This window comes from Cnephaeus nilssonii (assembly GCF_951640355.1).
Source record: "Cnephaeus nilssonii genome assembly, chromosome: 4".
In the NCBI taxonomy this organism is placed as follows: domain Eukaryota; kingdom Metazoa; phylum Chordata; class Mammalia; order Chiroptera; family Vespertilionidae; genus Cnephaeus; species Cnephaeus nilssonii.
Genome location: NC_137075.1, coordinates 104,250,475 through 104,392,430, shown reverse-complemented (window position 1 = coordinate 104,392,430; position 141,956 = coordinate 104,250,475). Strand labels below are relative to the sequence as shown.

Below are 141,956 nucleotides of genomic sequence, written 5' to 3'. Positions count from 1 at the left end.
TGCAACCAAGGTACATGCCCTTGACTGGAATCGAACCTGGGACCTTTCAGTCCACAGGCCGACGCTCTATACACTGAGCCAAACTGGTTAGGGGTATAGTCAATGTTTTAAAATGCATGGGAAATAATTTTCTTTTTATTGTTCATATTTTATTTTACCTCATTTTGGTCAGAAGATGTGTTTCGCATAATGGCCATTATTGAAATGTGTGTTGACTTCCTTAATGTCTAATACATTATCCTTTTTGGTAATTATTTAATAATAGAGGCCCGATGCATTTAATAAGATTCGTGCAAGAATGGGCCTTCCTTCCCCTGGCTGCCGGCATCGCCTTCGCTCCGGCCTGGAGCCGCCTTTCTGACTTCCCACACTGCCCAGAGGCCCGAAGCAGCTGGGGCAGTGCGGAATGCCTGCGTCATCACCGTGGCAACAACACAAGTGTCCCGCCCCACCCTCGGCCACTCGGCTCCTGCGTATGCAAATTAACCCACCATCTTTGTTGGGTTAATTTGTATACTCACTCCTGATTGGCTGGTGGGCATCACGAAGGTACAGTCAATTTGCATCTTACTCTCTTATTAGTGTAGATGTGCTTGAAAATAATGTATGTTCTCTGAAGAGCAAGTTTCTATATATTTCCTGCCAGATACCACTTGTTTTTCTATGTATTTATTTATTCTTCATTTGCCTGATGAATCCTTTTCTGGAAGATGGATATTAAACCTTCTATCATGCTCACAAGTCCTAAAAATTACTCTGTTGTCTTGACAGTTGTTGGTCTTTATAGTTTCAGGCTGTGTAAGTTAGGTATATACAGATCAATGATTATAGAAAAAGAAAGAAAGGAAGAAAGGAAGAAAGGAAGAAAGGAAGAAAGGAAGAAAGAAAGAAAGAAAGAAAGAAAGAAAGAAAGAAAGAAAGAAAGAAAGAAAGAAAAGAAAGAGAGAGAGAGAGAGAGAGAGAGAGAGAGAGAGAGAGAGAGAGAGAGAAAGAAAGAAAGAAAGAAAGAAAGAAAGAAAGAAAGAAAGAAAGAAAGAAAGAAAGAAAAGCAACAACTATGTCGTCTTTGTGGATTATTCTTTTTATTGATATGAAATAGCCCTCCTAATTAAAATGCTACTTATAAAGCTATTCATATTAAATTCTATTTTGTGTGTTATTAAGAACACTATACTGGCTTCCTTTGGGTTAGTAAGTGTCTAACATATCTTCTCTATATTCCTTAATTTTTTTAAGTATGTCTATTATCATTATCATATACTTTTATTTTTTAAATCTAACCTGGAGTCTCTGTCTTTTAATTGTGAGTTTAACTTATTTACATTTATTGTGGTTAGTAATATATGTGGACTTTTTTCTATCTTCTTGATTTCTTTCTACCTCTTTTGTTTTTCTCCTTTTGTTTCTTTTGTTGGATTGATTGAGCTTTTCATATTTCTTTTATTTTCCACTACTGGTTCAGAAGTTGTGCATTCTATCACTCTAGTGCTTATCCTTAAATTTTAATATTGTTTACTTTGCATGCCCCTCCTTTCTCCTGGAATGTTTTTTTCTTGTTTAAGTAATATGTTTGATAATTGTGTTAGGAAGCATCTGCATACAGATTCTACTTTATGTTCTGATTTATCCAAAAATATCTTGTCATCCTCACCCTTAGATTATAGTTTGGTTGGGTATAGAATTATAGATACACAATTACTTTCTCTCAATTTCAAAGATATTATTCTGTTTCTTTCTGGCATATGTTGCTGTTCCTGAGCATTGGTGTTCTGTTGAAGGCAATCCATATTTTATTTTCTGGTGGCCTTTAGGATATTCTCTCTCCTGATGTTCTACAGACTCACGGTAAAGTCTCTAAGTGTGGAGCTTAATGGGGCTTTCTGTACATCTGAACATTTCCCAACTATTATTGTTTATTGTTTCAAGTACCACCTTGCTGTCTTTATCCAGTTCTCTCTCTCTCTCTCTCTCTCTCTCTCTCTCTCTCTCTCTCTCTCCTTCTATTTCAGTAATTTATATCCTATCGATTTATATTGAAGTTTCTCATTCTACATTCCATATCTCCTTATTTCCCTTACAATTGCCATTTCTTTCATACTTGCCATCTCTTCTGTATTTTCCATTCTGTTAGTCATATGCTGAAATGCTTCATTCTGTCTTCAATTTGTTGAAAGTTTTCTTTTATATTTTCAATGCCGAGGGTGGGTGTTTGCAGACTCAGTGTAGGCCCTTGCCCCATATCTAGTGCCTCCTCCCAACCCCACCACCAGCAGGTGCGTATCAAATTGCTTTGGGGGAAACTAGCCCTCCTTCCAGGATCTGAATCTTCAAGCATCACATCGGCGTGCGGGGAGGAGAGGGCGGCTCCCTGCAGCAGCAGCAGCTGTGAAGGGGGTCCAGGCCAGCTGCTCCGTGGTGAGACTGTATGATCACCTCTAAGAGGAAGCTCCTCCTGCTTCCTCTACGTTGTCTCCTTGAGTTCTCTCGGCTTCTGCCCACTCCCTGTCAGTCCCTAATGTGACGTCCCTGATACCGAGTGAAGGAGGAATTCAAGTCCAGGGTGCAGGGGGCCACTCTGCAGGCCCGAAGGTGCAAAAGCAGGGACTTCTTCCTTTAGGTGGGAGATGGGCGCCCCGCCTCTCCCCGCAACCCCCTTGTGCTGTCTTTGAGGCGGGTGCTCCGTGCATTCCTCCGAGAAGGCACTTTCCTGGGAGGACACAAGCGTGGCTCAGTTGCTTGGGTGTTGTCCTGCGCACCGAAGGGTCGCCGGTTTGATTCTCCGTCAGGGCACATGCCCGGGTTGCGGGATTGATCCCCAGTTGGAGTGTGGCAGGAGGTAGCCGATCAATGTTACCCTCTCACATCGATGTTTCTCTCTCTCTCTCCCTCTCCCTTCTCTCTCTCTCAAAACCAATTTAAAAAATAAAATAAAATTGGGAAAAGAAAAGAACAGAGCTGCGGAAGAACTGGGTTCGAGCCCTCGTCTCACCGTGACATCATTGGTAGGTTTCCCCACAGGTGCCCCTGTGTGCACCCCTTCTTCCAGGGTACACCGTGAGCCCCCCAGGGGGAGAGTGAGTTGTCCGGGGTGGCCCCGCCAGAGTCCGAGGGTCCCCCGTCGCTAACCCGAGTGCCAGCATCCGCCTCCCGTGTCTTGAGGATGCTGATGCCTGCCATCTGGAGGGAGGGAGCCGGACGGGGCGCCAGGCCAGGAACCGCGCGGGGAGGAGCCGGGAGCCAGCGCGCCATGTGTGCGAGCATGATCATTTACACTGAGGAGCCGGGTATTTAGAAAACAGGCTGGTCCCGAGCGCGCCATCTGTGGCCACGCTTCCTGGCCCGCAGCACCATATTGCGGGAGGCACCGGCTGAAGGAAACAGCGTGCGTGTCGCGCCGTGTTTGTTTGGTTTGGGGCTTTTGTTGTTTTTTGTTTTGAGGGGATTTTTTTTTCTTTTTTTTTTCTCTTTTTTTTTTTTTTTAGCAAATTCAAATGTGGCTTCCTCACTTCGCAAAGCAGGCTGAATGGCCCCACAAGCCAGAGTCGCTGGAGGGAGAGGGGTTGGTGCCACCCGGGTTTGCACGGCGGCTCTGGGAGGGGTGGAAACTGATCGCACCCAACGCAAACAGGCACACGGTGGAGGGTGGGGTGTACGCATGGATAGTAGGCTTTGCGTGCACATGTCATTCCTCTAATCTGCACAGCAGTCTTGAGTGCTACGTGCTATTTCCATTCCGTTACACAGACGTGGAAACAGAAGCCCAGAGAGGTGGAGTCACTCGCCCATGGCCACACAGCCAGCAGAATGCGGATCCCAAGCAGAGCGCGGGGTTAGGTCCACATCCCCTCTGGCTGTTTCTAACCCTGAGATACACAGAGCTCTTCCCAGGCCTTTCTGGGAACTGCCGCGCCTCCGCGGGGCCCTCTCTCCCGTGTGGTCCTGCTGCGTTTTCCTCTGCGCATTGATCGAATCCGAAACCACCTTCCTTATGGATGGTGTGTGGGCTCCATCCCCCACACCAGACCATCGGTTGCCTGTGGGACAGGCTCCTGGTGCATTCTTCACCAGGGCATTCCCAGCGATGGGGGTGCAGGCACAGGCCACCCCCACCCCAGGCATCAGCTTGCTCACCCATAAACTGAGCGCAGTACCCACCCCCATGACAGTAAGAAGACGATCAAACACCTGCTGTGTGAGGGCTCATGGTGCATGGGGAGCAGTGCCGGGTGGGGCCTCGCCTCTGGCCTCACATCACACCCGCGTGTCTACGCTCCTGGCACCTGAGCCTCTACGTCCAAGTATTCTGTGTACCCCCTGGCCCCCGCCCCAGGATGAGGGCACAGCCGCGTCGGCCTTCTCCTCTGCTACTTGCCACAGAATAGATGCTCAAGAAACTATCACTGAATAATAAACAAAGAGCCCTCAGTCCCTCTTTCTGCTCTCAGCCTCAGTTTCCCCATCTGTCACGTGATCCACAGGTCTCTAAAGTCCAACACCCTTTGGACCAACTCCTCCAGCCACTGAGAGTCCTGAGCCAGCCTTGGAGCCCGGTCCCAGGCAGAGGCCGCTAGAAAGCACGTTCTGCCGGTCAATAATGCAGGCCCCACGGAGCTGCCTCCCCACGGAGCTGCCTCCCTGCATTCGCCAGGCAGGTCCGGGCCTCGGGCCTCCGCGGCAGGCAGCCACCCTCCGGAGGGGCCGGCCCATTAAGGCGCGGTCCCCTCACCGCCGTCGAGGCTGCAGGAGAAGCTGGGTGGCAGTGCGGGCAGGCTCTGCGCCGGAGCACATGGTACAATTTGGTGCCATTAGCTGCGAGGGAACACACATCACTACTGTTACTGTGTTCCCTTGCCACCCTGGCCCTGTCGCGGGCTGCTTTCTCGCTCTCGTTTTGTTTTTTAAAGAAGAAAAAAAAAGAAAAGTGCTCTTTGGGAACCGAAGCAAAATAAAAATGCCAAGAATTAAAAATGCAAATTCATCCAAGATGTTTTCTGCCCAAGACGGCGATGGCCACATGGCTCGATAACATTTTAAATGTTAAGAAATGGGTGATTTTCAGTAAAAATCAGATTTGCCAGCGCCTGTGTTTGAACGAATCTCATAGAGCGCTCGGGCACCCAGCCAACAGGCACGAACAGCGAGCCCCTCCCGAAGGCTGAGTGCCACTAAAGAGAGGAGAAACACACACTCCACAGCTGGTCCTCGGACCCAGGAATCTGAGGGCGGCAGGCTGTGGGTCCCGCTCAGCATTTCTCTCCCTGCACTTGGTGGTCCCATCTGCAAAATGGCCATAATAAAATCCTCCTCTGGGCTTTGATTAGTAGTAATCCTGTTATAAACCCCCAATAAGTGTTTTCTTCTTCTTTTATTTTTTAAAATATATTTATATTGATGTCAGAAAGAAAAGGAGAGGGAGAGAGAGATAGAAACATCGATGATGAGAGAGAATCATTGATCGGCTGCCTCCTGCATGCCCCACACCGGGATCGAGCCCGCAACCCGAGCATGAGCCCTGACCGGGAATCGAACCCTGACCTCCTGGCTCATAGGTCAATGCTCAACCACCGAGCCACGCCGGCTGGGCCCAATAAGTGTTTTCTTGACAAACATTGAACAAACAGCTTGCGCGTCAATAAATGCCTTCCTGAACGACGGCATTAAGGATGGGGTGAGTCTGAAATACACTTCCCACCTGCCCCGTTCCCACCACGCCCAGCGAAGGGTCTGGCTCCCGACAGATGCTCAGTGAGTCCTTTGGCCATGACCGGCCTGGAGAGAGCTGGATGCCTGCCTGTGCCCAGCACCCAGCCTCGTGGTTCCAAGACGAACAGAGGCCCCAGCTCCCAGCTGGGTCAGGGCCCAAGGACAAAGGCAAAGACCTCCCCTCCTTCGCTGCCATCGCTCAGTTTGCACCCTGGGCAGGAGTGGCTGGACGCGCAGGTCGGACCACCAGCCACAGCTGGGCTCAATCCCCCTCCGCCTCTCGCTGGCCCGGGACTTGGGTAAGGCAGGCCTCAGTTTCCCCATCTGTACAGTGGAGGCAGAAATGGAGCCCCCGTGCGGGCGCTGTGGTGAGGACGGCTCCCATAAAGCGTTACGCACGGCCTGGCCCGCGGTTAGTAAGTGCTGAGAAGCGGAGGCGGTTTCAGCCTCGGTGTCAATGCCTTCCTCAGAGTGGCCGCTGGAGTCCCCTGGTCTAAGAGCAATCCTGCATCTGGCCAGCGGCTCTCCCTTGGACTCCACGGTGGGGCACCAGCCGGGATCAGCCTGTTTGCTCGGTCCCAGTCGGGACCCCACATAACACACAGCCGGTGCCTTCACACTGCCCTCAACTCTCCTCTCCCCGACTCCTCTGCCTGGAACCCGCCACCCATCACCTCGCCTCACCCTGAGACCAAAACCGGCCCTGACCTCATGCGCTGTGCCACCAGCACCCTCCCCCTCCTACTACATCCTCACCTCAACTCCCAGCAGCCTCCACGCCAGCCCCTGCCCCTCTCCCAGCAGCCAGTCACCCACCCCCTCACTCACGGGCCTAGCCTCACACCCTTGGCTGGACCCTCTCCCCGGGATAGTCACAGGGTCCCACAGTTCTGCTCACAGGACTGGCCGGTGGTGCCCTCTCACCCGAGGACACTGTCTGGGTCCAGTTCCCCCCTCTCCCCCCCCCACTGTGAGCTCCAGGCGGGCGGGGTCTCGGTGACCTATGTGGCTCTGAAGGCTGAGGGTCTTGGGAGGGAAGGAAAGAGTGGTCACTGCCCCCAACACCTGCACCCAGGTGGGCACCAGAGCCCTCCAGACCAGGGCGCCTCGTCTCACAGGCCAGGAATGCAGGTCCGAGGCCACACGGGCAGTGGGTGGCAGAGCCTGCCCCTGGTCCTCGGTGGGTTTATGAGCCTGTGTGCCCGGCCAGCAGGCTCCACGGGTGCGACCACAGGCTTTGTTTGGCCTCTACTGTCCCTTCACGATGCCCTCCGCGGGAAAGCGCTTTCCCGGCCTCCGATGACCCGCAGGAGGCTCTGACTTTGCTTGTCGCCAGGCAATCAAAGTGCCATCGTCACCTAACGTCACCAACATCCTGCGACACGTTGGCAGTTACACGTGTCTGTGCCGCGTGGTCATTGAAACGTCAAAGGAGATTTCAAGTTCAGTCCTGGGTCCTGCCCACTGGCTCCCACGACCCGCGCCCCTGTCACTGGTCATAGAGGCTGCTAGACGCTGCCTCTCTCTCCCCCGTCTCCTCCCACCGACTCCCCACGTGCCGGTCCCTACCTCTGACCCCTCCTCCTGGGTCTGGACCCTGGCACAGGAGAGGGTGGCAGGAGGTAAAGAAATGGAGTGGCCCAGCTGGCGTGGCTCAGTGATCCCACATCGACCTATGAGCCAGGAGGTCACAGTTCGATACCCGGTCAGGGCACATGCCCGGGTTGCCGGCTTCATCCCCAGGGTGGGGCGTGCAGGAGGCAGCCGATCCATGATTCTCTCTCATCATTGATGTTCCTATCTCTCTCTCCTTCTCCCTTCCTCACTGAAATCAACTAAAATATGTTTTTTTAAAGAAATGGAGGGAAGAGCTCTCACCGGCCTGGCGCCGTCGGAAGCAGGTTTCTCGCTCTCCTGGCCACTTCTCCATTAGAAGTCCCTCCCCTGTGGTGTCCGTGGCTGGGTCGCTGTATCCCTCTGCCTGCCGGTCGCATCCCTTCCCAGGGCCCCAGGAATCCCGGCCCGCCAGTTTCTCCCTGCGGAGCTGTGCTAGCGGCCCAGGCCGCCCAAGGCTGGCCCCTCGCTGTGCGTGGCCCCCACTGGGTTCGCGGGACCGCGTGCGCGTGCCCGGCTCTGCTGTGTGGGCGTGCAGGCAACGTCACTGCAGCCGGCTCAGCCTCGGCTCCTCTGAGAGCCACCACACAGCTTCACTCCTTGGTCGGGACTGGACAGCAGGTCCCACGGGTCCACTCTGCAGGGGACGGACATGAAGGGCCCCTCACTATACTCCGGGAGGGGTGTCCTCTCCCCGAATCACCTCTCCCTGCTCCCAGAGCTCTCCCTTCTCGCCCCGAGACCCGTCGAAGCGGAGACTTTAAAGCAGGGGTCCTCAAACTTTTTAAACAGGGGGCCAGTTCACTGTCCCTCAGACCGTTGGAGGGCCGGACTATAGTTTAAAAAAAAAAACTATGAACAAATTCCTATGCACACTGCACATATCTTATTTTGAAGTGAAAAAACAAAACGGCAAAAACACCCGCATGTGGCCCGCGGGCCGTAGTTTGAGGACGCCTGCTTTAAAGCCCAGGTCGGTTTGCCTTGCAAAGCTGCCTGTGGCTCCGGACGTCACTTGGGAAGGTGACACCCATCCGTCCTTGCCGCTTCTTGAAACTTCCCGCTTAACAACCTGCCACAACTCTCTGCTGGTCGGTGTGTTTCTTTTTTGGGGGGCGGGAAGCAGCCGATGAGAATGTTTATGACACTAACAGCACAGAGGATTTTTGCAAATCCTCTGAAGTTAAATAAAATACGATGCTTTAGACAGGCGGCCTGAGCGGGAGCATCTACGAAGCCCCTCTTGTCGCTTAGAAACACATCATCCCCTGAGAGGAGCCTGGAGCCCCAGCAAGGCCACCTCCCGTGCCCTCGGCCTCCCCACTCCTCTGGGGAGCCCCCGGGACCCCAGTGGCCACCTCCTGGGCACCTCAGGGTGCTGAGGGATCACTTCCTGAACGGCTGCAATTATTCCCACTTTACAGACAGGGAAACTAGACTAGGAAGAGCTTCCTCAAAGAAGATTTGAACCCAAAGCTGGGAGGGGGGGCAGTCTCTGTTGATAGGTTGGTTGCTAAGTTGTTTGGCAGGATGACTGGTAGGTTGGGTGTGTGATTGATTAGTTGTTGGTTGGTAGGTTGGTACATTTATTGGTAAAATTGTTGGTATGTGAGTTGGTTGGTTGGTTGGTTGGCTTGGTTGCTGGTTAATAGGTTGGTAAATGTATTGGTAAGTTGTTTGGTATGTTGGTTAGTTGGTTGGCTGGTTGTTGGATGGTGGGTTGGTAAATTTATTGGTAAGTTGGTTGGTATGTGAGTTGGTTGGTTGGTTGGTTGGCTTGGTTGATAGGTTGGTAAATGTATTGGTAAGTTGGTTGGTATGTTGGTTAGTTGGTTGGCTGGTTGTTGGATGGTGGGTTGGTAAATTTATGTGTAAGTTGGTTGGTATGTTGGTTAGTTGGTTGGCTGGTTGTTGGCTGGTAGGTTGGTAAATTTATGTGTAAGTTGGTTGGTATGTTGGTTAGTTGGTTGGCTGGTTGTTGGTTGGTAGGTTGGTAAATTTATTGGTAAGTGGGTTGGTATGTTAGTTATTTGGTTGGTTGGCTGGCTTTCTTTACCGTCACTGAGCACAGTGCCCTCTGCATAGCAAGCCTACAAGAAACATCTGCTGAGTCCTCTCACACTCGGATGTCTCGTTCGATTTGTACAATGCCTCCTGCTCTCGGCAGGGGAGGGAGTATAACTTCCCAGTTACAACACGCAGTACGGACTGTGAATTCAGCCAGACCCGCCTGGGTTCAAAACCAGCAAGGGAGGCGGCGCCAGGCCCCGGGAGGCCTGCCTGCCACGGAGCTCTTACCTCTGACGAATGAGAGGAAACCCTTCGTGGCCAAGTCAAGAAAAAGATGACAGGGAACAGCATGCTTGTTTCCTTTCCCTGATCGTGCGCCTTCGGGTTTTCTTAGTCTGTATCTTTGGTCCACTGGCTCGGCATCAGCACATTACCCCCAGGCCACTCTGCAGTCCGGTCCGCTGGCCCTCTCTCCCGCCCGCCCACTCGGCGCTGCCCTGCACAGCAGGGGTGGCACTGGAGGGCCATTCACTTCAAGTGAGTGTGAACCTCCTCATTGATCACCTCCTGTCACAAGGAACTTCCTACCACCACCACCAGCGGGGAGGGGCTCCCCAGCACCCGCCTCCCATGCAGGGAAGTTGAGGGGCCTCGAGCACACAGACACTGACCTCCACGGGGCCTGCGTGTGGCGGTGGCGAGCAGAAACCGCAGGAGGGCAGGCTGCCCCGGTCTCCTATGCAGCACCCATTGCGTGGTCCTCGCAGCCTTCCCAGGGAGTGGCTCTCGTGCCACCAGCCCTGCTCCTCAGATGAGGAACCTGAGACACAGAGTTCACTTCCTTGCCCAGGACTTCACAGCTGGCGAGTGGCGCGCCAGGCTCATGGCCCCTGGGCTGCAGGCCCAGCAGAGAGAGACCCGGTCCACGGCCACTGTCATGACTAACCAGGAAGTTGGGACCTATTGGCACGGCAGCTGTCAGTCACACTGTGACAGCCAAGAGTGACTCCCCCCCCCCCCCCCCCCCCCCGCCGTGCGGCCTCCCCAGCAGAGGAGGAGCCTGGCACGCCGCCTTGGGAGCAGGATCGGCAAGTAGAAGGCAGAGAAACCTGAGCTTACACAATCCACCTTAAGAACGCGGCTTCCCAAAGTGGAAACAAAGACCTCCAGGGATGCGCTGCCCGGCTGGTCCCTGCCAAGCAGCCACCCAGGGAGCGAGGATCGCACAGGCTCGCACACACAGCGTTGTTGCAACTTGCCCTCCGGCGTCCCCCTCCACCCTCCACCCCATCACAGGACAGGAAACAAGTCCTTCACCCCTTTCTTCCCAGCACGCGGGCTAGGACACGAGAGCTGCTGGCGGGGGAAGGGGGGGAGGTTGTACCAGGAGCCACCGCCTGGAACCTCACTGCTGAGGATCAGGAGTGGGTCTAACCTGGAGACATGCATCTCGGAGAGACTCCCAGGAACTTCCCGCTCCTCCCCTCACTTCTCACATTCACTCCCAGGCCCCTCGGGCTGGGAGACCCCGGCCCCTCCCAGCTGTTTGGCCCTAAAGGAGAGGGCGTTTATGGGCAGAGACGCAGGAGAGCTGGCTTTCTGCAGGAGGGTGAAGATGGTGCCCAGGCCCCCGGCTGGACTGGTCCAGCAAACACTTTGGGGTCAATCAAATCCCTAGAGCCGAAAGGAGAGGGCAGACCCATTGCACAGATGAGAACACTGAGGGGAACAGGGAAAGGAGCGCCCAGGCCAGGCTGGGACCTGCGGCGTGCCGAGCTGGGATACCTGCCGTCCTCCTGAGTCCTGGGCAGGCCTGTGAGACAGGTGGGTCCTCTGAGCAGACGAGGGAACCTGGACATCGAGGCTTACGTAACTTGCCTATGACGTTACAGACAGAGCTGAGAGGTGGCAGGATGGAAGCAGATCACTCCTCCGCCAGGACCCAGGCCTGCTGACTCCTGGCCCAGTGCTCTTCTAAGCTCGGCCCCTGGCTTCCTTCCACCCGTGACGCAGTGGGCCGTCTGATTTGGGGCCGGGTGGAGGGGGCGTTGGTTTCGTGGCTTTGTTAGTTGGTCGTAGGGGTTCAGTGTGGGGCTGACACCTGCCTGGACAGTGTGATCATCGGCCCATCTCCTTCCGGATGGCCCTGCGGCTGGATCTCCCATTCCGTGTAAGCTGCGTGGCTTCGGTCAAGGCCGTGAAGCCTGGGGGCAGGCAGGTCCCACATGCGTCACTGAGTTCAGCTTCCTGGGACGGCCTCCCCCCTCCAGGCCCGCCCAAGCTCCATTCCTGAGGAAATCCTCTCTGGGAGGTGACGAGCCTGGAGCTCACAGTCCCTCCCAGGAGAGGACCAGGGACCACTGGGGAGGCGCGGACCAGGCTGAAATGAGACGCACGGGCTCCTCTGGGGGGGTCCCTGGGGTGCACCCTCCCCTCCCGGACCCTGCACTGGGCTGGCCTCCCATCCTCTCTCTCTTCTCTCTCTTACTTATCCTTCTTCCTCTGTCTTAGCACAGCTCTCTCTCCGTGTCCCCCTCTGTCTCTCTAAGAGTCTGATCCTCTTGCTGTATCTTCCCTGTTGCTCCCCTTCGGGTTTCTCTCTGCCTCTGTCTCCCTCCCTGCCTGTCTCTTCTTGGTAGCCAAGGCTCAGGAAACGCGAGGCTGTCTTCCCTTGGCTTGTCCATGACCCCAAAACGGAGCAAGGCCTGCAGCTAAGCCAATAGAGAGTTCTAGAAAACTCCTCTGCCACAGGGAAGGGGGTGCACCTTTTTGCCTAAAGAGCTGGCACCATTGAGGACCTCGTTGGCCTCCAGCCTGGGAAGGGGAGCAGGGGCGTGCAGGCTCCCGTGTGCCGGGGACAGGAGAGCCGGTCCCGCCTTGCGCCTCGTGCGGGAATGTGTCAACAAGCGAATGGGATAGTAAGAACAATGGATAGTATAAGAGTATTTTAATAAGATTGTTCCATTGTTACTAAAATGGACATTTTTTTTCAATTGTTATTTTAAGAAAAACCCTACGTTATGCCTTCTGTGCCCTGAGCCAAGAAAGGTTAAGTCATTTGCCCAGAGACACACAGCCAGTGAGAAGCAGTGCTGATCTTCCAGCACTTAACGCTATAAAAATAATAGTAAATATATAAAGCATATATCTAAGTCTATCAATGTTAAAATAGTGTAGGTTATAGAACATATGTAAGAACATAGATAGCACATATGTGACATGTAATATCTAATAGTCGATATGTATATGTGATGCATGATTTACATATCATTTCTGTATAGCATATAAATTTATGTGTGAGCATATACAACTCCATGTGCATAGTTTATGAATATTCACGTACAGAGTAATTAAAGCATAAAAGTTTGTAAACAGAAACTCTACAGCGATGAGCAGAGCTGGCCGTGGGGACGTGAGCAGAGGCTAACGGCCTCCCATTGGATGAAGCCGCCGGACAGCAAAGCCTTGTCCCAGAGAGGGAGGAGCAGAGGACTGAGAGTCAGTGACCCCCTCATTCTCACCCTGGGGGGGTCAGTGACCCCTCATTCTCAGCCTGGGGGGAGGTCAGTGACCCCTCATTCTCAGCCTGGGGAGGCCTAGGGAAGGGAGCCCCACTGGAATGCCCCTTGAATGACGGGGCGGTCTGAGCCCAAGGCTGATGGAGGAGGCAGAGCAGAGGAAATGTCCAGGAGGCCAGCCTTGCCTCCTAGTTCAAGGTCTGGGTCTCAGGGTGCCAGCCGGGACAGTGCCCTGCTGCGCGGCCAGCCTAGAGGCAGCACCCACCCTACAGGGAGGACACGGCTGACAGTGACATCACACACCTTCCTGTCTCCCCACCGCCAGGGAGTGAGCGCATCCCCACGGAGGGGGCAGAAGGTCGGAGGGAATGGCACCCGGCAGCTCTGCCCCGCACCGGCCCAGGGGGAAAGCCGCCAGAACTGCCCGTTCCTCGTTCTCTCGGGCCCGGTGCCCAGGGAGCCAGGGTCAGAAAGACCTGCTTCGGAAGCCCAGCCCCGCCCTCCCTGGCCCCGTCCGGCCACTTGCTCTGTGGGAGCCGCACTTTCCTCCGCTCTAAACCCGGGTCAGACTAGACCGTCTCCTCGGGCTGCTGAGAATATCCAATAAAATGCTGTTTTTAAAGTGGGCGGTGTGGCTCAGTGGTTGAGCATCGACCTGTGAACCAGGAGGTCACGGTTCAATTCCCGGTCAAGGCACAGGCCCGGGTTGCGGGCTCGACCCCCATTGTGGGGCGTGCAGGAGGCAGCCGATCCATGATTCGCTCTCATCATTGATGTTTCTGTCTCTCCCTCTCTCTTCCTCTCTGAAAGCAATAAAAATATATTTAAAAAATAAGAAAATAAAGTGGCCAGCTCAGAGCTGACACTGTGGCACCCAACGGTGAGGGGTCCTTTCCCTCCTCTCGAAGATGTGGGATGCGTGAGTATGGTGGCCTCAAAGCGAACCAGAAGAGGTGCCTCCAATCCTAGGCCCCCCTCTGTCAGCTCCTGTCTCTTTCATCGAGTTCCGTCGCCTCTCCGGGCCTCGCATCCCCCCCAGAAATGAAGGGCTTAGTCCTCAGAGCTTCCCACCGGCCACCCGTCAGAACGAGTGTGTGACCACAGAAGGAAGGCGCTCTGGGCTCTGGGGTCTGACTCACACCAACGCCTCAGCTCCACTCGGTGATGCTCGTGTAGAAACGTTTCTCTTTTATCCTAGTCGCAAGGCTAGGAGGGCACGGGGCGCCTTCCCATGAAAGACAGGGAGCAAAGACCCCGGGAGCTGGGTCATGGCAGGGGGTAGGGAACCTCACTCAATGGGCTCCCAGCTTGGTGCACTGCCACCCTTTCTCCTTTTCCCCAGAAAAGTGAAATAAAACCATAAAACCACGGAGCAGGGTCCTGGCTGGCCTCGGGCCCATAACTCCATCCAGAGTCTGGTCCCAGCCCTCACTCCACTCTGGCTATTCTGAGAGTGACAGAAAGACGGAGCTCTCGGAGCCTCGGGGCCCTCCCTCCCTCGCCCACAGTCAGAAATAAAAGTCCTTACTCATTTCTGTAAGACTGAGCCAAGGCAGGGAGGCACCCTGGGTGGGGGTGGGGAGCAGCATGTTTTTGGGAGGTGGGGGGGCGGGGATCTAAGATGCATTTTGCTTGCTCCCTCTGTCTCCTCCCAAAGCAGCTCCTTATTTGGGGAAAATCTGACTGTGATCAGGGCTCCATTTGCATGAGAAGTTCTTGGGAGGGAAAAAGAACTTGTCACATTTCTCCCTCAAGAGCGTGTTCACACCAAGAACAAGGGAGATGCCAGCAGCGGCCCTCGCCGTCACCGGGAGTGGCAGCCGCATTGAGGACTTTCTTCCTCTGGGCACACTTCCCCGGCTCCCCCGGCACGGGCTGCTCTCTGGGGAGAGGGGGTCTCGCTGTCACCAGCGCAGCCTCCCGCCGCCCTCCGCCCTCCGCACGCGGCGCTCCCGTGAAAACCCGTGTCCCGTCTCCGCCGCAGGTCTGCGAGGCCTGTCTCCAGGACGACAGCCTCCTCTCCGCTCGGGGTGAGAACCAGGGAGCCAGGGCCAACTGTTACAAAACACACTTCTTGGAAGGGAGCCGGCGGCGGCGGGGAGGGGGCCCCGCAGTCAGACTAGGACAGCATTTCCCAAGAGGAGCTGAGCAAGACTCCACATGATTTCAATCACGAAGGACACCGGCTGTTAGCCACTCCACCGCCCCGCCCGGCCCGGCGCATCCAGATGTCTGCGCGGCATCCTGTCCCCCCAGGTGCCTGCTGCGCCCCGCTAGCCTCTCCCTGGCCTGCGGGGCACACGGGAACCGCACTCCAGCCCGCGGGCTCTCCAAGGCCAGGCCGGTCATCGCTGCTCCAGCACTCACACGTGGGTGTAGTTTGCAGAGCATTGTACAGCTCCCGCGGCCTTAGACATGGAAACCGCACAGGCCCCCAGCTGTTCCCGGGCCGCGGCTCCCGGGAGGACGTTTCACCGTGTGACACAGGAAGTGGCAGGGAGGCCCTGTTTGGACTCCTTGGGGATGTGTTTCCAGACGGAACTGCCAGCAGGAAATGAAGTAAATGCCTCTTCCCGTCAAGGGTAGGGATTCGATGCTGCCGCCACCAGCAGGGCAGGGAGGAGGCATCCTGGGGGGCCAGCACCCTTGGGTGCAAGAGGGGGTCGCCGCAGGGGCACTGGCATGCTGCTGTGTGCAGGGCAGCCAGGTGCAGGGCAGAGCTGGCCATCAGCTCAAGGCCAAGGTCACAGAGCTGAGCCCGATGGGCCGGCGCGGTGTCCCACCCCCTTGGAGATGCAGGCCTCACTGCTCCCCAGTGAGGACCGAAAGGAGCCCCTGACCCAGTCCCGAGCCCTTTAGAGCCGTCATAGCTGCAGGGAGTTCTCGCCCCAGAGTGTAGGTTTGGTCATGCTCCACCCAGGCTTGGGCCTTAATTTTTTTAAATATATTTTTATTGATTTCTGAGAAGAAGAGAGATGGAGAGAGAGACAGAAACATCAATGATGAGAGGGAATCATTGATCGGCTGCCTCCTGCACGTCCACACAAGGGATGGAGTCCGCAAAGATGGCAGTGCCCACAGCCAATAAGGAGGAAATATGCTAATTGCTGCCCCACCCTAAAAAATGGCGGCACCCACAGCCACAAGATGGCAGCGCCCAGTCCCCTCAGCCCCGCTGGGGTGGCAGGTGCGCAGCTGCCTCTGGAGTCCCCCACTCCCCTCAGCCCCCAGCTGCCTAGGGCCGCCCGAGGCTCAGGTAACCAGGGCCAGCTGAGGCTTGCACCGCCAGCAGTGGCAGCAGCAGAGGTGTGATGGGGCGTCGCCTTCCCTGGATTGCCGGGTCGCCTACCACCCCTGAGGGCTCCCGGACTGTGAGAGGGGGCAGGTCGGGCTGAGGGTCCCCCCCTCCAGTGCATGAATTCTCATGCACCGGGCCTCTAGCAAATAATAAAATAAAATAAAATAAAATAAAATAAAATAAAATAAAAAGAATGAAAACAAAATGGGCCAGACCTCAGAGGTCCAGGAGGATGTCACCAGCACTTGCCCAGGGACCGGGGGCAGCTTCCGAAGGGATGGGCATTCCTGCGGGGCTGAGCCCACGAGCGTTTCCTGGAGGGCTTCGGTCAAGTCCTCCACGTGTCTGTGGCCCAGAGGAGGCTCAAAACCAACGCAGAGAGGAGGAGGAAGAGAGAATCGGGAGTGTTTGTTCAGCCGCTCATCAGCCCACCGCTCAGCACGACTTACCAAGGGCCTGCTGGGCGCCAGGCCCCGCGCTGGACGCTGGGCACCCAGCGGTGACTGAACACCGCCCCGCGGCACTTACCGTCTCCAGTGGGAACAGGTCTCCACCAGAAGCGTCCAAATAAATGTAAAATGCCACCTCTGCTGGGAGTGGCAAGCAGCCTGCTGTGACGGAGACAGGGGTCGTGACCGGCTGCCACCAGATGTGACAGAGCCTGGAGCGGGCCGGCCAGCTCAGAGCCCGGCCTCCAGGGGCCTGGTGTCAGGAGAGTGTGGCTGAGCGCCAGCCGCGAGGCCATGGCCAGCTAGCCCGCAGCCAAGCCCCACAGCTGCTTCCCATGCACAGATCCTGGATGTGCCACTCTTTCCGTTCAGAAAACACGGCCCCCTCAGTTGCTGGAGGGGAATTACCCATCAGAGCCACACGATGCCAGTGCCAATGCCAGTGCGTGGCCTGCCCACGTGAGACGAGCGACGTTTAGGATTTGGAGGGAGGAGGAAAGGGCTCTGGTGTGTACCAAGAGCTGCCAGGGTGCCCCGGAGAACCCGCTTAAATAAACACCTACATGGCATTGGAACAGGCTCAGAGGCAAGACCCCCATGAGCGTTTAAAACCCAGTGCCCTGGAAGGCTTCCGCTCCATCCTGACCCCCCACCCCGACCCCGCCGCCTCCTCTGGTCTGTTGCAGCGGGTTCCTCACGGGCCTCCCCGCCTCTAGGACCCCCATCCACTCAGCCTCCTCCTGGCGACCACAGTGAACTCTGCAACACAAAATCCAACCTCCGCTCTCCAGCCCCACGCCCACCGGTCCTCCTAAAGCCGGCAGGATCCAGCACACAGCCTTTCGCCCGCGGCTCGCTGTCTCCGCAGCCTCCCACCTGCTCTCAGTCTTTGGCTCCGACCCAGCTCCTCCGGCCTCTCCTCTGAGCTGCAGATCGTTGGCTGCTGCTTGGGCATCTCCACTGGATGGTCCCCAGGCGCCTCCAACCAAACTTGTCACCTCGGCCCCACCCACCCCAAACTGCCCCTTCCTGGTTCTGTTACCAGACCCACCTTCCAGCCAGCCAGGTCCAGGTCCAGGTGGTCCCACCTGTCGGTCCCACACCCTGAACTTCTCCTCCACCACACTCCTCAGCCTGCAGCCCGGCTCTCACCCCCCAACCTCTCCAGTGGTCCTCTGCTCTTTCCCATCTCTCCCCACAAGGCAAGGCCAGCTGCTGGTGGAAATACAGGCCACCATTTCAGGGGCTTCCCATACTGGAACTCTATTATATAAAAACTTTATTTCTACTTCATCTCTCACTGTGTAGGCGTCCAATGCTAGTGCTCTTGGTTGCAGCGGGGATTTTGCTGCAGGTGAGTTCAAAGACCCCCCTTCCTTTCTGTGCCTCGCCAGCCCCCAGGCCTCAGACTTCCTCTTTGCAGACAGAGGAAGAGCTCCCTGCGGAAGAGGCCTGAAGCCTCTGTTCTTTTGAGGCCCAGCTTTGTCTGGGGCATCCCACTGATGGACTGAGAGCTAGTCACCTGGCGATACCTGGATGCAGGGTGTTCTGGGAAATGTAGTTCTTCCAAGAACAACCTCACCTGAGTCCTAACAGCACACAATGGGAGGAGGAGGGTGAGTTTCTTGATGGACCTCAGCCATGTCGCCACACTCTCCCCTTCCATGCAGAGGCCAGGCAGTGTCCCTGGAGCATGCGCACGGTGTCCTCTGGACAGGCGTGGCTCCGCCCCCAGCCTCAGCCCCACCCACTGGTCTGCCCTGTGCTCCCAGCAGGCCGGAAGGCTGGCCGGTCTCTGATTGCCCTGGGCCTTCTCCCCACACCTTTGCACCTGCCTTTCCTCTGCCGGTGCCCAGACAAGCATATTGACGGGGGCGGGGGGGGGGGTGCAAGGATGAGCCTTCAGACAGCAGACACAACCCCTCCAAGCAGATCTCGGGCCAGAGGGAGCTGGGTTCCCAGGCACGGCCCGCCCCGCTCCGTGGCGTCCAGCTGTGGGCTGGACGTGTATGCACCTGGCTTCGAGGGAGCCTCCCTACGAGCCTGGGGGAGGGTACGGTCACCGTCCCCCCTGTGCCGATTAGGAAACGGAAGCCCCAAGAGAAGGGGGCTCCTTCGAAGCCGCAAACACTGGCAGGAGGCTCAGGTGCGAGGCAGGGGGAAAGGAGGCCTGGCGGGCAGGGCACCTCGGCCTGTGCCACCACCTCGGGCTCAGCACAGAGCCTCCTCCAGACCCTCTGAGCCCCAGCAGCCCTCCTGGCCTCGGCCACAGGCCCCTTGGCCTGGGAAGGTCCCTCCTCCCCCACAACGGCCACTGGTTCCCGAAGAGTGCCCTGGCGCAGTCCCCTCCCGCCCGCAGAAATGCACAGACCGGGCTGCATCGGGGGCATGAACAGGAGGCACACACAGGCGGCCGGGCGGGGGGGGGGGGAGCGGCCCAGGGAGTGGGGGGGTGAACTTCACCGGAAAGCTCAAGGGCCAGCAGTAGCTGAGGATGGAGGCGGGAAAGGGGCTCCCGGTGGAGGAGCAGAACGAAGGGGCGCGGAGGGCGGGACGGGGAGACTGGGCCCGGGGGGGGGGGGGGGGGGGGCCTGGCAGGGCACAGTGCAAGCGGCAGCAGCCAGGGCCTGGCAGGGCCCCGTGAGGCTGGCCAGCTCCACCTTTCCCCGCGAGGAACGGCTTTAGCCAGAGCAGCGAGGTGTCACCCACGTTGGTGGAGAGCTCCCAGCCGTCCTGGAGCCCATTGACCTCCAGCCCCCGCTCCTCGGGAAGCCAGCCGGGGCCGGCGTGCGACAATCCCACATCAATCGTGTGTCTTAACCAAACAGTAGCAAACCTCCCATTGAAACCAGCCACGGGATGGCAGGGCCGTGTTGTCGATTAGATAGACGGAAGGCGGCATCGGTTCCCGCCCGGGGACTCGGCGCCGCCCTGGCCCTCCTCTGCCCACGAGCCCAGTGGGGAGGGGCGTGGATTCCCAGAGAGGCTGCCTGTGGGGGGGTTCCCTGTGCGGTCCCCAGAGGGTGGATGCTCTTGGGGTGCTCCTGAGATGGGGAGAGGCTCCCTGGCGAGGCCTGGCAGGGGGGCCACCAGGAGGTGGGAGCTGTCCCCACTGGGCTCCACAGGGCAGGGCTGGGTGTTGCCGCCTCTGTAGCCCGGGTTTGAAGGAGGAGGGAATGACTATCGCGGGGCCTGGAGGGCCTCCGGGAGGCGGGGAGCTGGGAACCCGGCAGAGTGTGGCAACGGGGCCCGGGATCCGGACCCCCTCGTGGCCCTGTGGCCTCTTCCCCCCGCCCCAGCCTGAGCATCCCCCACGCCGGGCACACTCCTCAGACCTCTCTCCAGGAAACATGAGAAGACCTCATCACCTCCATCACCCCAGACCCTGTGACCATGCAGGCTCTGTCCCTAGCTCGCAGCCCAGCCCCTAGAGCCCTGAGCCCGTGCCCTGCCCCGCCTCACTCCTGGGCTCGCTCTGTCTCACCTCCACGGCGCCTCCTGGGGCCGGGCGCGTGTGTGACCACAGGACTCCACGGGCCAGGACGTTGCTGGCCGTCCTGCTCAGCGAGGCCCCTCAGGACCTCCGAACCTCGCCTCTGACAGGCAGGGGCCGGCCTGGGCCCGTTGGATAAATGGCGTTAGCTGTCGCCGCGTCCACAGAGCGCCTTCCCCACCCGCCCCGGAGTTCCCTGGGAGGCTCCCCAACTCCACAGGTACCTGCCGGACAATGGGGAGGGGGTCCTCTTCTCCCACCCATCACGGGGCCAGGCGGCCGGAGGGCCCACCCCTGGCCACGGCGGTTTGTCCAGGGCTGGACGGGTGAGCCGGGGGAGGCCGATCACAGGCTCCTGCCAGGGTCGCTATGTTGGAGGGCGTCGCTGAGGGATGCGGCACCACCTTACCGGCCGGAGGAAGCCAGGAAGTGGCCAGCAGACCACCAGGTGCCTGAGGGGTGGGAAGCTCGACGGCGTTGCTCGCGGCCCTGGGTCCGGCTGCACCTGAAGGTTCGAGGGGACATCTTGGTTCGGTGGGACTGGAAATCCCCTTTTCGTTCACACCCATTCGAGTTGGGCTCCTCACTGTCACCAACGGACTCCTCCCCAATGTGCCCTGATCTGGATGAGGAACGTCCCAGAGACGTGTGGGCATCACAGGGCCCAGGGATGGCCCAGGAAGGCCCGCGTCCCTGCGCAGGGAGCCCATCGACCGAAAGCCCCCACAAAGCCCCAGAACACCCCAGCTCCTCGGGCGTGGCTGAGGAAACACGCAGAGGACTCAGGGACCCCTTTAAAGGAATCTGTGTTTTCTCTTCCAGCAGTGTCTGCACCCATCAGAGACAAGCAATCACACACGCGCACACATGCACACACGTGCACACACGCACACACACACACACACACATACACACGCGCGTGCACACACGGGAATGGGAACCAGCAGTCCCGGGAAATGCTCCATGCTTGCCGACCTGGGGGAGTCTCGGCAGCTCCCTGCCCACCCCCCAGCGAGCCAGATCCTAACTTCCCATCCACCCGCCCCTCCCTGGGGGGAAGGTCCCTGCCCTGGGAGCTACAGATCGCCCCACCCTCATGCCTCTGTCAGGAGGCCGTGCCGCCTCCACCTTCAGGGACCTGACGTCTGACTCAGGCGCCAGCACCCAGGCTCATTCAAGGCGTCTTGGGCTCCTGTCTGCAGCTGGCTGGGGGCAGCTTCATTTCCCCCACCTGGTCTCCACCAGTGCCTCCCGGGGAGAGCGCACCGGGTCACCTGGGGGGGGGCCAAGTACCGGGCTCCACCCCACGCCCGATGCTGGGGCCCAAGAATTAGCTTTTCTAACCAGTTTCTGGCGGTGCCCTTGGCCACGTGACCTCACAGTTCAGCCTGACTCACTGGAATGTTCCCGATCCCAAATCCCGGCTTCCTCGGTGCCCCGCCCACTGTGTCAGGAGGGACGTTTGCAGGCACCTGGAGAAAATCACTGCCTGGCTGGGGTCCAAACAGGACATGGATCCTCCGCAGCAGCTTCCTGTGACCTTGCCCAGGGCACGGCTTGACCTTTCCCGCCCACTCTGGTGAAGGAGGCTGCCGGGCTCCCCAAGTCTCCCTCCCCACCCGGGCCTCCTCTCTGCGCCTCCTCTCCGCGCCTCCTCTCCTACCAGCTTAGCCAGGCCAAACCCCGCCCATTCCTCAGCAACCGATGGCGACCAACTTCTCTCACCTGAGCCCTTTCTTTCTACCCTCAGATGTCACCTCCTCCGAGAAGCTTCTTGGTCCGCACCCCTCCGCGTTAACCACTCCGTCCCCGGGGCTCCTGGCGCTCACGCCCAGGCTGCTGGGAACTCACGCGAGAGCACGGGGCCCTGGGAGGCAGGATGGCTCTTCTCCACCTCCCCTGCCCACACAGTGCCCGGCCTGTGCAGGGCTCCGGATCCGTAGATTTGGAGAGAAAGGAGTGGACAAAGGTGTAAGACGGGGGTTGTAGCTTTTACAGCAAGAAAAGCAAAATCCAGTACCTTCATCATGGAGGTGAGGGCCTAAGACTCAGAGACGTGAGGGGACTGGTATTGGCTAAAATGGCATTTAACACGGGGCCTCTGAGCAACTTCTCTTGCTTTTGATGTTAAGCTTAATGACACTATAAGCTGGCGATGACTATGTTTCCCTTTTTGCCTTGGCAGCTAGGAAGCTCAGAGCCAAATTTCTAGCAAGTATAAAGGACACAGGGCAGCATCTCATGGAATCAGCTCAGCCCTGCTTTTATTTCCTCTCTCTTTTTCCTTAGCTTTCTATTCCAGTCTCCTCCCTTACTAATTCTTTGCTCTTGTACTGTCTTTTGCGTCCCTCTGGGTGCGAGATACAGTCTAAATAACTGAGCAGTGATGTAGGGCAGTGGTCGGCAAACTCCTTAGTCAACAGAGCCAAATATCAACAGGACAACGATTGAAATTTCTTTTGAGAGCCACATTTTTTAAACTTAAACTTCTTCTAACGCCACCTCTTCAAAACAGACTCGCCCAGGCCGTGGTATTTTGTGGAAGAGCCACACTCAAGGGGCCAAAGAGCAGCATGTGGCTCGCGAGCCGCGGTTTGCCAACCACGGGTGTGGGGAATGTGGTGGGACTGGGATCCGAGCCCCCTCTCCTGACCCCCACTCCAGTGCTCCTCAGCAGCTAGAACATTCCCTGTGCCCTCAAGGAGCTTACAACCAAATGGGTCTTCAGGGCCAAACCCTGAAGATCCGTCAAAGGTTGGCTCCTTTTATTTTTCCCAAACTCGGGACATTTCTCTGAAAACCTGGTTGAACATTCTCCCAGCACAGCCTATAAGCAGCCAAACCCCAGCCGCCCACGGGCCGGTTTTCCCCGGAGAGCAGGGGTTGGAGGAGAAGAACGGCAGGGAGGGTCGCCACCGTTAGGAGACAGCAGGGCTGCAGGGGGAGGCGCCGAGGCCTCTGGCGTCTGACAGGCACGTTTGCTAAGCAATGGCCTGTTGTGTGCATCGTCGTAAACCACGGCATCTTCCATAAAGTGTCCGAGTGTTACGGCGGGCGGAATGGGACCTCGGGGCCCTCTTTCCTGCCGCATTACAAGGCGGTAATGAGCTCAGCTCGCGGTGCGGTGCTTCCCCGCGGCCTCCGCCTTTCCCAGCGCCACGTGAAGCACGGCTCTGGCTGGCCAGTGCGGCTCAGCGGCTGAGTGTCGACCCATGAACTAAGAGGTCACCGATTCAATTCCTGCTGGGGGCACATGCCCGGGTTGGGGGCCGATCCCAGGTGGGGGGTGTGCAGGAGGTAGCCCACCGATGTTTCTCTCTCAACAGTGTTTCTCTCCCTCTATCCCTCTCCCTTCCTCCTAAAAAATATAAATATATTTTTAAAGAAGAACAGGAGACGCTCCCGCTTTCCGGAACCTCACACCACCCGGCAGCTGACGCGCCTCCATTAACCTCCACTCGCTGGGCCACCCCCCTGGCAGGAATGTTCTCCAAGGTGCCATCGAAGGACACACACTGAGATTCCCAGGAAACGCTGTTCTCGGGGCAACGCCAGGGCACCGGAGCCTGGTTCTGTGTGTCCCTGAGAGCCAGTCGATGGCAGGAACCCCGTCCCCTAGGAGAAGTGCTCAGGGTCCTTCATGGCCCCACAGCGCCCTCCTTCCCCACCTTCCATGCGACCTTACGCTCCAGCCTCACACACGGTCTCTGAAGGTGCCGTGTCCTGAGGTCTCTCTGACTCTAGCCGTCTGCCTCACCATCTTCTCCTGACCAATCCCACTCATCCTTCAAGAACTGGCTCCATCATCAACTCCTCCAACAGCCGCACTCCAATGGGCCGCAGCAACGTGAGCCTCAGGAGTGGCTCCCACTGGGTCTCCGTCCGCCACGGGAGCCGCTCCAGCAGCCCAGGCCCAGCCCGGGAGGAAGGTCAAGTCCAACCTCAGGCCCTGGGAAGGAGCATGCCCTCTTATCCACCCATGGCAGCATCATGACCGGTGAACATCATGACCACAGACGTATACAACAAGCATCCCCCAGTAAACCACACTCCGGGTGCCATGTCATATTTGTATTTAAAAATGAGCCCGGCTGGCATAGCTCAGTGATTGAGCATCAACCTATGAACCAGGAGATCATAGTTTGATTCCCAGTCAGGGCACATGCCCAGGTTGCAGGCTCCATCCCCAGTGTGGGGCGTGCAGGAGGCAGCCAATCAATGATTCTTTCTCATCACTGGTGTTTCTCGCTCTCCCTCTCCCTCCCTCTCTGAAGTCAATAACAATATGTATAAAAATTAAATGAAGTTGTTTTGTGCCTTAAAAAAGTATTTCTATGAATTTGACACTGGCTTCCGTGAGCAGGCGGAGTGGAGGTGAGACGTGCCTCACAGGCTGGGCTGTGGAGCCGAGGCCTCCAGAAGAGGGGCAGGGTGGAGTCAAGCTAGCCTGGGGGAAAGCGGGAAGGGCACTGGCGCAGGGGGAACAGCATGTGCAAAGGCCTCATTTTGGCACATGAGTTTCATGTCCAAGGTCACGGCTCCCGTCTGTCTGCCCCTGACTCCAGGTCCCAGTACCCACCCACCACATTGCCCCTGGAGGACCGCTCACCACTGGCATTATCGCACTCATTAGCCCTGTGTTGGCTTCAGTTAGCTTTGCCCACAGCTTTGTAAATATCCTTTACTTAAACTCTCTGCAGTCACCCCTTCTAAGCATATCATGTACCCCCCACCCACCCACCCAGGACCCAGACTTCCATCACTTACAACCTTGACTCATCTTCTCCACCATGGAAGAGAAAGTTCATTGATGTTATATAGAAATACTAGAGGCCCGGTGCACGAAATTCGTGCACGGAGGGGGAGGTTGTCCCTCAGCCCAGCCTGCACCCTCTCCAATCTGGGACCCCTTGAGGGATGTCCAACTGCCCTCTCACAATCCAGGACTGCTGGCTTCCAACCACTCACCTGCCTGCCTTCCTGATTGCCCCTAACCGCTTCTGCCTGCCAGCCTGATCACCCCCTAACCACTCCGCTGCCAGCCTGATTGATGCCTAACTGCTCCCCTGCCAGCCTGTTTGCCCCCAACTTCCCTCCTCTGCTGGCCTGATCTCACCCCAACTGCCCTCCCCTGACAGCCTGGTTGCCCCCAATGTCCCTCCCCTGCCAGCCTGATCTCGTCCCTAAATGCCCTCCCCTTGCCAGCCTGGCTGCCCCCAACTGCCCTCCCCTGCTGGCCTGATCTTGCCCCCAACTGCCCTCCCCTGCCGGCCAATTTGGTTCTGATTGGTCAGTTTCTATGCCAGTCGGCGTCAAAAGCTCCGCCTCCTAGGCAGCCATTGGCTCCTCACACTTAATCCAGATTTGGTTCTGATTGGTCAGTTTCCATGCCAGTCAGCATCTCTGGGCCTATCAACGGGGCCTGATCAGAAAGGTGGTGCTGATCAGCAGCCCCAGTGGAGACCTGGAAAGAAATGGAGGCACGGCTGCTGGCCAGACTGGGAGAGAAAGAAAGAGGCAAGTGCTGATCAAAAGCTGCCACAGAGGCAATGGATCAGTCCCTGCTTCTCTCTTCAGGCCTCTCTCAGGCCCTGATTTACAGCCCCCTCAGCAGTCAGTGCATGGCCACCGCGCCTGCAGCGGAAGCAGTCAGCGCTGGGTTGCCGACTGCAGGACTGACTTCCTGTTGGTCAAGCCTCGGTCATTACTGGTCGTTACAACCCAGGGTTTTTATATATTAGGATAGTTGACTGTTGTATATTGACCTTGTATCCTGCAACCTTAGTAAACTAAGTATTAGTTCTGCTGGCTCTTTTGTCAGTTCTTTGGAGTTTTCTATACAGAAGATAATGTCATCTGGAGAGTTTTACTTCTTCCTTTCCAATTTGTGTCCCTTTTATTTCTTTTTCCTGCTTTATAGCATTGTCTAGGACCTCACAAGTAATAATGAGTAGGTGTGGTAAATTATTGCCTCGTTGCTGATCTAAGGGGAAAGCTTTCAGTTTTTCACCATTAAGTATGATGTTAGCTGTAAGTAAGCTTTTGTGAATTTAGGAAGTTCCTTTCTGTAACTAATTTGCTGAGAGTTTTAATCATCACTAGGTATTGAATTTTGTCAAATAGATTTTCTGCATCTGCATTACATCGAGATGATCATATGATTTTTCATTTAAGTCTGCTAACATGATAAATTACATTAATTGATTTTTTTAATTTCTAGAATAAAACTCACTTTGTCATGATGTATTATCATTTTATATATGACTGAATTAATTGGCTAACATTTTGTTAAGGACTTAGTCCAAGATGTCTGACAGGAATATTAATCTTTAGTCTTCTTTTCTTGTAATAACAATTGGATATCCAAATGCAAAAAAAAAAAAAGAAAAAGAAAATGAACCTCAACCCTACCACAGAAAAGAGACCCTATTTTGTGTGGTTCAGATGTCAGGATCATGCTAGCCTCATAAAACAAGTTCCATTATTCCTTCCTCCTATTTGGAGAAAGGGTACACGAATAGAATAGAATATTTCTTTCTTAAATGATTGATAGAATTCCCCAGTGAAGCCTGGAAAGTTTTTCATTTGTTTGATTTTTGTGGGAAAGTTTTTGACTGTAAAATGTAATTTATTTAATAGATATAGAGCTATTTGGGCTGTCTTTTTTTTCTTGAGTGAACTTTGGCAGTTTATTTCAAGGAATGTGTCCATTTTATATGAGCTATGGAATTTACAGGCATAAAGGTATGAATAGTCAGCCATGTAGTGATGTCCTCTCTTTCATTCTTGACACCAGTAATTTGAGTTTTCTCTGTTTTTCCTCATCAGTCCAGCCAGAGACTTACCAATTTTATTAATCTTTCACAACGCTCGGTTTTGGTTTTATTCCTTTCCTCTATTATTTTTCCTCTTTTCTATTTTAATGCTTCCTGCTCCATCTTTATTATTCCCTTTGTTATTATTTTGGGTTTAGTTTGCTCTATTTTTTCTAATTTTTTTTAAGTAGAAGATTTTATATCACTGATTTGAGGGCTTCTTTCCTGTGTAAGCATTTAGGGCTAGGGGTTTCTCTTTAAGCACTGTTTAGTTATGTCCCACCGATTTTTAATATTTTGTTTACATTTTCATTCACTTCCAAATATTTTTTAAATGTCCTTGTGGTTTCATCTTTGATGCATGAATCACTAAAAAGTGTGATGTTTACTTTGGGAATATTTTGGGAAGTCCCCGGATCTTTTTGTTATTGACTTCCAGCTTAGTTCTACTGTGGTCAGAGAACATATTTTTATAATTTCTAACCACTGACGTTTATTAAGACTTGTTTTTATAGCCCAGAATATGGTCTGTGCTGGTGACTGGCCCTTTTGCTCTTGAAAACAATGTGCCTTTTGCTGTGGTTGTTGGGACGTTCCCTCAATGTCAATGAGGTCATGTGAGTTGCTCGTGCTGGTGGATGGTGCTGTCTTCTACATCTTTTTTCACTTTCTGTCCATTCGCTCTACCAAGTGTCAAGAGAGGACTACTGTAAACTCCAACTGTAATTGTGAATTTACCTGTTTCTCTTTCTAGTTTTATCAGTTTTGCCACGTACAGCTTAGTTTGTTATTAGGTACCTAGGCACTTAGGATCATCACTTCACTTCGTGAACTGCATTGCTGTGGGTGTGCTGTTCAGGCTCATCTCAGTCCCTCTTATAAATGATTCTCAACTCTTTTGTCTCGGGCCCACTTAGGTGGAGCAAATGATCCTGCAATTCATTATCTTACCTATTCCATTTTCCAAAGCAATTACTAAGAAAAAATAAAGATAAAATTAAAACCTAAAGCTATTCTACCAATACATTTACCAATATAAGACTATAAACCATTGCGAGCCACATACATTCAAAGACCACATTCCTAATTCGCTAATCACAAAGTGTCCTTACCCAGCAGTGAGGAGATCTCAGCTCTTGACCTACACCTTGCCTCGACAGGAATGTTGCAATATGGTCAGGAAGGCGGACTTCCTGATGGGATGATCAAAGAAAGTCCTTAGTAAACTCCAGTAATGCACTAAATTTAATTTATGAGAAGTATGTTTGGTAACTTGGAATAACTCAATGAGTATTTTATAAACAAATATTTAGGATATATTAGGTTGTTTATATCTTTTAAACGATTGCCCTTTTTTTTAGATTTTTAAAAATTGATTTTTAAAGAGAGGGCAAGGGATGGGGAGAGAGAGAGAGATCAATGTGAGAGGGAAACATCGTATCAGCTGCCTCCTGCACACCCCCTATCGGAGATGGAGCCCGCAACCTGGGCAGGTGCCCTGCCTGAAAGGGAGTTTCAGTAGTCGTAAGACATGAGTATTAAGTAGGAAGTAGACATCAGTCATACAAAACAACAAAACTTAGTAAGATGGTGCATCGCTCACTACTAAGAGCTGGACCAGAATGTGCGTTTGTAATCAGTGTGTGACTTTTCAGGAGTCCCTCGCCTCCCACAGTGGACCACACACTGAGAAACAGGACTCCACAGGAGATCCATAACAGAAGCTGTTCCCAGAGTCCTGGCAGAAACACACTGCTTCCTCGATGCCATGGCTGTCTCCACCCTGGTGATGACACACCTGGTGTCCCTTTTCTCCTGGGCAGCCAGGAAGCTCAGAGCCACACTTGCAAAGCAAGCATTACCGCCTTGTTTATGCCTTGAGTGCTTTCATTCTTCTCATCAAATCGACATTTGTCCTCATCTTATTATTTATATTATTCTAATTTATTAAGTCTATTTCTTATCAGCCATCTTTTTTCTTTCGTGTGTGTGTGCGTGTGTGTGTGTGTGTGTGTGTGTGTGTGTGTGTGTGTGTACCCAAGCCCTGGCAAGAATCAATAAATGCATGACTGCCTGACGGTCGCTTCTGATACTCCCCCAGGCATGCTTGCTACATCCCCCACCACAGCTCTGCACCCTGTGAGTCCACTCAGGCCCCTTCCAAGCAGCGGGAAACACCCTTGCGTCCTGACAAGCCTGGTGGGCATGAGGGGACGACGAATGAGAAGCCATCCTGACCGGCCACCGGCGTCACCGTAGAACCCGCTGCCAGGGGACGTCCTGGGCCTCCTCCTGGAGCCTCGGAGGGGCCGGAGTCCCCGCGAACATGACAATGTAATCTCGGCGATGTTTTATTTATGGGGAGGGGAGGCACCGGGAGGGGGTGTTAACAAACAGAGATGATTGCTTCTGAGCCACTCTCTCTTCCTGAGGTAATTAGCACAAGGAATGCTCCAGTGGGGTGGGGGCGGGGCGCGGAGGGCAGACCCCTGTGCACAGGAAACTGATCTGCAGCACACCCAGGCCTCACGGATCCGGAGCCACGCCGACCTGCTTTATCTATGGCTAAAAGGGCGTCATTAAAAGGCACTGGCAAACGTTATTCTAACTTTTTTTTAAAAAAAAATCCATCTAACGTTAAGAAAACGGCGGAGTATTAACACGTCAGGGGCAGAGATGTGTGGATTTGCAGCTGTTAGCAGAGTGGGCCGGGGGCTCCCTGGGCATCGCCAACGGCATAAATTAAACATATTGACGGCAACCCAAATAGCATTCACAATCAGCTCCATGTTGCAACGCGTTATGCAGGCCATTTGCTTTTAAAAAAATTAAAATATGAATCAAACTCGGATGACAAAGAAGTTCTACTTCTGGGGGGAAATCAAATACATCACGGAAAGGTCACACAATTCATAGGCAAATTGCTGTTGGAATTTATTACTTGTTTGCAACACATACTGTTGATCATCGGTAACTGCTAAATGCTTGGGCACCTCGGACTAAATAAATAGATGGCTACATCACGCGCTCCACGTCCGTGAGGGGGGAGGAGAATATGAAAAAGCACCTGGAAAGCTAGCGCCCGGCTGAGGGGGAGGGAAGATGAGGGCTGCTGGGCGGGCGGGGAAGGGCCAGCAGCGCAGGATCCAACGGGAAAGACGAGGCACATGGCAGGTGCATCCCCGCTTCTTGGGAAAACTGGAGCCGGGGCAGGAGGGGACCTTGACTAGGTCCCCCGGGTCCGGATGGGAGGGGCAGCATGAGGAAAGCAAGATGTCAGGAAGGGCTCGCCGTGTCCCCGGGGCAGGGGCCGTCATCTGAGGGCCGCGTTGGGGAAGATGAGGCGGGTGGGGGCTCCCCATCCTTCACTTGGTTCTGGATGTGATGCATCCATCCCTTTCGGACGTATGTCCAGGACTGCAGGCTCTCGGGAGTCTCTCCTGGTGCGTCGCCTCAGTGACCCCCAGGCGCGCTGTGGGGAGCCAGTCCACCCCGCTTGCAGAGAAAGGAACAGACTGAGAAGGGACAGGACTGTCCAGAGAGAGGGTGGACTCAGAGCCAGAGGCTGGAGCTGGCGTGGACACACTGGAGTCAGACGGATTTGACACCAGCATCATTGCACACACTTGAGGCATCCTGCACGTGGCCCAGGAGACCCCTGCATCATGGCCCAGGAAACCCCTGCATCATGGCCCGGGGAACCCCTGCATCATGGCCCAGGGAACCCCTGCATCATGGCCCAGGGAACCCCTGCATCATGGCCCAGGAAACCCCTGCATCATGGCCCAGGGAACCCCTGCATCATGGCTTAGGGAACCCCTGCATCATGGCCCAGGGAACCCCTGCATCATGGCTTAGGAAACCCCTGCATCATGGCCCAGGGAACCCCTGCATCATGGCCCAGGGAACCCCTGCATCATGGCCCAGGGAACCCCTGCATCATGGCCCAGGGAACCCCTGCATCATGGCCCGGGGAACCCCTGCATCATGGCCCAGGGAACCCCTGCATCATGGCCCAGGAAACCCCTGCATCATGGCCCAGGGAACCCCTGCATCATGGCTTAGGAAACCCCTGCATCATGGCCCAGGAAACCCCTGCATCATGGCCCAGGGAACCCCTGCATCATGGCCCAGGGAACCCCTGCATCATGGCCCGGGGAACCCCTGCATCATGGCCCAGGGAACCCCTGCATCATGGCCCGGGGAACCCCTGCATCATGGCCCAGGGAACCCCTGCATCATGGCTTAGGAAACCCCTGCATCATGGCCCAGGAAACCCCTGCATCATGGCCCAGGAAACCCCTGCATCATGGCCCAGGGAACCCCTGCATCATGGCCCAGGGAACCCCTGCATCATGGCCCGGGAAACCCCTGCATCATGGCCCAGGAAACTCCTGCATCATGGCCCAGGGAACCCCTGCATCATGGCCCGGGGAACCCCTGCATCATGGCCCAGGGAACCCCTGCATCATGGCTTAGGGAACCCCTGCATCATGGCCCGGGAAACCCCTGCATCATGGCCCAGGAAACCCCTGCATCATGGCCCAGGGAACCCCTGCATCATGGCCCGGGGAACCCCTGCATCATGGCCCAGGGAACCCCTGCATCATGGCTTAGGGAACCCCTGCATCATGGCTTAGGGAACCCCTGCATCATGGCCCAGGGAACCCCTGCATCATGGCCCGGGAAACCCCTGCATCATGGCCCGGGGAACCCCTGCATCATGGCCCAGGGAACCCCTGCATCATGGCCCGGGAAACCCCTGCATCATGGCCCGGGGAACCCCTGCATCATGGCCCAGGGAACCCCTGCATCATGGCTTAGGGAACCCCTGCATCATGGCCCGGGAAACCCCTGCATCATGGCCCAGGAAACCCCTGCATCATGGCCCAGGGAACCCCTGCATCATGGCCCGGGGAACCCCTGCATCATGGCCCAGGGAACCCCTGCATCATGGCTTAGGGAACCCCTGCATCATGGCTTAGGGAACCCCTGCATCATGGCCCAGGGAACCCCTGCATCATGGCCCGGGAAACCCCTGCATCATGGCCCGGGGAACCCCTGCATCATGGCCCGGGAAACCCCTGCATCATGGCCCGGGGAACCCCTGCATCATGGCTTAGGGAACCCCTGCATCATGGCTTAGGGAACCCCTGCATCATGGCCCAGGGAACCCCTGCATCATGGCCCGGGAAACCCCTGCATCATGGCCCGGGGAACCCCTGCATCATGGCCCGGGAAACCCCTGCATCATGGCCCGGGGAACCCCTGCATCATGGCCCAGGGAACCCCTGCATCATGGCCCGGGGAACCCCTGCATCATGGCCCAGGGAACCCCTGCATCATGGCTTAGGGAACCCCTGCATCATGGCCCAGGAAACCCCTGCATCATGGCCCAGGGAACCCCTGCATCATGGCTTAGGGAACCCCTGCATCATGGACCAGGAAACCCCTGCATCATGGCCCAGGGAACCCCTGCATCATGGCCCAGGAAACCCCTGCATCATGGCCCAGGGAACCCCTGCATCATGGCTTAGGGAACCCCTGCATCATGGACCAGGAAACCCCTGCATCATGGCCCAGGGAACCCCTGCATCATGGCCCGGGAAACCCCTGCATCATGGCCCGGGGAACCCCTGCATCATGGCCCAAGGAACCCCTGCATCATGGCCCAGGGAACCCCTGCATCATGGCTTAGGGAACCCCTGCATCATGGCCCAGGGAACCCCTGCATCATGGCCCAGGGAACCCCTGCATCATGGCTTAGGGAACCCCTGCATCATGGCCCAGGAAACCCCTGCATCATGGCCCAGGAAACCCCTGCATCATGGCCCAGGAAACCCCTGCATCATGGCCCGGGGAACCCCTGCATCATGGCCCAGGGAACCCCTGCATCAGGGCCTAGGGAACCCCTGCATCATGGCCCAGGGAACCCCTGCATCGGCTCTCTCAGAATTTGTATATGAAAAGCATATTCCAGGCCCTGCCTCAGACCTGCTGACTCAGACTCTCTGAGCCTGTGACTAGGAACGTATTTAAGAAGCTGACAGACGCGTCCTCTCTGAGCGTGTGGCACTACCAGACTGAAAGGTCTTCAGGAGCCTGTGGGCCTGTCTCCGAGGCAACACGCATCTGGACGGGGTCACCGCTCCCGCGAGTCCTCAGAATGACCCAGGGTGGGTGCTGGACAGGAAGAAGCAGTATCTTCGCCCAGAGAGGAGCTCACAGCGGCTCAGGGTGTACAGCACGTGGGGGGAGAAGGGGGATTGGCGAGGAGGGGGAGGCACAGAGGCAGGAAGAAAGAGACAGAGAAAGTGACCAGAGAGAGAGAGGCCAGGGAGACTCCGACAGACAGGCAGTGAAAGTGGAGGGACAGACAGGAGGGAGCAGGAGAGGGAGGTTAGAAAACAGAGGGAGACCATGGGGCGTGAGTCACTCCCATCTGCCAAGCCTCCCAACCCCTCCTGCGACTGAGGGGCAGACCAGGCCGGATCAGCGCCCCACCTCCGGCGCTGGCCCCCTCCCCACATGTCAGCCACCCCCTGCCCAGCTGCCAGGCGCTCAGGGCTGTGCCAAGTGGGTGTCTCTGTGACTGTGCCAGGCGAGACTCCCCCAGGCGCACACATGGTGGGGGGGCGGGATGGAGGGAGCCTTGGCTGAGTCCAACCCCAATGTGGCAAGGCAAGTGACAGGCTGCTGAGTCCTCTGTGTAGTGGGGGGCGTGGGGGTGGGAGGCAGGGAGCAAAGAGGCTTGTGGGAGTGGGGGAGGGGGGAACTAGCTAGGAACTTGGGAGCTCAGTGGAAAAGGAAAGAAAAGCAATGGAGTTTTGTTGGGCAACCTCCATGTTCCAGGTGCCGGGTCTACCTCTTCCTGTCTGATCCTCGAAACAGCTCTGTGACATACAGAGAGTCTCCAGAATTGCAGATGAGGAGACCGAGGCTGAGAAAGTACAGAAGTCAGGCACTTGGCTGGTAAGAGGCAGAGCTGAGATCCTGCTCAGCCGCAAGGGTGTCCAGTTCCAAATTCCACATTCTTTTCACTGCACTGAAGTTTCCGAGTCCATCAGAAGACAGAACAATACACAGCCTTTTAAACAGTGCCGTGTGGCGCCACCAGAGCCATCACAGGGCCACGGCTGACCATCGACAGGGAGGTGCAGACACCGCGGGAGAATGGAGGGGAGCAGAGAAGCGTGGGCAGAGTCCTGGGATGACTTGATGGGATGGAGGGCGGTATCTCTTTATTTAATTCTCTGCCCTACCATCTTCTAAAAGGTATTGCAGGGGGCTTGCAGTAAGATCATATATACGATCCGACTGTCAAAATAGAAAATCAAAAATAGTACAGAAGGAGAGATGCTTTGATAAAATCTCAAACTAATAGGGATGCTGTGATGGAACATTAAATTTAACACTGAGCTTCCTGGCAGTTGTGGCAAAAAGGGAAATGCAACAAGTTACATGATGACATGGTTCAAATACAAGATGAAACTTAACAACTTATCAGGAGAGACGTTTCTTTCCCAATGCTAAGTCCCAGAAGTCATGGATAAGACTGCCAGATGAAAAATACCAAACACTTGTTATCTTATCTTGCTATACACACACACGTATGTAACTATATATATAAAACATATGTGTGTACATAACAATATAGTTTAGTTGTGTAGTATATAGAGAACTATATAACTATGCAACTATAGTTATATGTGTAACTAGTTGGTATAGTTATATATTTATATAGTATATAGTTATATAGTATATACTTATATGTTATATAGTTATATATATTATGCATGTATGAGTGTGTCTAAACTCAAAAGAAAGGGAATCCCTGAAAGCAAGAGAAATGGAAGCCAGAGAGGTGAGCGCTGACTCCACAGCTCATGGGTTTCAGACCCACAAGTGAAACTAGGAACCAGAGTTCTGGCATCAGTCCATGTGAGGCTGGGCAGCTGGAATGGACCCCTTGCATAAAACTGGGATTTTCAAGAGCTGCAACCATCAACAAAAACAGGACAAGGAACACTACACCTGCTAGGCAGCAATGAAGAAGCGTGGCCTGCCTGGGACCACACATGGGTGGGATCCAGGTCTACACTCCCTTTCTAGGACAACTGAAGGCCCTAGACTCCCGCAGCAGCAGCCAGGAAATGCTCTGAAGGACATTTTTATCGCCATCACTCATCAGACCCATCCAGATGGGGAAACCCACAAGGATGAGCTCGCAATCTGAAATCACAAACCACCAAAGAGCCAGATCCACGATAGTCCTTCAAACAGGAGAGAGAACTTGGAATGATGGAATGAGCTGAGCAAGGCTATAGAACTGCTGGGCTCAGAGGATACACACAACACCACGTGTGTCAGACAACACAGGGAAAACGTCTTTCACACGTTTTCTGTTGGATTCATCAGCCATGGTTGAGAGAATGACTAGGTTGACAAAGATTCTTTTGGTAGCCAGCCCTAGAAATGACCATGGATGGCAAATGATAACATATATCAGTGAACCTTGTGCTAAGTGTCTCTCTAGTGCAGCCTTGTGATGTTCTACCTGGAATTAAGGTGAGACAACTGGATGGCCCCATGGGCAATCCTTGCTGATAAGCATGGTCAAACTCCGGGGAGAACCTGACTTTAAGCCCAGGTAGAGTTGCTCGGCGTCTTCTGAGGGGTTGGTTCACCGAATACAGAGACACATTCACAAGTAGCAATGAAGTGAGTCCTTGTCACGACTCGATGAGGTAGTGTCTTAGTCAGCTTGGTTGCCATAACAAAATGCTATAGATTGTGGGCCTTGAACAACAGAAATTTATTTTCCCACAATTATAGAGGCTGAAATCCAAGGTCAAGGTGCCGGTAAGGTAGGTGTTATTCTGAGTTCGCTTCACTTGGCTTGTAGGCAGCCACTATCTCACTGTGTACTCACATGACCTTGTCTTTGTGCATTCAAGGGGGTGGGTGGGAGAGAGCAAGCCCTCTAGAGCCTCTTCTTACAAGACACTAGTCTCATCATGAGAGTTCCACCCTCATGACCTCACGTAACCCTGATTACTGCTAAAGGCCTCAACTCCAAATACCATCACACCGGGTGGTGGGGGGTGAGGGGGAGCTTCCACATATAAATGTGGGGAGACACAAACATTCAATCTACATCAGGTCATCACTATTATTATCACCACATTTACAGATGAGGAAACTGAGGCACAACCAGGTTAAGTGATCGGGCTGAGATCCCACAGCTCATAAGCAGCAGAGCTAAGCTGTAAACTCAGGTAGCTGGCACCCTGAGTGCAGGCTGTTAGTAGCTACACTGTGCCGTTGCATTGCAGGGATTTATCCCTGAATTCTCTTGACAACCTGGAGAGATAGGTATTATCAGCATTTAACTAGTAGGCATCTCTAGCTTCCCATGCCAGAGAGAACCCCGAACCCCTTCCCACCTACCCCACCACCCTCATTCATCTCTAGTCTTCCCCTAGGATAGTGGTGGGCAAACTGCGGCTCGCTAGCCACATGCGGCTCGCGAGCCTCGGTTTGCCACTCTGTTGACTAATGAGTTTGCCGACCACTGACCTAGATTCTCGATTCCAATAATTACAGGCTGTTGTTGTTCCTTGTAATTAAGCCCCTATCCCAGTGGTCTGCAAGCTCATTAGTCAACAGAGCCGCATGTGGCTCGCAAGCCACAGTTTGCCGACCACTGCCCTAGGAAGATACATGAATGGATGGATAAATGGATGGATGGATGGATGGATGGATGGATGGATGGATGGATGGATGGATGGGTGGGTGGGTGGATGGATGGATATGCTATACGTTAGGGTTTGGGAGAGAATCCTATTTTAGGTGGGATGGTACTAGAGTCCCAGCCAACTCTAGGATTCTGCTTCTCCACTGTTTCTCCAACACCCATGCATTTTCCCATGTCAGACCTTCTGCAAGACATGCCATTTCTTCCTTGCTTGCCCTCATCTTCCCAGTGACTCTTTACTCATCTTTCAGGGAGCAGCAAAATTTCCCTAACCAGCCCTCTGCCCAGCTGATTAGCTGCTCCATCTTCCAGAATCCTCTCACTGCCCACATTAGCCCATCCCACAGTCTTTTTCTCAGCATGCACTTCTCTGACTGAGCAAGGACCTGCTTGGAGCAAAGCCCAGGCCCAAGGCTCCCCTGTGTGCCCGGCCCTGGCAGCCAGCTCAGCCTTCGCTCTGGGAATGACATAGGCTCTGAGCTCCCCGTTTTGACAGCTTTAGAGCACCCGGAATGGTCTGTAGCTAGAATCCTATGAAATTGTTTTTGAAGGCTGTACAGTGCGGGCAATTAACGAAGGCTTTGCCTGCACACCAGGAAGGCAGAATTTTCATCCTCCCTGGTTTGAAAGTTACATGAGTTTCACTATACATTTCATCACATTAACATTTAAGAAGTTCTGTTCATCTAGTTTCCTCTCCTGGGCAGAAGGGGAATGTTTTCCAGCTTTAATTGCTGAACTTCGCGCTCGTGGGTGAGGGGCTCAGCCGCCTGCTCTGATGCCCCAGCCCAGGCTGGCGCTGTTGGGAGAAGGTGGACACCCTGTGACTTGCCAAGTGGCTGAAGACTTCCAAGTGACAGCCATCAAGAACAGGGGGGTTTCTGTTCGAGAACCCATGCTCACCCCCATTTTTGTAATCCGAATAGGGAACATTTCTGACACCAGCATCCCCGTCAAATTCCGTTACTGTTTTCCCACGGGGCCCTCTCCCCAGGGTCCAACTATGCGAGGGCAGATTGAGTCCTTTCAGATCGCCTTCACTCTCCATTATACAGATGGGGAAACTGAGGCCCCGACGCGGGAAAGGACTGACCTGAGGTCACAGAGTCACTGACGGGATTGTGGTGAGAACTGTATGGAGCCTCTCCATTGACCACACGTGTAACCTCCGACCTTGGCCTTCTCAGAAGGACAGCGGGAAGGGGCGGGCTGTGAGGGTGAATGAATGACGGGCGTTACTAGTGTTAGCACACTCAGCCCAAGCAATTTGGGGTACTCCATCTAGATGTTTGCTCCCCAACCCAAAGGTGGAGAGTCTTCCCCAAATAAGCACATCCCCGTGTTTGCCGATCAGAAAGCAACAGGGCATTTCAATTCTGCTATTTGCACAATTTTCTGGGCGAGACAAAACCCAAAGGCTCAGAGACCTGCATGTGAAAGCCATCGAGGGGAAGACTTGGAGCCCAGGACCCGGGGAAACGAAGGGAATTCCCCCCTGGGAACTCTCATTCCCTCAGCCCCCAGGAAGCAGGCAGGCCTTCCCCTGAGTGGCACCAAGTCCATTTCTGCACTGGAGTTCAAATCACCCTTCTGTCCCGCCAGTGGTTGGACACGGCCTTGGACAAATGGGGCCTTGTCTGGGGTGAAGACAGGACACAGAGGGACACGCTGCCCCGGTTTCTCAAACCGTCTTAGCAAGCATGGCTTGGTATTGGCAGGTTTCTTGCAAAGTCTCCTTGCCAAGATTCTTGGGCTGCCTGGCTTGGCACCTGGTCCATGGCTGGTGCCCTATGAATCTGCAGAAAGTGACTTGCGTGGACTGTTCTCTGTGCCTTGAAGAGCAGGAAACACAAGAAGAGTGGCCACGAACGCAGTGGGTCTTTGATCCCTTTGCACTCGGGGGGGTCGGAGGGTGGGAGGGGGTGTTCTCTCATGCACAGGAGGAAGCCAAAGGTACCTTTGTGCCCAAGCGGCCGAAACCCAGCAGAACAGTGCCTTCTCCCGTCTCCATCCTGTCAGCTCCCAGGACCGGACCAGGGAGAACCAAGTTAAAGGCTATTTCCTTCTGAAAGACCCGCTGGATCAGTGAGATTATCCCTAGAGAGTGTCCTCAAATCTGGTGACATCTAGACCATGGAATGGCAGGCAGTCCTCCTATGTGACTTGTTAAAACTCACAATGATAGAGACGCTAGCCCGACGTCCTTGCTTCACCGACGGGAAACCCAAGGGGACCCGAGTAAGGGCACAGGACCATTCAGGGCCTCTATGTCCTTCATTCCTGACCCCTCGACCCCTCGCCCGATGCCTCTCACCGGGTGTTCCGGCAATGTTGGCTGAATTAAGCTGGACCCGAGACTTGTCCTTCTCAGTGGTTTCTTCTAAATCCCCTCTTCGCAAGCCTGGCTGTGTATGAGAATCACCTGGGCCACTTCCAAAAAATACTGATGCCCTAACCCTAAGCCTAACCAGGATCCCACCTCCAGAGGCTCCAGTGGAAACTGGGCTGGGCTGAGGCCTGGCGCTAAGATGTCTAAAAGCTCCCAGGAGGTTCCAGCGAGCAGCCGGGACCCAGGACCACTGTCCACACACCGGTTCCCGGTTAAAGGAAGAGGACCATCACCTCGGGAGCCATCATTCCCTGTCTTCCCGGATCCACGGGGGGAGGGCTTGGGTCGGGAGGAAAGTGGAGAAAGACCTTCAGTTCGCCCTTGGGAATCAGCTGTCCATCCCCCACCTTGAAAAGACACAGCCAAGGACAAGGTTTGGAGATCAAGTTAAATGTCCAATTTATTTTTTATAACTTGAAACCAGAACAAACTTGGTTTTTGAACAAGCGTACAAATGAAATGGCAGACACATGCTGAACTCAACATCGTGACATTAAGGGGGGAAAAGAGGCCCAAAATCTTGTACAGAGAATCAAAGGAACAATAAATAGTTTACTAAGCCATATTGAAATGACCTCCTGTCATCTCAACATTTTCTCCATAATTAAAAAAAAAAAAAAAAAAGAGTGCCCGTTTCTTAAACAGGGCACCAATACCAAGCAATAAATAGTTCAAACTTGTAGCAAAAGACGGAACCTCCAAGTAAACAACAAAAGCTCATACAATAAGTAATTAGAAAAAGGTAATAAAAATAGTTCGCCTCGCCAATACAAATGCAAACTGAAATCAATGGAACTTGGCTTTGAGGGGGCGGGGGGGGGGGGTACAAAGAGCACCAAAATCACGAGGTCGCCTGGGTTCGACACCACGTCGCCCGGCCGCCCTGAGCCGGGAAGAAAGGCCGACTTCCTTTCCCTCTCGCCCTCTCCTCACGGTTCAGCCTCCCCCTCTCCCCACGACAGACCCTCTCATGGCAAGTGGCAGGTTCCTATTCGGGGCAGCGTGGAACCACGCCCTGGCGGTGTGGAATCCAGCCTGGGGTGGGCTGGGTCGCCCAGGCTGGGCCCTCTCCCACCCGGTCATCTGCTGCAGAGTTGGCTTTTGGAACATGGAAGAAGCAAAATGCTCTTTTTTTTTTTTTTTCTGCCGTCGGTGGACGGAGGACACAATCTTTGTGCTTTAGGATGGCTTAGTCCTGGCTTCGGGTGACTGGGGGTGAGCTGGGGAGAGCTGGCTACGTTTCTCACTACAGGAGGGTCGCCGGGGAGGCTCCCGGGGCAGCCCACGGGGCGCGGGGTCAAGCAGGTAGGAAGCTGACCCCTCAGCTTTACCGCCCATTCCCTTCCCCTCTCCTCCCCGTGGCCAAGGTAAGTCGCAAGGAGGAGAGAGAATTGAAGCAGAGAAGCTCCCGGGAGAAAAAAAATCTCTGCGTTTGGTAAAGAATTGCCCCAAAGGATGCTTAGTTATACTTTCATAACCTGAAAGAATGGTTTCTTACAGTTCCTGAAATAAAAAATGGCTTCCTGATATATGTATTTTTTTTAATGTATTATTCCCTCATCCAAAAAACTACCACTTTATCATCTTAAAGCTACTTGGCTTTACAGAGAGAGAGAGAGAGAGAGAGAGAGAGAGAGAGAGAGGAGGGAAGGGACAGAGAGGGAGAAAGAAAAATAAATTAAATGGAAATGAAAACAAATAAAGGACCAACCGAGGTGGAGGATGGAGAAGACAACGGGGAGGGGAGAGGGGGGGAAAGGCACCGGCCCATCCCAGGCCCTAGGCGTTCGGAAACGGACGGCCTGTAGCTTCCGGACAGAAAAGCAGCAGAGCAGACAAGGACAACAGGCCAAGCCTCTCCGTGGAATGCGAGGTCCTGCCTGCCAGGGGCTCCCTCCTGAAATCCCACTGGCGCTGGTCTCCACAGCGGGTCAGGGCACCTGTGCGCAGCTGATGGGCCAGCTCCTTTGCAGACGCTTTCTGCGTAAGGTTCTGTCAGGGACTAGAGGAAGCTCAGTTTGCATTTCTTTCTGCTCTCCAGGGCGGGAGACGTGGTGGTGGTGGTGACGGCCACGGCGGGGACCTTGGAGACGGAAGATGCTCACTCGCTCTCTCTACACTGACCCCTACAGGTGGCCTCTTAGAGAAAGGGAGGACGCTGGGAACCGTTTACAAAAGCTGGTTTCTCCGCTCAACAGGAATAATGGATTGCCCATGGGTCTGCTGGGGCCGCACGAAGGGGCCTGGGTGCAAGGGCCAGGCGTTCGGAGGGAGGCCCGGCTCCAGCACTTCTCTGTGCGGGCCGATTCCGTCAAAAACACACACAGCTCAAATGATTGTGAACCAAAGCATCTCACGACTTCCTGTTGCTTCTTTCCCTCCAAGGTTGTCAAACAACCCTTTTTCTCCTGTACAATAGGACTGAACATACAAATTTTTTTTTTGCAATATTTTATCCTGCCAAATTAAAAAAATATATTATGGCAGCCTGTTTTTGTTTTTTTTCTTTTTATTTCCAAATTCACTAACAAAAAGGTACATTAAATCCCTTTAAAAGGACAAGCTTACAGTTAAAAAATTACAAGCTCCAGTAAAAATACAGCAAGTGCCTACATCATATTAACCGACCAATATATCCATTCCAGAGGGAGGTGGGAAGAGAAAAATAAGTACAGGTCAGAAATGATTTTTTTTTTCTGCAAAGCAATAACAATATTAAGCACTTTTTTTCTACATACTTTTTCTACATGGTGTAGCAATCCCCTTTTAATCCCCAAATACAAGTTTCTATACATTTTTCTGAAATAAAATTCAACACCCAAGGCAGAAAGAAATTTACTAAAACTCCGACTTTACAGTTACTGTGACAAGAACAAATTTATAGACCCACCATTTAAATTTTACTGCAACGTTTTCAAGGAAAAGAAAAAAGGTTGTTTTTTTTTTTTTTCTTGTTTTGTAAAATGCCCAGGCATTCTCGATTATTACAAATACTGGTCCACTTTTACAGTAACCAAGAAATTTTAATATATATAATATATACTAAAACCCCATCACCGAAAGAAAACAATATACACGCAGCCACTGTGGCATCTTTTATAACCTATTAAGCAAAACTTTGGGGGGGGGGGGGGGGAAGAAATGACCTCTCGAACACACATACACACAATTTTTGTTACCCTTGTATGTATCCAATACTGTAAACGTATTTTTAAGACAGAGTGCACTAAATTTACCTTTAGGAAAAAAAATTAGCCATTGTTCCTGAATTGTTTTTGTGTTGTTTTTCATTCAACGAAATCAACTTGTCACTTGAGTTTTAATTCAGCAGTAAATCACCTCCACTCCACTCTAAGCAGCGCTGTCCCACAAACAAAAAGGGGCTGAGGACCGGTCAGCTAACAATTGTATGTCCAAGGTTGTGCTGGGTTTATGTCTTCACTTGATTGGGTCTGATGGCATTTTCATGTCCTCTATCTTCAACCGGGATTTTTTTTTTGAAAAAATTGTACTTAAAGTAAAATGTGGCTTTGTTTGTGTCTAAAGAATGTACTTTTCTTGTTTTACGTTTTTTAAAAAGTCTTTTCGTTTCAAAAAAGAAAAAAAAAAGTTTTGCATTTGTCTCAAGAGACTGAAATAGGAAGATCAGTTTTCAAGGCACTCACATCAAATCGAATGGCAGTAGAGAAACTGTCCAATAAGTTATTATTTTATCTCGTTCTTTATAGTGCCAGTATTGTGAATGCCACGCTTAGCAACACTGACACTCAATCTCAGTCGTCCCTTATTTAACCCACCTCTGGGCCAAAGAGAAGAATATGCTGCAATTTCTTGTTTAGAAGCCATTTAATTTAAATGCAAACAAAAGCTTTAAAGTGCGGGTCAACAGAATTCAAACACCTAATCTCATGGGTTTAGGACCTTCCAACCGAACGGGAATGAGAAAAAAGGGAAGCAGTGCTGGGCACCTTGGCAGGGACCTCTTCCCCTGCTTTCCCAGGAAAGGGGACAGAAATTCGCAAGATCCCACCCACCCCCGCCCCGGTCCTTAGAATGTCACGTGTGCATGAAATGAGAACGCTAACGTCCCTCTCGTCACCATCAGGGCACTTGTCTGCTTGAGAAATGACCCATCATCACTGTCATGGGCAGCAACGTGGGACTTGGGATTTTCGTGGTGGGGTGATTACAAGAGAGAGAGAGAGAGAGAGAGAGAGAGAGAGAGAGAGAGAGAGAGAGAGAAGCTGGCAAACCAGAAGAAGCCTGGAAGAACTCGGCTGGTTTCTTCCTTTCTGTGTCCCTGCAGGTCACCACCATCGACCCCAAAAAGGTACCCTCAGCCCATGTTAGCCTGTTCTGTGGCAAATGGCTAAGACAGCATCCCAGGGTACACCTCCATCTCAAGGAGGGGGTAGTGTCTGCTGGTAATGCACAATTTTAGAACCCTCCGGGGCCGTTCCCCGGGGTAGCCCTCAAAAACTCCTGTTTCTCTGGCAGTGTGCGGAGTTTGGGGGGGCCTCTCCCCCACCACGCCAAGTTCACCCCTGTTATTAATGGAAAGGCTGAAATCAACACAGAAAAGGCCCCTGTTTCTCAGGACATCATCAGTGCGACATCTCCACTCCAACTCTGAAACAAAGTGCTACACCTTTAAGATTGTTATCCGCTGTACATCCACTCCCCACCCCCCCACCCCACCCCACCCCCCCCCAAAAAAAATGCATGCCACTTTTTATTTCAGGACCAAAAAAAGGGGGGGGGGATGTAAAAAAGTAAACAACTTTAAAAGTCATTTAAGTGTTGGCTTCTTCACAAGAAATTACACATGCTTAGCTTAAATTTCAAAAAAGCAGCGCCCTCCCTCCCAAATTATAATTTAAAAGCTATGCTTCCCTCCACATTTGCTTGCGAGTCATTGCTCAGGCTTCTACTCGGTTGTTTTTTAAAAAAAAAAAAAAAAAATGAAGAAGGGATGGATACCCAACAAAATCTTTCAAAAGGAGTTTAAACAGAAAGAATAATAATAAAAAGTACCTGCACATGCCAAAAAAAAATTACAAAACCCAATAAATACAGAAATTATTGCACAGTTAAAAGGCTCCACAATTTTGACTGCCTTAACAACCCTCGGGTTTCCTAGGACTTCGCAGACACAGGTTAGGTTGGAGAGCCGCCTCCCCGGGGCCCCAGGGACGCGCGGGGGTGCTCAGTGGCGGTGACACGGAGGCAAGTGTCAGGTCAGCATTCTGTCGCTTGGCAACGGTTCCACTGTACAGGGGCGGGGGGGCGGGGGGGGCCCGGCCCGCGCACGCGCGCGCGCGCACGCGCATGCGCTTAGCTCCTCTCGGCTTGCTCGATTTTGACGTCGTTAGTCAGCAAGTGCTCGCCGTGCCACTTTTTCATGTGTTTCTCCAGGGTGCTGTAGACGCTGAAGGGCATCTGGCAGATGTCGCAGCGGTACACCTCCTTGCCGATCTGCCCGTGCGTCTTCATGTGGCGCGTGAGCTTGCTGCTCTGCGCGCACGCGTAGTTGCACAGCTCGCACTTGTAAGGCCGCTCGCCGGTGTGGCTCCGCCGGTGCACCGTCAGGTTGCTGCAGTTCTTGAACACCTTGCCGCAGTACTCGCACGTGTCGCTGCGGCGGCCCTCCTTGGAGCTCGGCCGCCCGGGCCCGGGGCCGCCCAGGTGCGGCGTGCTGCCGCCGCTGGCCGTGCCGCTGCGCCCCGACAGGCCGCCGTCCAGCAGGTCCCCCGGCGGCGTGGAGAAGCGCAGGCTGCCGTTCTCGGACGAGTGCTCGGAGGACGTGGCGAAGGGCGACTGGCGCGCGTCCGTGAAGCCCAGGAAGGGGTCCTTCATGAAGTGCCGCGACGCCGCGTAGCCCACCAGCCACTGCGAGTACACGTTCTCCGACGGGATGAGCGCGGCGGGCGGCAGCTCCAGGTCCTTCTCCACCTTGATGCGCTTGGCCGCGCTGTTGAGCCCCGGGCTGGGCAGCGGCGCCGGCTTGCGCGGGAAGAGGCCCGGGAAGGGCTCGGCGCCCGGCACAAAGCCGCCGCCGCGCCCGTTGACGGCGCCCCCCGGGCCCGCGTCCCCGCAGCCACCCGCGTCGTCGTCGTCACCCGTGTCGCCCGCCGCGCGCTTCAGGAAGGCGCCGCGCTTCTGCTTGTCGGCCAGCAGGTCGCCGTACTGCGGCAGCGCGCCCAGGCCCACGTTCTCCATGACCTTGCCCAGCACCAGGGCCTTCTCGTCGGCCAGCGCCTTGGCCGCGCCGCCCATGCCGCCCGCGCCCGGCACCCCGGCCACGCCGCCGCCGTTCTCCCGGTTGCGGCTCAGCTCCGAGTCCATGCTGAAGCTCGACTCGGGCCGGCTCTCGTTCTCCAGCAGCAGCTCCTCCTCCTCTTCCTCCTCCTCCTCTTCCTCCTCCTCGGGCTCGTGGCCCAGCGACGGGTCGCTCTCGTGGTGGCGGAAGTCGCCCCCGGCCTTGAGGCCCTCGCCCGTGAGCTCGCTGGTGCCGGGCTCCGGGGAGCTGGCGGCCGAGAGGCCGTCGTCGGAGCGGCCGGTGAGCGAGCCCGCCTTGTGCATGTGCGTCTTCATGTGGCGCTTGAGCTTGCTCGCCTGCGAGCACGCGTGGTCGCACAGCTGGCACTTGTAGGGCTTCTCGCCCGTGTGGCTGCGCCGGTGCACGATGAGATTGCTCTGGAACTTGAAGGTCTTGCCGCAGAACTCGCACGACTTGCTCTTGGCGGGCGGCTGCGGCGGCGGCGTGCCGCCGGGGGGCATGGGCGGCAGCGGCGGGGTGCTCAGAAACGGGGACTTGGGGCTGGGCTGGAAGGGGTTCAGGAGCCGGTGCATAGGGTTCCCGCGGCCCGGCGACACGGGCGGCGGCGTGGAGCTGTTGCCCGCCAGCTCGCGGAGCCGGCGCGAGAAGTCCATGGCGGGCGAGTCGATGGCCATGGGGTTCAGGCGCATGACTCGGTCAAAGGCACTGGGGTGCTGGGCGACGAGCCCCATCTCCTCGGCACTGAGGCGGTGCGGGTCCAGGTGGTGGCGCGGCGGCGGGCTGAAGAGCGGCGGCGTGCCGGGCAGGCGGCCCTCGCCGAAGCCCGGGTGGTCCCGCAGGATGGGGCCCGTCATGCGCAGCAGGTTGAAGGGGTTGCTGTCGCCCAGGAAATTCATGAGCGGGGACTGGGCCACGGCCTCGGGCCCCAGCGGCGGCGGGATGGTGAGCCGCGGCGTGAGGGAGCTGCTGGCCGGCCCGGGCTCCAGGTAGATGCGGAAGCCGTGCGTGTTCTGCGCGTGCTGCAGCAGGAACCACGCGCTGGTGAAGGGCTGCTTGCATGTTGTGCAAATGTAGCTGGAAGGCTCATCTTTACCTGCGGAGACACACGGACAGAAAGGCAGAGAAGAGAGCGTGAGAAGCGGCGCGGGGTGTGCCTGCCGCGGGGCCACTGACCCGGAGGCGCGCAGGGTGGCGATCCTTGGGCCAGGCCCTGGTGTCCCCAGCCGGCTGGGGGCTGAAGAAGCCCGCTGTGTGGGCAGGCGGCCTGGCACAGCCCGGACCGGCCACAGGACCTCAGCTAATCCAATTCCATTGGCCTCAGTTTGCGCCCCTAAAGGAAAGGTACCCTTATTCGCGTCCGCTCAGAAGCCAGGTGAGATGTTTGTGAGAATGCCTGACTCCAACAACGGGGACGATGTCAAGGTTGGACTGCCCACACCGGCAACTCTCTGGAGGGGGTGGGGGTGTCAACCAAGGCATGACTGACACCGAGACCCCAATAATTGTCCTGGGGGCTGCCCTATGCACTGTAGGATGTTCAGCAGCATCCCTGGCCTCTACACCCCGCTGCCCACCCCCACCCCCAGTCACTAAGATAGAAAATCTCTCCAGGCATTGCCAACTGTCCCCTGGGGGGAGGGCAAAACTGAACTCCCCCCCCCCTTTGAGAACCACTGATTAGGCAATACTTGCTCCAAGGAAGTTCTAAGAAGGCAAGTCAGACGGAATCACCTTGCAAAGACTTTTTTTAAGAGAAATGGCTGCCTTGTTTGGGATTTTAACTCTAGGAAATTCTAGGGTTTCATATGTCAGCATCCGCGCAGAAAGCGCTATCAAACTTCAACGTGGACATGCCGGCGCAGAAGGAATTAGCATGTTATGAAGATCACTGCTGTGTAACAGCTGCCCCTCCGTGGCCTCACACACACTCTAACCATAACCACAGTGTGGGGTCGGCCTCCAGGGGCCATTGGCCTACATGAAGTCCTTTGCCAGGATGTTAACCGAATGGAAGAACGTCAGGCCCACCTCAGCAGTCGGGAGCAATGGCGGCAAGCATGGGTTTGCTCCAGACTGGCTCTTGTGGGGGAAGGGGAGCATTGGGTACAAAGTGTCACAGACACTGATGGCACTGAGCCAGAGGGGGGAGTCTTGTCCGTCACGGGGGCAGTCATGGAGCTGAAGGTTTGGTCCCGAGCCTGCCCCCCTCAACCTGCAGGTGAGGCTGCCGCCTGGCCTACTGCTTCCCACGCCCGGGTCAGATCTGCTCGCTGGCCGGGAGGCACGGGGAACAGGACATCACAGCCGCGACCCGGAAGAACCCCTTTTGTTTTCGCCGCCTCCCCTGTACCCGGGAGACCCTCACGCTGATGAAACACGGGAACCGTGCTGGTGACCAGAACCCATGTTAGTTAGTTGATGGGAGGTACAGCGGGGTGCCCAGGGAAGAAGCCAGCACCCCCCCCCCCGCCCCCGCACCACCACTTGCCCTGGTCCATTGAAGGACTGAAATCCTGTGCAGAGATTCAGCTTTTGTTTTCCACCCATGAATTATATTTCTGGGGGGCTGCACCCTCAGCAGTCAAAACCAAGGGACTCGGACCCAATGCTGCGAATTCCACGCCGGTAGGTTAGGCTTGACGACTCCCGGGGAGCCAGGGCCTCCCCAGCCACGCAGGGTGTGTGATGTCACAGAAAAGCAGGCCGGCCAGGGCGCAGGGGGTCGATTCTGCCAGGCCACAGAGCCGACGGGGCCAGGCCACAGAGCCGACGGGGCCAGGCCACAGAGCTGACGGGGCCAGAACCCCACCCCGGCCAGCGAGGCCAGCTTTGCGGGTTTGCTGTCCTATGGGATCATTTCCCTCTCGTCTCCTCTGTCGTGTCTGCGCGTGTGGCAGTGAGGAGACGGCTGGGGAGGGAGGACGGAAAGAAAAGAGAAACTCTGAAGTTCAGCTTCCCCTCGCTTCTGAACAGCGCAAGGAGGACTTGTGAGCGAGACGCTCTTCTTTCCCCAGGGCGTCTGGGTGCCTCAGTTCCTCACTCTGGGGCCCCAGGAGAGTCGTGCCCACCTGGAAAGCGGTGGGGGACCTTCCCAAAGCCCCAGGAAGCATGTGGGGGTGCGAGGCCTCACAGCACCCCCTTCTGCATGCCACTCAGCTAGACAGAAAGTGCCGCTTCCTCGGAGGCACCCTCTCCCAGCCTCGCTTTATTAGTTACTCTCCGTGGAAGACGGAACTCGCTACCTCCTGCAGACTCACGGGAGAGCGGGCCGGAGGCCATAGTTATAATCTTCCTCAAACCCTCTTCTGGAGCAGGATAAATAAGTAATAAATAAGAAGCAGATCAATAAAAGTCCCTTTCTGGCACAGGGGCTAATAGCACAGATGAAGGGCCACACCCCACAAGGTCATAGGGCTTCAAATTAAAGGGCCCGTCACCTGGGCTTCGGCCATTCATCGAGTCACAGCACCAGCGGACCCCTCCCTTCCCCCCATTCTCCCTTTTCTTCATCTTCATTTCCATGGGTATCTCCAGGGCACTCCTGTTTCCTGCTCTGATGGCCACGCATTTTCTAGAAAGTTCTATAGCTAGCCAAAGAAAAGTCAGAACTCCGAGGCAGGCTCTGCAGCCGAAATGGCCGATTAAAACCTTTTTTTTTAAAATAAACTCAAAATGGCAGCTGCTGGGAAACGTGTAGCCACACGTCCCAACCAGCTCAGACGGTTGGTTCCACTTCTCGTTTAAAACCAGAGGGGAAGGCCCTTTAAATCTCTACCTGGGCGCGGCCTGGGGAGGAAGTTACCTGCCGTCCTTCACCATCGGGTGTAGCCCTCAAATCGGATTTCTGGGCCCCTCGTCACGCCGGGGTGAGCTCTTTCTTTCCCTGCACCCGGAAACGGCTTAGCTTCCTGGACTTCCCTCCTCCCCTGGCAACCCTCACTCGGGCGCTGGCCTTCCCAGGACCCGACAGCTTCGGACTTTAAAGCCCCCCGGCCCTCCCTGGCCCTCCCTGACAACTCTCCCCCCTTCTTTTTTAAGAAAACGTTCATTTCCGTATTCCCACCTCACGGAGAGCTCCTCCCTACAATCGCCTTGAGCACTGGGGCGCTCACACTGAAGAACTGAACGAAAATGTCAGAAAGTCTTCGAGAGCCACGCGGAGCGGTTTCCTATCCGGAACCTCGCGGCGCACACAGTCCTGGACGGCTCCTTCGCAAACGCAGCAGAAGACCCTGGGGGAGAGGGCCGCCCCTTCCCCCGCGGGGACCAGAGGTTTCCTCGCCGGCACCCCGTCCTGGAGCTCAGGGCCACCTGCCCGCGGGTGAGCTGGAGCCTCCACAGGTGACGACCCCGCCAGTGGCCCAGACAGGACCCACTTCCCACTGGGCCGCTGAGGTTCCAGCTGCGGGTCGATGCCTGGACTGTTCTGAAGTGACTTAGGCAGCAGCGTGAGGCTCGGCCTGCAGACCCGGGCACGTCGGCGGGACTGGGAGCGCGACCTCAGGCTTGGCGGCCAGAGCCCAGGGCCCGCCTTTGCCTTGCTTCCCTCCCTCCCTCCTCCTTCCTCCCACGTTGTTAAGGTCCACGCTGGATCCTCTTCGCTCTGCGGGCTCTAAAGGGAGCCCCCGTGTTTTTCTCAAGTTCAAAACCCTCCGTGATCTCTCGGCGATGAGCTAGCAGTGTGGGTTCACACCTCTGCCTCGACCTTCCCAGCACAGTGAAGTCAACCAGGTCCTTAAGCGCGCTGAGCCTCGATTTCCTCATCAGTAGAATGGGAACAACACACCTGTGGGGGGGGGGGGGGGTGGCGTCCCAGTACGTGGACACACCCTATAGAAGTCCCCGCTGCCAAGCAGATGTTCGGGTTTGGGGCTTTGCATGATTCGTGTGTGGTTGTTTTTTGTTTGTCTTGTTAATCCTCACCTGAGGATATCTTTTTCCATTGCTTTTCAGAGAGAATGTAAGGGTGGGAGGAAGGGGGGGAGTTGAGAGAGAGAGAGAGAGAGAGAGAGAGAGAGAGAGAGAGAGAGAGAAGCATTGATGTGAGAGACACACATCAACTGGCTGCCTCCCTTCGGTGCGCGGGCCAGTGCTCTAACCATTGGACACACTGGCCCAGGCTCGTTTGTTATTGTCCATCTCGGACCCGGCACTGGGTGTTCCTGGGATGCCTCCGGGCGTAGCCCTGGCAGGAATAAAACGTGCGAGGGATTCTCATGCCGCCCACCTAATGCACGGAGGTTCCAGGGAAGCCAAAACTGGCAAACGTTGAGGAAACATCATTTTGTATGTGAACAGACACCCAACTGGACTCCTGCAAAGAAACGCTACTCTCCCTCTGAATTAAAGTTTTACGTCTTTTGATTTCAAGCAAGGATGGGAGAGGGAAAGAGAAATAGAAATATTAATAATGAGAGAGAATCACTGATCGGCTGCCTCCTGCACGCCCCTCACTGGGGATGGAGCCTGTAACCCAGATATGCATGTGCCCTTGACCAGAATCAAACCGGGGACCCTTCAGTCCACAGGCCAACGCTCTATCCACTGAGCCAAACCAGCTAGGACTATTAAGGTGTGTGTTTTTAATGAGCATTTAAATAATTTCCTCGTCAGTATGCCAGTGACTGTAATAGTACCAATAAAGGTATCGGGGCCGTCAATAAAACACACACCTTGACTGGAGTCCTTCGGGGAAGAGGCCATCGCAGGGAGCTGAGTTTCCGTCTCCCCCCGAGGCCGAGCCACCCCGTTGGAAGGGCAGCCTGCCTGCAGGGCCTGGGACACACGCTGCCCTGTCCTCCAGAAGCTGGAGGCCCAAATGAGAACCTGCCACGGGGACGGCCGCCGGGGCCGGGCCCTCTGCAGCGTGCACAGCGTTTAACAGCGGGTCTGGCACGTGCACCGGCCGCTTCCTGCTGCTCACACGGTGTCGGGGGAGGCCAGGCCAGGCCAGGGCTGCATTCCTGCTGGCGCGTGATGGAGCTCAGGACGGCAGAGGCCCGCCGCCAGCCGGGGGAGGCTTCCGGCCCCCGGCTCCTGCTGCTGCTCAGCACACAGCCCCACCCAGGCACCGGTCACTCCCTTCACACGTGTCGGGGCCTGTTTCCCAGTGGAAACAGTGGAGAGAGGTTCTGTGTGTCCTCCCATCGACGGTGCTTTGATGGGACCCAATCCGGTTCCCCCACAGGCCCGGCCCCTGGAGGGGAGGGAGACCTTTCACAGAACCAATGAGCCTGAAGGGCACACCATGCCACGCAGCACCTGGTGGAGGGGCCGTGAGACGCCAGGCAGCCAGGTCAGGAGCAGGAAGCTGGGACCCGGGGCCCCTGCGGCAGCCCCTTCCCCTCGCTGGACGCCACGGTGCCCAGTGCCCACAGAAAGGGCCTGGGTCTCTGCCATCGCCATTGGCATCACTACTCCCCCTTCAGTGGAGAGACCCCTTCCTAGAAAGTTTAAAAACAATCTCCCCGCTCAGGACCCCAGAAAGAAAACGTCCGCCGGCAACCTTGGGGGGAGGGGGGATCTTGGTACGTTTCATATTTGTGTCATTTCTGAACACACACGTCTAGGGAATCTCCGACCATTGCTGCTTGTTCTGAATGCGTTCCATCCAAGGCGGCCTGACGGAGGGACGCCTCGGCAGAGCAGGAACAATAAGCCATTATTACATCCTCACCACAAGCCGGCCCCGCTAAGAGCAATCAACCTCACACGAGGCTCCCGACAACCCTGAGGTCAGAACTGTCATCAGCGCCATTTCACAGATGAGCAACGTGAGGGTGGGAGGAGGAAACGGTGTGCCGAGGCTACGCAGCCGGCTGTGCTGCTGAGCGTTAGGCTGCAACGCCGGATAGCCTGGTCAAGAGGAGCAGGGGGCGGACCGGGGGTCCCCCGAGCCCGGGGGCCTGGTGGCGTACGACACAGCTGCGTGCGCCTTGGCGTTGACCTCTGCTTCCAGCCCAGGTGCTAACGAAAACGTGGAGACGGGATGCTTTTGGCTAGAATTTCAAGAACGCGGTGAAATCGCGCTGATGATGTCACGGACAAGCCATCGCTGCCCTTTGTTGGTGGGTGCTGGTGCTGGGGACACTGGGGACAGCACCATGTCCCTGGTGATGAAGTGCTGAGCCAGCCTCAGCTGACAGAGCCCACACCCCTCCCCCGTGCCTGTGGCAGACATTACCCATCGCTGGGAGGAAGAATGCCAGGGCTTGGCAGGATTCGGAGGGTCCAGACCTGCCCTGGGCCTCCTCTGACCTGCATCACCCCACTCTGTCCTCAGGGTCACTCGGCACACTGTGACCATTTACAGCAGCAATAAAGGACACGCAGAGACCATAAGTAAGTTGCTCAAGGCCACAAGATGGGTCTTGGGTTATTTATTAAAATGTACTGTCTGGGCCAGATTCCAGCTCCCTGCGGACAGGGATCGATCAGGTCTTGTCCACTGCTGCGACGCGGGCCACCAGCACGTCCTTCAGAACTGTCGGTGGCCTGTGTGAGGGGTGTGTCTGTCCACTCCCCCGAGGTCTGTGTCGCTGAAGTCATCGCCATCGGGGTAAGGTCATCTGCCCAGGTCTGGGTGAACCGGCCCATCTCCAGTCTGCCTTCCCGGCGAGGCCAGCTCCAGCTCAGCCCTCAACGAACGGCCCCACTTCCCGGGCACGCCAGGCACAGGCCCCACGTGGCACACCCATGCTCTTCACCGGCTGCATGCCCACCCCCTGAGCATGCCGGGATCCCGGGTGACTCCAGACAGACCGAACACCAGGCCACCGCCAGTGCCCACCTTGCAGCTGCCCTGGGCAGAGGGGGCGAGCAGGCCAGCGATCGGCCCAAATCACAGAGCAAATGGCCCCCTCCACTGGGACCTCAAAGTCTGCCACAGGGGGCGCTGAGGAGGGGCCTGAGGCAGCCACTCCCGCTGCACGTGAACAGCAGCGGGGACAGGGATGGCAGCTGCGGGCTTGCAGGAAACGCCACGGGTCCCTTGGCCGAGAGGGAAGCGGCCTCACACAGTGAAGAAACCTCGCTTAGCCTCAGCATTGTGGGGTGTCCCTTCACAATACCCACCCCCCACCCCCCACCCCATGTCCGTGTGGCGGAGGAGAGCTTTATGCTTCAGATGCCTGGAGTCAGCTCAGGTGGGGGATTGGGCCCTCGGCCTTCATCAAAGCCTCAACCGAAAGCCCTGCCGTCCCCCTGACGGCCAGCTGTGCACAGAAACACCCGTGAATCCCGCCTCCAGCCGAAAAGGCGTTCCTGGAAGTGAGTGGACCCGAGGAGAGCTGAGCGTGCCCACATGCTCCAGGGACATAGGCACATGCCTTTCTCCTGCGTGCACTCACTCACTCACTCCTCGTCCATCCAGTCCCATGTTCTGAGTGCTAGCTGCCAGAGGCCCAGCGTGACCCGCCCCTCCAGGCCACAGGCGGGCCTGGGAGCGGGGTGGGCTAAGCCGTGGACACACGGGGCTCTAAGGCAGAGCAGGACCTGCGGGGTGAGTTCAGAGCGCCTGGGCGGGAGGCAGGCAGGAAACCCCGTGTGCAGTGAGGCCAGGCCGGACACAGGGACAACGGCACCTGCCCGACCAGGCCGGAGGCAGGGTGGGAGGCCCGGCGTGAGCACATGGACGGCGCCTGGGCTCACCGGCAACAAGTCTGTTTGCTGCGAGATGAGGCGGGAGGGGAACGGGAGGTGCAAGCAGAGAGGATCACATCTGGGAGGATTCCCCGGCACGCCGTTCCACCCGCTGCAGCCCCGGCTCGTCCACGGGTGCCCCACGCAGGGCTGTCCTCACTCCGCCGCACGCACATCCAAACCCAGGGCTGAACGTGCCTGCGAAGACCCTGCCCTGCTCTCCGGGCCCTGCCACTTCTCCTAAGAATGCCAGGAGTGACCCGGGACCACAGCCAAGGTCACACTCCCCTGGCACCCCAGAAACCACTGCACCGTCGTAGCAAAGGTGAAGGGCCTTCTCAACCCCACTCACACATGTGCTCCTCCCGCCCTCCGACCTCTGCTCCACGAACACACGAAGGGCCAGGCCCTGTGCTGGGCACAGGGATGCAGAAATGAGCGTCTGTCTGCCCCATGGAGCCGGCGGTCAAGGGCAAGAGGCTAACGCGGCCACAGGCGCCTAGTGGGAGCCAGGCCACCAGTCACCGGTAAGGGTGTGCCACGTGGTCCAGGACCCAGAGGAAGGAGAGACCAGCAGTCTGGGAGGGTCAGAGGATTCCTCCCAGGAGGAGACCCCGAAACGGAGTTCAGGGGGGAATGAGTCTGTCGCGCAGAGAAGGACCTGCCTGGCAGGGGAACCCGCGTGAACAGAGGCGTGGAGGTGGGATCCTGGAGTCGGGAGGAACTGGAGGTGGGATTGAAAGGGGCTTGGGATGAGCCTGAGGCGGCTCTGGGATCAGCTGGAAGCAGATCCCATTCCATCGCGTCAATTCTAGCACAGGGGGAGAAGGAAGGTTTCGAGCCCACACTCAAGACGCCTTGAGTCATCAACTGTTGGGTATCAGGAGATCTCGGTGCGGCCGAAGGATGGAGGCGCACGCCGTGGAGAGCGCTTCCGACCAGACCCACTCCTCCCAAACGGCGCGCCCATTAGGCCCAGAGAAATGAAACGGGAGGGCGGGGTGGGGGAGGGCGGGAAACACAGCGGGAGCTTCAAACCCGACCCAGGAGGATCACTGCCCTCCAGGGAGGCTCCGAGGTCACCCTCCCGGGAGCTCAACGATCCCACCCGGCCTCTCAGCCTAACCCCCGGGAAGCCACCTTCAGGAACGGGGCGGTCCAGCAGCTTCTTAGCGACACAGGCAAGAAGTACAACGGAACCGCAGCTGCAGGCGCCATGCACCCCGACTTCCCCAGGCTCGCTGTCAACTGCTCGGTTCTGTGGTCAGACCAGGTGTGCAGTTCAGGCTGAAACAAAGCAACGTCGCTGACCGCGGGGTACTTCGGGGGGGGCGGGGTGAGAACAGCCGTGTTTGCCACTAAGATGGGGGAGCCGGGGGCAGGACCCACGGAGCGGCTTTAAATGTGGTAACTCATGTACGACATTCTCGAAAAACTAGGCCTGTTTCTCTAGATCCGCGGTCACCAACCGGTGGCCCGCGGACCACGGACGGTGCGTGAGGCCCGCAAGGTTGGCGACCGCTGCTCTAGAGCATCTTCATCGAGTTTTCCCCTTCGCATAAGGCACTCGAATCTGCTGGAAATGATACGTCCTCCCTGCAATCACGGGATGCATCGTCGGAGTCCCTTCAGCCCGGCATCCCTGAGAAGGCCCTACCTTTTCCAGTGTGTTTGAGGGTTCTGTTCCCCTCACCCCAACCCCCCAAATACGGGGTTTTCTGAAAGGTAGATTCTAGGACTCTGGGGGCAGGAATTTAGCAGAGAACGGGACAGAAAGCACAGAGCCAACCCTCCTTATCATTTAATGGGAAACTGAGTGAATTAAGAAATAAGCAGGCAAGAGGGGCGGAGAGGGCTGCAGGGTGTGTGTGCGCACACAGGAAGTCTGCCCCCTCCCACCCCCTACCCGCCCCCCCCCCCCCCCCGCATCGTTCATAACTCCCTTCCCAGGCAGGCCTCCGCCCTTCCCTTCCTTAACCCACACAAATCTCCACATTCCCCCCAAGAAGGATTGCAGGGGCAGTAAATCTCGTGTTAATGGAGTGTACGTTTAGCTCCGAGGAGATAATTGACGTTGCCGAGAGCCCCCGCCCCCGCGCTGTACGTCCGCTAATGCAAAGGGGACTCGTTACGGACGCACCACAAACAAGTAGTAATATATGTATATTGTTCTGAGTGGCATTACAGCCCAAGTGTTCCGGTCCGCGGGGATTGATAAAACACAAGAAAACAGCAGACATGCACTTGTAAATTTGTCTCATTTGTCTCTGAAGTTAAAGGTTATTCCCTTGTTCTGAATCTGTAATAAAAACATGCTGGCCCAAGCTTTGTGGAGAATGTTTGAATATTTAAATCGTGTATAATGATGGGCAATTACGGGGTAAAAACCGGACCTTGTGAAGGGGGGGGGGGGGGTGCTGTGCGGACCGCCGCGTGTTTTCCCGCCGATGACTCATTTATCTTTAATGCGTCGCAGGCGCCTCCCCCCAAAGGGCTGCGGGGACCCGTTTTGGGTCCCTCCCCCACGAGCCAGGAGCCAGGGCGAGTGGGATATGTTTTTTTCCTTTTCGTTTTTCAGTTTTGTTTTCTTAAGATTGCAGAGCACCTCCCTCCAACCAGGTGCCCAGACAGAGGCCACGGCCCCTCGAGGGCTACCCTGGGTCAGTGGTGGGGAGAAGAGGCCAGGCGAGGAGGGGCCTGCGGGCGCGGCAGGAATCTCCTGTGCCCCCGATGGGCGCCCCCCCCCAGGAGGGCAGGGGCTGGCAGCGAGCCCCAGCTGTGCCCACCGTGGCACATCTCCCGACCAGAGCCGAGGTGCCCGCCCGGCCCGCCCAGGTTAACCAACGGCAGCGTGCGCGTCACTCCAGCCAGCTTGTCACCAAGCACAAAAGTCATCAGCCAGCGACTGTCCTTTTCTGCACCACAATTAAGACGAATCAATACGACGTGCCACAAATGGTATTTTACTCTCAATAAGAACTCGAGCTGAGTTTATTCAGAATATTTTAGCGCGTCCCCGGGGGATTTGGGGCCTACGCAGATGGCAAATAAAGTACTCAGCCTAAGGCTACAGCACATTATGGTAATTCTAATGTCAGATGTACTTTAATATACAGCTCTATTTAATCACCCCATTATTTCACATTTCCATATGAAAAAACCGGCGGCACTCTCGCGGCTCTGCGCCTCTGCCGCGGTGCCAGCTTCCTCCAGCCGCCGGCGGCCGGGCGATGGTCACCCTCGCCAGGCGCCGCTCACAGCGCCGGAGCTTCCGGGCCTGCCGCGCGGCCAAGCTGCCCGGTGTTAGGAAGCCGGAGCATCCGGAGATGTGCCGACAGCCATGGGAGGTTACAGGAAACAGAAACCCAGCACCCCCACCCCCGCCCGGGTTCACACAAACATGCAGGGGGGCGGGGTGTGGGGTGTGCGTGTGCACGCATGTGCTAGCACATGCACGCACACACCAGGTGGTGGGGAGAGAATCACACCCGTGCTCACAACATGGTGCCCCCTCCAAAACCCGTGAGCCCAGCAGGGTGGCTGGGTGGCCCAGCGGCTCCTGCCCATGGCCCACAGGGACTGCGCCAGCTGGTTCTCATGGCACTGCCCACTCCACCACCCCACCCCACCCCCAGAAGGCAGATGAACGCAGCAGCGACGCCAAGGGGCGGGAGGCTGTGCTGGTAACAAAAGAGGAGGGGACCGCTCCAGGAGGATGGGGGCTGGGGGCTGCAGCCCAAACTGACTGTAGGATCTGCACCCGGGAGGGGAGGCCCCGGGGGAGGGGAGGCCTGAGTTCCGAATGGCCGCAGCACCTCCAGGCTGGCTGGGCCGCCAGCTGGCGGAGAAGCCGGCGGAAGCAGGGGTTTTGGCTGAGCCCAGGGAATCACTCTCACCCTGTCACGCGCACACTTGGCCACGCGGCGTTCCAAGAAAGCCCAGCACAAAACCCGCTGACCACCCAATTCCAGATTTCTCCGAAGAGGGGCTTGCTGGTGGATGAAATGGCACCTGGCACCTGACCCTGCTGGGTGCGCCCGTAATGAGTCAACGCGTGAAGCCACAGAATAGGATCCTAGCAAATGGTTACAGCGTATGTCATCAAAACGAGGCGCTTGCCTGCGAGCAGGCGAGGTCCCATTCCTCACACGGTAAAAATCCTCCAAGGGAAGAGAAGAGAACGAGGGGGAGGAAAGGAGAGAGGAAGGGAGGGAGGGAGAGAGGGAGGGCAATGAAGTCCTAACATATGTTGCCCAGAATACTGGCAAATTCCTCAAAAGTGTCCACTCACCAATATCATCAGTTACCTAATCCTGGGAGATTTGCCTTATAAGCTCAGCACAGGAAATGTTTTCAAGAAAAGCTTCTTGATTATTAGAAGGGGTGAACTCTGGCCACAACCCTGCCTGGCCATTTTGAGTCAGACAGGCCACCCCACCCCCCCGCCACCCCACCCCCCAATCGGCCACACCTGGTCGACCCTCAAACCAGGATGGTCCTGGACTTCTTTTTAAAATACACTTTGGGGACAAAATTCAACACTGGGGATTCATCCTCAATTTCCACGCCCTTTGATCCACCCTGTTATTACTGGTCGTTTGTCAACCTAAAACTAGAGGCTGCTATTACTGCTCTCCAGGCCTTTCACTGGTGGTGAGTTTGGGAGGAATAGAAGGCTAGACCAGCGGTTCTCCACTGAGGCCCGTGCTGCCCTCCGGGGACCTGGGGCCATGTGCTAAGGCGGTTTTGATGCCACCCGGGAGGGGGTGCTGCTGGCACCGAGGGGGTAGAGGCCGGGGTGCCATGAGACAGCATGTAACCAAGAACCAACCGGCCCCAAAGCCGAGTGCTGGGGTTGCACCGTGCTGGGCTCCTGCGTGCACTTCAGCTTGACCCTGCAGAGCAGACTGCAAGAGAAATGTTCTAAACTGGGGGTAAGGCAGAGAGCGAGAAGGGGTGGAGATGGAGGGTGGAGAGAAACTGAGAGACGGGGAAGTGCGGGGGCGGGGGGCCGGGGGGGGGGGGTGCTGACATCATTTACTTTTGGCAAATGAACGAACTGTGGAATCCCAGTCTATCTCATCACTACAGCAATCATCTGAATTCCAGAGGTGCCCGGAGCTGTGGAGCAGGGCCTCCTGGGGAGCTGAGCCTTAAGCAGGGTAAGCCAACCTGCGCAGGCTCAGGAGCAGGAGCAGGAGCAGGAGCAGGAGCAGGAGGAGGAGCTGTGGCCGTGCCCCCTCCACAGCCACCACCAAAACACCTCCCTGCAGACTGGGCTGGGCCCCCAAGCCAGGGAGGGCAGGGGCTGCCCTAGATTCAGCTGCTCAGATGTGAGTCTTGCCACAGTGGCTGCAGGAGACGCAAACCCAAATCTCCTTCCTGAAGTCAGAGAGATAAAAACACAATTTCTGCTGCGTACGCCACTCTCAGGCTGCAGCCACCCTTACGCGGCGGGGCGAGGGGGAGGGGGTGCGGGGAGGATGACCACGCAAGCCTTAGTCAATTTTTTCTTTAACACGATCCGCAGAGATGACAGAAAAGGGCCGATTCAGGGCCGCTCAGAATCCCAAGGCCTCCGAGAACGTGCCTCCTCCAGAATATTTTTAGAACACTCACTGGAGTGATTCCTCTTCGCGGGAGAAACACTCCAAATCAGAAAGCCCATTTTCCCCCTATTTGCAGAAGTGAGCTGGCGCGGCCGGCCGGGTGCGTGTGTTTGGCTTGGCGGCGGTTCCCGGCGCTGTCTTGGCCGCGGCTCCTTGGAGCGCGCACCGTGGACCTGGCGCTCGGCACACAGTAGCACTCTCAATTGTGCGCGCCCCGGCCACGCTTCCCTCATAACGGCCTGGGAGCTGCGAGCTCCTGTCAGGCCAGCCTGGGAATGGGGAGCAGAGCAGGGCTTTCGGGGGGCCTTCCCCACCACACTGGGGATCGTAAACCGGGGCTGCTGCTTTCGGTCAAGCTGTTAAAAGGCGGAAAACAAAACAATGCCAGCATGCTCTGGGGAGAGCAGTGGGCTTTCACCTCGCCCGCCTGCCTGCCTGCTGACCCCCCAGCACACTCACAGGCCCGGCCCCAGGGCCCCAGGGCCCTACCCACCCTCCTTCTTCCAGAACCTGCTGAAGTTTGGGTGGGAAGGGACACGGGGACTTCAGAGCCACAATGGGGCCGGGTCCCAGGACTGATAGACAGAGCTGATTCTCCTGCTCCCAGCACTGGCTGACCAGCAATGGGTGAGCGCAGCTCTGAGCAAATGGGGTTAACCCATCCTGAGAGGCTAAAGCATGTAGCCAGACAGCGCTCAACAGAGGAAGCTAGTGATTGCTGAGAATGTGACTGAGAGGGTGAGTGAATGAATGAGTGAATGAACAAGTCAATGAATGAATGAATGAATGAATGACAGCAGAGTGGGGCTAGGAGGGAGGAGGCAGAGAGGGGCCACTCAGGAGCCCACCCCTCTCCTTCACTGATGAGTAGCTGTGGTCCCACCCTCGCCATTAGGGCAGCTGCCACTCAAAAAAGGGACTTCCAGGTCCAGCTCCCGCCCCTCCCTGGCGGCAAGCACTGCAGTTATTCCGGCCTCTTGGAGAACCGGCTCGTCCCCACTGTCTCTGCTTCACACGTTCCCCTTTCTTCCTCTCTGTGTTGTTTACAAAGGTTTCATTATGTTTTCAACTAATCAGAAAGGCCCCGCTAATACACAATTAACATGTGATTATAAAAAAAAATTAAAATAGCTTCCAGAAGAAGGAAATGTAATTAAGTAGAGAATGCTTTTCAATAAGTGCTTGCTTTAACCCATTGTCAGAACACAGGCTCCGTTCGTCCACAATGCCTGAACAGATGCCAGGGGCAGAATGTTAAAAGCAAGTAAAAAAAAAAAAAAAAAAGGAACATTATTTTCTGGGGGAATAATAAGCATCGGCTTGGCACCACAACGTGCGTGCGGGGGGGACTCAGATTCCGGCTGCAGAGGGGCGACCTGCCCCCAGTCCTCTCCCCACCCTCTTCTGCAAGAATGTTTCCCTTTGAAACATAAAATAAGTGATGAAGCCCACGTCTAACGCAACCCGTGTAGCTGAGTGCAGAAACAATAGGCAGACGCGCACATTCACAAACCCCGCGGCTCACCGACGCTCCGACCAGATCGGCACGAGGGCTTGCTCTCACCACTTTTTAATCAAGTCTGGGATTATTTTGCTTCCCATCCCGTTGGCCAAATTTCAGGGGGGATCTGTCTTGAAAAGCCCCAAATCTAAAATGAGTTTTTAACCTCCTGTTCAAGAAGCTCGCTGACTAATCAAAGCATTTTGTCACTTCCCCATCGCTGCAGCCACCCCAATCCAGCCGGTAAGCCAGTGAGAGCCAGCCGTTTTATTGGCCACAACGCTTGTCAATGAAATGAGGCCGCCACGGTGGGCTCTGGTGGTTTCTGCCAATCACGATGGCCCCATAAACTGTAAACCCAACGAGTTCCCACGAAGACGGGACATGTGCGAGGAACATGGATGTCCCCGTACACAGAGCATCTGGGCTTCACCTGAATTCTCCCAAACGTGATGGAGAAGATGCGAAATCGGGAAAGCGTGGGGCCGGTGGCAGGGCTGCCACGCCGCCCACCTGTCCTCCGACCTTCCAACCTGAGCACAAAGCAAATGCCCACCCGGCCGGCGTGGCTCGGTGGTTGAGCATCGACCTATGAACCAGGAGGTCACAGTTCCATTCCGGGTCAGGGCACAGGCCTGGGTTGCGGGCCCCATCCCCAGTGTGGGCTGTGCAGGAGGCAGCCGATCAGTGATTCTCTCTCATCATTGATGTTTCTCTCTCTCCCTCTCCCTCTCTCTTCCTCTCTAAAATCAATTATATATATATATATATATATATATATATATATATATATATATATATATATTTTTTTTTTTTTTTTAAATGCTCCAGGCCCCAGACTGTCCCCAGCAGCAGGGGTGACAGTAAATGGCCGAAACCGCACCAAGCTGCCCAGGCTCTGGAAATTCGCCCAGGGCTGTGGGACCGGACAATCACTCCAGCCCAGAGGCCAGGGAGCAGGGCCGTGTCCAGCATTCTGTCCACAGGGCCACTCAGGACACTGTCTGGCGCGGCCCCATGAACCTGAGCCAGGGACCAGACACCCTGGTTCCTATTCCCAGCTAGCACCAACTCGGCGGTTCTTAGCTAAAGTGACGGGGACGGGGTGACATGCCCCATCTGCACAGTGATGCCGAGGGGAAGACCACTGCGCTGTGTCTTTGAGGGAGAAAAGTGAGATTCAAAGGGTTTGTGTGGCCGCCCGAGGGTCTGTTGTGTAAAGGAGCCCAGACCCAGGCCTGGAAGATTTGGCTCAAGAGCCTGTCGCCCTAGGCTGCCCGGCACGAAGAAAGGACTTCCCAAGGTCACACACAGGGTGAGTGAGCCCAGCCCTGGTTCCCAACCCCGCCTCCTTCTGAGTGCCGCTGGCCAAACACACCTCAGGACCAACGCAGCTGGTCCGCTCGGGCCCAGGCCTCCTTCTGGAAGGAGCGGGAGAGAAGCCACCAGCGGCTCCCCGACATTCCCCATGTGTTCCTCATGGGGGTGCCCCAGGAACCCCGTCTCACAGATGAGGCCAGAACACTGAAGGCAAATGACACACCCATAGCCTGCATTCCCAGCCCAGCATCCTGACCTCGCTCCCTCCCACCTCATAACTCCCCTCACTCCAAGACCCAGCACACGTCCCTGGCCCACAGCACCCCCAAAGAAACGGCCTGCCCTCGCCAAGCACTTGCTGAGGGGTCTCAGTGTGTCTTCACTAACCCTTGCTAGGCTCGTCACCTCGATTCCAAAGGGAGAATCCACGGCTCAGAGAGGTAAAGCAACCTGCCTGAGGCCACACAGCTCAGACCCACCCAAGGTCTGCAGTTCAGAGGGTGCTCAAAACAAATGTAAATAAGTTTCCGTGTGATAGCACCCTGCCCCCCTCCTCACTCCCCCCACCCCAAACTCCCCTCCCCTCTGCAAGGATGGCAGGCCTCTCCAGAGCAGGAGATCCCGTCCATCCCCATAGCTTTTCACCATGTGCACCCTCCAACACACAGTAGGTGCTCTGCCAACACCTGCTGGACGGAACGGAAACGCCTCTCCTGCCTGCCTCCGAGAAGAGCCCTTAAAATCCTGCAGTCGGCGCCCGCCCCGAGCGTCTGCACAGCGCAGCGAGAACTGACAATCCTTCCTAGATAAATATCTGGAAAGAAGTCGGGAAACAATTAAAACTAGAAGCTAATAAATGATGAAGAAGCCCATGAGCCAAGTCCTGGCCCACTTCCCAGTCTTCATTCATGCATCAAAAAAACCCCAGCGGTCCAAGGCTTTGAGAGGGCAGCTGGGCAGTGGGGCTGTCCGGCTTAATATAAATGGGAATTAGATATGATCAAATGTACTCACTGCGTTCCCAACAGCAGACACTATCTCCAACTCCCCCGCCCGTGCCTCCCAGCCAAGCCCCCTTCTCGGGAGCTGTTGACAGATGATCTTGTAACCAGGCAACCAGGCAGAGGAAAGGGCCCCGGGTTCCCGCACAGGAGCAGGGGCGGCTGCGTTCTGCTCGTGGTGGCTCCTGGGTCGCAGCGGCGTGACGCCCTCTTCTAGATCTCTAAAATCAGGGGGTGGGGTACCCTCGCTGCTCACCCAACATGAGGGCTTACGTGCCCCAGCATCTCCCTTCCCTGCCCCGGCCACACCAGCCAGCCTGGCGGGGCCGCAGCTCCCTGACCTCAGGGCCACGCAGGCCTGCAGCAAAGGCCCAGACCACAGCCTTTCCCGAGGGGCCCTCTCTTTGCAGGAGCCCATCCCCCTGTCCCACGGCATCTGCAGCTGTTTGGACAAACGCTCCCACGATGCCAGTGGACCAGCGTCTCAGAGGTTCCGCGGGCTCAGCTGCACTTTGGGGAACCGTGTCTAGGCATAGAGAACGCTTTGGGTCTGTGGGAGCAGGGAACAGAAAAGGGATCTTGGGGTTCTTGGCCGAGGAAACGGACGCTCTCTGAGCCCTGAGCGTGTGCAGTCAGCCGCTCTAAAACAATCAACACGCTTTCGAGGTCCTAGCAGACACTTGGAAAGCTGAGCAGCGGGCATAAGCCAGGCGTCTTCACACCCCAGGGGACACTGCGTCCCCCGGGGTTAGGCGGGTGTGGTCATCATCATACCGATCTGGGTAAGATCCACGCTCGGGGCTAGAGGCGGCAGAAGGATCGTTTTCCAAGAGCCTACTACGTGCGAGGAACGGGGCCAAAGGTTTCACAAACGTGACCTTGGGAACTTTATTTTCACATCTGGATGCACACCTAGGCCCCTGCTTCTGAACCAGGTGTCAGATGGATGTCTCTCTGCCTGAGCAACAACCTCTGAACCAGGAGGTCACGGTTTGATTCCCGGTCAGGGCACAGGCCCGGGTTGTGGGCTCCATCCCCAGAGGGGGGCGTGCAGGAGGCAGCCAATCAGTGATCCTCTCATCATTGATGTTTCTCTCTCTCCTTCTTCCTTCTCTGAAATCAATAAAAAAAATATTTTTTTTTTTTTTAAATAAAGACGCTGAAACCGGTTTGGCTCAGTGGATAGAGCGTCGGTCTGTGGACTGAAGGGTCCCAGGTTCGATTCCGGTCAAGGGCACGTACTTTGGTTGCGGGCACATCCCCGGTAGGGGGTGTGCAGGAGGCAGCTGGTCGATGTTTCTCTCTCATCGATGTTTCTAGCTCTCTGTCCCTCTCCCTTCCTCTCTGTAAAAAATCAATAAACTATATTTTAAAAAAATAAATTAATTAATTAAAAAGTAAATAAAAAAATAAAGATGTCTCTCTGAGCCCCTGGCCTGCGTTAGCGGTTTCCTTGTTTTAGGGCACTGGGTAGGGTTACAATTGTTGGCAGCGAGTCGGACACAGACAGCAGACGAGCGAGAAGGGGCCATGGTGGAAGGCATGCCTGCAGTGGGCCTGGCGTGTACCCGCTCCATCCCCAGGGCCTCAGCACCGCCTGCCCCTGCTTGCTCGCCAGCCGAAGTCGGTATGCAAAGCAGGTGCAGACCCTGAATTCAGGGCATAGCTGTCATTTCATTCCTTTCTCTCCAATAACCACAGTGCACTTCATAATGAGAATGAGTGAAGGTGGAAAATTAAAAATTGGAAAGAGAATAATTTTGTTCCAGGGGGCAGGCCTCCAGGATGTTCCTGTGGATATCGGAGGGTGAGGGCGGGGGCACCCCAGGGAGGAAATGAAGACCCTGTTGGGGCGGGGGGATATCGTCTGAGGATCTAATAAAGTTCTGACCACACACACACACACACACACACACACTCCACTCGCTCTTTCCAGCTGCGTGAATAGGAAATTCTTCCTGCGTCTCTCTCTGAATGGAAATGACCACAGCTAGAGACGGGGTGGACGGCTGGAGTGGAGAAGGTGCAGAAACTGGGGCCATCCACGCAGCAGATGTCCGCACCGAATGTCCCCACCTCTGGACCAGGCATCCCCCAGCCCCGGAGGAGGGGGGTGTGGGCCCCATCCGGGCCCTGACTCCAATGGGGACCATCAGGCCGAGAATGGACATGAAGCCAATGAAAAGGAGAGGCCGCTGCCGTGCACGGGAGGCCGGCTTTCCGCGTTGGAAGCCATCCGTCACGGCCGGGCCGACGGGAGGCTTTCCAGCTCGCCTCCCCTGTTCGTCGCAGGGCTGAATGGTTTTCTGGGAAACAGCAAGGGGGGGCTCAGAAAACCACAAGCTTGGCAGAGCCCGAGGGAGGGTGCCCGGCTAGGAACTCCTCTCTCCAATCAGCAAAAGTCCTAACTTCTGAAATCAATATTACTGCGTCTTCTGATTTTTAAAGGAATCTTTTCTCCTCATATGACACTCTACAGATAACAGACCAGGATATGAAGAACGTAGAGACCATCCAAGTAACTTGCGTTAAAATTTCTGAGTTTGCTTTCAGTCCCCCTGCTGTGGACTTAAGACGCGCGCACACACACACACACAGACATCTACTGACTGAGCTCAGACTGTCTACAGTTTGGGTTTGGGCCTCTCTCTCTCTTTATTTTTATTTTTTTAATTTATTTCAGAGAGGAAGGGAGAGGGAGAGAGAGATAGCAACATCAATGATGAGAGAGAATTATTGATTGGCTGCCTCCTACCCGCCCCACACTGGGGATCAAGCCCACAACCCGGGCATGTGCCCCAACCTGGAATTGAACCGTGACCTCCTGGTTCATTGGTCGACGCTCAACCACTGAGCCACGCCAGAGGGACTGAGCTTTTCTCTCTTGATATTAAGTGGGAGCATTTCCCCACATCCCTGGAGACGCCATGAGATCTTTATTTTAACCCGTCGGGGACGGTCCATCCCACGGCGGGGACCTGCTCAGTTAACCGGTCTCCTCCTGTTGGAATCTACAAACGGCCCAGTGCTGCAGGGACACTGCAGGGTGCGCAGGCGTTTTTCTGCGCATCCCTCCTTAGTCTTCAGGGTGGGGCCCCGGCGGTGGAGTCCCTGGGTCAAGGGTAGGAAGGACCTGGCTGCGTGTTCCCCCCGCCCCAAATCCTGCACCAGTTCACAGCTCACCCTAATGGGTGAGAGCACCTAGCTGACCCCACCCGTGGTCAGTTCACATCAACAAAGCCTTCTGTCTAATGGGTGATTTGGGGAAAGCCTCCCCAGCTGGACTGCCCACCTGACCACACCCGCTGCGTCTGCACAGCTGTCTCGCAGTGCACCCCCCCCCAGCATGCCCAGCGCCGATGCCACCCCCGCCCACGCCCCTCTCTCCAGCTCCCTGGACGCCAACTCCCTCCCCACGGCGTGATGCTCTGCACGGGGCCACTGTCCACAAACGATCCTTTTTTAAAAAAACAAACAAGAGCGCGTCGCCAATACTTTCTTTGCGCGCTACTTGTCCGCTTCCTGAAAATGCGAGATAATGAATAAAAATGTTCATTACGGAATTATTCACTTTCCCCCCCCGATTCCCGTCCTGGTAATTACCGTGACCAGCCTAATAAAAACTGCTACAAACCGGAGGTCAACTGGCAGTTAGAAGTGTTCATTTTCATTTCAATGTATTCATCTCTGGCTCCTAATGGCCTCATTTTCTCCCATGCTCCTTAATAAATACCACTGAATTACAGGTTAAATAGCTAAATTAAATTATTGCAATTACAGCGTGCAGAGCCCTGAATCTGGGTTTACCTTTCCCAGTTCAATTAGAGGCGAAGTTTCAGCAGCCGCGGAATGCTGATTGCTGTCAATATTCTCAATGGCCAGGAACCTGCGCGGCGCCCAGATATTTGATGAGAGGGTCCCCTCCCGCCCCCCGCCCCCCCCCCCCCCGCTTGTTTCTGAGGGGCTGATTGGAGCGCCCTCGACTGAAACAAAATCACACCCTCAAAGTGGCTTTTGGAAAGCGACACGAGGCGTAATTGGTTCTCTTCGACTGAAAAGGGAGAAGACATCTAAGGGTTCTGGCTAAAGGCTCTGTGTGGGCACGCACACGTGTGTGTGTGTGTGTGTGTGTGTGTGTGTGTGTGTGTGTACGCACACGCACACATGCACACGTGCGCATGCGTACACACAAAAGAAAAGCCCCATCCTCCGAGGGGGAAAAGCACATTTCCATAAACGCAGGCCGGCTCCCCGCCACGCCCCGGCCCGCAGCGCTGTGCCGGGTCCACGTTAGCGCGCTCCCTCATTATTTAAATCTATTCGGGGGCTGGTTGCCACCGCCTCGCCACAGGATTAATTACCCAACACCCCCTCTAAGACAGAGTGTCTTAATAACACGGAGCGCCTGGGAAGGGAGCCCTCGCCGCTCTCCTTCCCCAAACCCCAAGACAGGAGCGTCCATTTCTTGTGGAAGAGCTCCCCCTGACTTCGCCAGCCCTCCGCTCCGCAGGCACCAGATTCCGACGCTCGCCCTCTTTCTTCCGAACCATCTTAGGAACGCGCACCGCAGCGCGGGGAAGTGGCCAGACCCCACAAGGCCCACCCCTGAGTGTTCAGCAATGTGGGTGCCACAGGGGTCCACGTCGCGGAGAACAGAGCCCACGTCCCTGGCCCCCAAGCCCAGGCCCGGGGAGGGGAGGAAGCCTGGCTAACACCCCACTGGGAGCTTTGTCACCCCGGCTCGGGAAGCCCACAGCTGAGCAGGTGCCCAGCACCGAAGGGCCGGAGCCATCGTCAGAGCCAGAATCGCAGGTGGTGACTGAGATCCGGGAACACCCCGGGCCAAGGCGGTCCCTCAACCTCGACATGCTCTGGGGGGGCTTGGTGCTTCGTCTGTTCCCCCGAGAGAAATAGGATTCCACGTCCAGGCCCAGGGAAACCAAGCCCCTCCGGCCAGCGCTCTGGACTCCCCAGCAAATGCCTGCTCCAGGGCCTGGGCCTCGCTCACCAGGGCCCGATGCCCCTGGCACAGGGCAGGAGGCTGGCACAGCCACTTCTGGGCAAACCCAGGAGGGAATCAGAAGCAGGGAGTCCCGGGCTGGGAGCTCCTCGAGGGCTGGGCCTGCGTGGAGTTCACACCGGGGCCCGGGCCCTCCCCCAGGCCTGGCACAGAGCGGCCCTCCGTCAGTGTTTGCCGACTCAGAGTGAGTGTGAAGCGGCCTCCCCAAGGCCAGGCCCGGGGCCAGGGGCCTCGCAGCCCGCGGGCCTTCTCCTCCCAGACCCACCTTAGCTGTCGTGGGGCAGGGGCACGGCCAGCCCAGCGTGGTGGGGGCATCGGGGCAGGTTGGAGAGTGGACACACTCACCCCAACCACCTTCCAGGCCCCCGGCATTTTCCGAGGGGCAGGCTCTCTACCGCAAAGCACCCGGTCTCCCAAGAGCAGTGGCCGGTGGCCTGTGCAAACATTTCCACGGAGGAAAACGCAGCTCGAGCCAGGGATTCCTACCCCTGGCAGCCAAACCAAGACACCGTCAGGAATGCCTGGAAAACCAGTTCCCCACCAACCGCCTACAACGGATCGCATCGCCCGTTGAAGAGCTATCCCTTACAATTAACACCTCAAGTGCTGGAGGAGGTTTTCGGATGTGGGGGGGCTGGGGACACAAATGGGGACCAGACCGCCCTCCCTGTCCTAGACCTACTCAACTCCAGACCCTGAGTTAAGCTTTGCAACACCCCGAGGAGGCATCACCACCAGCACCAGCCCACGGGGTGCTGCCTCCAGTTGACGGGTGACGACCTGAAGCTCAGAGAGGTAAAGTGGTTTTTCCAAGGTCACCCAGCTGGGAGCCCTCCGTCGCCCATTGCAGGACTGCCCCTGGAGGAACAGCAGACACCCCCTGGCCTGGCATCTGTGCTCACCTTGATCTGCTGCCAGGGGCCTGCTCTGCCCTCTCTGCGCCCTCTCCTGGGCACCCCTACATTACTGGCCCCCCATCCTCCGTACCCCAGGGAATGTACTTGCCTCCTTCACACCCAGGCTCAGAGCCCCTTCCAGAGCCTCCCCTGACCTTCGCTGGATGCATCTCACTGTCACCCGGTGACCTCCAGGGACTGACCGGTGTCTCTGTAACCTGGTGCCTAGGACAGGGCTGGGCTCCCAGGGGGTCCTCGAGCACCAACAGGACAGCGTCGACCGCACCCATCGGACACACTACCCTTTTCTGCAGCACCCACAGTCGCCTGCTTCTCCTTACAAAAGCTTTGTGCAGGGCCCTCCGACCTGGCCCCAGCATGACGCAGGCCAGGTCACCATGGGGACAGCGAGGCAGCCCAGCGGAACGAGCCTGGGGTCTAACTCCGCTCCGCCCCTGCCGAGCAACCCGAACAAGACCCTTCCCCTCTCTGGGCCTGGGTCTCTGTTCGGGGAGGGAGTCGGGCCACCGGGCTTCCCGCCCTCCACCAAGAATCTGGGGCCTCACAGCCCAGGTGCTCGGGGCAGGAGCAACCCCCGAAAAGCCACGTCCATGGAGACTTGAGGGGCCCCCTTGTCCTCCCTGCTCAATGCCCACGGCCCACTTGGACAGAACGCACGGCAGCTGCTCTCCCGAGCCCCCAGCACGGCCAGGCACCCGGCGGGGCCCATCCACGTGTTCTCTCGATTAACTCCCACTTTCTGGAGGCAGAAACGGCAGCTGGGGGTTAAGGAGCTTCCCCTGCCACAGGGCAGGACGCAGCGGCCACTGCCCTGCCCACCAGCCCCCTTCTCCTCCTGCGGCCTTGGCCGGCAGAACAGGCCGCGACGGCTAGGAGAGCAGCACCAGCCGGAAGGTCCCCACCTGGCTCCGGTCCCTGCCTGTAAATCCCGCTTTTGCGGGCACATCCGAGGGGATCTCACCTGACCGCAGACACCTTTCAGGCAGCAGGGACGCTGACCCGCGTGTCCGTGATGGACAGAGCGCGGCGTGGCTTTAGGTTCAAATGGGTTCTGTGTGCTCATTGGATGAACAGCATCCACTAAGCACCTACTATGTGCCAGGCGCTGTGGGGACCCTGGCAAGGTCCCCTGCTTCAAGGAGCTCATTTATTCACCTGTTCATTCATTCATTCGCTCGTTTATCCTCGCTCACGAATGCATCGACTGCCTGAGGCTCCTGGGCCAGGCTCCGTGCTGGGCGGGGGCTGCAGCCATGAAGGGCACCCCCCCACACACATACCCGGAAGCATCACCGCTGCCTGCACCGCAGGAGGCAGCCTCCTCTGCCTCTCGGGGCCTCACAAGTCCCGGTGCAGCACACCCATCAGCCCCTCCCACCCCCGCCTCCAGCCAACGGGCATCGAAGACAGGTCCCGGCGCCATGTAGAGGCTTCCACCCTGTGGTCTGGCAGCCACTGCCCCTGCCCCAGGCTCCCAGCTCTGCCCAGCCCCCAGAGCCCGGGCCCTCTGGGACCCTGCTCCGTCAGACCCGACCTGGCCTTGGAATGTCAAAGGTCATCTGGGACAAGATGACGGAGGCAGGGGCGGTGCAGCTGAAGGGGGGCGGTCGCTGGCTGCATGGTGGTTGCAGACAGCGCACATGGTGGGCCCTGGTGAACTTGGGGACCTGCCCTCTCCGGGGAGTCTAGAGCCCAGGGGCCTCTGACCCTGGCCTCAGCCCTGAGGCCTCCTGTCTGCACTGACCAAAGGCATCTCACCTGACGGCAGCAGCACGGAGGGGGGAGGGGTGCTCTCGGGAAGGGAGACAGGTGCAGACTCAGAACCTTTGCTGCCCAGCCCGGGCATTGCACCCTAACGCGGCAGGTGAGGACTCAGCGACCCGTCCCCCCAGGTACTGATGCACAGACGTCCTGCTAATGCCCGACAGGGACCCCGCAGCTGCTCACCCCGCAGTCACTGAACGTGTCCTCAGTGCCGGGGCCAGCGCGGAGCAGCTGGGAGCCGGGCACCCAGAGGTGCCTGACAGGAGTCTAGAACCTTCTCGCTCACCTCTTTCCCCGCAGCAGGCAGAGTGGAGCTAGAGTCCAAGCGGTGGAAGGAATGTTTCGGACAAAACCGAGCACCAGCGTCTTAGTTCCATCCTTGGGTCCCTGGAGGTCATCATGAAGGGCATCCCTTGTTCAAAAATGTTAGAAACCTAAAGAGATTCATGGACTTCTCTAGCGCAGTGGTCAGCAAACCCATTAGTCAACAGAGCCAAATACCAACAGTACAACGATGGAAATTTCTTTTGAGAGCCACATTTTTAAAACTTAAACTTCTCCTAATGCCACTTCTTCAAAATAGACTCGCCCAGGCCGTGGTATTTTGTGGAAGAGCCACCCTCAAGGGGCCAAAGAGCCGCAGGTGGCTCGCAAGCCGCAGTTTGCCGACCACGGCTCTAGAGTAAGGCCATGTAGGTGAAGGTAAACATCGTCGCTTGGCTTGGGCCTCAATTTAAGCCACTCGGTGTGACCACCCCGTGCCTGCCGCTGCCTCTTCAGGGGGTACCTGAGACAGGACAGGCGGGCCAGGTCCCAGATCCCCTGTGGGCGGGTGTCCAGGGCATGCACCTCCAGTGAAATTACCCTTAAGGGAGGATGGCGTGACCGTTGCCCAGGGAACATGCGCTTTCACAGCAGTGGGAGGGGGTAAAACACAACAGGACCTTAAAGGAGCCGTAGGACCCCCGGGGGGCAGTCGAGGAAATTCTGGGGTTGGTAGAGATGGTGCTTTTGTCCTTGGCCATTTCTTCACGGTGGTGTGGCCAGAGGTTCCCCACACCCTGAAAACGAACATCCAGGGACACCCTGAACTGAGACGCCAGGGCCGGCTGGGCCCGCGGAGAAGCGATCCACTCTGGCGCCCCCGCCCATGATGTATACAGCGGGGAATTCTCCCAGAGCCTGCGCACCCCCACTCCTGACAGCGGTTAGTCTATGCGGCCACGCTGCACGGAGCTGGCTGCACTGGCAGCGGAGGAAGAAGACTGATCCCTGCGGCTCCTGGGGGCCACGCCCGCCTCGCATCATCGTGAGGACGAGAGACGCTCACGCGTCCATCTCTGCGGCCACACCCTCCCCCCCCCCCGTCTATGTGGAATGAGGTCGGGATTAAGTAAAGAAAAATATTAAAAGTAAGAGGTAAAGAGCAAAATTTACGAAAGTTCTTTTTCCCATAGTTTGCCTCCAACCATTAGAATAAAAGGCCAGCACACATATCTCCTCCCAAGAGCGTAACCACTGTGGAGCCACAGAGCCGGCCAAGGCCTGGCTTCGGACGCCGTTCCTTTGCAGAAACAAGCTGCTGAGCGAAGGTCCGCCCCCAGGGCACAGCCCTGCGTCAGGAGGTCTCGCAGGAAGGGAGCCCACAGGGCCAGCCCTGTCCTTCCCCCCGAAGGCTGAGGAGTCGGGGAGGGAACACGCAACCCACCGCCCCCTTGACCAGACTCTGTCTCTCCAGGGACAAATGGGCACAATAAGAGGACCGTCAACCTCCACCAGCGGCAACAGAAGATGTCGGTGTTTCTGTGGGCTAATATTGTGATGGCCCGTCAGTGTGCTATTCACAATTCTTATCTCAGAATCCACAGGCTGTGGGCCAAGGACAGGCTGCCTGTTTTTTGTAAATAAAGTTTTATTGAAACAACAGCCGCACCCATTTGGTATGCACTGTCCACGGGTGCTCTTGCCTGGCAATGGCAGAGTTGAGTGGTTACAACAGGAATCATTTGGCCCACGGGGCCTAAAATATTCATGGTCTGGACCTTCATCTTAAGTAGGGGCCCTGTTTTATCTAAAAATCCATGAGAGGAAGTCTCCCAGGCTTGAGGTTGATGCAAAAAATCTCTCTAGTCTGCTCTTTATGTTATAAGCAAATCAGAATCCACCATATTTCCCTTTTTGCCAAGGCTGCCAGGAAGCTCGGAGGTAACTTTTGTGCTTCAGTGCCGTGTAGGTGACTGGAACAACCTTCCCCATCCCTTAATTGTATGGCTCCCATTCTTTCACCCTCTTTTCAATGCTTCTCTTCCAGGTTTACTTAAAGTAAGAGACTTCAGACTCTGTTATGCAAGCAGTAACGGTCTAAAGAACGAAGAAAAAGAGCATGAGGGCAGGATGGTGCTCCAGCCCAGGGGTCCCCCTGCATCTGACAAGCCTTTGCAGACCCCATTCTCAGAATTCCCTGGCAGCACAGACCACCCTGCTCCTTCCTGCTCAATCAAAACTCCCTCCAGCCGAGTCCTCCAGCAGGAATTCCCGCATGAAGCTGGGCGAGCTTCGGGCACTCACTCTGGTCACTTCCAGTGCCCTACCTGCCTCTGGTGGGCAAGAAAGACACCCCTCATTCACCCCGACCCTCCTGGGCACCAAGGCCGACGCTGGATGCTGAGACCCAGAGATGCACACAGAGCGCGACTGTGTGGGGGGCCCTCCCGCTCCCACAAGAAGGACGGACCCCAGGTGGTCAGCTGGGCCCAGAGGTGTACGTGGGAGCTGCCGAGGGAGTAACAGGATCCCAGCCGCCCGGAGAGACCGAGGGACTTGCTGGGCAGAGCTCAGCCAGGCTACAAAGGGCAGAGGTACCCAAGACCCCGGGAGGAGTCCACAGTAACAACCAGCCCTGAACAACGGGGGTTCTGGCCCAGCCGTGCCCCGCAGCTCCACCTGGAAACGGGCCACAATAGGCCGGGGGACCCTGAGTTACAGAGGCTCCCGAGTCTCCGCCTCCTCGTACCCACGTCTCCTCAAACACATGTCTCGTCTCCTTGCACCCACATCGCAGCAGCAGCCTTTAAGAGGACGCGATAACAGGCCGGGCTCACAAAGCCATTTTCTCAATGGACGCTAAGACCGGCGGCTGGCTGGTGGGGGGGTGCACGGCAGCCCCGGGAGACGGGTCCGGAGGCCCAGAGCCCGTGCCCGGGGCAGTGAGGAGCCACTTCCCCGAGGGGGCCTGGAGCTGGGAGATGGAGCCCTCGCCACTGTGTCCTGCAGTCTGACCTTGAGCTGCCATCCCCTCCCCTTAGGGAGAAGCCGGGGTGACACCCGGCCACGGGCCCTGGGTGTGAATGAGCCCTCATTCCAGGGGCGGACAAGGGCCTGCCCCAGAGGCTGCCAGCCCGCGAATCACCCAGCTCTTTACTCGGAGCTTAGCGGGCAGGGGCCCCATAGGCGGTTGGTGGCTCTCACACCTGCCCTCGCTGTCCCCAGGTCTCCCCAACACCGGATCGTCAACGGGCCGTCCCATCCCGCTGCAGACGGGAGACTAAATGAAGCAAAGCCAAGGGCGGGGTCCCCCTTAGCAAGAGGAAAGGGGTTTCTGGTGCCCTCTGGCTCGTGTCGTCATGGTTCTGGCTGCCTCCGTCCTGTCCAGGGAGGCTGGAGACCCGTCACAGAACTCGCCGGGCCACCGGGCGAGGCTTCGCTGCCCCAAGACACAAGGTCAGGGAAGGTATATTCGCTGGAAGAATCACTTTGGTGCCCGCCCACCCACCCATCCCCCAGGCATCAGGCCCCTTCGGGGGGCGGGGCAGATGCTCATATTAGGGAAACAGAGGCCTCAGCCATGGTCCGGACTTGTGGGGGGGACACAGATGGGCACACACACTGCAGCCGGGTCAAGGCCCGCACGGACCTGGGAACAGCGGGCACCTGCGAGGGAGGGAGGGAGGGGCGGCGGGGAAGGGGGCAGGGCTTGGTGACAGCTGACGGGGCTCTGACCACGGCACAGGACGGAGACGCTTGCTTCAAACCACCTCCAGAGAGAGGACAAGCCGGGCAGGGCCTCGGAGGCCCGGCACAACCCTCCCTCCGCACTTCACAGCCGTGTTTCTGTAGAACCTCGGCCTTTCTGAGCCTCAGTTTCCCCATCAGTAAGGTGGGAGTGGCCATCCCGCCTCGGGCAGCCGTGAGGAGGATTGAGGAGGTCAAGACGGGGCCCATGCAGGGGGTGAGCAATCTCTCTTCTCCTGCAGCGCTCACATTCCTATGGACCCAAAACCCCACTGCTTGCTGCTCAGAACACACAGCCTCCTCTGACATCCGTGGGAGTTCTCGGGGGGCCGGGGAGCAGGCCTCGGCCGTGGGGTGGAACCCACGGAGACTGCGTAGGCCATGTGATAGAACGAGCCGCGCCCGGGCCAGGCTGGGGCCAGGATGAGGTTGGTGCCCACAGCTGCCCTGGCTCCGGGGGCAGCAGGAAAGAGAAGCAGGTGCCACAATCCCACACCCTTCACAGCTCACAGTGACCCCCCCACCACCACCACCGGCACAGAGGACACGGGTCCCTGGGAGCCCGGTCCGGGCGGGAGGACCTCAGCCGTGCGCTGGGCTGGGCCCACACTCCTGGCAGCCAAGCCAGAGGAAGACTGCAGGGTGAGGCTGGGCGGGGGGGGGGGGGGGGGGGGGACCCCAAAGAGCAATGCTCAGAGGAGGTGGGAGCCCTGGGCTGAAGGACCAGGCCGACCATCCTGCCTGCCTCGTTCTAAGTCTGCGACCTCAGGCCAGAGCCTTCCCTTCTCTGCACCTCAACCTCCAAACCACGCCGATGCCGTCTGCCCCGGAGGGTGGGGCTGGCTCTGGCACATGCTCTCCCGCACGGGCAGCCATCGCCTTTACGACTCCAACACTCAAGCTGAGGCCTCCCAACTAACCACCCCCCGCCCCCCCAGGGTCCAATGACCTAGGCCAGTGGTCGGCAAACTCCTTCGTCAACAGAGCCAAATATCAACAGTACAACGACTGAAATTTCCTTTGAGAGCCAAATTTTTTAAACTTAAACGTCTTCTAACGCCACTTCTTCAACATAGACTCGCCCAGGCCGTGGTATTTTGTGGAAGAGCCACGCTCAAGGGGCCAAAGAGCCGCAGGTGGCTCGCGAGCCGCAGTTTGCCGACCACGGACCTAGACAGACCCACAGCCCCCAGACGCCCTCCTCAGCTGCCGTCTCCCCAGAGGAAAGCCAGGCCAGGACAGAACTGACATTTCAACTTCTGGGCCTGGGGGATCGATTCGTAGTGGCTGCCTCAACCTGAGGTGCCCAGGCCTGGGCCCAGGGGAGAGAGGTGCTGTGATCGACTGGTGATGTCTGCCACGGGCACGGGAAGGAGCAATGGGGGTGCCCGTGCTACACGTGCCTAACCCGTCTCTGGACAACAGCATCCCATTCCTTCGGCGAGAAACAGACACAAAGAGATGGAACCGGGACTGTGGAAAAGGAGAAAGCCGGGACGCTGGTCCACCAGAATGGTCAAAGCCAGGGCGGGGAGGAAGAAGAGTCGCCCAGCCTTCCCACAAGTCTCTGGGCTTCATTAGCCACACGTTTTCCAGTCCATCCTGACTACAGAGGTGTTTCCTGAGGAGGTTTTCTCCGGGAGAAACAGCGGAGAAGAGGTCTGCACGCAGCTAGCCACCTCCCGCTCCAGCCCCTTCCCTCTGGGTCTGAAACAGTGGCTCAGGCCCGGGGACCGAGAAACCAGCGACCTGAGCTTGGGTCCCTGGCGAGGTGCAGAGAGGGCCACTCGGGAAAGAGATGTAGCCCAGCAAAATCAGGGAGCCGGCAAGGACAGGGGCTCCAGGGGGCCCTCGCAGAGAGGGGGGGGGGGCAGGGCTCCCCCTGGGGACCAGGAGGTCTCGGAAGCTGGATCCAGGGGAGCAGGGCAGCCCCGCAGAGCAGCTCACACTGTCTAACGGGGTGACAGACACCCCCAGCCCGGGGGCTCCACGCTTAGGACGCAGGAGGACCTGTGGGGGAAGCTAAGGCCTCGTCCCCACCCCCTCAGCGCACGCGGTGCTGCGGACTGCACGGGTCACGGTGGAGAAGACGCCGTCCCTTCTGCGCCAACGGCCGCTGCTGTCCTGCTAAGACCGGTCCTAGCTCCCTTTGCCGGGGCCTCCCGCGGGCCAGGCCCTGAACTAACCACCGGCTCACGCTGGAACCTGGGTAACACCACCATCTCCTTCCGGGGAGCGAGGGGCCCAGGCCGCGAGATGGAGGGGAAGGGCCACACGGTCACCCAGTTCGAGCCAGGCCCCCCTCAGGCGGCGGCTCCTGGCAGGGCCCACAGCTCTGCCTCTGAACGGAGCGTCAGGGCGGCCCAGGGTGCCCGGGAGAGGAAGGGCCAGTCGTCACGAGAGCTCGGGTCGCACTCAGTGTCATTGGTGCCTCACTATCTCGTGGTCCTGGGCACCTGCTCCCTGGCCCTTCACAAAGCATCACAGAGCAGCTGGCCCTTGGAACGGAGAGTGGGAGTGCTGTTCATGCACATGCACGCACATACATGCATATACACACATGCATGCAAACGCGTACACAGATGCACATGCACATGGAGCATATGTGCATGCATGCAAATGTGCACGCAGATGCATGCACACATGTGGTACACGCATACACACACAAGCATGTGCACACATGCACATACACACACCCCTCCTTCCAGACAGTCAAGTCTGCCGCGCTTACTCCCAGGGCGACACCTGACCTCCCTGACACAAATACACCTGCGATGTTGGGGTCCGAGGGCTCCGACTCTGCATCCCACCCACCCCCAGAGGTTCTCATCAAGCTCCTCCCCGCACGCCAGACCTGCTGGTCCCCCCGTTCTAAACCCTGTCTGCTCTCCGGGGAATGTAATGAGGAGACAAACCCTGCTTGTCCCGCCTGTGCTTCTCGTCATCCACGCGGGCTTTTACGTCTTCCTCATAAAAAGAGGAAGCGTCAGCTCCACGCAAGTAAATGAACGTGAACCCCCGCTCACCCCCACTCCCCACACCCAGCCCCCAAACCACGTGACCGTTCCACACTCAGAAACCACACGCTGCATCTGATTCCAAACCCGGGAGCCTTCCCCATCCTGGGCGCAGACTTCCACCCATGTGGGTCCCCCACACCTCCGTCGTCTCAGACCCAGTCCCCACGCACTGCCCCTCCCACCCGAGCACTCCCTGGAGCAGTGGGCGGGCTGGAGCATCCCGCTGAATCAGAGAAGCCAAAGGAAAATGGAACACCCCAAAAGACCGCATTTCAAAAAATCCCGTGGCATGCCCCACGCCCGAGAGCCGGATTCCCGGCTGGTCAGACAGCGGCGCCTTGCAGAGCCTCAAGGCTCACATTTCTTAAGCACGCCGCCCTGCAGTTTCCCCTGTCCGAGCAGAGACCTCCCGGAGGCCATCCCTCCCTGCCCGCCCCCTGCAAGCCGCATCTGGGGCCAAAGGTCAGCTCACGGGCAGCCCAGGCCCTGAGGGGCCCACAGTGTTCGGAACAGACCCCACAGCCAGGGGGCTGACCCTGCCTCACTGCGCCCTCCTGCCTCCCCCTCCTGCCGGGTGCTTCCCCCCACAACGTGGCCTTCAGACAGCAGTCTCTGCGTCTGCCCCTGCCCACAGGGACACCTCCCTGCACGGCCCCCGCCTTGGTCATGGGAGGCTTCTGGGAGGGACAGAGAAACAGCCAACGTACAGAGCACTTTCTCTGAGGGAACAGCACCTCGCCTGTCTGCACCCTCACCTGAGCGGGAAGCCCAGCAGGCAGAGGGGACCCAGGGTTCTGTGCCAGGGCCAGCCACGGAGAGGGGACACACACCCCCAACTCCCATCTGCTTCCAGTTCACGTGAGAAGACAGACATGGAACCTTTTCAACTGGACATTAATCATTTGCAGCAATTAGACACCCGAGACCGCGAGGAGGAGGGAATCCGATTAGCCCCGGGAAGGACGGGAGCCCCGGGCGCTGAGCAGCCAGGCTCTGCGAGCCGGGTGAGCCGCGGAGAGGCCGGCACAGGCCCGAGTCCGCCCGCGCGGTGCCGGCGCAGGGCCTGCCCTGGAATCAGCTCGCAGAGGGCTGCCACGCCGAGCGCCGGTGGATTATTCAGCAATAAGGTATAATTGAAAGGATTAGCGTGAATGCCATGTTTCCCTTCCAAAAATTCGAGGAACGCCAAAACGACTCTCATCTGGGCTGGTATGACTCATGTTTTTAATAGAGGAACTTAATTTTCACTTCTGAGGAATTCGGGCTCGGGGAAACATTGTCTAAGAAACACTCATTGGGCTCCACCGACAACAATAAGGCCCGCCGCCCCCAAAGGAAGAGACAAAGGCCCCCGGCCTGCCCTTCTCCACAGGACGGGTCCCCCGCGGGCCTGGGCAGAGTGGGAGGTCTCGGGAGAAAGCGTGGGGCCTGAGGGCCTCACTCAGCTGGTGGCCTGGGGCCAGTCCCTCCGGTCTCGGAGGCCATGCCCGCCTAGAAGCACACAGGCACTGGGCAGGGGATGCGGTGTGGACAGGCCAGGAGGCCACCACTGGCACGCAGGGCCCGGCGCACAGCTGGGCTGTGGCTTCCTGCCGCTCTCCGAAGGCTGGGGGTGACATCGCTCCAGCGCCTCTTGCACAGGGATGGCCTCAACACCCCGACCCTACGGCGCCCGCCTCCTATGCCCCAGGCCCAGGCCTCACCCCCGGGGGGCAGGGGGCTGACAGAAGCAGGGCTCAGAGGTCACATCACCTGTCGCCACGCCCAACTGCCTGTTAGTGGAGGTACCTTTCCCCACCTCCATGAGGAGACATCACAGAAGCTCCAGAAACGCCCGTGCCTCACCAGACCCGTCCCTCCTGGCACAGCCCGCGAGCTGTGTCCACGTCCCTCCCAGAAGTCCCCTCTCTAGCCCACCCACTCCGGATCCCCACAAGTGTGAGGTTGTCATAAAGACTGGTCCGAGGGGGAGTGTCTGGGGTGCAGACTTCTTGCGAGCAGCAGCCCCTGGCCAGGCACTGCTTTTCTGCCTCTTCACCTTCTCAGCTGCACCTTCTTAGTAACAGGGCCCCCAGCAGGTCCCCGGGGCTTCTAGCTGCTGGGTGGCTCCAGAATGGGAGGAGGAATCATGGGGCCAAGAAGCAGGTGCTGGCTTGTGGCCATGGCATCTGGGGGCCGCCATCCGGCCATCGTGCCACGGAAGAGCCCGCAGGTGAGAATTTCCCATGGAGCACTCGGGGTGGAGGATGCTCTAGGGTACCGTGGCCGCGTCCTGGCGGCTCTGTTACCTGGCCGGCCACAACGGGATGTCCCTTCAGAGTGCTGCACGCCACTCACCCTGGCTTCCACAGGGCCCCACCGTGCCCGGGCCGCCACCCGCCACCCCTGCCCCCACCATGCAAGGAAGAACAGATACTCTCCCCCCACCCCCGCTCCGGCCACGGGAGAAACACTCATTTATAAGTTGCAGATAATGTCACCCACCATTCATCCAAATGTGTCACTAACATCCCATTAGACTGCAATTATTTTTTAATTAAAACTAAGAAAACTGGCATGCCTGTGCCGACTTTATGCATCTGTTATGGGTTAAAATAGCTTTTAAAAAATGTTTCGGAGACCGCAGTCTATTGTGGCCGCGGCCCCTGCCAAAGAAAACGCAAGCTTGCTTATTTTCTCCATGGGGCGCAACAGCGCCTGTGTGTGCCGGAACAGAATCGGCTGGCCGTGAAAAGAATTCTAAATAAAACACAAACATGGAATTTGGCAACGCCACAGAAGCAAGCTTAAGACTAATTCCAGCATGCGGACGGCTCTCACATAGTAAGTCTGGCTCCAGCATAAATGAAACCAGGCACCGTAAAATACCAAGCAAGTTGGAGTTTCAACTTAAAGGGACAGAATGCTGGTTCCAGGTATAAGAGCTTATTAAGCCTGCTCACACTGGCTCCATAAATCCATAGGTTATTAGCTGTTTGCTTTCAGCCAATCCCTCCGTAAAGAGGTGCATATTAAGAGAGAAAGGCGGGGGGCGGGAGGGGGGGGAGAGAGAGAGAGAGAGAAATGAAAACCATCACTTTGCACCTGACTTTGAGTGCCGCGGTTCTGGAAATACTGTGTTCATTATCTCAACGAGAAGAGAGCGGCTATGTGAGACCTCACACACGCACACCAGCCCAAAGGCAGGAGGGAAGACGAGGCAGGGGGGGTGAGGTAGGAGTGCGGTCCCATCCCAAGGACGAACAGGGCGGACGGACACCAGAGCTGTCACCGGGCGGGCCTCAGCGCAGCGGGGAGAGCCGCGTGGACACGGACATGCCTCACCCAGGGAGACGGCAATGAGGATGACCCTGATAATAACAATTATTGCTATAACAACAATAAAAATATCGTACTAACACTCGCTCCTCTTCCCCACCTTCCCTATGCCAGCTGCTGCTGAAGGCGGCGCCGTGGACAGGGAAGGCTCTCACGTATAACAGAGCAGAGCTTAGGGCTCTCCACTCAGACTGCCTCAGTTTCCACACCTGCAAAACGAGGGTGATGGCGCCTTCCTCGCAGACGTGGGGCGAGGGATGTGGGGAACGAAGCCGGCGTTTGGTCAAGTGCCCGGTTATCACTGCTGCCCACCCCACCTAGTTGCTGCCATCCTCCTCCACAGGCGAGGAAACTGAGGCTCATGGAGGTAAGGTCCCTCGCCAAGGTCAAGGAGCTCACGGACATCAGAGGCAGGATGGGAACCAGCCGTCCACCTCCAACGCGGGAGCTTCCCCGGCACACATTCCTGGGGAGGATGCGGTAGGGCAGGGTGGGGGACCAGGTCTCCCCCAGGAAGTACGGAGAAAACAAGTTCATCCCCAGAGACAGAAGCGCCCTCAAAGGCCTCGGGCCTGGGCACGGAAACGCCATGGCGCCCGCTGCAATGCGGGAAGAACTGCAATGTCCGGGGGAAAAGCCACCCAAGGGCCCCTGCCTAAAGCACCAGCTGTGGGGGCAGGGGCGTCCCCCTTCTCACCACACACATATGTGTGTGCACACACACAGGGGCATATGTATACATGTACACAATATACACATACACACACGGCCGGACACACATACAGACGCACACACCTATATGCATAGGCACACTCATATATACACATGCGCACAAATACACATGCAAACACAAACACATATTATATATACACACATGCAAATACACACATGTAGGTACACACATGCATACACCTATACACATATGCTCACTCACATAAACACATATGCATATGCACACAAACACATACTCACTTATAAACACAAACACATACATCACCTATACCCACATGCAAATACACAAATATGCATGAACACACAAATACATGCACTCAACATATAAACGCACAAACACACGGGGCCTTTCATTATGGGGTCTGTGCCAGACCCAAGGCCCCTGGCAGAGGCAATGGGAAAAACCAGGGAGAAAATTACATGAGGCAACGTTTGGCTCCCAGGGAACAAGCATGGAATGTTTCCCTCAACTCTTGGTTGTTTCGTACAGGTCTACCCAGACCCGGCTCCTAGCGGGATGGCCGGGCCAGCTTCCCCCGGGGGACACCCCAGGCCTCCTGGCTCCTGAGCTGAAGCGACTGCGGTCCTCCCAATGCGACCAGCCACCTGACCAGGGGTGGCCGGGACGTCCCATGGAGGCCACGGCCAGGCTGCTCGCGGACCACCCTCCTGGCCCGCCCCCGCTCCGCAGGCCTGTGCGCCTGACGCGGCATCACACTCCAGGGGCCCCAGGCTGCTCTTCCTGAAAAGATGCACAACATCTTGGAAGATGCAGACTAAAAATACTCCTGGCTTCTCGGAGTCGGTTTACAAAAATAATTACATTTTCTTGAAGAAAAAAAAAAAAGCTTATAGGCAAGTATGTGTCCAGCTATATTTAGCTCCTACTCAACTTTGCTAATTCTTTCTCACAATACTCATCGCAGACTTTTCTTAAAGCCACCCCACTCGCTATTAGTAATTGTGCTCTGACTTGGCACAGGGCAGGACTGGGGGCCACACAACCTTCCGCGAACCGTGGTGGTCTGGGGGTTCCCAGAGGCACAGCACCTGAGAAACACACGGCTCCTGGGGGAAGGAACAGCGCAACCATCTCCAGGTGCAACCCCGCACACATGTGGGGCGCGCCCCCAGATGCCAGAACCTGTCCCAGACTCAGGGTTCACAGAGAACACCCAACGGGGATTGCTGCCCGGCATGGGCCTTCGACCCAGCAAGGAGGAGGTCCTGGGCCGAAGGGTGTCCCCGAAATGAAATGTCCATAACCAACGTCTCCACCCGGTGACTCTGACCTTCTTTGGAAAAACGGCCACCGCAGATGTACTTAAGTCCAGGGTCTGGCGTGAGATCATCCTAGATTCTCCTGGTGGACGTTAAACCAAGGACAGTTGTCCTTTTACTTTATATTAAATATATTGTTATTGATTTCAGAGCAGGAGGGAGAGGGAGAGAGAGAGAGAGAAACATCAACGAAGAGAATCATTGATTGGCTGCCTCCTGTACACTCCCTGCTGGGGATCAAGCCCGCAACTGGGGCATGTGCGCTGATGGGGAATCGAACCTGTGACCTCCTGGTTCATAGGTCGACGCTCAACCACGGAGCACACCAGCCAGGCAGGACGATTGTCCTTTTAATTTTAATTGTCCAGGAGAGGAGAGGGAGGAGGACACGGACCACAGAGGCAGAGGCTGGAGAGGCGCGGCCACAGCCCAGGGCCACCGGGGCGCCAGGAGCTGGGCGGGGCAGGAGGAGGCCTCCCTGGGGCCTGCAGGAGGAGCCAGCGCCGCCCACACCTGGCGTCTGCGCTGTGGCCTCCAGGACTGAGAGATGGAACACTTGTGCTGTTTGAAGCCGTGGTCATTTGCCAGGTCAGCCCTAAGGAACAATACAGAGCAACAGGGAGAAGTCCCAGCCCCATAGAACCCTCACTGTCCCTTTCAACAAGGAACCTGAGCACCCATCACAGCCGAAGACCCAGGAAGGCGCCCTTGGTCCCCCCACACCCCCGCCAGGGAAGGAAGGCCGCGTGATGATGCCCAGGAGATGGGGAGACGCTGAGAGGCCCAGAGAGGGGTGGGGCGTGCCCCCGGGGCCAGCCAGCTCTCCCTGGCCCCCAGGTTCATGGCTCTGCTCAACCAAACCCAAACCAACGCCCTGTGGACACAGCAGAGAAGAAAGTGGGAATTGTCCACTTGCAGAATTTTCTTCCCCAGACACTCAGGCTAGAGGGATGTTCGGCTGATTGCTGAGAACCAGTCATGCTGGGGACAGGGTCGCCATGGGGTTAGAGACCCTCAAACAGAAGGTACCGAAGGAGGTGCCCAGGACAGTGGCCACAGGCACCGAGCCTGAAGCCCGGGGGAGCTGGCTCCATCCCAGACCCTCCGGCGTATTAACCGCTTACCTTGGGCCAATCGTTGTCCACATCCCTGACTCAGGGTCCTTGAGAACAAACTCCACGGTCAGGAGAGGACGTGGACAAACTGGGCCCTCTGGGCTCTGCTGGTGAGAAGGGAACCTGGTGCAGCCATTGTGGAAGACAGGGGGGCAGGTCCCCAAAGGGTGGCACATGGAATGGCCACGGGTCCAGCAATTTCTCTCCCGGGTATAAACCCCGAAGAGCGGAAAGCAGGACCCCGAACCACTGTGTGCGTTCACAGCAACATCATCCACAATCGCCGAAAGGCAGAAACAGCCAAGCGCCCGTCACGGGACGAACGGACAAACAAGGTGTGGTCCACCCGCAGCGTGGAATATTACTCAGCCTCGAAAAGGAAGGAATGCCTGGCACACGCTACAACATGGACGGACGGGACCTGGAGGGCGCGCTGGGCGAGATCAGCCAGGCACAGAGGACGAACACGGTATGACCCACTTCTCCCAGGGGCCCAGGAGTCAAACTCACGGAGACAGAAAGTAGCTGGTGGGTGTGGGTTGTGTGTGTGTTGGGGGGGGGGGGCGTAGTTCAAGCTTAAGGGGTCAGTTTCCATTTGTGATGATAAACGGTTCTGGAGGTGGATGGCAGTGATGGGACCTGAACAATGCCATTGTACACCGAAAAGCGGTTAAAACGGCCAGTTTTCTGTCCTGTGTGGTTGACCATCATAAGAAGACAATTCCAGCGGCACACCCTCGTGCCGCCGTGAGAATCACGGAGATGACACGTACAGAGGCCGTGGCACACAGTGGGCCCTCAAGCAATGGCTCCTTTTACTATGAAACCGAGAATAAAGGGGGTGCTTGTTAGTAAAGTGCAAGGAGTTGGGAGAAAAGGGAGCCCTCGTCCGAAAGAACTGGTTAAACTCGGCCCCTCCCTCCACCTCGTATTAACAAAGGCGACAATGTAAACCGTCCAGATTTATGAAACGATCCCAACTGTCCCTGTCTCTGCAGCCAGTGCCTCCGTTTTTGCATTCACCTCCTTTGAGAAGTCCCAGCCCTCGGGTCCCTTCCGCTGAAATCATAAAATGCAGGCCTTCTTACTATCCGGGCGCGGCCAGCCGGCGCAGCTCCGTGACCCACTAGCTCGTCCCTCTCTCTCGGCTGCTCCCACTCACCCAGCCAGGCAGGCCAGCGGCAGGGCAGCCTGCGAGCCAGAAAGCCAGGGGAGGAGCAGGCTGTGGCCCCCAGACCCAAAGAGACCCGAGTTCAAATCCCACCTCTGCCACCTACGAGCTGTGCCATTTCAGGCAAGTCACGTCCCCTCTCTGGTCTTCTCACCCGTGAACTATAGAAGGGTACCTTCCTAAGAGAGAAGCTGCTGGGAAGCTTCAATGTCAGGCCCCTGTGGGGGGGCACAGTGGGGGCACAGAAATGTGGCGCACAGTGGGGGCACAGAAATAGTGGCGCACAGTGGGGGCACAGAAATAGTGGCCTGCCCGTGACCTGGTAGCTTCACTGCCAAGGGTAAGAAGAAACCTGGCAGGAGAGGAAATCATGGTTGATGCTTCCACCCCCACCGACCACACACCGTGGTCACACGCCACCCCCCTCCCGGCCCCCCCACCGGCTCTTGGTTATTCAATAACTCCCAAGGACGGGCAGGCTGTATCCGCCTCAGGTGTAAGGCGGGCTGCGCATGGAACCCCACACAGCGAGCCCCTGCCCAGCGAAGGTTCCTTCCCGCTGCTTTCTGGATGAAATTGGCCAGCCTTGATTATGTTTGGATAAACGACATTTCATGGTTTAGACTACTCGGGTTTGATTGTGAAATATGCACAGTACACAGCCCCTCCGCCCTGCCCGGCCCTCGGGTTCGAAAAGACAAGTACATTTTGTTCCCCCACCAAAGGAGACAGACACCTCAAGCTCCAGGGGCGACGGCAGCTGCTTCTCGCGAGTGGAGAGAGACTGCTTCCCGGGGGCGGCAGGGGCACGAACAGAGCTGTGAGCTTCTCCTGCTCTCCCTGGAGGACGCGGCCGTGACCTTCCCGGGTCTTCGCCGTCCACCCGCGTCTCCCGGGCCCGCCCAGCGCTGGGAAGACAGCGACGGGGATACGTGTGGGCCTGGTGAAGGCTGGAGCGGGGCCAGCCGCCGAGTCCCCGCCTCCCAGCCAGACCCCAGAAACCCAATCGGAGGGCGATGTGATGAGAAAATCTTTTCCCAAACCCCAGGCCTCTTCTTCAACATCAAAACGCCCCCTCAGGTGGTCTGAGGGTCAGTCACTCTGTGTGTCCCCTTAAGTCGCTGACAACTCAGACCTCCGGGGCCAGCCAGGGCCAGTGGAAGCTGGTTGGGTCAGCGGCACCCCTCCTAGAAGACGCCCACATCCGTCTCTGTCACTGACCCCCACACTGGAAGAAGCCTGCCCCCCCCCCCCGCCCCACAGCCTCATCTTCCCCAGCAGGAAACTCCCGTGCACCCCGACTCCTCCCAGATCCCACAGCACAGTCTTTCCATTTGTCTTCAGTCAAGCACAGCATCATGGGATGTGCATCTCGTGTTTGCTGTGCAGCCCCCACCCCCGGGACCTCCTCAAGGGAAGGACCCCACGGAGCTCATTTCCGACCCCTGTGTCTGGCCCAGGACCGGGCACCAGGACAGCTGGTGATGAAGACCTGGGGGGCCCACCCAGGCCCGTTTCGGAATGGGGTCTGGTTTCCCAGCGCAAGCCGCATTGCTGTTGCCTGCATCTGAGCCCCCGTGCAGCCCCACGGGAAGCCAGAGGGGACAGCTGTGAGCGTGACTCCAGGGCCAGGCAGACCCGCGTCCCCACCTCAGTTCTGCTACTTGTGTGCTGCGGGACGCGGGGCACTTTGGGGCCTCTCTGAGCTCCAGCATCCTCGTGAGCATAAGGCGGGGCGGCTGCTGCTTCTGAGGGGTGTCATGAGGACGAGGTGCCTCGGACACTGCTGACTACAGCTGCCAACCACAGGAGCACTGAAGGCCATGGGCCTTCCTCCCCCTCCATTCTCACTGAGAAAACCCCCCTGACAGGAGACTGTCAGAGAGATGGCGGCCACGCGGCACTCAAGGCTTTTCAACACCAGCTTCCTCCTCCCTGCCCCTCCCCCTCCCTTCGCCTCTGCTGCCCCGCGTGCTGGTGACCGGCTGTGGCCATCCCACGCTGGCGGGCCGATCGGTGGGCGCTCAATGCAGGGATGATGAGCAGGGAGTGCTCATTCCCAGGTAAGGAAACTGAGGCCTGAAGAGAGGCAGTGGCTAGCCAGGGTCACAGGGTCACGCCCGTGCCCTTGAGAATAGGAACCAAGCACGGCCCCGTCGCTGGAGCTTCCCGTGACACCTGCGGCTCTCCTGCCAACGTGTGTCCACCATGGCCTTCCACGTCACACGGGAATCGGTGCCACGAGCCCGGCGTGGAGATGGGCGGCCACAGAATGTCTCGCACGGAGGACGCATGGAAGCATGTTCCCACTGCAGACGGCAAAGCTGAGGGTCCCGGCGGCTAAGCACGTGAGTGAGGCTCCTCAAGGCAAACGCTATCTGCTGCCCAGTCCGGCCACACGTGTCCCGCAGCCTCAGCTGGACGGTGCGACTCCCCCGTCTTCAAAATGAACGACGTGAGGCAGTGTGGTCTGGTGGGCAGAGCCTGAGGGGTGTGATCCAGGTCAGCTCAGCCATACACGGCGTGTGGCCTCTGTTTCCCCGTCTAGATAATGAAGGGGTTGGATGAGATGACCCCTCCGGGACCCCCGATCCCACATCGTCCAAGCTTCATACAAGCCTCAGGCCCCCGAGGTGAGCCCGGTCCTGGGCCGTGGGGCTCCCCGTGGAGGGCGCCGGCCGCCCCTGCCGCGTTCGGGCGCCCTTTCAAGCTGCGGAACGGGCGGCCTCGCCCGGAGAGCTCTGGTGTCGGTGGCCGGTGCCGGCTATTCACATCCACTCCCTGCTTTAAAGGGCTGCATCCAGGCTGCATTAAAAATTAATTACACATGCTATTTTATTGCCAGTGCATAATGTAATGAGCACCAGCTGTGCTAAACAGCCAAACTCCTTTTTAAGACAGCTATAAAAAAAAAAAAAAAAGAAAAGAAAAAGAAAAAAAAAAGAAACTGCACTTCCAAATGCCTCTCCTGTCAGAGCAGGAAAAACAGCAACATCTTGTACGGATTTGAACAGAACTCTTTGATTTAGCTCTGCCTTCAGAGGGGCTGCGGGGCCGGCGCGCAGAGGGCATGGAATCCGGCCTGGCTGCAGATCTCCGTCTGGACGTCCTCGCTGGGAACCCTTTTATCTAAGGACAGTCACCCTGGTAGGTGCCCCTGCCCCCCGCTGGGCAGCGTCAACCCCTCCCCACCCCTTTCCCCCCACCCCCGCTTCCCAGCAACCTCAGCCCCCACTGGTGCTGGAGATGTGACTTCGCTTCGGGCAGCCAGACAGGGGACATTCTGGGGTTCATCCATGCCCTGGGGCTCTGGGCCACCTCCACCAGCCTGGAGCGGGGGCTCCCTCCACCCTGGGGGCCGTGCGGCTCTCCGCGGCTCCTCCCAGCACTTTCTCCCATTGTGGGCTCTCAAGGCCGCGGTCAGGGCTGGTGTGATCTCACAGGCAGGCACCGCGGCAGAATCCAGGGACTGGCGTGCAGAAGGCCCTGCTGGGTGGCATCTGCTGGACCCGCGGCCCTCTGGGCGGAGCAGACATCACAAGGCGTACGGATGACTCTAAATTTTTAATAAGTCCCCTGAGAGCCCTCCTTCTACAGTGAGCCAACCCCCATGGACCCTGAGGCCTGGCTGGCCGGGAAGACCCATCTACAAATGCGACTCTGCAAAGGGTGGCACAGGAACATGTCTCGAACCTTCCCCCCTTCGGAGTGTTTCCGTCCACACACGCTCACCCACACTCACTTCTCTTCTTCTTCGCCCCATACTCACCCCTCCCTCCAGAGTCTCCATGGAGGCTCTCACACCCCACTGGGGCACCTCTGCACCCCGGCACCGGCCGAGGCAGTGCGCCGGCGCGGGCCTGGCGGGCGCTGCATCTCGGCCCGCAGCGCCCCGTGGCTGCCCACCGGTCCTCCGGTGCTAATCAAACCCAGTCCGGAATGCAACTGCAGCTCGCTGCTTGTTCCGGGATGAAATGTGCAAAGCACAGACCCTATCATTAACATAAAACTTCCAGAAAGAAGGCCCCTCTCCAGACAGACTGTATTAATTGCACCAAGCTTCCACCGCGGGGGTGGTCCAGTCCACGGCGTCCCATTGGACGGCCCGGTTTGAAAAACCAACACAAAACGGACCCTGGGATAGAGTAGAAGGAGGGGAAAGAGGCGGGTTCCACGGTTAAACCCTCCCGTGTACTTACAGGTAATCTCTTGTCTTTATGGTCCCGTTAACCCAAGCCAAGCAACCCCAGCCTGGTTACACAGCACAGCAAGCACGCTCCCAGTAGAAAAGCCAATTGAATTTAACTTTACAGGATGGCCCGTGATTTCAGCAGCTACCCACGACAGCAGCTGACTCGGTCTATTAAACCCAAACACTCCCACCTCCCCGAGCTGGGGTCCTGGGTGGTCTTGCATGCGACCTTGAGCTTCACCACACTCCTGTATCAATCAGTGTGGCTGCTGACCATTTGTGGCTTTTAGAGGCAGCCGTGTCTCTCGCTTCCTCTCTACCTCCCAAGGCTGGTGTGGGGTCTGCCTCTCAGAACGGAGACTCGGGGTCCGGCTTGAAGGGAGAGGCCACGCAGTGCCGGACACGGACGACGCCACGTTCTGAAGCCCACCAGCTCCCGCGTGAGTCACGATGCCGAAGGGTTCAGCACGGGGCACCGTTCTCAACTCCTGACCTATGACCTCATGCGATCCTCAAAACAGTCCTTCAAAGCATGCACTACCCCCGTGCAGGTGGGGAAACGGAGGAAGGGGGCAGGAAATGACTTCTCCAAGGTCACACCGCCACGCCGCGCAGAGCAGCCTTCACCCAGGGTCTGATACACTCGAGTGTCTGCCTCTGAGTCATAGACACCTCCGAAGGGGGAAGGGTTCAGGCCAGAGCCCAATGGTTTTCAAACTCATCTCTGAACAGCCCACCCCTGCCCTGGGCACGCTCCCCAAGCCCCAGGCCCGTCATCCACAGTAACTCTGTAACTGAAAGGACTAACTGATCCATTTCAGAGATCAATATAAGGAGCCCCGTTTTTAACTGTAGCATGCATATCACAGATAGATAGGGTGTTCCCCAAAAATGTATACACACACTTTGAATCATTATAAAGGCAGTGTTTATTAAAATACATTTCACTTTCAAAATTGAGCTATCAGCTCTTAAAGTATGTTTACATTTTGAGGCGACACCCTGTATATGTATGTGTGTGTGTGTGTGTGTGTGTGTGTTGGTGTGTATGTACATACACCAACACACACACACACACACACACACACACTAGAGGCCCGGTACATGAAATTCGTGCACTGGAGGGGGTATCCCTCAGCCCCGCCTGCACCCTCTCCAATCTGGGATCCCTCCAGGGATGTCCAACTGCCGGTTTAGGCCTGATCCCTCTCACAATCCAGGACTGCTGGCTCCCAACCGCTCGCCTGCCTGCCTGCCCGATTGCCCCTAACTGCTTCTACCTGCCAGCCTGATTGATGCCTAACTGCTCCCCTATTGGCCCAATCGCCCCCAACTGCAGGCCTGATCCCCCTCAAGTGTCCTCCCCTGCTGGCCTGGTCCCCCCCAACTGTCCTCCCCTGCCGACCTGCCCCCACAACTGCCCTCCCCTGCAGGCCTGGTTGCCTCTAACTGCCCTCACCTGCTGGCCATCTTGTGGTGGCCATGTTTGACCACATGGGGGTGGCCATCTTGTGCGAGGGTGTGATGGTCAATTTGCATATTACCTCTTTATTAGAAGGAGAAAATGAGGTTCAGAATGGGGGGGCAGGGGGTCACTTGTTCAAGGTCACCAGCCAGGTACAGGAAGGGCCAGGACCACAGCCTGAACCACTTGACTCCACGGGTGGCCTGGAGAAGTCCCTACGGGGAATTTCTCAGGAAAACCTTCATTTCCTAGGAACGCCTGGACCCTGCTGCCCGTTATCCCAGCGAGTCAAAAAGCAACGGATGCACAGGGGTCAAAGAAGTCCCTTCCCCCACCCTGACCACCAGAAAGGGGTCTGCATTGGGGTCCTGGGAGGCGGGGCTTGTGGGGTGCCGCCAGCCCGAGAGGCACACAGCACCATACCTGTGTGGTCTTCTCCCCCATGAAATCACACCTCCCATCAAGAGCTGCGAGCGTGTTCCCGGGCACGCAATTAACCTGTGCGAGACACGCGGTTACACCGGGGTTTCCGTATTAATTTGAAGAGAGAGGTTCAGTGCGTCCAGATCCCGAGAGGGACGAGACCAAGTGTGGACGGCGGCCCCTTCCCACCTGCACAGAGGCCTGCCCCCCCCCTCACGGGAACCGGGAGTGTAATGACTCCATTGCAGCTGCTAATTAAACAGGCACTAAACACACTGAAGCCAACAGCCGGGTGCCGGGGGCCGAGGCTACGGAGGGACAAACGCCACTGGAACAGGAGGGTCGCAGGTTGAAATTCATCGGGAAATACGGTGGTGCGACCTGGCGCAGCTGGTGCGTGGGGACCCAGGGAGGAAAGGGGACAGTGCTGGAAATCGGGGTGGAGGGCTGGAGGCTGAGGGCGGGCCCCTGGGGGTCAGGAGGAGAGGTCCCAGGGACCCCAGACACAGACACCACGCTGCCATCGAGTGTGGGGGCTGCTCCGGTCTCTGGGTCCTCAAAGCATCAAGCTACACACCCCAAGAAGGCCTCAAACGGAGGAGGCAACGCCAACGAGGGAACAGGTGCTGGCTGCGCAGCCCAGGATCAAATCCCACCTCTGCTCCTCCATCCCCTTTCGAGGGTCCTTACAGGGGGACAGGTCCCCTTCCAGCTCCTCCCACCACCACCCGACTGCACGCAGCAGGAGGGCAGGGACCCTCGCCTGACTCTGCCTGGGTTGCACAGTGTCTACACACTAGGGTGCCTCAGACCCTGGTACACAAAAACGGCTTTTTGTGGAGGAATGGATGAGTGAGTGAGTGAATGAATGAGTGAGAGCTGTGAGCCCTCAGTGTCTCTGAGCCTCGTTCTCATCTGTAAAGTGGGGAGTGAACCTACCTAAGGCTGCTGTGAGGATGACATTCAAGAACGCACACAAAACGCCTAGTACAAGGCAGCGAACGGGAGGCCCTCAATACACAGCCCTTACAAGGAGGCAGGTGGCCCTGTGGCTGCGAGCAGGTGTGTGAGGATGGAGGCAGAGGCATGGGACTCGGCAGGAAGAGGGTAGCGCTGTCAGGAGGCATCATCCTGCTGACAAATCCCAGGTCCCCAACCTTGGCCCAGCCTCCCTGCCCGAGACTGGACGTCCCCGTCTGCGCGATGGGGATGGAGCAGCTCCCGCACAGCGCGGCTGCTTCTAGGAAGAGCCGGAGCCGGCAGAGGGTTCAGCAGAGCCCTGAGCGCCAAGGAGATGGCGTGTCTGCACCACAGGACTTGACGGAGTCCGGTCAGAAACATTCGCTGATCTCTGACAGCTCGCCCCGCCCCTGCCCCGCAGTGGCTGCAGGGCCCGCAGCACTCATTACAGGAAGCCATGGGAGCAGGGCAGCCGACCAGACAGCGCAGGCTCCGGCGCTCAGCGAGCAGGGACCACAGCACAGGCCTACGAGCAGGGACAGGAGCCCCAGCCACCCTGGACCCCAGGCCGCGTGACTTCTATGCGAACCCCTCCCAGGCAATTCATCTTTGGGCGTTCAAGGCATAACCCAGTCCCTACGATGCCACCACGTGTCAGAGGGGATGCTGGGAAGGCGACCTCGCCAGCAGCCAGGCCCAGCGGTGCTCTGTTTGGGGATGGGGGGGGGGAGGGGGGCGGTGGTTGTCATGGTGACCAGGTTGAGTCACCTCACTGCCCCTGTGTGCCCATCTGTAAAACGGGCAGCCCCGTCAACCGAAAGCCAGGCGCACAGTAGGTGCTCAGCCCCTCGGTAAACACATGGCCCTGCCCCAGCCCCCCTAACTCCCCCCTTAAGTCCCCCCTGAAAGTCTCCTTTAAAGCGTTTTTCCCCCTCAAAGCTAATGGGCAACACATTCTCACAAAGAGAAACGCGTTGTGGACGGCTCGGCAACGTACACAGACAACAACCACGGAATCCTCCTGGCCATGTCTGGGGGGGGGGGGGGCAGTGGCTGGGGCGGGGGAGGGGGTGGCAGTGGCGAGGGCAGAAGAAAACCTCAGATGTTAAGCGTTATCCAATTAAGCTTTAGCTAAACAGCCCAAAGAGATGAAACTGGGAGGCTGGCAGTGCATTCTGGGAGACTCTCGGGACGGGCGGAGGCGTGGGGACCTCCTGACCCATGGGGACCAGGCACTGGTGCTCAGTTCTGTCGGCATCCTTCACCACTTCCCCTGGAGCCGCCCCCCCCCCCCCGAAAATGCCTTTTGGGGCAGGGGCTGCACGGCCCCCCTGGGTCCCCACCTTGCCCCGGCCCACCTGGGAGAGGCAGCCGTTAGCTCTGCCAGGGTGCACCCCGCCCCCCCCCGGGAGCCCGCCCCCCGAACCCCGCGGCGTCTGTTACCTGACAACTGACACTGACATCCAAAAGGAGCCTCCGCGTGCCCCTCACCCTGAGTCCCGTCACCCGAGACCGGGCGCGCGCTGCAGCACGGCAGGGGGAAGCAGGGCGGCAGAGCGCCCAGGGCGCGCAGAGGTGAGGTGATCACGGATGTGTGAGGGTGGGAGGAGGAGGCAGCTATGGGGGCCATCGCGGGCAGCTGGGCAGGCCTGCACGGCCCTGGAGAAAAAACAATAGAAAAGACTGGTCAGTCGGGCCCTGGACTGTACACGGGGCTCGGGGTGCAGAACAGGGGCCCGGGGCAGAGGGCTGCAGGCCGCCCTTCCGGGGTGCCAGGCCCCGCAGGGAAGACCGCGGGGCACAGGCAGGGGCCTGGGGGTGCTGTTTCCACAGCTGCCAGGCTGGGCTGTCCTAGGGCCCGGCTCCCATCCCCGAGGGCCTAGGGCAGGGAGCTGTCAGGGTGCCCACGCCCAGGCAGGTCCCCCCATGGGGGGCGGAGGGGGGGGCGTCTGAAGTGCTGGGGAGCAGGCTCCATGGGGCATCTGTTCCCAAAACTCTGGGCCACCCCCCTCTGGGAAACTCCAGGCCACCGCTTGCTCTATCGGGATGGTGTCTGTACAGGCCCGGGCCTCCCCCAGTCCACCTCGGAGCGCCGGGCGCCGGTTAACCTCCAGCCTGGCGAATGGCCAGCTGGTGCCGCCCTGCAGCCCGAGGCCCTCCTCCGCGACCCACGCCCCAAGGCCCTTCGGAGGCTTTGAACGCCCCCAAGAGGACCCTGGCACTGCCCAGCACCCCTCCTCACGCCTCCCCGGTCTGACGGCCACGACGCAGGGCCAGGGGCCTGCCGCGCCTCAGCTCCCCGGCACGGCCTGCATTTGATTTGGCCGTTTATCTGAAATGGCTGAGAGACCACCAGGGCAAAACATTTGTGTGAAGCCCTTGCCAAAACCACAAGTGAAGAAGCCCAAATTCCCTGGGTAAATAATTGAGCAGGGAAGCATCAGAGAGACAAAAAGAAAACGTCAACAAGACGACAGGCAGCTGGGCCCTGGGCCGGCTCTGCCAGGGAGGCCGCCCGACGCGGCTCGCCGCCCCACGCAGGTCTGCAGGGGGGCATCGGCCCGCGCCACGGCCCCACGCGGGACCCTCCCTCCGGAGAGCCACAGGGCCCTGCAAACCCGCGGCGAGCCAGGAGCCACAGGGTTCACCGCCAGTGAGTTTCCCAGCATGCCCTGGGGCGAGGCACACAATACCCATTGCACAGACCAGGAAACTGATGACGTGGGCCCGGAAGGCTGTACACACCAGCAGCCTGGTTGCCGGGCTGCAGAACCGGGGTTCTTGGTCTGTAACCCAGGATTGGAGGGGCATCGGGGCATTTAAGAAGACCTGCAAGTGTCCTGCCGGGAGGTCAGAGCTAACCCCACCCACCTGGGCCCCGCTGGGCCACGGAAGACCTCCGACTAGGCTACGCCCAGGGCCTGAGATGCTTCTGAGCTCAAGGCCCAGGAAGGGCGTGGCAAGGGCCCCAGACACAGTTCCCGCCGCAGATGCCGAGCAGAAGGCAACGCCCCAGATTCAAGACAGGCCCCCAGGAGGGTCGGCTCTTGAGGCCAGTGTCCCCGGCCCCCTCCTAGAAGCCTGCCCTGGCCAGTCCTGGCCTGAGAACCCGCCCACTAGGGCGGCCTTGCCTACACACCCCGGGAGGCTCTGAACCATCCGTGACTGCGACAGCAGCTTTGAGCGAAACACCTACCACACCACCCGCTCCGCAGGGAAGATCATCCCCGTCCCAGGCGGAGGCGGAGGCTCCGGAGGTTTGGAACCCGAACCCAGTTGTGTCTCTGAAGCCTGGAGGTGCCCTGCTTCCCCCCGAGGCTGCAGGGGGCTGGAGTGATGGGGCGGCCCTGGATCCTGAAAGGGAGGGCTGTGGGGGAGAGGGGAGCTTGAGGGTCCGTGGGCTCAGCCAGGCCGTCGGAGGTTGCAGAAGAGCCAACGTGGGTGGGTCCCCAGGTTCTGGGGGAGGCCACAGCATGTCCTGGGGCTGAGAAAACCAGCAGAGCCCCCGTGCTGGGGGCACTGTCCAAGGCGGAGCCTGTGCCTCCCTGGCTGGAAGGAAGGACCACAGAATAGCCCAGCCACACTCTCTCCTCCTGGAAGGTCAGGCTCAGGCCCGAGTCAGGAAAGATCAAGCCATCCTAACTCGGGGGGGCGGGGGCTGGGCTGCGCCTGGAGGGGCCTCATCGCCTCACTGGGAAGCTCCCCTAGCCAAGTCCACCTGCTCCGAGGCGGGGGCGGGCTCCACGGAGCCAGGGGAGGGGCCAGCAAGGCGAGGGGCTCCCGATCCTGACCTGCCTGCAGAGGACCCCTGCTGGGGGGTGGGGGTGGTCACCGCTGGAGCACAGTGTAAGCCTGCCCAGGGGCGCGACTCCAGAAGTCCTGGCCCGAAGCTAGGGCAGAAGCCCAAGGTGCTGAAAGGAGCCGCCTACTATGTGTTCGCATGTGTGGGGAGGGTCCAGGACAGGCGAATCCAGAGAGAGCCCCGGATGCGGGGCGGGGCGGGGAGTGAGAGGGGCGTGGCGGGGTTGCTTTCGGGGGGGGGGGGGGGGGGGGGGGGGGGGAGGGGAATGAAAACGTTCTGGCATGAGATAGTGGTGATGGCTGCCCAGCACTGTGACTACACTCGGAACCGTGACGTGTACCCCTGGAAAGGGTTAAAATGGTGCGTTTTTTGTTACATGAATCTTATCTCCATTTTCTTCTCAAGGCCAACGTGAGGGCTGTCTCTGGCTTCGCTGCCCAGCCCCGGCCACCTCCCAGCTCCCGTTCCTTCTCCAGGAAAGCGTGTCTGCCTTCAAAGGCGCAGCCAGCGCCCTGCCAGTGTGGCTCAGGGCTTGAGCACCGACCAGTGGGCCGGGAGGTCCCAGCTCGATTCCTGGCTGGGGCACATGCCCCGGTTTCGGGCTCGGGCCCCGGTATGGGGCATGCAGGAGGCAGCCGACCAATGATGTTTCTCTCTCATCGATGTTTCTCTCTCTCAATTCCTCTCCCTTCCTCTCTCTCTAAAAATCAATGGAAAACATAATTTAAAAAAATGAAGTGCAGCCCTAACCGGTTTGGCTCAGTGGATAGAGCGTCGGCCTGCGGACTGAAGGGTCCCAGGTTCAATTCCGGTCAAGGGCATGTACCTCGGTTGTGGGCACATCCCTAGAGGGGGGGTGTGCAGGAGGCAGCTGATCAATGTTTCTCTTTCTCTCTCATCGATGTTTCTAACTCTCTATCCCTCTCCCTTCCTCTCTGTTAAAAAAAAAATCAATAAAATATATTTTAAAAAATTTAAAATGTGCAGCCAAGGGACCCAGAACCCCTGACCGAGCACTCAGACCCTGTGACCGGGGGCTGACACCTGCACGGGAAGCCGGGAGCTCAGAGAGGGGCTGCCCGGGAGCCCGAGCCCTGGGCTCTGATCTCTCCTCTGCCGTGTCTCTCCCCTCTGCCACTTCCTGGGTGAGTCACTTCTCAGACTCCTGCCTCTAAAGGACAGTCCGGACATGCCTGGCCGGAACAGAGCTTCCAGGACACACGCAATAACTGGTCACCCTGCCCATTTACTTTATGGATTTCTTTCATTTCTTCATTCATTTGTTTGTTTTCCTTTCTGGACCTGCCTCCCTCCCCTCCCCACGGAAAGGCACCCCAAGGAGCCGTGCAGGGCACTCCTGCAAAAAAACAATTTCTGTGGCGGTCCCGGCGGGTTCCCCGCTGGAACCGGACCAGACGCACGTGTGCGGTGGTATGTGGCAGAGGGACGCCGAGACGCCATCCCAGCTTTACCGGGATCCAGGCGGCTTAAGAATAAACCCCTGGCTGGCTGGCCTGCTTATCATGGAAGCTCACTTTCATTAGGGAAAGGGAAATAAACAGTGAATACGTATATCATCTCATTGAAGCCCAGCAGCCGCCCTAGGAAGTCAGGAACAGGACCGCCCGCTCTCACAGATGAGGAAACCGAGGCTGGGTGCCCAGCACCACAGGGCCCACGGGCATCAGAACCTCACTCTGTGCATCTGCACCAGGAGGTGCAAAAACGCCCACGCAGAAGACCCCAAAACGTTTCTGACGCTCCGCATCCGGGGGTGAGGTCATTATTAATGCATCATTCCCGGGGAGGCGTGTAACCCGCTTTCCCTTCAGGAGGGGCCCTGCAGAGGGCGTGGCTTCGTTCCTCGCACATGCGCACTTGCCCGGCGCACGCGCACACACCCACCCGCGTGGAGACACAAAACCCCCCTGGGAAAGCCGGGGCCTGGTTTGGAGGGGAATGCGACCCTCCCCCGTGGGTGGGAGGGTTACAGACCCCGGGCCAGGAGACAGGCTCTGGAACACACTGTGCAGATGTCTATTTCTCTCCCTACCGGTGCCTTTCAATTGATACATTTTTTAAAGCCAAGAGCTCCTACTGATAGTGCAAAAATGAGTTCGCAGGCCCCGGAGGGCGACAGACAGACAGACAGACAGACAGGGAGCCAGCGCCTGCGGGTGAGGGCCACTGGCAAGGGAACCTGACAATCCCGCACCCCTCCCCCCACGCCAAGACATTAATTCTCACAAGTCGGAGAAAATTACTATGCATGAATGCAAAAAGCATGATCAGGAGTAATTAACATGGCTTCATATGCAAATTTTATTAATGCAGAAGTACAAAGTCATTATGCAAATGAAACTTACGTCAACTCTCTTGACAAATATTCATCGCTGAGGCTCAAGTTTCTCCCGCTTTATTTATTTAATTTTTCCCCTCTCCCCGCCCCCCCACCCCCCGTTTTTTTTCCTGGGTCTTTTTTTTTTTTTTTTTAGGGGCCCAGGTAGTGCCTCTGGCCACTTTGGCAGCAGCAAGCCACGAGGACTGTGTGACAAGTTTGCAAAGTTGCTTTCCAACCAGAGGAATTTATTCTTGCATTGTTGATTTTTTGATTATTTTTTTTATTTTTTGCAGTTGGCAGGTAAGAGACAGCTCATAGGAGAAGGGAAAAAATAAAAAAAAATAAAAAGCTCTGGGCAGCCGGCAGCCAATCAAAACGCCAGAGCCTGTAATGAGGGCGATTGATGGCTGTTTGGCTTTTACTGCAGGGTAATGAGGAGGGGGAAAAATATGAATATTCATGAGGCTGTGCTCCTGCCTTTGATGATTAAAGAAATTTTTAATATTCAAATAAGCGCTTGCCAAGTGATTAACAAAGAACATGCACGCAGAAATATGGAAATGGGAGCCGGGGAAGATGTGAGAGCCGAGCAGACCGCAGGAAAGGCAGCCTCAAATTTCATAAACAAGATAGGCAGATAACCCAGTTAGCACGCGGGCAAATAAAAACATTTCTTTCGGATTGCTTAAATATTTTGCCAGCTACTTTGTCTTAAGGGTGATAAAAAAATGCTATGTATTAAGGGGGTGGGGCAGGCAGAGAGGTGGGGAGAGAGAGAGAAATCGAGGGAAGTCAAAGGCACTGCTCACGTTTAAGGATCCTTATCCAAGTTCCAGCCCACCTCCCCCCACCTGACGGAAATCGGGACTCTTTTTCCGGTGTGCTAGGGAGAGAAGAGGGAGGGAAGCCAGCTCAGGCCAGTTTGGGGTGGTCATGTGTTGCTTCGAGGAGGGGACTGGAGGACGGTGACCGCTAGAGGGAGAGAGGTGTGATTCTGGGGGTCCCCCAACCTGGAGAGCTCAGCACCTCCCTGGTGGAAACACATCCAGAAGGGGGTCACAGGGGAAAAGCGGACGCACGTCAAGAAGCTGAAAGGACTCCGACTTCGGCGAGGGGCCCGGCCTGGCCATCTCAGGGCCAACCCAGGGGGGGACCAGCTGACCCCAAGGAGAGGCGCCTCCAGGGCCGCGGCCCCGTTCTCCGGCTGCTCGGCCGCAGGACCCTACTTGAACAGCTCCGGCATGTTCACGGGGAAGCACATAATAACAGCCTTAGCTGGCGAAACGACCCCGCGGTTAAAATACATCTAATTAGCAGCCGATGACATCCATTTTGGCAATTTCCTCTTTGAAAGAAGTGGAGTGCCACCTTACATGAGACGGCTAGGTACTCACCAGACAGGTCCTAGCCCTCACCCATCCTCTGTCTCTCCTGCCCTTTGGGGGGACGGGGGTGTAGGGGCAGGGCCGTGGCTGAGACAGCAGGAACAGAGAAGAAGGATCCTAAGGCATCTTGGTTACTCAATTTCAGAGCAGCAAGGGTCCTGTGTGTGTGTGTGTGGTGGGGCGGGGGCGGGGGGGGGCTCAAATAATAAATTCCTTCCCTCTACAGGTATCATGTCACCTTTCTCTTAGTTTTTAATTGCCAAGGTCCGGGAACCAAGAAAGCCTGGGAACTTGCTTTCCATTTCATTATAAATATATGTCATCATAATAAAACAAAGCAGCCAGGACTGCAAGCATTTCCGTGAACAGCGTAAGTCACCTTGGAAACCTGTAAGCTGGCGGGGGGGGGGGGGCAGGGGGGGCGCGGAGGGCAGGCTCAGAGGGTGCTATATGGCTCAGCTCCTGGACCAGGCACTTGGGGGACCAAAAAGTCCTCTGTGGGGAGCTAGGGCTCCCCAAGTCCCACTCCCCACTCCCAATTTCTCATCCTAAATCAGGCGGTCTCTGGGTCCCTGGCTGCCATGGGTTGGAGTCTGGGGGTTCCCGTGGAAGTGTCCTTTAAAGGAGGAGCAATGGGAAGGGGAAATGGGTTGCACAGGGTTTGCACGGCTACGTTTAAAGATTTCCTTCAGGCCGTTACACGGGAGACATGAAAGCATGGTTCGAATCCACATCCCGCCGGTCCTGGGCTGCCTGCTGAAAACACAGCCCTTCCGGGGCCTGAGCTGACGGGCTGCCCTCACCACCTGGGCCTGGCTGGGTGGGGCACAGAGGGCGGGCAGGGCTTCCACAGCGACCACCCCGAGGACCCCCACGCCTGCCTTCACGTCCCTCCCAGCACTGAGCCGGGCCCCTCCCCTGGGCGCCTCCCCGCCCACCCGCCCGCCCGCAGGCCCGCCTGCCCACTCTGAGATCTGTCAAGGGTGAATCACCGCCTCCACTACTTTGACTCCCCAGCCTGCTGTCATTTAACGCGCCCCAGAAAAGGGAGAGGCGAGGCCGAGAACAATAGGCCCCCAACACCACCAAACCCGCCTTCCTGCTCCCACCAGGGCTAAGGCCATGTCCTCCCCGCAGCTGCAGACCACCCCTTCCCCGGGCCCCATGGCACAGGTGCCAGCCCCACCTCCCTCAGGATGCACCGCCAGGTACTCTGGAGCGGCAGGACCCCTTTCTGCAGCCCGAGCCGAGGGTCGGTGGGTGGGGTTCCAGCACAGGTCCCCGTCCCTCTGGGGCCCTGCCCGGTGAGGTGGCAGAGAGCTCTCCGGGGCCTGCTGGGAGGAAGGCTGTTTAGAACCTCCTCCTGAGCTCCCGGGGGGGGGGGGGGGGGGAGTGGAGGGAGCTGACCACTGCAGCCCCTGAGCCAACGCGACAGGCAGTGGTCGGCAAACTCCTTAGTCAACAGAGCCAACTACCAACAGGACAACGATTGAAATTTCCTTAGAGAGCCAAATTTTTTAAACTTAAACTTCTTCTAACGCCACTTCTTCAAAATAGACTCGCCCAGGCCTTGGTATTTTGTGGAAGAGCCACACTCAAGGGGCCAAAGAGCCGCATGTGGCTCGAGAGCCGCAGTTTGCCGACCACGGCTACAGGGGAGCATGAGCTCCGTCTCTCTCCCTGTGCGCGCTGGGCTCGCGGGGAAATCCCTGGCGCCCTCCCCACTGCTGGAATGCAAATGAACAGAACTCCCCAAGCTCCAGCCCGACGCCGCGGCCTTTGACCCTGGCTTCGAGACCCCCACAGGAACAGATATGAGTCCTCTGGGGTGACCTCAGCAGGTGGGCCCCCGGAATCATCGCCCCGATCCTGGAATGCGCAGGCCTGCGGACAACAGGTGAAACCATGTTGGGAAACTGTGTGCATGCTCATCTGTTACACAGGGATTATGCACATGTGCACACGCATACATGCGCGTGTATCAGCAATGTGGGCATGGCCCAGTGTGTGTCCCCATCCCCTGAAGCTACAGAGGCCAAGGACAAGCTAGGGGGGACAGATCCTCTGAATGCCGCCAGCAAACGCCTCACAGAGGCCCTGCCCCTTTTCCTGGCCTCCTGATCTGCTTCAGTCTTCAGTCTTTTGCCCTAAAACAACTTCGCCAAGCTCCTCCGATAATCTCCTCTTGGGCTGCACCGGGACCCACACACACGAAACTGCACACTTCTTCCCGGTGCGCCCCCCAGACCAACAGCACAGCCCGCAAACGGAAGTCAAAAGCTGGATAAGCCATTTGGGGTCCAGCCATGAAGAACTGGGACCTGGGGTCAGGGACCTACGGCCCCTTTTCAGATGGAACTTAGTGGCCAGACCCCAATGACCAGCTTGGGCAGGCATCCCTTAGCATGTCCCCACCTCATAGATGCATGTGTGTATGTGAGGGGGAGGGCTGGGAAGGCATCCCTTAGCATGTCCCCACCTCATAGATGCATGTGTGTATGTGAGGGGGAGGGCTGGGAAGGCATCCCTTAGCATGTCCCCACCTCATAGATGCATGTGTGTATGTGAGGGGGAGGGCGGGGAAGGCATCCCTTAGGCATGTCCCCACCTCATAGATGCATGTGTGTATGTGAGGGGGAGGGCGGGGAAGGCATCCCTTAGCATGTCCCCACCTCATAGATGCATGTGTGTATGTGAGGGGGAGGGCGGGGAAGGCATCCCTTAGCATGTCCCCACCTCATAGATGCATGTGTGTATGTGAGGGGGAGGGCGGGGAAGGCATCCCTTAGGCATGTCCCCACCTCATAGTTGCATGTGTGTGTGTGAGGGGGAGGGCGGGGAAGGACGGGGAGGGGGTGTGGAGAGGGCAGGGACCACAGTAACGCATTTCTCTTTCCCATCAGCATCCACAGGCCCGGCCTCTGAGGAGTGAAGGACCTCGGAATGCGGACGCCTGGCACTCGCTGAACACCGGGCGGGTCCTCTCTAGGACGTGTCTAACACGGGGAGCTCAGCAAGCTGTGGTCTCGGGTCCACAGACTCAGGCCGCTTCGGCTCAGCCGCCTGCACGCAGAGAGCGTCAACCGAGGAGGAAGCCCGGACCCCGAGAACCTCAGAGAATTCAGTGGAAAGGACGCAGCCCCGCCAACAAAAAGAACCCCGAGAAACACGGCCCCCAGCAAGGAGGTGACAGCCCGGGAAAGGGATTACAATGCCAGGTGCAGGGGGAGGGGGATGTGAGGAATGTCAGCCTCCCCCCCTTTTTAAGAGCAGACCATGAAGTCCTACGGGGCAGGAGGGGAGCCTGCCCGCCCCCCCCCCCCCGCCAGGGCCAGCAGGGCTGCTTGTCGGGGAGCCTGCCCGCCCCCCCGCCCCCCCCCGCCAGGGCCAGCAGGGCTGCTTGTCGGTGAACAGAATTTTCACTCGGTTAGTAGAAGGTGCAAAGAGAAAGAAGAAGAAATCAAAGTGTCGAAAAGGGGACCTTTTCTAGTTTAAATGCATGTCTTGTTTTTAGTTGCAGTTAGTAGCGTTATATGCAATGGGTCTCCTACAATAAAAATAAACACACACCAACTTTCCCTGGATTTTGTTGTTGGGTTTGTTTGTTTTTTTTTCCTTTTCATCTCTTTTTACCTTTTACTAACAGACAGAGACTATGGGGGCTCAATCACATAAGATCATCTTGCTGTGGCCTCTCTCGGTGGCCACGCCACGCCTGAAATGCCACTGCCTGGAGGCCTGTCATCACCCCAACCAAGGAGCTCCTCTCGCGGGGTTCCTGAAGGCAGGTGGCGTTCAAGCCACCGATCGGGAGCCTGCCTTTCTGCACAGGTAGCATCTGACGACGAGCGCCCCACGTTTCCTTCCGAGGCAGCAGCCTGGCAGGCGCGCTCCTGCTTATTTTCTGACGCGAGATCCGTTTTCATCTCCTCACGCACCGACGCTGACGTACAGTGTGTGCAACAACAGGAATTTGTAAAAATTAACACTTGGCGGGATTAATGCCGTAAAGATGGTTAGCACATTAGCGCTGGTAACGCGGCTCCTTCCGATGCAATGTGGCCAGGCTGCCTTCCGCTGCGCCTCACACCGCCCTGGGGTGTCATTAAAGGGACCAGTACAGGGTCCTCCGTGGAAACAGCATGTCACTGCCGAGGGCTCCCCTTAGGAACCGGGGGATCGCAGCACGCCGGCGCTGGCTCTGCTGCCCTGTTTCCCTTGGTGTTTCTGAAACAGAGCTGGGGTGCTGGACCTCACACTGGATTCACCCCAGAGGCCCGGCTGCTCCCTGCACACACTCCGGAGAAGTCAGGCCTGGCCTCCTGGCAGGAGCACCCGCCCCACCTTTATTTGCCATTTATTTGTTTTTGGAAATCTTTAAAAAAAAAAAAATTTTAACCTGCCGGCTCTCTTGGGTTGTAACTCTCTGCCCAGCACCCCACCGGGACAATGACTTTTCAGACACCCCCAAAACAATGTGGTGGAGAAAAGGCGGAGAAAGGGACGCCTCCCTGGCTGTTCTGTATATAAACAATGACAGTGCGGCCGGATCCCCACGGGCTCCCCAGCCGGGCTGGGACCAGGATCTCACTGTAACCTCCGAGGAAGAATCCAGCAAGCACGGCTCAGGAGGCCTCGGAAACTAAACAGACACAAAACCAACCTGAAATAAGAAAACAAACGTCTTTGCACCACATCCTCCAAGATGGCAGAGAAAATGAAGTCTCGGGGCTGAGAGCAAGGAGCCTGACTCAGCTCCCGGCCGCGGAGGCAGCTGCGGCCTCTCCGGGCTGTGCTGCCTCCTGCCCCGGAGCTGCCAAGTGCGACAGAAGTGAGACCTGCCTCCAAGCCTGCTCCCTGCGCGTCCCTGAGCCTCGGGGGCGACGGGATGGAGGGCTTTTTTCCTTCCCTGTGTGCATTTTCATACCCTCATTCTACATCCTAATTTCTTTTTTTTGGGGGGGGGGGGGGAAATCAGTGTCACTAAAAAAACGTCACTCTGTTTTGCAAAATCCAGCAGCTTCCTTGGCAGCGAGAGAGACTGGCTGGCATTATACCCTCATTTGACAAAACTACTATTTCTGGGCATGAGCTCAAAAACAGGTAGGAAGCAAATGCTGAGAAATAAGGAAGTAAAAACAGCCAACAGATTCTTCACTCCCAAGAACGCCAAGCGTAAACATGATTTATTTAGCTGCGTTTAAACGCGCCTGTCCGCCACCCGACTAGGAGCCCAGTCACTCGGGTTAAGAGGGAGGCGGGGAGGGGGTGGAAGGGGCGGCAGGGAGGACCACGGGGCACGGCGAGAAGAGGTGGCAGCTACCAGGACTTCCTGAACGGTGCCGTTCAGAGTTTCAGGAGAAAGACAATCCTCTGCCTCCAAATACATGCATGTGTCCAAGAAGGCTGCACTAATCTGCTGGTTAATTAACGAGCTGCCACCAACAAAAGAGAGAAGACCCAGTTCATACAAACAGTGTTTACATGGGCGTCGCACGATCATGGCGCCCACCTCCCTTCCTTTTTTTTTTGCAAGCCACGCGGGCTGGGTGTGGGGACAGGCCGGGAGGCCACTCAGGTGGGAGGTCCGAGCTCCTAAGACCCGACCTGGGGGAGGGGCGACTCTCCCTGCCCTCCCTGCCCATTCTGGCATGCCCCCATGGAACTGACTGAGATCTGGATTCAATTAAGGAACACCAGACAGCCTCTGGCTCCGTGCCTGCGCCGACGCAGCCACGGGGATCTGCCGTGCCCCCACCCCACTCCAGCTCCGATGCCAGGGAACAAGGGCTCCCTCAAGTGCCCCACGGAGAAGGCAGAGGGCCACCCCCCCACCCCACCCCCACCCCCATCCCAAAACGCGAGCCGGAGGTCTTGGCCCTGCTGGGGTGAACCAAGGAAACACATAAAGCAAGCATCTGTCTTTTCTAAATAGCAAGCCTGAACCGCAGGGGCTGGGCCCTGCCACAGGTGACTCCTATTAAAACTCCAATCCAGGTCACTCAGCATTTGCTGGGAAAAGGAATCCGAGCCTCCCGGAAAGAAAAACAACCAAACAGGAAGACGGAGCCCCAGCAGGACGCGCAGCGAAGGGACCGTTTCCGAGCGCCAGCTGTGTGCTCGGTGGGCACCGGTGCCAATTTCTGTTAGCTTCGAGAGGCGGCGGCAAAAGCGAAACGATTTCCTCGCCAGTCAGCACGGAGTGGCTTCCTCACCTGCCATGAGCACGACTGCGCACTTACAGGCTGCCTGCTGTATGCATCCCTCCCCAGCCCAAGTCTGCGCTCCCTCTGCCCACGTCCTCTCTCTCTGGAGCCAGACACCAAATGCCAGGAGAGGCACCTTTCGTGGTCTGTTCAGGTCAAAGGGCAACAGCAAGCCCAGTCAGTGTTAGGGTTCTGAATTACATGGCAGTCCCCAAACAAAGAGCTGGGGGTGGGGGGGCAGTCCCCTAAAATGAATGGGAATGGGGGAGAACGTTTCCTATTGGTATCAGGTCACTAAATTGAAAATTCAAGTCCTCCCCCTTGTAAGCGTCCCCCCCTTGCTAAGCCCCCTAACTTTTCCCTTCACCTTGAACATGACATGCTACACGAGTAGCTATGTGACTCCTCACCCTTTTGCAAACCAGTCACCCTGCCCCCCGGGAGCTGAACAATGACAGTCTATGCTCTTTTATGTCTTTGAAATCAGCAATGACTCCACTCCCAGGGAAGGGTTTGCTCTGGCACCTGGACGGCGGACGGCGGCAGGAGCCAACACAATTGCATGTCCCCGTGTGACAGACGGAGAAACAGAGCGATGAGCTGGTCTGCCCCGGGCCGTTCAGAAGCAAACACATTGGAGACGGGCAGTGCAGTGCGTGCCCACACCTCGAACCGGTGCTTCCGCACCCAGGTGGCCCCTCCTGCTCCTGCAGCAACAAATACTGATCGAAGGTGTCGCCAGGGCTCAGGTGCTGCTCCGAGAGGCCACGCTTCTAGAAGATCCTGTAAGAGCACCTAGATTTCTCACCGTCACCACACTGAAGATGCTTACCCACCCCTCCAGAGGAGGCCTCCCTGGGGTCCCACTGACTACCAGTCCCGCTGGCATCTATTTCCACAGGACGCAGCTGACACAGGCCCCCATTCCCAAGCAAATCCCCCCACACACGGCTCCGGAACAAAGCCAGGCAAGTCACCGGTGCCCTGCAGGCTTGTCATGTACGCATAGAACCACACACCCGCGAGGCAGCCCACCCCGCCACGGGACACAAAGGTGAGCGCCTCCCAGGGAGCGAGAGGAGAGGGAAGGGGGGGCTTTCACGGCTCTGCCCCCAGCCTTACCCCAAAACTAGAGGGAGAAATCACCGGTAATTTTTACCACTGTTGAGCCATCAAAATGAAGAAAAAAGGTAAGTTGGCCTCCTCCTCCTGTAATAGTCATTAAGTCAGCCAACCACACGTTCCTCTCTTCCAGGCAAAGCCTGAACAATTACCCCCAGACACACACCTTGTCTCCCCAAGTCCCCAAACGTACATCCTTCTAAAGAAACTGCAGGGACCTCGGAGGGGGCCCCTGGAACACACGCACATGACCGGTGTTTTATCTTCCTTTCTCCAGAGGAATCCGGCAACATAAATATTAATCAAACACGGGGATCTGCCTTTTCAGTCCTGGACCATTATGAGAGCCGGATTGTGATCTTTACCTGTATTTACAGATATTCAAAGGCAGATTCTATCTTGTTAGAACTGTTATAAATGGACGTCTGAGGCATCGGCCAGCAAGTTCAGGCAGATATGCAAACCTCCCTGTCCAGGACTGCCAGCAGTTTTGAGTTCCCAAGTGTTGAATGTGCTACCTTTTCCACCGGCCTTTCAGAAAAGTAAACTGACAAATACCTTCAGAGTCTTCCAGCAGAAAAGCTAGCTGCTCCAAGTTCGGGTTAACTAAAACGGAGATTTTTTTTTTTTTTTAAGGTCAGCTCTTACTCAAAATGCCACGAAGGCATTGGTTCCAAATACTGTACCTCTGAGAGCACGGCAAGGGCAGTATCCTGTTATGATCTGGGTCAGCCCAGATCTTAAGGAGATATGTACATGCATATTTTTTTAAAATTACCTTGACTCTTGTTACAGCAAATTTCTGAATAATGAAAAATAGACGTGGTTCCAATTCTAGCCTAGAAAAGCTGTCCCGGGCGAAGGTAAACTTTTAATCTTCTAGAGCCAAATAGCATGCATTTTTATTTCCAGAGTAACAGCTTTGGGGAAATGTTTGAACATTTCCTTCAGAGCTTTGTGGTAAATACATGGGGAGTCTAAACCCTTGCTTTTCTGGGTCTTTAAGGGCTGGCTGGAGTGCTTTAAACAATTGGAGGCCAATTTTTAAGAAGCAAAAATAGAGACTCGGAGCGAGGTAGCCATTTGCATACAAATTCTCTGGGAGGGAGGGCATTCATTGTAAAAGCAGCCGGCTGGAGCAAGGGCTGACATTAATTTCCTGTACTTCCACGAGGCTTCGGGTCCCACTCTAGTGGACGGTTCCATTCCCACACAATTGGGAAAGCACTTGTGTCGAGTGTCTTAAAATCCCAGCCCCAGGAATTCCCTCTAGAAAAGCAGGCCCCCACCCTCTCCTGCAGGAGGAAGCGGGGAGAGAACTCCAAAGAAAACCGCCTCCCCCCTGGACGGGACTGTGCGGACATAAAATGCACGCGGGAACTGAGCTCCTTCCAAGCCCGCCTCACCTGGATCCCGGGACCTGCCCAGCTCGGGGGGCCAGCGCGAGCTTGGGGGGGGAGGGGGGAGGCACGACCCTTCAGTGCTTTGGCGGCGGGAGGAGAGGGGACCCTGGGGCACCCCCCACCTCACCCCGGCCCCAGGAAAGCCACCCCGGCCAGGACCCCAGGCCCTTGCGCGGGCGGTTTTGGGGAGGGGCTACAGGCAGGAGTTTTCGGGGTCCTGAAATGCAATTCCCCAGGTCCGGGATGGTCACTAGCCAGGGCGCGCGCCCCTGAGCGGAGGAGGGGGCGGTGGGTGGAGGAGGGGCGGCCCCGTGCGCACAAAGGGGCCCCAGGATGGCGGGCTCCCCGCCCTTGACCTTGGGTCTCCGCCTCCATCCATCTCCAGCGGCAGCCAGCCCGGGAAAGGGGCTGGCTCGGGGCCAGGGGCGAGCTCGGCGGGGCCGCAGCGGGGTTGGGGGGCCTACAGGGGGGCGCCGGGGGGGCGGGGCTCGGAACAAACCTCAGGCGCTGCTCCCGGGAAACCTGCCTTCCAAGTGCCCAGCTCCTTCGGGACCGGGGTCCTGGGGCGGATCCGATTCACTGCACGCCTCCCGCCCCCCCTCGCCCCCTCCCCAAAGCAAAAGTTGCACGGGTGCACGAAGGAAGCCCCCTCCCCTTAGCTAACCCTACGTCTCGCCAGCCCCCCTTCTTCCCCAGACCGGGCCTAGAGGGGGAGGGGAGCTGTCACCGGAGGAAGAAAGGAGCGCGCCTTCCCCCGCGAGGCCAGACGCGGGCAGGGTCAGCTGCGCCTCCGCCCGCCCCTCGCCCCCGCCCCCCCCCCCTCCGGCAGCTGGCCCATTAAGCCCCGGAATTATGCATGTGCCTGGAGCCCCCTCGGCCTTCCCGCCCCAGAAAGACACAATCAGCGTGCGCGGGGGTCGGCCTGGAGAGCAGGAAGGAGGTGGCCCGCGGCGCAAGCTGGAGAGGCCACAGGCCCGTGGGTGAGGCCCACTGCCCAGCGCGTGTGAGGCGCGCCTGGAGGCCCGGGCAGTGCCCGGTGGGCAGGGGAGGGGCTCGGACAGCAGGGAGGGCCCCCGGCGCAATCACAAAGTTTTCCAGAGTGTCTGCCGGGCTCCCGTGCGGGATGGAAGAGGTGCGGGCCGCCCCCACGCCCCCACACCCCTCCTGAGCCTCGGAAAAGGCCTTGCGTGCCTGGACTTGGCAGTGAAGGGAGACCAATGGACCCCAAGCTCCGAGCCCCTAGAGGGCAGGGCCTGAAGTCCCCAGCAGGCGGGGCGGGAGGAGCTGTCCCTCCCCCCTCCCGCAGGGGAAGGGATGGTTTGCAGGAGGTGGGCAAGGTCCAGGGGGCGGGCGGGGGGGAGGGGTCGCTGGCGATTCAGACTCGGGCAGAACGAGTCTTGCAAGTTGCAACCGTCCTGCAAGCACTGGGGAGACTGCATTCGTCTGGAGGCAGGTGGTTTCATGCCAGCGGGAGAAGAGATTCCGTCTCAAAGTCGGAAGGATTTTGATGTCCATCTCCCCAACCTCCCCCCCCTCCTAGTTTTGGAACGTGCCCGCCCAGGCCCCAAAGCCCTTGGCAGCCTCCCCGTCTGCACTGCACGTGGTTTGGGGAGCCCTGGACCTCGGCGCTCCCTACCACAGGGCCCCACACTGGATGGACCTTGTTTGCTCTCCTGGGCCCGTTTGTTTCTGGAAATGAGTTCTCTCTCCCTTTCCTATCCTCTCCAAAGCAATGGCCAGGTCGGGAAAATTACAGACTTCTTTTCCCCCCGGCGAATAAAGCGGCCTGCTTCGCAGGGAAAGTTTTACAAGCCAATGATGTCAATGATGCAGGGCAAAGACCACACTGTTTAGGTTGCTTAATTGGCGGGCTTTGAGCTCGTGGTGGGAGAGGGAAAAGAATCCGCTCCGGCTTCCCTGGAGAACTTAGTTTTGTGGGGTCTACCAACCTCAGCCCACTTAGCCGGTCGCTGGGGTGGGAAGGGGTCATCAAAGGGGTGCCCTGTTTCTCCTTAAGGGAGAGGAGGACCCAGACATCACTCTGAGCCCAGGGCAGGCAGTCCCCGGCCCCCAGTCCCAAGGGAGGGAGGACCCCTAGAATCCCATTGGGGGTACACTCTCCAGATGCCATACTCTGCCCCAAAAAGCCGTGGAAACAAAGCCAGTGTTTTCTCCACTGCCTTCAAGGATCCCTTTCCTGCCCTAGCCGGTTTGGCTCAGAGCGTCGGCCTGCGGACTGAAGGGTCCCGGGTTCGATTCCAGTCAAGGGCACATGCCCGGGTTGCAAGTTCAATCCCCAGTAGGGGCCATGCAGGAGACAGCCAATCAATGATTCTCTCTCATCATTGATGTTTCTATCTTTCTCTCCCTCTCCCTTCCTCTCGGAAATCAATAATATATATATATGTATATATATATATATATTTTTAAATAAATAAAAAAGGTCCCTTTCCTGAAGTCAGGAAAGCGGCATGGTGTTCTCTGGACACTGCGGGGCGGACAGCTATCCTTGCCCGAGCCCCACCAGACCAGGCTCCAGGGACGCCAGGCCCAGGACTCTGCATTGCAAGTTTGTACCTGGAATCTCGATTCATCTGCCTAAGGCTGTGTCCACACCTACAACCAGCAGGCTCTGCAAGCTCCCAGGGACTCAGCCCCGGGGGCTCAAGGGTCCTGACCAAGCACCGCTGCCCCGGCCTGGGCAGTTCTCTCTGCCTTCGTGGTCCACCTGAAAGCTGCCTTGTCTCCGCCCCAGGACTGGGGCTCTGACTTCTCACCTCCAAAGGACGGGCCATTTTGTTGCCGTTTTCCACCCAGCGGAGCCCAGAATCCCAGTTTCCATGGAGTCTGAGCAGCAGCACGCAGCCTTTCCCAGACCTGTCTCTCATCCAGGGGTCTCACCTCTCCCTCCCAGGCCACCACTCTCACACCCCTCCCCCAGCCCCATCTCTCTCTCTCTCACACACACACACACACACACACACACACACACACCCCGCACAGACTCCTCCTTCCTGAGCCACCTCCCCTTCCACATCAAAACCAGCAGGCCAGCTGGAGGGCGCTGAGAAAACCCACTGCAAAAAAACAAACCGAGGCTCAGAGGCCCCGCCCTGGGCCCAGCTGGGGGCCTCCGGGCCCTGACCACACCTGCCATCGGGAGCCCCTCCCAGGGTCCAGTTAGGGAAGGCTGACATCTCGGCCCCCTTAAGTCACTGGCCGCCACCTAGCAGTGCCTGCGCCAGGGTGGGTCCCGATTTCATGGGGGCTGAGGTTTATACCATTGCGGGGGGGGGCCTCTTAACAAAAATATCAAATATCAAACCACACCTACATTAGGGGCCTGGGCACGCGAGGTTCCCTGAGCCTGAGCGCTCAACCTCACGGTCAGTGCACCACTTCCTCCCAAAAGAGCCCGCCCGGCTTGGAGCCGGAGAGAGACCCTGTTTCTCCTCTAGGTCAGGATAAGAGCTTTCCTCTCCAGCCACCGGTTTCTTCAAAGAAAACTCACTAAGCCCCGTCTGTAACAAGTGAGGGAAGGCGGTGGGTCGGGCAGCTGGGTGGGGCGGGGATTTAGGTGGGGAGCTGGAATGGAGGGCCCCACCCGCCCGCCAGGCCCTTACGGCTGTTGGAAACCACCGGTGACACCTTCTCACACTTCAGCTCAGGAAGCTCGGGTCCAGGGAGGCGGAGGGTCTGCTCCAGGTCACAGCACGTCAGCCAGAGCAAGGACACCTTCCCTAGTCTACCAGTCCGCGTTGCCTGCCCTCCCCCTACCCCACCCCATGCATCCAATACTCCCACAGGAGTCCGCTCCTAACAAGGTGGACTTGGCACAAACGTTGGCAGCCGACACGAAATCCACAGACGCCTGTGGGACAGGTGGAGGCCACTGTCCTGGCTCTTTCACCCCACGCGGCGCCCCAAGTCCCATCACGGCACTTCGCCCGAGGACTGGAAATCACTCACTGCCTGGCTGGCAGCAGAGGGAGCCTGTGGCAGTGACCGCAACAGAACTGGAGGTGACCCAGCGACCACCCCAGTGCTCCTCTCTGGAGGTCGTCAGCCAGAAGTCAGGCGCCTGGGTTCTAGGCTTCCTCACAGGGTGATGGTGCAAGGGCTTGGCCTCTCTGTGACTCGGTTTCCTCATCTATAAGATGAAAGTCATATCTGATTTACCACCTCTGTGGGGCGGAGACCGAGGATGGGAACGTAAGATGGAACATGACCAGGGCAGGGCCGCCCCGCCACAGCGAAGAGCGTGACTGGAGAGTTTACACCCCGAGCCGCTATTCACCGGCTGTGTGACCTTGGGCAAGTGACTTAACATCTCTGTGCTTCAGTTTTCAATTCTGCAAAGCGGGGTGGACACTGGCACCTACCTGTTGAGTTGTTAGTAGGATTAAGTTAAGGTTTGGAAAGCCCTCCAAACAGTGACTGGCTCGTAGGAAGCTCTAAAAGTAGGTGCTCCATTAAAAATCCTAATATGAACCACTCCATCTTTCTGTTTCCTCCGTGAAAAGATGAATCCAAGGGCGCAGGGGTGACAACGGGGCCGCCTCATTTCTAGGGCTTCCGGCACGGAGCCCGCTCCTCGCGGAGCCTAGAGCTGGTGAGTATGCATTAGTCAGGCATGAAAATTAGCAAAGGAAAAAAAAAAGCTGTCAAATGCCTAATAAAAAAAAAACTTAAGTCAACTGCTAACTATTTACTGTCAAATAAAAACCCTAATAATAATAACAGTAACGAGGCTGTCGGTTAGGTTCCGGCCACGGGAGCCCCGGCACCTTTCTCTCTCCTGCCTCCTCCCTCCCTCTTTCCTGACCCGGAGTGGGAGCCACCTACCTACATCACAGGTCCTACGGCCCCAAACTTAAAAAGAAAAAGAAAAACAAATGGCCCCGTAGCTGACCAGTACTTCTGTCTTCGTTTTTCATCCGGTCACGTTTCCCACGACAACTCGGTGGGCAGGCCCATTCCGTAGCTGCTGGCACTGTTTGCACAGGCCTCCCAGCTGGTCCACGGCCTCCCAGGGAGGCCGGCCGGACAGCAATTCCTCCCTCCGGTTCCAGGTGAGGAAGCCGAGCTCTGCGAGGGGAAGAAATGCTTGGTCTCCAGCCACAGGGCTGGGCAGCCTGGTGTGGCAAAAGGCCACCTGTCCTGACTCAACATCCCTGGGGTCTGGACTCAGCCCTGCCAGCACCAGGGACACACGCTCAAACAAGTCTCCCCACGGGGCAGAACGGGAGGGGTGGCGACGAGGTCCTTCCGGCCCGGTCAGCAGGCCAGAACCCTGCTTTGCATCCCACCGGTGACTCAGTGTTATTAACAACTGACGATCGCAGCGCCCTAGGATTTGCATCAGTTGTCTAAATCACACCTGCGAGAAGTCTGAAAGATAAGAAAGATGATCTCCATTTTACAGGAAACGGAGACTTGGGGAGCTGAAGATCAGACCGGTCGGTCACTGGCAAAACCAGAACCCCAGCCCGGTCTGCCTTGAATTCCCATCCGATTGCTCTTCTTCCTGCCCCGCCTCTCCAAAACCTTCACCAGGAAGCACGCAGACTATGTGTGGGCCAAGGTCTCTGGGAGCCTAAGGTCTCTGGACCGTACGGGCAAGGATCACGCCTGGGACCAGCTACCAGGACCACCTTGGATGGGGTCTAGAGGTAGTGGCTGCCTGCAATGGCTCTGCCGACCTCTCCCTAAAAGCTTCCGTCCCTGTGTGACCCAAGGAAGCCAGGCTGACCCGAGTCTGACTCCACTTCGCTGTGTGACCTTGGGCAAGTCCCGTAACCTCTCTGAACCAACCCCAGTGTAAAGTAGGGTTAGGAATGTCTCATTTCAAAGTGGGGCTACAGGTACCTGTTTCAGTGTTGCTAACTATTTCTACCCAAGAAAAGCATCTCGCATAGTGTGGGCTACAGGCAGGGCCCCTTCCCTTCCCTCCACCCACCAGCCCGGCCCAAGCTCGGGGGGGGGGGGGGGGGGGGGGGCGGGGGCAGTCAGCATTGCAGCCTGGGCCCAGGCCACATCCCTCCGACAGAGCACTCCCCTCTTCCCTGGTGTAGACAGAGCTAATAATTAGCTGTCACGATTTAATAATAGAAAAAGATAATCCATGCCACAACACACATGGATTTAACCCATCTTAATTTGGAGGGAAAATAACAACTCGAAATATATCAAATGCAAGTTTTTCAAGACAACCTGCGAGTGAGTTTATCTCGAGTTTCCAGCACAAGCAAGTTATTTCGTTTCTGCCACTGGCCAAGCTAATTTTTTTTTTCCCCCGCACTTATTTTACTTATTTTTAAAAGTCTGAAACGGAGTCTCAGAGCAGCATGTAAATCCTCCCGCTGATGAGGCACCTTTTTTCTCCAGCGCCTTCTGTCCTGCGATGGGTCCCCGGGACTCCACACCGAACCCCCCCGTCCGCGCCCTGCCCGCTACCTGCACCGCCCTCCGCCCCAGGCCCACCCTGGCCTTCGGGGTTCCAGGTGAAGACTTGTCAGCGGGCGGCGAACTGCCTGCCACCTCCTGTCACCCGCTGCCTGTCTGCTGCCTGTCTCCGGCAATCTGACATTTGGGGTGTGGGGGGAGGAAGAAGAGAAGGCAAAAGGCAAACCTCTGAGTGATGGCTGACGGCTCGTTCCTCCCGTTATAGCTCCATTTGGTGATGGAAGAGGGGATAGCGCGCAAGAACCCATCACCTGTGATCAAGAGCCTCCCCTCCCGTGGCCGTAAGACGGGAATCCTAAGGACGAATCTCGGGGAAATGGCTGAGAGAGCCACGTACACGTTCCAGACGTCCCCTGAGGAAAGCAAGCACCTCGTGCTACCAAGCAGGGCCCACGCCCTCCCGAGCTGGGCTTTTGCGAAGCCTCCCCCTCTCCCAGCGTCTTCCGCCAGCGGGACCTGTGCTGTAACTCGGCGTGCGCTGAGAAGTAGGTGCAGGCGTGGAAACGGAGGCCCAGAAAAGCAACTTGACCTTCCTGGGTCCGGCCAATGCCCAAGCAAGCCCTGGCTCCTTAGACCCCCAACCCTCGCCACGGCGGCACACCATGAGTGCATCACCCCAGGACGGCAATGCCACCGGGATGGGGCTGGCAGGGTGGGGCACATACGAAGCCACCACAGTGGTTCTGAAGTTGTTTCTGGTGGTGGGATTCTCAGAACCCCGTGGTCCAGGGAGGCCCACTCTAACCCCAGGACACGACGGGGCTGGGGCAAGGGGAGGGCGCTCACATGCGTAGCACCTGTCACTTAAAGTCACCCTTACTGTTAGATATGTCCCCAGGTCCGGGCACTGCAGCTTAGCGAGGCTGGCAGGCAGCAGGGTGGCACACCTCTGGGCGGGGTCCTCTTCCAGGCAGCGGGCCACAAACCCCACACCCCCTTAAGCTGCCTTTCTCCTCACCCCTCCTCAAAACGCCCGACCCGGACAAGGGCTCAGAGACCCCTGCTCTGTGCAAACCCGGGAACCTCCTGATGGCGCCTCCCAGGGTCTCCATCCTCCCTGGATGGATGCGCCCCGAGCTCCATCAGAAACCTCCCAGCGGCAGGGAGAGGCCGTGGGAAGGGATCGTAAGGAAGGAAAGAACTCCTACAGAGGCTGGCGGGTGCCAGAATCAGATGCCTTCCTCCGACTCAGACCTCTAAGCCAAGGTCCTTACCTGTGACCAGCGTCACCTCTCTGTCCCCAGATGGGACACAGCACCACGGACCTCCTCGCCCAGAGTGGACGCGCAGGGGGTAGGGCCCGGGCCTGTAGCCACACACACATCAAGGGCAGGGACCCTACCCGCCCACACTCTGGCCCCGTTCCCCACGCGGGACAGAGCAGCAGCCCTGATGGCCATCCCCCCACATGCTCCGGGCCCCGGGCTCCACCACTGGGCGGAAAGGGCAGTAGGCGCTCAGTTGCTGAATGAATGAACGGATGGATGGATGTTTGAATGAATGCCCTCAGGAGACAAAGCTTCAGAAACATCCTCCTTCCATTCTCCTATTTCTCTACCATTAACAAAATAAAAATAAAAAGGGATGGTCACTAATCCTTCATACCCATCCCCAGAATCACTGCCCCAAGGAAAGGGTGACCCGAAGTCCCACCCTGGTGCGATGACTGACAGAATCCCAATGTCGTTCTCACCGGGGATGCCCACCAGAGCGGAAGGGACCCCGAAGAGTTACCAGCGAGCCCTGCCCATCCATTCCTGGATCACAGCTTCCAGAAGCCCCTGGCCGCGAGGGGGGACAACACGCAGACTGCCCCCCAGGAAAGCCACCACCCTCCTGGCCACCCCGAGCACCTCACCTCGGACACCACGCCAGAGGCGAGGCCCCGAGGATGAAGAGCCACCGGAGCAGCCTGGGCAGCAGCGGGGCGGGGTCCCGGAAGCCCGGTGGAGCAGCGCCCGTGGTTCCCGGCCCCCCTCTTAAAATATAAAGGCTCAATTATCTCTGAGCAGCTTGCTTTACACATGAATTGACACATTTATTTTACAATAAATAACTGAAAGTTATCTGTGTTTCCTTTACTGTTAATCTACACAGAGAAATAATAAACAGGGCTTGTCGACAGAAATGCAACCGCGGCAGTCCTCAGAATTCAATTACGCTAAAATAATTAATGCTCCCACCATATTAAATTACTTTATACATTTGAGCCCCTGAAGTTTTATTCTCTAATCTTCCCTTTCTATTAAATAAAAAAAAAAAGTTGGTGCCAAAGTAGGAAGGGAGAAAGCGGGGACAGGAGAGAGGAGAGCGCGGTGGGCTGTCGAGCGGACAACCGTCTCCGGCTGGCGTGGCGCGGAGACGGCTTTGTGCCTTTGATTAAAACACCATGTTCAATGCTCTGAACAAACACATCTCTTTAGACTTCTAAGGGGTTGTTTTACATATTTCCCAGGAATGGAGAAATCCATTCGTCCTGTTGCGGAACAGAAAAGGCTGAGAATACCTTTGGTCACATAAAGCAAAAATATTGGAGGCCGCTGCTGTAGTACAACCTACAACCAAAGGGCGGGGGGTGGAGGGGGGAGAGACATAGCGCCTTGGAGATTAATGTGGCCTTTTACGAAATCATATGTAGTCGCTTTCTTAAACACACATCCCCTCCGTGCTCTGCAGCCTCTCCCTGGAAAACACCTGCCCCCTGATATGAGGACTCAGAGGGCTTCATACAAAAGCAGGACGCCTGTCCCCCGCAGAGCCGCCGGGGGTCTGTGGGCGCCGATGCCAGGCATTGGTACTGCTGGGGACAACCATCTCCGCGCATCTGATTAAGGAAAGAAAGGGTGGGGACCTCCCCGGTACAGACAAAGGGACCCAGCACTGTTCTCAGACGTAACGAAGGAAGCATCGCTCGGATCTGCACGGAACTCGAAAGCTAGGGTCTCCATGACCGTGGCCTGGGACATTTTTCTCAGCGCCCTCGGTGCCGTAGGCGTGTGAGCGCTCTCCTTCCGGGACACACCCCCGAAGGCAAGGCCCGCAGGCCAGTGTCCCCAGCGCAGACCACCGCAGTCTCTCCGCAGGAGCGATCTGGCTCACTGATCCCATTTTACAGATGGGCCAAGTCAGGCCCACAGTCACATGGCTGCTACAGAGAAGCTGGGCCTGCTGTATGACCGCCCCCACTGCCTCCTGGTGGTGGCGGGGGGGGGGGGGGGGGTCTCTGCACACACACCCATCCATCTCCCCTGCGGGCTTTCCAGGCTCGCCCTCCAAGGGGCACCACAGCCTCGGTCCCTCCAACCTCCCCACGAGCTCCCATGACCAAAACACGGTGGAGACGGATCCGCACATTTCCCCAGCCGGCCGCCTACACCTGCTCGCACACCGCAGCACCGAGGGGACTGCCCCGAAGGAAAATTCCACTGGCGAAGCATTCACGGAGCCGCTGCTCACAGAATCCTCCTGCAGGCTTGCCAGTGTTATCACGCCTGCGGGCAGATGGGGAAACTGAGGCAGGGCCCCCGGAGCGACTTGTGCAAAGTCAACCATCAGGATTCGAACCCTCATCTGCACCCAATCTGATGCCACATGGCTGCCCCTCTCGGGGACATGGGCTGGCCAGAGCCCCGCTTTGTCCCTGAGGTCTCCTGGGCTCGGAAGGATGAACCAGGGCAAGCACTCTGGTTTGCACAGAGCCTGGGCCCCGTGGAAGAGACTCTGGCCGGCCACGGCCACGGCCTGGAGAAGGGGACTCATGCAAAACCACGTGGTGAGCAGACTGGCCGGAGGCCACCAGCCCCGTACCTGTTGTTCAGGTGGTAAGAACCAGTGGTCCAGGTGGCCAGCTCAGTTGGCATACCAAAGGGCATGCCCAACCTCCCCGAGGGGCACAGTGCTCCAGCAAGCACCCACGGACCTACCCACGGGGACAAAGCAGTGTCAGAAGGAGCCTCTTTGCACAAATGGGAAACTGAGGCTAGAGACAGGAGGGGGAGAAAAGGAGTGACCCCATTCGGGACCACCCACATGCAGTCCCACAAGCTCACCACGACCCTAAGGAAAGAGGTGTCGCAGGCTCCATTTCACAGATGGGGAAACTGATCAGGCCAAGTTGTGAAGCACAGATTCCCAACCCAAGACCAGGGCTCCCAAGCCAGAGACTGTGAGCCACAGCACCGTGAGGGCCGACCAGACTTCCGGGCTCCCAATCTGACCTCCTGGCCGCCTGGACAGTAGGCCGGGCCTGTGCAGCGCCCCCTGGTCCAAAGCAAAGCAACCATCAGCCCGTCGGGCCGCCCTGAACCCCGGGCCCGTCTCCCGCGGAGGGTCACCTGGACCGTGGGCCCTCGGAAAGGGCGAGCCCAGCGGGTGGCCCAGAGGCCATCCTGGGCAGCTCCCAGGCCATCCCGGCACCGACACGTGACCCAGGGAGGGGGGAAGGTGGGCGTGGGACACGGGAGGTGGCTTCTGCAGCGGCCAGGCGAGTACAACGTGCCATACCTGCAATGTTCTCCTGCTTGGGGCAAATGCCTTTCGTGGGCGAGAGCAGGTGGTCATCTTCATCGGGGGTGACCTGGATCCCGATCTCCACGGGCTCGGCCACTTTCCTGAGCTCGGAGCGCGAGGAGGGCGGCGGGCTGCCCTTGTCCAGGCCTTTGTCATAGCAGGCGCCCAGGCTGCCGCCACACTGCTTCTTCTTGTGCTCTATAAAAACCAGGATGTCCCCCAGGGGGAAATTCATCTGGCACTGTCCACAGGTGAGCAGGTCAGGGTCGGGGCCACCCACCAACAGCCCCAGGCCGCTGGGCTCCTCTATGTCCAGACCCTCGTCTTCTTCGAGGATGGCAGCCTCCACATGGTCAGCCTCAGCTGCAGAGAGAAAGGAGAGGGGGGGCAGAGAAGACAGAGATGGGCTTAGGCAGTCACAAGCACCCCGCCTGCGTTCCAACCCCGCCCCCACCTGGAGGCAGGCCCCCTCCGCTGCAGGACGCCGGAGCTCGCCAGGTCCTCCCCCGGACTCCTGGAGGCAGGGGCGCCCCGTCCCGAAGGTGGGCGGCGACACATGGCCCATCGGAGGCTCCAGGAGCAACGCCACGGCCCCCTGAGCTCGTGGCTTCAGCGGGGCTGACCTGACTGCTTCCTTAGTTGATTCTCTGCCAACCCCCTCCCCTACCCGCACCCCGCAGCATAGGAACACACATCCTGGTTTCACAAGCGATTCAGCCATCCCAGATGGGGCGGTATCCGCTAGGGCGGTGGTCGGCAAGCCGCGGCTCGCGAGCCACATGCGGCTCTTTGGAAGGGGTCGACCTCAGCGAACGTACCTCAATCAGATGGAGGACGTTTTTAGCAAGGGCCAGCTTAGGAGTACCCTCATTAAGGTAATAACAGTGTACCCACCTAGATAGTTTAAGTTTAAAAAATGGGGCTCTCAAAAGAAACTCCCATCGTTGTACTGTTGATATCTGGCTCTGTTGACGAATGAGTTTGCCGACCACTGCGCTGCTAGAGATGCATCTCTCAAAATCTGCACCCTCGGAGAATCAGCTGGGGACCTTGGAAAACCTCCCACGCCCAGGCCAAAGACCCTAGGACCCAAACACCAGGTGGTGGTTGAGGCTTAAGCCTCCCAGGTGATGCCTATGGGCAGCCCAGGCCGAGAGCCACGAGTCAGAGCCCTCTGGCCCGGCGGGGGCTCTCCCTGCCGCCCCCCTCGCCTCCACCTTTCATTCATGGCTTCCCCATTCATGCGCGTCCGGCCTGCATTCCTCTACCTGAGACCTGGCTGAACACCAGACGGCAGAACAGAAAGCCAGGCGGCCGTCTGAGGGCCGGGCCTGCCGAGAGCGAGGAGCCCACGTGCTCCGCAACAAGTGAGCGTCGGCTCCAGGAGAAAGAGCCAAAGGAAGAGCAGGGCCGGGAGGGCAGGGGCCCCGCGGGGCTGGGGCTGCGGGGCTGGGGCTGCGGGCAGCTGGCCGTCCCCAGCACCCCGCACGGGTCAGACCACGGCTCTGTGGGTTTCCCAACACTCACCGGCAGCCCCTGTGCTGCGTGCCTGTTGGTTTCACTCTCACTCCCAGAAAAAGAAAAGGGGGGAAATCCTTCAGATGCCAGAAGCGTTTCTCAGCCGCTGACAAACGACACTTTCAAGGGGTTTACATGTACATTTTCCGATTTCTTTAGCAGCCCATACACTTGCGTATTTTTTTTTTTTATTTTTGTAAGGGGCCTAGGACACAAAATATTTTGGAACCAGTAAATACCTCGGGGGGGACCCTGGGAGACCCGGCAGCAGAAAAGGTCCCATAAACCAGGGCCGTGGACATGGGGCTGCGTCCTCCCTCCGGGTCGGAGTGAATTCGAGGTGGAGATTTCTGAGAGCAAATGTCAGGGGTCGGGAAGATGGCACGCGGGCCGGGGTCCTCGGAGGCGGGAACCCCGGGGAGGCAGGTACCCGTTAAGGGGCGAGCTGCTTAGGAAGGATCGGGCACACCGCAGGAGCACAGTGGGAAGGACGAGAAGGGAGAAAACACATTCCGTGGCCGTGAAGTTATGGGCGGGCCCGAGCCAGAGAACAGATAATTTCAGGGGAAAATCCTGTGGCATCTTTCATCCTATCCATAAATCACTGCTCTGCGTGTTCTGAACACAGGCTTCCTCAGGGCCTGTGCGTGTCCGCGTGCAGGCCTGAGTCCACAGTAGTCGGAACACGACACAGAACACGTATGAAACATGAGTGTGTGGGTCCCCGAGTAGGACCCGCTGAGAAGGGAGATGGGCGTCTGAGATCCCGCCTGGGGTCCTAGAAAAGCAGACAGAGCCTCCCATGAACGGAACGTAGACCCGCACTGGAAACGTGGTCCTACAACAACACCCCGCAGATGAGGAACCCCTAAACCTGCGTCTGCTTCCCTCCAACCAAAAGAACCTGGAGGGTCCGAGAGGCACTTTGCACAAAGCCCCCCCAGAAACCACTCCTTACGCTTTAAGGAGAAACGGGAGTGGACTTAGAAAGGAGTTGGAGGACAATGCTACGTAATTAATTTACCCGTTTACTTTAGGAAAAGGTGCCTTGCTCCGGTTAAAGTGGAATCGCCACCCCCCCCGCCCCATGCGGTTCGGGGCGGGGGGGGGGGGGGGGCCTGGGTTCCCGCGAACCGCTCGTCAGGCCGGAAAAGGTAATTATTCGGAGCCTCTTTTCCCTTTAATGATCTAACATTGAGCAATACTGTTTATATTGAAAAGCTCACACCTTTAATTACCAATTACATATACATAATTCCTGAGCCAGAGGAGAGGGCTGTGAGAACAGCTCTTTAGAAATACCAGGGCGTCCTCTGCGCCATTGCGAGAGGAGGACTCTAATAAATGGGAGGAGGGTGTCAAAATATTGTTTTGTTAAAAAAGAGAGAGGCACCAAGGAAATGATCTGGGGGGGGGACGAAATGAAATTGAGAATTCCAATGAAACGGGTGAGTTCATGGGGGGCAGGGCGGGCGGCCCCATGTCCCCCCGTGAGAGCCAGTCCTGCCCCGGCGGGCGCCAGGCCTGCCACTCGGGCCACGTGATGACAGTCAACAAGGACGAAGGAGGCGGGTGCATGCTCCCCAGCATCACCCTGAGGCCCGGAGGTGTCTCCTGCTGACGAGTGTCGCCTCTGGTTTCCCTTCCTTGCTGGGTGCTTTGCTTTCCATGAACCTTTCCAGCCCGGTCCCTGGCTCCCTGTGCAGTTCTAGGAAGTACAGTGCACTCTCTGCTGCGGGGGGTGTGTGTGTGGGGGGGGGGGGGGGGGGGGGCCGGGGAGCTACGTAATTTCAAATTCCTGTTGTAATTCGAAAGAAACACGGGCTCATTTAAAAATTAGCAAGGTCACATGCGCTGTTTGCAAGCATGCCTCCCTCTCCACCCCCCCCAACCCCGTCTGTGCACCAGCTCTGTCTTCCTTGTCCTCCCCCAACACCTCCCCCCCTTTTTTTTTTTGTAACATCTGTAAGCCTTCCTTGACTGAGCGGCCTCTGCCTACCCCCTCCTCCTGCGCCAGCCCCGCGAGCCCCAGTCACTGAGTCTGAAAGTCTCCCATTGCATTCATGGCGCGCGCGGCAGTTCAGGGTCCCGCCTCCAGTCCCCTCACAGCCAACCCACCGGGCAGCCGGGCCCACTGGGGAGCCACAGACAGCCCTGAGCTCCACCCCCACCTCCTGACCCAGGATCCAGCTCAGAGCCTCCAAGGGAGGCCAGGACACGCCACCAGAAAGCCTCCCCCCACCCTCCACTTCCAGTGCTGAAAGTAAAACTCCAACTGAAGAGGGCATTCACCCAGCCCAAGAATGGGGTTCCCTCTCCCCACCTCCTGGGGCGTGGGGCCTGCTGCAGGAGACACTTCCCAGGACGGTGGCAATGGCACCCCAGCCCCCAAACTGTTGAATGTTTGGGTCAGAGCCGGTAGACCAAGACAGCCTCCTGAGCCTTAAAACTTCACACCCAAGGCCTTGGGAGACACCCCCAAAGTCAGGCTGTGGTTTCATTTCCGCTGGCAGGCGGATACCAAGCTAGGTGTGCGGGGCGCATGTGTGCGTCCCTTCTTAGAACCGCATCACTGATGGGAGAAATAAAAGGAGGAAGAGCCACCTGGCCAGGCTTAGAGACGGGCCAAGTGGGGCCGCGGCTGGCCCCCCGGAACCCGGCTTCCTCTGTCCTGTGGGCGCCTCGCCGCTGCACAGCTCGGCACCGCCTCGGAGAGCCAGCCTGTGCCAGGCAGGCAGAGCGGTCCCAACTGCCACCCAGAGACCAAAAAGCACCAGGGAAGATAACAGACACGTTCAGACAAAATCAGCTTTTGGATACCCAGGCCCTGCAGACCAGCCCCCTGCCTTGTCGGGCAAACTCGGGCCCCAGTGGAAGATGAGGTGTGCCCTCTGAGGGGCTGTGGGCCGCGGTGGGAAGCTCCCCGAGTTGGGCAGCCCTGGAAAATACTGCTGCTCCCACTGTTCTGGGCCGAATAAGGGAGAGAGATGGCCACACTGTTTGATTCGTGAAGAGGAGAGAGGGGTGAATGCCCAGGGCGCTGTCCCAAAGTCACACACCGGACCGGGGTGGGTGAAACGTTAAATCCTAACGTGCACGGCCAAATACGTATTCACAGACACACACACAGAGAGCACGTTCCTCTTCTTTTACAACAAAACCACATTTTATTTACAAGGCAGGGCCTCCTCCCAGCTGGTGAGTGCATTTAGAAGCAATGAAATCAGGATTCACAAATAATAATGGACATTAAGTGCACAGGGGAAGCACTTGATCCTAAGGCAAACTCTCCCGCGCCTCAGCTCGGCGGCGAAGGAATTTGGGCAGCAGACAGAGCTGGGAAGGCATGGTTAACTCCGGCCCAGCCAGGCGGCTCCGGCTTCGCTGGGCCTCACCTGGCCGTGGATCCCCCCACGGAGGATCCCCTGGGCCCCGCCCGCAGGGTGGGCCTCTCACAACTGCCCCTGCACCTGCCCTCCCGGGAACTCCAGCCGAGAGAGGCGGGCGCCTGCGGCCCTCGGCTGCGTTCCCCTCACCCTGCAGTGATTCAAACCCAAACCTCCGTCTGCCATGGCTAAGCCACAATCCGGGAGAAATACACACAGAATGACTGTCTCAGGAATGGGGGGGAGGGGGGCAGGCGGGGGGAAACGGGGAAGGGTGTGGGGGGAGAGGTGCAAGGATCTTAAAATCGTGTGCCACCCACGTCACCGACGCCACCCTCATGGGGACCCGTGTTGACAAGAACTGTGCAGCCTCCATCCACCCGGCTCTGCCTCCGAAGGGAGACTCCACACCTGCTTCCCGCGACCCGCGGCCCGGGTCCGAATATCTGCGGGCGGGGGAGGGGGGATCGCTTCTTTCCCTCCCGAGGACGTGCAGAGAGGGGCCCGGGCTCCAGGCGACCACGCGGAAACGCCACCCGCACGCGCACTCCGCGGAGCACAACACTTTCTGAGCTGCCATCAATTTTTAATTTATTGGATCCAAGAGAAAATAACAACCGCGGCGAGGCGGGGAGAGGGGGAGCGCGGGGGGATGGGAGAGAGGAGGAATCAATTCTTGGTGAAGAAAATAATCTATGACTGGATGACGCTCTAAGGCACAGCAAGAGGCTTGATGAAGTTCTCCCAGCACCGGGAATGATGAAGTGCGGGGCAGGGCGGCGGGAGGGACATCCGAGGGGACCACCGGCCGAGCCAGTCACGCGTTAGGACTGTCCTCACAGGGCCATGAAGGGTTAGGGCAGATCCGAGGGCCGCAATCCAGGTCCCAGCCCATCTGCCCACCGACGTCCTGCAGCCAGCAAGGCTCGGGCTGTGGCTGGACCCTGGGAGGGCGCAGCGGCCGGGTCCGAGCAGGACAGGTCATTCCGATGGACCCTCTCTCTCCTGACCACCTGCCCTCTTGCCAAGAAGCCTGAGGCACCCGCCCGTTCCAGGTGTGGCAGCTAGTGGTCCAGGCCCTGGGCCTCCCTGAAACCGCCAAAGGCCCCCTCCCTGCCGCCCTCAAATTACTGGAGGGACCCCAGACCAGTGCACACTGGGGCCCCCACCCTCACCCCACCCCCATGATGAGGCCCTGTCTGCTCCACACCAACCGCATCTCAAACTGAAATTTCCAAAATTCTGACATCTGGGCAGAAGACGGAGAGGAGGCGGCCAGCACACCACCTCCTCTGCCATGTGGCTTTCCCTGCCCACGAAAATGACCAGGGGTCTGGCTGAGGGGGAGAGGGGAAGGCCCGGGCCTGGCATGCATTCCGGAAGTCAGGAGGCCTCATCCAAGAGGTTTGGGGTGCAGGAAGAACCTCAGCCACACAGCCGGGGGGGGGGGGGGGGCAGGTCCAGATGGGCTAGTGCGAGGATGTCAGGAGGAGCCGGATGCCCACATGGCCCCACACACCCCTGCCTGATGCCAGGACACGGCAGCTTATCCAAAACAGCTCCCTGGAAAGACCCTCCCTCGCTCCACAGACTCAGTCCAACCTTTCGCCTCCGCCCACCACATCCAGCTCTCCAGAACCCCCAGACGTGTGAGGCCGGTCTCAGGCATTCAAAAGCAGAAAAAAGACCACAACGTCCAGGTGTTCTCACAGATCCTGTCCATTACTACAGGGTTACTAAAAAAAGCCAAGTCCATGATACCAAAGACTGGAGTGACCTACATTTTCATAAATAAACGTCAACTTAATTTTTAAAAAAAATAATATGTACCACAATGTACAGAAATCCTCCTGCACACATTCAGAAGATCCCACAAAACTGCAAATGCCCGAAACCTTCAGAGCCACCGCAGGACTCCCAAGGATGCGGAAGGAGAGCACTGTTTGCGGCCGGATGACGAGGTTGGCTTCATGGAACGCTATGCTTCCCCCAAGGTGCTGAGCAGGAGAAAGAGGGGCCCGCCCCCCAGGACAGGGACGGCAGGCGGCCGGCAGCCGGGGGGCCTTCCGAGGGAGACGCCAACATCGCAGGCACCGGCCGCTTTCCACACCCCAGGTCCAAGGTCGACACTTACAAGCCCCCCCATCTTCTCTCTCAGCAGCACCTCCACTTCCGAAGCCCACGTGAGTCACAATCACACTGGCATTCAACTTTCTGCCGTGGGTTTCTTTTTGTTGTTTTTGCCCTGTGCTGTTTTGGTAGAGAACTCCTGCGAACATGAGCAACTGTATTTGTATTTCAGCAGTTCAGTGGAAGGGGGTCATTCAAAAGTTATGTACAACAGAGGATCTTTTTTTTTTTTAACTTTTAAGTCACTTAATTTTGTGTGGTCTGGGCTTTCATGAGAGTAAAATAGCCCAGCCTCCCTAATCCAACACCCAAGCATATGATCGGCCGCTTCAGGGGAGAAAAAGAAAAAAGAAAAAGAAAATAAGGCCTGAATATCTTGAATTTCACCAACTACACAAAAGACTTGCATATGTCAAAATGCCGGACGAAAAGTCCCTGTGAAGGTAGCGCCATTAATCAAACCTCCGATCTGGTGTCGCTTTTGCCAGTAAAAACGATGCTGGTTCCCCCCCCCCCTCAGCCCCCCATCGCCGGCTCGTGCAGGAAGCGTGTCCCTCGGCTTCCATGTGCCTCCAGATAGCCTGGCCTCGGCACTTTTCATCCTCGCCTTGGGAAAACCACCGCTCAGGGGAGGCCGTCCACACGCGGCTCGTCTCGGGGAGGGGAGAACGGGAGATCTCGGCGACGCCGGGCTCCCTGGGAGAGAGGGATTGGGGGGAGTGGGAGCACGGGGGTGGGGGCAGACACAGGACACACGGGACTCCGGGCCCGATCGTCGGGACATCAAGAATGCTCCGGAGTGACAAAGCCATTCCCGGAGCAGCTGGGGGACACAGACGAGCATCGCTGGCGTTCTCCTGTGCCCTCACCCCAATAAAAAAAACATGTCGGTGTCCCTCCGGCTAACACCCCCTCCAGAGGGGCATGCTCCGTGGCATCAATAACTTGACCGCGAGGCCCAGGGCACAGTCCCCAAAGCGTATTTCTTTTCCCTCGTCCTCCCCAATGTGGCACCGCGTGAAGCCGAGAAGCCCAAGTCCTTGGAGAGTTTCTGCTAAAGGCAGGACCTAACCGGGCAGCCGGGGGGGGGGAGGGGGGGGGCGCCTTCCTTGAGCCACAGGACATGCAGGAGGCAGCCCCCAAAGGTCAAGAACCTCATCTTCACCCTCTCCCTTATGCACATATTTTTTTTTTCAAGCTTTGTCATATCTGTGGTCTGAATTGAGTTACAGCTTGTGAAACTCCCCCAAGTTCCAAGGCACAGGACGGGGGGGTTTCTAAAGTGCGTGTTTTTAACGGTTCTCTGCAGGCCAGAGGCCGCTGCCCAGCCCAAGGCGGCCCCGTGGCGGGGCCGCTGCGTCTCTGAGTTGTCAGATGAGCCCGCTGCTGGGCTGTGCTTAGCACCGGCTCGATTCAAACATTAAACGAAGTAGAGAAATCATCAGATAAATTGCCGGCCCTCTGCACTGGAGAGGGAAGGCTCCTCGGGCTGATGACAGCGCTCGGCTTTTGTCTGACCTAATTTATTTCCCTTTCAGGTTAGAATAAAGCACACTTCCCTGTCGCAGGGCAACCTCCTCTGCCCAGATACTGAACTCGAGCACGAGACTCGGGGTTCGCTGGGCTGCCTCCAGATTCCTTGGAACTTGAAGGAGAAGCCATTAGAGATGCAGAAATGCTGTGATCAAAAGCGACACGCACATTCCCCAGCACCAGACCGCACATTAAGGGAGAAAGAGTCCCTTTAACGCCATCCATTGCGAGCCCTGTTTGGGGTGAAAGGGATTCGCAACGTGGGGTCTAGCAAGCGTACCCTCCTTCCGAACAAAGTTTCACACGTTATTTGAGTCGGCGTTTTCTATCTTTGGGGAACGATGCCATGCCCCTTAGGACAGGGGGAGCATTACCTAATAAATGGAAATGAGAATCCAGGTGTTATCAAACCTGAGCTAAAAGGACTTCCATTCATCAAGCCGTTTGGGGTACATGACTCCCCAAAGCAGTGGTTCTCGGCTGTCCCCTGCCTCGGTGGCGTGCCGCCCAGAAAAGGACAGCATGATGCACACGCTTCCCAGACCCCCTCGCCGGGTCAGGGGGTCTTCAGAAAGTCAAGACCACAGACTCATCGGGGGAAACACACCCTTCAAAACTAACCCTTTTTAATTGTTTGTTTTAAAAAAAGAGAAAGAAAAGAAAAATGCCCCCACCTGCCAAGTGAGGGCTTGTAAATCAATGCTGATGGCTCGGAAATAGATTTCTCAAACTTATCCTCTCATCCCGCCCTGCTCGAATCTCTGCAGGAAAATCAATATCACAACTTCACGCTTAAGACATTTTTGCAGCAGCAACGTCAAGGGCCTGAGCCGCCTACGGAAGCCCATTCCTCGCCCTTGCAGCCAAGGCGGCCGAGACATGACACGGGCGCCGAGCGCCCCCTAGCTGCCTCGTGGCGCCACGCGCGGATCGGCAACTCGGGCTTGTCATCCGCCAGAAGCCAATGCAACTGAAAGTTTATTTTGGAAAGTCTTTTATCACAACAAGCAACAGGGATTGCAGAGGGATGGAGAAGGGAGATGAAAGGGGGGAAAGGGACGGCTAGTGCAAGCCGCGTTCTAAGCGAAAAGGCAGCGCCAAGAGCCCGGTTCTGAGAAGGCGCTGGGAGCCGGTGCGCTCCACGGTCGGAAACGGCTCTCTGTACAGGGGCTGTTCTGCCTGCTCCATCTCACGGAGACATTATGCTAATTACTGCCAAAGGCACGCACCGCGGGCCTCTGCTTCCATCAGGAGGACCCCCTTGGTCCTGCACAGTGGTCCGCAGAGCCTCACCCCCGCCCCTCGGCCCTCAGCCTCCCTCCCTGTTCCTGAGGCCGGTTTCACTGCATTCCCTGCAGCACGACTCGTTTTGTTATGAAATACGTTGTAGGCCAGACAAAAACCACCGAGGCCAGAGCACAGGCAGGTAGCAACCTCTTCCCCTCAAAAAGGAAAAAGAAACAGGCAATCTGTGCCTAACAGTCAGGGAGGAGACAAGACCCTTTAAAAAATATTAGGGGCTGTTAAAATATGCCCCCGGCTGTTTCCTCTCAGGTGTGAATTGCAAATGAATAAAATCAGCCCGGCATCACACCTTTGGCGAACACATTTTATTCTCCCGTGGAATCAGAGCAGCTGACTTATATCACACTTCTAATGATATGGGGTTTCCTTCTGTGCAGAAGGGAGAGAGACTTCCCTCCCCCCACCAACTACCAAAAAAAAAAAAAAAAGAGGGGCCAATAGCTTATGAAATCTATCAGAGGCCCAATTCTGAAAGATCTGTGGGCAACTGGAGATATACTACCCTACCCTGGGGGTTAGGATCCTCATAAGCACCAGCGCCGCCTTCCAAACATACAGCTACAGCAAAGCCGGATGCCGAGGCAACCGTGGAATCCACACGGCCGGACTTTGGAGTCCCATCTTGGGTCCCTTAGTTGTCTCACAAAACCGTGACTGCCTATGGAAAATCGCTCATCTTCCACAGAAACCTGTTGGTGGGCTGTTGAGCTCTCACCTTTGCTGGGGTGGTGTCCTTCACCACCGGCATCTTAGTTTCTTGGGGAACCTCAGCTCCTCGTGGACGGGTGCTCGTACCCTGCGTCCCACCCTGCTGTCTCACCCTGTGTGGCACCACAGGCCCTCCTCGGCCTGGTCCTCCCGGCCGCTCTTCCTCCCCGTGTAGTTCGGTGTGTGTTTGGAGATTAATAGCTGCGTCTGTCCTCCGGTTTGAAAAGCCGTATCCATCCGGGTCAAACATTTTGAAACAAACCAGAAGCCCAGGTTTTCGCCCCCAGCTGTCTCCCACACTCTTCATACCTCCCTCCGCTTCTCACGGGTCCTGTCTGCAAACTGAACTAGCTCATGATGGAGCCCTTCGACTCCCCCCCCCCCGGACACCCCAAGATTACCCAGGCTATTTCTGTGCTCTTGGTGTTTCCCAGACCATCAGTTATGCCGAGGTTGCATCATCCCTAAAGAACCCGAGGTGCGGCTCCCCAGGCCGGCGGGCTGCCACCCAGCCGAAGCTGTACCACGTTGTAGGTGGCTCCTTTCACATTTTAAGTCTAAAATGTGAACTCCAGGTAGGGGCTGTGTCAGCACCCATTTTGCTGGCCAGGGCTCCAGCGCACCTCCCAGCCAGGCCCCCCGCATCGTGGAGGGACACATGCACCCACCGGTGCAGCCTAAACTGTACCCAGTTCTGGCCTTTCCCCAGCCTGGACTCCCACCTCCCGGTGACACGGGACAGACAGAAAGCCAGCTGCTTTGGGATAATAAATAGCCTGTCTGGAAACTGGTTGGACCACTCTCCCCGCTTAAACCCTGCACATGCTCCGGTCTCCCCGCGCCCTGAGAGGCGGGCAGGATACCCTTTGCCCTCTTGCCGCCTTGTCCCCACCTCCCTTCTCCTTGGCCTCTCCTTTCCCTCCCTGCCTCGGCTCCGTGCTGGCTTTCCCCAGCACCGCTCCCAGCAAGGCTGAGAGAGACTCGGAACAAGTGAAACATGGAAGGATGTCGCACCAGGCCCCCCTGGGCCCCCACACCCAGCTGCCGCCAGTCCTGGTCCGAGCTTTCTCCCAGGAATGCCAGAGAGGGAGCGAGCAAAAGCCAAGCAAACCTACCTGCCTCTTCCCCCCGACACACAACTGCAAACACGCCTGGCTGCTTTTGTGAAGCTGCCAGCTTAGCAAGGCACCCCCACGGCTCCCCCTTTCCCAGACCCCCCCCCCAACTTTCCCCTCCTCAAAAACAACTCTTGCAATTATACAGGAGCTGTGTGGGGCAAATTGCCTCCTGGAGAGATCAGGCGTCTGCAAGTACAGACATTCTAACCACCACTCCACTACCTGAAGGTGGGGGGTCAGGGTGAGAAGCAATTGATGATCGGTAAAGGGCGCAATGTCAACTGGCATAAAGGAGGACCTGGGTCAAGCCAGGCTCAAATCTGGTTGCAAAACATTTGGTTTTTACATGCAACCGGGAAGTCCTCTTTCACGTTAGAATGGTGCAAAATAAAAGAGACGTCCTCGTCCCTCCCTCCAAAGGCACCCCTCTCCCAAGGTGAACCCCACTTTGAGATCTATTACCTTCCCCCCCCAAAATAAGAATAAATCCACAAATTCTTACTAAGGTGTCTGCTGTAACAAAGGAGCGATGGCAGCAGCAACTGCTCCGAGCAGATGGTTCCTGTGCTGGGTGTTCAGGGGAGGGGAGAACCCCTTTATATATATATATTTATTTATTTATTTAAATTTTTTAAAATATAACATAAATATTCGGCTCTCCGCTGCCCAGCAGCCAGTCCTCAGCCACGGCAGCGGCAACTGGGCAGCGCAGTCGTCTCCGGCTCCACGCGGGCAGCCCGGCCCCAGCCCGACGAGCGAGGCGCCCGGAGGATTTCAGGAACACAACCTGCCCGCGCGGTCTCGATGGCACCCAGAGGATGTTTTATTTCTATTGCAATATAATTTTAAATATATAGATAGATCTGTATCAACAGCGACCCAAGCACCGCGAGAGAAAGGACCGCAGGGGAATGTTCGCGCGCCGCGAAGCAGCGGCTGGCCGGGCCGGTAGCGCGGCAGCCGGCCGTCCCCGTGCGACTGTGCGGGCGCCCGGGGCGAGCTCCGCGGCAAACCCGGCACCTGGCCCGCTCGCGCCCGCCGGCTCCCTCTCCGAACCAGCCCCGCTCGGCGCTGGGAGCCGCCGCCTCTCCGCCCCGCCGCCTGACTCTGTCCGCCCCGCCACCGGCTGGGAATCCACAGGGCTCCAGCCCCTGGCTTTCCATGGCGACCTGCCTTGTTTATTTAGATAGAGGAGATGAAAGATACTGGATGGAAGGATGGGTGAGAGATTGATAGGTCTCCTTTTCTTCTTTTTTTTCTTTCTCTTTCTCTCTCCTTTTTTTTTTTTTTTTTTACTACTAATTTACAAGCACATCCCTCGCTTCCCACTCCTAGCTGACAATCTTTGCCCCCCCCCCCATCACCACCACCCCGTGGCGGGATTTTTCATCAACCCCCAATCGCCCCCACCCCCACCTTTTTTTTTTGGAGTGGGGGGAAGAAGAGAAGATCATCCCAGGAGACTGCGGAGGTGGGGAGATAGGGGTGGGGGTGCAGGAGCCGGCACACAGCCGCGCAGCTGGATTCTTTTGCAAATAGCGAGAGGAGGGGTGAGAACGGCGGCTCCGGAATCCTGAGACCGGCGTGGCCGGAGCCCTGCCTGGCTGGGTGCAGCGACCCGGGCCTCGGAGCCGGCGGCCGCCCGCCGATCGACCCGCGTCTCCCCCAGTCCGGAGCGCACCCCGCTCTCCTCCGCCCGCGCCGTCAGCGCGGACCCACGCGCTCGCCAACTTTTCCCCACTTCCCAGCTCCCCCTCCCCCTCCTCTCCCCGAGCCCCCTCCCCCTCCTTTCCAAACCCCGCCACCAGCGCCGCCGCCGCCACACACGCCGCTCGGAGGGGCGAGCGTCCAGCCCGGCTCCGCGCGCACACACACACCTCCTCCAGCCTGCGCGCCCCCTCCCCGGCCCAGCACCCGCTACGCAGGCCCCAGAGCCCGGGGCGCGTCTGACCGCGCAGCGCCCCGACTCCCCGGGCGGCAAAGAAACTTTCCCGTGGACCCCCGCCCCCCACCACGCTCCGGGCCGACGCCGCTGCCTCTGCGAGCTCGCGGGCCGCCTCGGCGCGCGGCCCGGCTGCACCCGGCTCGGCGTCCCCAGCCCCGGGCGCCCGGAGCCCCATCCTCCGGCCCCTCGCGCGCACGCCGCAGACACTTACGGGTGATGAGCTCCCTCTGGGATAAGTGCTGCGGGTTGCCCTGTTTGCGGCGGGACATTGCCCCGGCATCTATTCTGGCATCGCCCGGAGAGCTGCTCTGATGAGGGGAGCCGGGGAGGGGGTCTGAGCTGCTGCCGCCGCCGCCGCCGCCGCCGCTGCCGCCGCCGCCGCCGCCGCCGCCGCCGCTGCCGCTGCCGCCGCGCCTCCTCCTCTGCCCGGGTTGGTGTTTTGGTTCTTGCCCCCTTCCTCTCTTGCCCTCTCTTCCTCCTCTTCTTCTTTATTTTGCTCTTTCTTCTATGCTGATTTTTGTTTTGTTTGCAAAAAGAAAAAGAGAAGAAAAACCTCGATAGGAGAAAGAGGCAAAAAAAAAAAAAAAATCTGCTGTTGCTCGCCGGGGACTGGCTGGTTTCCTTAAAATATATTCTTCAGAAGGAAAAAAAAAAAATCCGTTGCACTTCTTCAAACTGCTTGGCCTCCTGGACTTCCAATGTCTTCTTGGACTTAAACCGGGTTTTGCACCGGCTCCTGACACTTTCTTTCAGGGTCTGGTAGGTGGAAAGCGCACTTCTACCAGGAGCGGGGGAAAGGAAAAAAAAATGCAAACAAATAAAAAAAAGAAAAGAAGAAAAAGGAAAGAAAACTTGGGGACTTGTCTCGTACCCCCTCACCCCGCCCCCTCAAAAAACCCAAAGCGATGCAAAACTGCCCGGGTTCGGTTGTTTCTGGATTTTCTGCGGGCTGCCTGTTTTTTTTTTCTCGGAGACTGACCCTTCTGAGGTTCTGGGGGGACTCCGGGAGCGGCTCCTTCCCAGTTCACCTGGCAGGCTGGCGCCGGCCGAAAGGCTGCCGGGTCCCCGCGAGCGCTCCCCGGCGCTCCCCTGGCGCCGCGGGCCCGGGGGGAGCTGGGCTGCGGGGCGGCTCGCCCAGTGCGCCTGGGTCGGTGCGGGCGCGGACTGGGAGCTATAGATTGCAACGTGAAGATGGCGGAGTCCGGGTTCTCTGGGAGCTCTCGGTCTCTCTGTGGCTGGGGCTGCCTCTGTACAATGGGATAAAATTCAAGTTCAAGTGCGGACGTGACGTTTAATCTGCACTAGAGAGACAAAAAGACCCAGAGAGTCGGAGCACTGGGGGCGACTAGCGGTGGCTTTTTAACATTGTACCCTGTAAGAGAACAAGAAAGCACGCCACACCACACACACACACACACACACACACACACACACACACACACTCGCCCGTGTGCACACCCACGGCCCAGGCCGGCCACACGTGCAAACGACTCTTTTGGTCAGGACCCTCCTCCCCTTGCACTTGGGAGCGCAAAGGGAGGAGGGGGGACGATGGGCAGGATATTTATAAAATAAAATTTTTAAATCCTCTTGCCCCTCCTCCCCTCCAGGGAGCAGGGCCCCCTGAGAAGGGGGGCGGAGTGCAGTGTGTGTGGAAGTTGAATCAAAGCCAGTCCCCACGCACCCACCCACCCACCCACCCACCAAAAGTTCTTTGAGAGTTGGGGTGGGCCCCCCACAACTGGAGGTGATGGTCAATTCCTTCGTCTCCCTGGAAAAGAGCTTGGCTGTTTTTACTTTTTATTTTATTGGGGGATTGGGGTTAAACTTCCAAAAAAAAAAAAAAAGCGTCTCTGTATAAGCCCTGATGTTTTGTGCAGCGAAGTGGACAAAATAAGAGATACTAAGAGAAGACAGTTAAGAGCATACTGGAGGGAGGGGGAACGTGAGACCTTGTTTGAGTCTCATTCTGGAAATAGTCTTCACCCGAGTCCGTGTGCTCCCACCGCCTCAACCCCTTTAACTCCCCCCTCTAAGGCCAGGGTCTGTGGGAAGTGTGGGGGTACCTGGGCAGGGGTGCCCCACGTGGGACAGGAACTTGAACGTGCTGACCCAGAAGTAGGTGTGGCCGGATCTCCAAAGATACTCCGGCTCCCCAGTTGCCGCCCACCCCCTGACAATTCCTGCAGAAAAGCCGCCCCCCACCCCAGTGCGCCTCGCCCAGGCCCAGGGCCGGACCTGAAACCCCCGGGCAGACTGGGAAGGACCCGGCTGTCTTGTCGCCCGTTGGATCTCCAGCCGGCGAGGGCAGGGGGGTGGGGGAGAAGGGTTTGACTGTGGCCATGGTCCTGTGGACACCCCCTTCCCTGCCCAGGCCGCGGCTAACCGTCTGTTTGATGACCTGCGCTCCCGGGCGGGGCGGGCCACGCGGCTGCAGCGCTCTCCCTTCTCTGGGCTTCTCCGTCCGGGCCAGGAGGCGGCCTGGGCGGGTCGGGGCCTGGCTTGGGGCTGGGCTTGGCAGGCTAGCCGCGCTGCACCCACCCCACCCCGCCCCCAGGCGCGGCTCGGGCGGTTCACCGTAGCGCACGCGGGGCTGGGCTGTGACGCCTCCGGGCGCGCCGCCTCCCTCGGGGCCTTCTCCTTTGGGGGCTCGCCGGTTTCAGTTCGCCCCCGAGGTCTTGGGTGGGCGACAGGACCAACTACGTAACCACCGAGCGCAGCGCCCATTAGCGAGGACAGAAAGAGCTCCCTGCCCAAACCACCCGCCCCCCCCCCCCAAAAAAAAAATAATAACAATAAAATGTGCCCTAGCGTGTAGTTTGTCAGATGGGCTGCAGGGTCGCCGGCCGAGCGGGTGGAGGGGAGTAGGGAGGGGCGAGCCTGCATTCCCCACCCCCAGCCCGAGGACTCCGCGCAGCTGCCCACCACCCGCCACCCACACCCCACCTCCACGTGGTCCAAAGTCTGGAAGCACCTCCCTCTCCTCGCAAGCCGCCCTACAGCGAAAACCCTTCCCAAGAAGTGGCCCAAGAAAAAATGCCCACGCGCACCTTTAATCAACTTAAGGAAACCATAAACCGGCCACCCTAACCCGCCCAGATTCTGAAATGCGGGGACGCAGCGCGCTCCCTTTCTGAGAACTGGCATGGTGAAGTCCAGGAAAGGTTAGCGTTTGCCCAAGGTCACACAGCGCCCGGGGCAGGTCTCCTCTCCAACCGCCTCGGCGTGCGTGCCTGCTGCCCGCGCCCGAAATCCCGACCGTCAACCCTCGCCCTCCGGGGCTTGGTTACAAGGGAGGGGACTGGGGCTGGGGGAATGGGGTACCCCCCCCCCCTTCAAGAAAGAGGCCCCTACGGGGACGGCGCGGGGCGCTCAGGGGCCTCGGCGGCAGCTGCCACCTCCGGCGCGCGGGGGCCGCGGGGTCTGGGGAAGGGTCACCCTCCGCCCCACCCCCGGCAGGAAGTAGCGGGCGGGGGGCGGCCCGGGCAGCGGCTGACAGAGGAGCGCTTCCTCATTGGCCCCGCGCTGCCCCGACGGCGGGAAGAGGGACGCGCGGGCGGGCCGGCGCAGGGCCGGACACGCCACCGCCCGCCAGGCGCGCTCCACCTCGCCGTGGCCGGGGAGTGGAGGCGCTGGCCCCGTTGCCCTCCTCCTCCTCCTCCTCCTCCTCCTCTCCGGAGAGGTGGCCGGGTGCAGGCAGCGAGCAATCTCAGCTGCCGCTCCAGTCTCCTTTTTTTCCCTCTGCCCGTCTGGCACGGGCATCATTAGCGCTGAAAGCTGTTAATGTCTGGTCTCACAGCTCCCCCTTTAGTCTTGCTGCGCTCCCTGTCTCGCGTTCCAAGCCAGATCAATAGCCGCCTCTCCGCCGACCTTGACCTCTCCCTAGACCCCGCCTGGCTCCGGCAGCTGGCCCACTCTAATATTTCTCCACTGTCTTGATACCCACACAAGAGGGTGGTGGAGCTCGGGCCACAGCCCGGTCTCTACCCCTTCCTCAGGACCCAGGCAGGCAGAGGATCCTGTAATCCTGTACCCTTCTGAGGCCACTGCGCAGGCACACACACACACACACACACACACACACACACACCACTCCTTGATCTACCAAGCCTTTGTTTAGAATAAAAGTCCCTCCATCCCCAACAGGGGGGGGGGGCTGGGGGGCAGGTGTTTAACATACAAAATATAAAGGAAAAAGTGTAGGTGCTTATGCAGTCCCAACTATTACACAACTTCACACTCATTTCTCCAGCGCCTACCTGCAGTGGGCCTACTGTGTGCTGGACCCAGTGCTGGGGCTTTGTGCAGATTAGAATCAGATGGAAAGAAATGCCACATTTTCTGCACTATCTTTGAGAGAGAAGGGGAAAAAAAAAACAGCAGATGTCAAAAAGCTTTTTGAACTCACAACTATTTCCCTGCTCTCCGTTTTCTAGCTTCCCAGTGCATTCCAACCCCCCATATTCTCAGTCATTTTAAATTTCCTTATAGAGGAATAGTTCAGCAGTCAGAGATCAGATCCATCAAATCGGGGTGCATTTTGATTCATCTCGTGCGGGGCTCTGATTCCCTGTGCGTGCTGCCTGCAACACGCCCTGCAGTGGGGACAGAAGACACAGACCCGTGACCCCTCCCCCAAATAAGAGATTCTTGTTTCAAATTCTTTGAAGGATTCTCATCCTTAACTCTTAGCTGAGACGGGGGGGGGGGGGGTAGGGGGGGGCTATAGGAGATTCTACAATGTTATCTTCGCCTTCTGAGCTGTTATATTTTATATTATGTGTTCACAAAAATTTGGAAAGAATCAGGATGAGTCATGGGAACTCCCAATGTTTCTGCAGGAAATCTGTGCAAAGAGGCGGCGAGTGTGTGCGTATTTACAGGTGGAGGGCCAATGCAGAAGCGAACCGTCTCCACTTTCTAGTCCTCGGGATCTATAAACGCTATTGACTGAGAAGATGAAGATAAGTAAAATGCATCGACCTGATCGGTGGATTGACTTGTTTTCACTTTCGAGGAAACCGCAGCGGAGGGACTAAGCAAATCCTATGTGTGCACATATTAATAAGAGGGCCCTGGTCTCCTTCCTTACCATGCTAGGATCCCTAGGAGCTAGCAAATCCGGAAGCATGAAAAGACAAAAGAGGCCGTTTGGGCTTCCTGGCATATCTTCTAGAATTAGTTGATGTCAACTTGTGAAAATTACAGCAAATTTCTGGGTGCCGCGAGCACGCAAGGAAGGCTTTGCTTGCTAGGTTCGGAAGGGGACTTCGCAGGCTGTCCACCTTGTAGCGAGGCAGGACCACAACGCTGGCCTTCCAACACCTGGTTGGCTGGTTCTCTGCAGGTACTGAATTTAGCAACATTGCCTTAGCGCAAACACGCCACCTGTTTGTACCTTCTTTGTCTCTGTAACACTTGGGCTGGATAGGGTGGACTTCCCACTATTGCTTAACTGTGTAGAGCATAGGAATGTCCTAGGAAATCTAAGGGGTACCGCTGTTGGCTGTCCTTACAGCTGCAGCCTGCAAGGGGTTAAATCAAAGTCACTGTTTCTGATTCATGCATTATTTTTCTTATAAAAAAAAAATACTTAACCCAGCTCTCCATATATGAAAAAGACTCACACCCACACGCAATGTTCCTAGCTCTCTGTCCCTGTCATCAGAAATGATATTGAATGGCTCGGTACTAGGGGATCTGGAACTATTTCTACAGCTTTCTCACCTCATTTGGAATTTTCTTGCCTTGCTAATTTTAATTCTTTAGTTGAGTCATCAATTCAAATTTGGTAGGGACTGGCATCACCCAGTTGGTCGGCTAGGGAGAAATACTGTTCACAAAGATGATCCGACTGCAGCAAATCCCAACCCCTCCCCACCCCACCTCCCCCGTGCACAGAGTTCAGAGTGACTGTGAGAGGGTGAGGGCGTGTGGGGGAGGTGATGTGCAGAAAGGGTCCCTCTGCTGTGTCTCTCTTGTCACTGAGTCTCCGAAATGTAAGACTGAATGTGCAACACACACACACACACACACACACACACACACACACACACACGAGTTTGAATTCCTTGGTCCAGTGGCCGTCAATCTCCCCTACTGAGAGCACAAGCCGGGGAGAGAGGGTTAAATGGTTCATTTGGGAAAGAACTGAGAACCAGAAGAAAATTTTCAGTTCTGACTCTGGCTGTCAGACTGCAGTGGCAACGAGGTGTCTGATAATAGGAAATGGGGAGGGGCGGGGTGGAGGCAATAATGATCACCTTCTAACAAGGGTTTTATGAGACTGTGAGGATTAATTAGTTTGTATCCTTAAGCAGTTTGAGAAGGAGGAAGTTTCAGTAAATGCTGAGCTGGAGTTGTAGATGAATCTGACTCAGTTGCAAGCCCTGCGTTTCCCCCCCTCCCGGCCCCCCCCCCCCCCGACCTCCAACCTAGGCTCTGAAATGCCTGTCTGTGCTGAGATGCACTACAGAGGAAGTGGTGGAGGGGAGTGAGGGGGAAGGACTGGCTCGGGGAAGAGCAGAGGAGAGAGCGGCGTGAGTCAGGCCAGCATCCTCCGAAAGGCACCTCTAATGAGAAGGCTGCGAGGGACCACTTACCGAAAAGTAAACATAAAAACCAGCCAACACCTTGCTGCACAGATGCCTTCCGGAGCTGGGACAGAAAGGGTCTGGGAGCTATCTGTTGTTTTGTAGCTCCAGAAACAGCCATGCACGCTTTCGAGTGAATTCAACAAAGGTAGTCTGTACCCTAGAAAACATTTAAGTGGCGTTCCCTCTGTCGAACCGACAGGGGCTGGGGTTGCCAGACGACAAACAAGCCTGCACAGCACACAGTGTGAACGGCGGGCACATTGTTGGAGGTGGAATAATAGATCTATAGGACGTGGAAGTTACAGAAATTCCATTATGCACATATTAAAACATTGAATCTGCTTGAAGACACACTCTCGGCTCAATTTACAAGGCAGACAATTTGCTGCAACAAAAGATAATTAATGCCACCCAGGGAAACCGAGACGCTGGATTGCTGTGCATTCTGGTACAGCGTGTGCGTTTAATCTGGTCCTTTTATAAAAATGATTTCGCTGTGATTTTTAAGCCTTTGGGATCTTTGAAACAACAATGGCTTCTAAAATATGGATGTGGCAATAACACTTTCCATTTGAACTTGCGACAAAGCCGTTTGCTCCCCCCCACACCACCACCACCATCACCACCATCTTTCTCTCTCTCTCTCTCTCTCTCTCTCTCTCTCTCTCTCTCTCTCTCTCTTCCTCCCACTTGTGTCCTGAAATGGAACTGGACAGAAGCAAGGACCCATCTCCGATGGTCTGCGATCTAAGCAGGGCAGATGCACGGCCCATTTTCTTACATCTGAATTTGGATCTCCGGATTCCAATGGGCAGATGCATCGGCTGCGGGGACTCAGTACAGGCATCTGCAGTTTCATTATTTGTATCTGCTTAACAGGAACAATTAGAGAACTGAAGAGGGAGGACGCCCGTTTGGGGACCGGTTCGGTATTGTACCCAGACCACACATTCCGGCTGGGAAGGAACACAGTAATGTATAAAGCATTAGTGGATTGAACACTCCGCGCTGTGTTTGGGGAATCGAATTGTTGATGTTTCTGGCAAAAACTCATACTCCAATTGAAATCTATCAAACACCTTAATTAGCTCTGGGTACCTAAGTGTGCCCAACCCAGAGGCAAGTTGGAAGGCCTGGGAGGGGAAGGGCAGGCGCCGCACCGAGATGCCAGGGCCTCCCTCGCCCCCCACCCCGGGCCCAAGACCTCCGTTTCCGGACCAGGAGGCCTGGGCCGTGGTGGGAAGTCGGGCCACCCTGGCTCTCCCCCGGGCAACCACAGGGATGTGATTGAGGGTGTTTGGATGGGTTGCAGGGTGTTGGCGAACCGGATGGGAAGAGCGCGCAGTGACACAAAGCTGTTGCCGACGGTAACTGGAGTCTTTTCCTCCGCCAGCCATTCCACCTGGACCTCCGTACAAATTATTGTTTTCAATTACCACCTGTGTATTCCTTCCCATGCAACTTATTGATGTAAAATTACAGCTATACCGGTATAAATAAGTTATGCTGCAGTTGTAAAATGGAAGAAATTTTGTTGTAGCAATTATGTTCAGCAAGATGACAAAATAAATTTCCAGAGCTGTGCCTGCAGTAACCTGGGGAATTTAAACCTCATAATTTCCATTCATTTCAGATAATTTGGAGTAATTTCTATATGTAATAACTTTGTAATGAAAAACACAGCGGTACTGAAGTGAT

At 57.2% G+C, this 141,956-nt stretch overlaps 1 protein-coding gene across 3 annotated transcripts; it reads right to left on the bottom strand.

The window, feature by feature from the left end:
- Positions 1 to 44,380: 44,380 nt before the first annotated feature.
- BCL11B (BCL11 transcription factor B) lies at positions 44,381 to 133,931 on the bottom strand (the record flags this gene model as incomplete). Of its 3 annotated transcripts, XM_079769795.1 has the most annotated exons (4): positions 44,381 to 46,419; positions 94,230 to 94,445; positions 120,014 to 120,382; positions 133,874 to 133,931. In XM_079769795.1, the coding sequence occupies 4 exons, from the start codon at positions 133,929 to 133,931 to the stop codon at positions 44,381 to 44,383; spliced, it is 2,682 nt and encodes an 893-aa protein (XP_079625921.1). The 3 variants fall into 3 exon arrangements, with proteins under 3 accessions (XP_079625921.1, XP_079625922.1, XP_079625923.1); XM_079769796.1 differs by lacking the exon at positions 94,230 to 94,445; XM_079769797.1 differs by lacking the exons at positions 94,230 to 94,445; positions 120,014 to 120,382.
- Positions 133,932 to 141,956: the final 8,025 nt, after the last annotated feature.